This window comes from Mugil cephalus, chromosome 8, assembly GCF_022458985.1.
Source record: "Mugil cephalus isolate CIBA_MC_2020 chromosome 8, CIBA_Mcephalus_1.1, whole genome shotgun sequence".
NCBI lineage: Eukaryota > Metazoa > Chordata > Actinopteri > Mugiliformes > Mugilidae > Mugil > Mugil cephalus.
Window position 1 is genome coordinate 26,208,953 of NC_061777.1, and position 136,278 is coordinate 26,345,230.

General features: G+C 39.5%; 5 protein-coding genes across 9 annotated transcripts; 1 reads left to right on the plus strand and 4 right to left on the minus strand.

The window, feature by feature from the left end:
* The first annotated feature begins 465 nt into the window (after positions 1–465).
* On the plus strand, positions 466–61,632 carry LOC125012590 (spermatid perinuclear RNA-binding protein-like). Of its 3 annotated transcripts, XR_007113306.1 has the most exons (19): positions 466–737; positions 21,671–21,788; positions 24,819–25,048; positions 26,527–26,695; positions 28,153–28,297; positions 33,507–33,622; positions 39,429–39,524; positions 39,634–39,745; positions 41,641–41,738; positions 44,836–44,929; positions 45,039–45,107; positions 47,615–47,823; positions 49,185–49,334; positions 50,626–50,760; positions 54,123–54,263; positions 54,386–54,509; positions 55,510–55,560; positions 55,654–55,985; positions 59,795–61,632. XR_007113306.1 is itself a non-coding variant. In XM_047592602.1 (18 exons), exons 2-18 carry the CDS (start codon positions 21,786–21,788, stop codon positions 55,737–55,739), a joined length of 2,028 nt encoding a protein of 675 aa, XP_047448558.1. In that variant the 5' UTR covers positions 466–737; positions 21,671–21,785; the 3' UTR covers positions 55,740–61,632. The 3 variants fall into 3 exon arrangements, 2 of the variants coding, with proteins under 2 accessions (XP_047448558.1, XP_047448557.1); XM_047592602.1 differs by having other exon boundaries at positions 55,654–61,632; XM_047592601.1 differs by lacking the exon at positions 55,654–55,985.
* Positions 61,633–87,137: 25,505 nt separating this feature from the next.
* LOC125011720 (probable G-protein coupled receptor 21) lies at positions 87,138–93,183 on the minus strand. Its single transcript, XM_047590990.1, has one exon. The coding sequence runs from the start codon at positions 92,509–92,511 to the stop codon at positions 91,453–91,455; it is 1,059 nt and encodes a 352-aa protein (XP_047446946.1). The 5' UTR covers positions 92,512–93,183; the 3' UTR covers positions 87,138–91,452.
* A 10,949-nt stretch (positions 93,184–104,132) lies between these two features.
* Positions 104,133–113,671, minus strand: p2rx7 (purinergic receptor P2X, ligand-gated ion channel, 7). Its single transcript, XM_047591556.1, has 13 exons — positions 112,765–113,671; positions 112,117–112,264; positions 111,969–112,040; positions 111,812–111,884; positions 111,302–111,398; positions 110,924–111,004; positions 110,713–110,848; positions 109,538–109,674; positions 108,690–108,780; positions 107,593–107,658; positions 106,395–106,499; positions 106,184–106,291; positions 104,133–105,840 (listed from the first exon to the last, which is right to left on the minus strand). The coding sequence occupies exons 1-13, from the start codon at positions 112,887–112,889 to the stop codon at positions 105,346–105,348; spliced, it is 1,734 nt and encodes a 577-aa protein (XP_047447512.1). The 5' UTR covers positions 112,890–113,671; the 3' UTR covers positions 104,133–105,345.
* Positions 113,672–114,619: 948 nt separating this feature from the next.
* On the minus strand, positions 114,620–119,382 carry gstt1a (glutathione S-transferase theta 1a). Its single transcript, XM_047591561.1, has 5 exons — positions 119,208–119,382; positions 118,471–118,558; positions 117,620–117,776; positions 117,015–117,191; positions 114,620–115,809 (listed from the first exon to the last, which is right to left on the minus strand). Exons 1-5 carry the CDS (start codon positions 119,311–119,313, stop codon positions 115,612–115,614), a joined length of 726 nt encoding a protein of 241 aa, XP_047447517.1. The 5' UTR covers positions 119,314–119,382; the 3' UTR covers positions 114,620–115,611.
* Positions 119,383–121,332: 1,950 nt separating this feature from the next.
* On the minus strand, positions 121,333–134,669 carry LOC125011985 (cilia- and flagella-associated protein 157-like). 3 transcript variants are annotated; one of them, XM_047591559.1, is made up of 10 exons: positions 134,387–134,669; positions 132,993–133,258; positions 130,283–130,436; positions 129,291–129,537; positions 128,215–128,315; positions 127,478–127,628; positions 126,714–126,859; positions 125,697–125,810; positions 123,701–123,803; positions 121,900–123,608 (listed from the first exon to the last, which is right to left on the minus strand). In XM_047591559.1, the coding sequence occupies exons 1-8, from the start codon at positions 134,467–134,469 to the stop codon at positions 125,774–125,776; spliced, it is 1,185 nt and encodes a 394-aa protein (XP_047447515.1). In that variant the 5' UTR covers positions 134,470–134,669; the 3' UTR covers positions 121,900–123,608; positions 123,701–123,803; positions 125,697–125,773. The 3 variants fall into 3 exon arrangements, with proteins under 3 accessions (XP_047447516.1, XP_047447515.1, XP_047447513.1); XM_047591560.1 differs by lacking the exons at positions 121,900–123,608; positions 123,701–123,803 and adding an exon at positions 121,333–121,357; XM_047591557.1 differs by lacking the exon at positions 123,701–123,803 and having other exon boundaries at positions 134,387–134,668.
* Between the last annotated feature and the right edge of the window lie 1,609 nt (positions 134,670–136,278).

Consider the following 136,278-nt stretch of genomic DNA (forward strand, 5'->3'; position numbering starts at 1 on the left):
GGTGGGTTAAGTGTCTTGCCCGAGGACACAACGGACAGATTGCAAACCACCAACCTTTTGGTTATTGGACGACGCTCTACCTCCTGAGCTGCAGCTGTCACACCGTTCCCTTAGTTTGTACTTAGTTTTTGCTTCTTAAAATGAAAAACTAAATTATATGTATATGTGTGTGTGTGTGTGTGTGTGTGTGTGTGTGTGTGTGTGTGTGTGTGTGTGTGTGTGTCTATATATAAATGTGTGTGTGTGTGTGTGTCTAAATACCAAACAGTACACGGACACTTTATTTCTCATTTCTTGTTTTGTTTTGTTTTTTGGACACTTTTTTAAATTTCCTGTTTTTGTTTCTGTCTGTAAGCAAACTTCAATTACAACGCAACGTACCATCATTTTATTAGACGATCTTTGTCTTTGCCGTAGCAGTAGTGGTGCGCACGCGCGGCCGCAACCTCCTGCCCGCCCGGCCCCAGAGCGCTGACAGGCAGCAGGCTTACAGGCTCCAGGCTTACAGGCTCAGCTCAGGCTGTGTCCGGGGATCGTCGCTGTCACTGTCGCTGCTCCTGCTGTTGTTGTTGTTGTGGTTTTTGCCGCTTCCAGTCCACGTTGTCCGGATACAAAGTGACAACAGAGCGGGATTTAATCTTCGGTGCAGGACGCAGAAACAACAGCAAAGTGTTTGGGGAGGACGCGCTGAGCTTTTTCTCCGGTCTCCGGTTGTGATCAGCGGACAGTCGGTTGGGGTAAGTCCGCTTTTTTTTTTTTTTTTTTTTTGCGAAGTATGGAGGGCTACTGTCCCGCTCACCATCTCTCAGCTCCATCCCCGCTCTCTCGAGTCAAGCGAGTCCATTGAAGTATCCGGACAGGATGGAGGTCGTCCAGGCGACTCACCTGTTCAGCCTCGTTGAGTTTCACTTGTTTTGTTCTGACCAATAGCAAGGCAGCACCTGGTAGCAGGTCCGTTCCACTTTAATAATCAATAAAATCCCTCAAAAAGTCAGCTATGGTGGAAAGCAGTAAGAACATTTGTTTTTGTACTCTTTAACCAGAATAATATTTTTATGTATCATTTAAATCATTTATCATTCATTGAATTAAGTAAACAGTTGATTATCCATGTAACCTCGCAAAATCAGCTGACAGAGTAACCACACAGATCAAAGCCCATCCCTTGTCACAGGCTTTCAACGGTTTGCCGTCTAGAACTGGGTATATTTTTATAATTGATAAGTCTCATCGCTTGTTGTTTGGTCTGTAAACCTTCAGAAAACGTTAAAAAAAGAGAAGAAATGTGGAAAATTCTTACATTTGACAACATTACATTGTTTGGTCTGTGAACTGTAAAAGAAACTATAACCAAATATTGATTTTACTGAAAGAATAGAGAAGTAAAATTCATTGTTTTCTACCCAGTCACCCCATGACCTCTTTCATTTTAATAATTTGCACACGCCCGACATTTTAAGAGATTCTATCAGAGTTTTGTGCCTTTCCCACTCACTGAAACCTTATATGTTATATTATATATTATTTATAGTGTTCTAACATTGGCTATTTAGAACCACAAACAGCTGTTTCTACGTGTGTGTGTGTCATGATTTGGGGAGATGATACATATTTTGGAATATGTAAACCCTGGAAGCACGTAAACTTCTAGGGTTTAACTTATAATCTGAGTTTAATGCACCTCTGCACATGCTAGAAGGAATTGCAGGTTGTTAAGGAAGAATCTAAGCCAGGAACACTTCTTTTGAAATGTATTAAAATACAAGACCACTGTACCAATGAATCTCGTCTCTTGCTTCTGATGTTGACTTTTTTTTTTTTTACTAATTTAGGGTTTGAATGCTTGGTGTGTGAATTTCCACTATGTTAATCAGCTGTTTTCTGTTGGCTTCATTTGGCTCTGAGTAGTCGTAGTGACTGTTGCTGCTGATTTTCCCTTCAGTTTTTCCCTTGCTGTTCGGTGAAAATGTGATCAGTTAGTTGGAGGTCCAGAACCATGCACCGTTCACAACTACAACTGTTATAAACCAGCTGATAATGACTTAACAGTCTCAAGTCTGATGTTGCTGCTCTTTCCATTTAGCGAAGACCTCATCCCTCCACCTGCTTTTGTAACAGAAGAAGAGTCAAGGTATTTTTGTGTGCCGCTCTCTATTTGCATTTTGCCCATTCGCCTGAACCCGATAAACACTCGCCAACCACGTCATTGGTTCAGGTTTCATCTGGTGGCCTGTTGGGCTCCAAGTCAGAGGAATGTAAATAGAAACAGTAACCGGAGCCTAATGTTGGAGTTCGGGTGCCTCAGGACGCACTGCAGCTAAAAGTGTTGACGTGGACGCAGTGGTGCTCTTGTAAATGAGGATCATCTTTGTCCCTGACATTTTGATTTCAATTAGAGTTGTCCTGAGCTGTGTGTAAGGAATACATAAATGTTTTCTTAACAGTAAATTGTCACTGATATAGAACTGACCAAAGTATTCAAAGCCAGTGCAGCAAGAGTCCAGTCTGTCTCTGAGACGAGCCAGGAAACAGTTCTCCTGTTTAAAAATTACATTTTGTGACTTTTTTTAAATAAAATTTGTAGATGTTGGATAAAGTTTGTTGTACCGAATGACGGTCTCCTCCTACTACAGCACCAAATCCACCATCCACATTACACAGCTTACAACTTGCTGTCGGACTGGTTTTATTGGTTTTATTTTCCAAAGTGAAGGTCTTTCACACAGCAGACATGTTTAGTTGTGTGGTTTTGATGTTTCTTCTTCTTCTTCTGTTTTTTTTTTTTTTTGTTTTTTGTTTTTGTTTTCCAGTTTCAGTTTTGAAGTTGAAGCCAACCACCATTAAAACAGACGAAGAAGAGATTTTGGCGCTGTTTGTTTTATGGTAGACCTAAAACAAAGAAAGTCGAGACTCAGCAGCACATGTACTGAATGCAACAACTTTATTAGACCTAAAACTAATAACTACAAAAGATCTGACCATTTGAGAAATGTAATATATTTACATTACAATATTTAAATCTCTTCTGAAATCAGCATCAGTGAGCTTTGTGTTTCCTGAGCAACTAGCAAATATTAGTATGACAACAATTTTTGGTTCTGCTTAATGGGTAAAGCTGTTGTGAGTAAAGCTGTGCCCCACTCTGTCTTTTGCCAACATGCCCACTGTGGCGTGCTGCTGTGAATCACTTCCTGCCTTGCACATTCATCCTGTCAGAAAGTGTATTCATCACCATGAAGTGAATATCCAGGGTGATTTTGTTTTCATGGAAAACATGTATTCTGTCTTTTTTTGAAGTATGGGAAACCTTGGAAAACACATTTTGAATATCATCGTCTTTGATGTTAGATGCTCTCTAATCCAGGCAGACTCTGCGGACACTGTGTGCTATGACGCCATAGGAAGGAAGGATTAATTAGCTGAAAACAGATTATCATTGCAGGGTTACAATCTTATGTCCTAAATATCAAATGAATACGGGCAAATAACCTCATATAGGGTTTTAGAATGCTAAACAGCCAGTGAAAATGATTTGCTAATGTCAAGTATTTATTTGTAGGATATGATGTTGGAGGCGTGCTGCTAATGTTAGACAGGTGTTTCCTCTGGATCGATGGCTTTGCTTTGCCTTTCACGTTACAAATATCACGGCGATCATCACCCGTCTTAAGAGGCTTTTTCAATCCCCGAAACCCCCTAAAAGGCCCTTATCAAACTGTAAAAAGTGAGGAAACTCATTAAACAGAGATTTAGATATTTGACATATGTTGTTCGTCAACACCTTTACCCTTCAGCGGGAAGTAACATGACCAATTCATCAAAACTAATCAAAATCCCCAAAGAAGACAAGGAAGTGTTTGCACAAAATGATACTACTCCCAACTGAATTATTGTTTCACTATTACAGTGAATTTAGTCTGATGGTTGGTTGGTGTGCTGAGACTCAGAGTCGGTGTTGTGTCCTCATCAGTTGTTTTGGAGAAGAAGAGACAGATGCTAATCCCATTAGCCTGCCAGTGCTGCATTCCAGTCCATTCACAAGTCTAAAGCAGATTGTTTCTACACATATAGACCTATATCCTCATGTATATACAGTATCATGCTAATGGCTAGCATTACAGTACAGGTTTTGAGCAGTTTGTTTCTACACATATCTGCTGATTAAACTAAACTAGGTAGATTTCCACCCATGTTACATTCAAAGTGGTTGTAAGCAGCCTTTAGCAGTGGTTAGCATTAGAGCATATTATATTATTTAGTAAAACTTTCAAGAAATTACTGATAAGTCAACTACTCAAAAAAAAAGACTAGTCTGTCTGCTGCCAGGACTGAGTCTAGACTCTGCTCCCGAAGCCTCTCCCCGTCAATGTAACTGAACAGGTCTGTTGAGGTAAATATGAAACCTGAGATTTTCCTGCTGCCATTACTGCCTTCATCTTTTATTTCAGGTCAGCTTATTTTATATACCTCAGAATGCCTGCCTTATTTTAGAGCCCTGATGATGACGGAATAGGAGGAATCCAATCTGAACCAGATATTTTTTATGACAGTCCCTGAAGAGGTCTCTACCCTGAAAACAGAACGCCGGCAGCACTCTGGATGTTTGAATTGTGGTACCAGTCAGTCAGGATCCTCTACCAGCACTACGACTCATTTACCAAACCCCACATGGACATTCATCATAGGGACTTCATTCCTCAGCCATTGTTTTTCAGTTGTAAGTTTCTAAAAACAGAAGAATTGTTTCTGATGTTCTGCAAATCTGTGGGTAAATAAAATCATTTAATAAGGCTGTTTCAAACATATCTGAGATCTCATACTAGCATTCAGGCTGGTACTAAATTAATATTTTAGTAAAACAGTTTTAATCAAACATTACTATAGGTTTCTATAAAACTAAATTCAACCCTGGACACTGACACAAGGTTGTCATCACGTCTTTTTATTCTGATATAGAACAAGGTAACATTTTTGCATTGGGCTACCAGTCTCCTTGTGAAAAATTTCAAGTTTGCCTAAATACGCCAATTGTCTCGATTTATTCTTGGAATGATTTTTTAGCCTCTTTATTGCAACTCAAAAAGATGTTCATATAAAACTGAATCATATCATTTGATTTACTTTGGAATCTGGGGGTAAGTAAAGGAGTGTATTCAATTTAACAATATTATGTATGTTAGTCACAGTCTGGGTCAACACTGATCAGGCATAACATTATGACCACCTTCTTAATGTTGTATAGGTCTCTCTTGTGCCTCCAAAGCAGTTATGACTCATCAGAGAATGGACATGGGTCTTCTGAGGGTGTCCTGTGGTGTCTGGAAACACACTGTTGTTAGTGGGGGCCTTTGGGTCCTATGGGTTGTAAGGAAGGTCTCCGTGGATCATCCCACAGATACTTGATCAGTTTAGGATGTAGTGAATTTGGAGGCCAGGCCAACACCTTGGGCAAACTGGAGCACAAATCTAAGCTTTGAGTGAAACACAGGAATTGATAATTAATAAAAAGCTGTCTCTAATATAAACTCAGTAATGCAGTAAGTTGGAATGCAACGTTTGCTCTTTGCAATTATGGCACTAACGCTGCTAAACGTTCCACATTCACGATCTAGTCTCTAACCGCATCCACTACTTTGCGGTGACAGGCAAGTTGACTGCAGTAAAACCTAGGAATGGGTATCATTAAGGTTCTGTCCGATACCGGTGCCAACAGAATATAATTGAACAGAATATTAATAATAAATATTATAAATACAAGTAAGAAATAAATTAACCAGTATAAAATAAAATTCACAAGAAACCGTCACAATTACCATATAAAAAAACAGTGACAGGGGTCTTGCAGGCTATCAAAGACAGTACATTTCTCGGCTTCTAAATAAAATTCTATACGTGTTCAGATGTTTAATCAAATTTGAGGTGTTACCTGTCTTGCACAATATCGCCTTTGAACACTTGTTGCAGGTTGCCCAGTCGGCATGTTTTGAGGTGAAATACAGCCAAACTTTTGACCGTTTTGCCTTACCGCGGCCCGGATTTGCACCGGAGCGTCTGCAGCACATACTTCAGTGGAGTCCATGCAGATGAAAAACTGACGTCACTTGTAGCGTCAGCACAGCAAAGGGGACAGTAATTAAAAATTCAGTGCCACTGAAACAAAGCACCAAAATCTGCGTTGCTTTTCACTGTGGTTAGTGCCGCTTGCATCAGCACTGGTGCCATTATGGAACCGAGTATCGGTACCCATCCCGCAAAACCACAAAGCTATCAGAAGTTACAGAAGATGCAAGATCACAGTGCTTCACTTTTGCAGAGGCCATCACTCTTTGGAGTCTGTTGGGAAACCAGAACATTGACAGATGCTAAAATACTTGTAGGACTGAGAGTTCTTCTGCAGACTTCTTTCACATTAATATCACAATATTGATTGGTTAAACTTTGAGTCAGCAGTGACAACAAGTGAGTTTTTGGAAGACCGACGCATTAGTCTGTACACTCAGAGCTCTTATTTATTCTATAACCTGCTGTGTGCTGACATCGCTCTGACTCTGTGGTTAGTTAATTTTAGTCCAGTGAGACATTCAAATACAAATACAGTTTTGCTGAATAGACAAAGCAGCACGTCCACTTTCTTTAATGACAAGAGAGACTGCTCACTTTTCAAACGAAACATTTCCACCTAAAAAATGTCATCTGAAGTTTAGACTCTACTCATGCATTTTAGCGAAACCAACATTCAAAATAAAATGTTTTTTTTATGTCTTTGTCTCATTGACCTTAATGTTTTTGTTATTTTAACAGATTTGCTCTGCTCTATTGCAGTGCAATAGCAGAGCAAATTGCTTCTTCTATCTTGCCATCCTCTCAGCTAATAGTAGCTCCTCCTATCTTCCTATCCTCCTAGCTGTTAATAATGCCTCCTCCTAGCGTCCTAACAAATACAACATCTTGCATTTTCCTCTTTTGAAAGAGGGATACAAACTACTACCGCCTGTTAATTTACAGGTGAGAGCATATGTAAGCAGATACAGAAAGTGTGAGTTCATGTCACAGACTGGCTTCATTTGCTGGTATTCTTTTATGTCAGTGGGGTGTGTTGGGACCTCAAGGTGCAGTGAATTAAAATACAAGAAGCAGAAAAAAATGATTTTCAGCTGCTGGGAACACCTGCTAAGAATCTGCAGGTAAGAAGACATGAGGCAATTTAAATGCTCTTCACTGTAGAGGAATACTTTCATTTTCACTACATTACTGCTGTTTTAAATTTGAGTTTTAGTCTCATCCAGAGCCGGCCTCAGTTTCAGTTCAGTGTGTCTTTGCTGCAGGGCTTGTTCCTCACGCTGTTGGTCTTGTGGCATTTGGGAGGAACAGGCCCACCTGAAATCAAACCCTTGCACTAGGCATCGTCACTGCCCTCGAGACCCCACCTGCCCATTCTTGTTTGAGGTTCACTGAGAAAAAACCACAGAGAAGCAGAGCACTCTGTGAGCAGCTTCATAGCGACTGAAATATTCAGCATTAAATGAGAGACTTCACATCCTCTATCTAGTGCTGCAGACGTAGCGCAAACTAGCTTAACTCTATAAAAACTAGCTGGCAAAGTTGAATTGGAAGTCAGTTATTTATTATGAATTAGTTTTATTCGCTGATACTTTATTTAATCTTACAGAAATGTGTCTGTCCTTTGAATGGCAGTTTTAACAGCTTATGCTTGATATTTCTTTGAATGAACTGCACAGGCTGCTGCTGTTTGTCACCAAATCAAATATCTGTGTTATTACGGTAATCTAAAAGTGGACTAATACAATGCTTTTATTCTATGTGCAGACATTTCATACTTAATCGTTTTTATTAGCTGGTATAACGTCCTGGTAGATATGGTACAAGAGTTTTTTTTATGATAAAAAACTGTGAGTGAAAAAGATGAACAACAAAACCCAAACAGAGTTTTTCCAGGGATGAGTGCTGTAACAACCTTGACTCTCATGATGTTCTGCTCCAAAGATTTATCTGCTGTCACAGCATCAGAATCACCTGCTGCTGAACACCAAATCGATTCTTCAAATCCACGTGAACTCTGTAGAGTCTGAACTGTTATTGATGTATGGGAAGTCGACACTGAGGTCACCCCAGCGCGGGGAAGTGCTGCCCCCTCGGTGCAGATGACGCGGTGCTGCGGCAGGTTATTTGTGTTGGGGTTACATGTGCTGTGAGTGAGATGAGGTGGAGTCCAGAGCTGCATTCTGTGCTGTTTAAGATGAGAGTCTCCTGCCGCTTCACCTGAGCTCAGTGGATTCCAGATTTTTTTTTTTTTTAATGTTCTCAGCCAAGAACGTAAAAGCTCAACTTCCCAACACTGCACAACTTTTCTCAGATTCATTCTGTTTCAGGGAGTCCTTACTTTCACTTGGCTAATAGTGCATGCAATCCACAGTAAAATAACTTAATCTGAAAACTGGCAAAAGGATTTCTAGGCTCCACAGCTTGACAAATCTGAATCTGTGGATGTAAGCAAAGTATGTCATCAAACACAACTACGGCTGGGTACGTTACTGATTGTTTCAAAACATTTTTTAAAATGGATGTTATCATTAGTTCTAGAGAGTTGTGATATTTCCATAATGTTTTCCCTCTAGTTTCTTCTCTTTCATACGTATTTGCTTTAGTGCTGCTCTCCTCTTTCCTCATCATTTTTAAATCCAGTCAGCTTGCAGGTCTGACAGCGCTCTCAGAGTTGGACCTTCATTGTGTTCTGAATCTATCATACATGGACTCATCTTGTCTGGCTCAACTGCATAGAGATTTCTAAGAAGAGGATGCAGGAAATGCAGTGTATTTAAAAAAACAAACAAAACAAAACATGAAAACCAATCGATTTCATATTAAGATCACTTAGAAACAGATAATTGTTTTCTCTTTAAAGTCAGTCCTCGTTTATTCGTTTTCAGATGAGTGATCTCAAAGAGGATTTACCCACTCTGGAAGTACATCTTTTGTGTTCACAGAATGCCAGTGCATTCAATCCAAAAAGGCTTTAGTGGTGGCATAAAAAATGTATGTATTCTGTACTTTTGTGTTTCCACATATAATCCCTGAGGAACAAACATTATCTGTAAATGTCAGAGTCACTTTTGGCTTGAGCTTCTGTTTTTGTGTTAATCCAGCAAAAAAATTGAGATGTAGCATGAACACAAACAATCCCATCAGATATACACATCACCCAATTTAATGAATCGGTCTGATTTGTATTCCAGGTCAGATTCAGGATAGCTGCTTCACTGGTAACACATTTTGATGCCAGACTCATACAAATGTGATAAAATTTTCCGTTTTTTAAAGTGAATATTCATAAGGAGTTGTCCATACTTTAGAAGATAAGGGCAGATCATTTGGAAAAAATCCTGCTTATTTTTTCGGTTCATCCCTCTGTCTGCCTATAACTGTGGAAGTGGATTTCAAAGAGCAGTTCAGCTTTATCTCAGAAGTCAGGTGTTGTGGTGGCAGGTCTGCTGGTGGTCTGTGAGGTGAAAAGTCTGGCAGTGAGATAACTCTCTCTCCCTGACTGTGGACTAAATGAGGTGAATGGATGTAGTGAATGGGGCTCCCTCCATGAAGGCTGCCTGGACTGGTGCCAGTGCTATGCTGCTGCATATGATAATTAACCTTTTACTCTGGGACTTTATTCAGGGATCACGCAGGGCTCCCAGAGAAAGGAATTTCACTCTGTTAAAAGAGACAGAGAGAGAGAAGACTTGTGTGATGCAGAAAAAGACTGCAACAAGTCTAATTATAAAGGCAAAAATAACATTCAAGTACAGAAATTGATATTTAAATTGTTCAGAACTTGTCCTAAGTACTATTAACAGAGGATTTGTATTACCCGGGGACCTCTAGTACTTTTCTGATCTCACTCTCGTGCATATCAACCAGTCTGATTTGTAAAGTATATTTCTTCCAATACAAAGGTTCCAATCTGCGAAATCCGTAATTAAAAGTAAAAATTAAACTCTAAATAACTTATCCTATTTCTTGTAACAGCGACTATTGTTTTCAAGATTTAATGAGTTCATGGGTAAAGATGGGGCTGATTTAAATACTGACATGTCATTTGTATTTTCTTTGACGGGATCAATTGTCTCATCACATCATGTCTTATTTTAGAAAAAAACAACAACTTATAGTCAATACAAAGTTGCAAACTAACTAAAGCTGTCAAAAAAGTGTAGAAGTATAAAATGTCCTCTGACATGTAGTGGAGAAAAGCAGAAAGTAGCAGACACATCTCAACCATACATGTTAATTAGAGTAAATCACAGAGTTTAATTATCCTGTGTGAATGCGCCACACAAAACACAGAGGACGTAAATTCTGAATCACATGCTGTCCCTGGGTAAAACTAATCCCATCCGAATAGGGCTTTATTTGTCTTTCTTGCCAGTGGGAGCTGCTGTAATTAGGTCCCTAAACATTGTGACACATGGACATGAATTGACGTTCTTATGCATTCAGTGATTATTTGCTGCCCTGGCTGCCAGAATAGCTATTAGCATGGCTATTACCACCTGTTCTACAGAGTCTTTATTGAGTTCTCGTCTGGAACACAACATAACACGCGACCACCAACCAACAATCAGACTGAACCCACTGTAACAGTCCAGATACTGATGCTGCTGTCTTGACATTTTGAGGTCAGAAAGTCAGTCAATCTGTTGAGATGCTTGTGCATAGCAGCTGTGCTACACTGGTGGACGGTTTCCACAATTCTGATGTTTGGGTTCAGGTTTGCAAACCATTGATGTATTTTTTTCTCAGGACAAAGGCGTCTTGTGTCAAATGGACGTGAAGGCAATATTCAGTAATTTTGGACTGCTGTGGGACTTTCCTGCTCAAACTCTGTCTATGAATAATGTTATAAGAACTTCACTTTGGACATTGTGGGGAAGTGTTGATGTGTTGTCTCTCTTTATACACAGTCCATGGTTTAATCGTTCATTCACATACTGTAGTTGCTTTCATCTACCTGCCTTATGTGCATACCTACTCCTCATCTGACACCCTGCTATTCTATAAATGTCAGGTTGTTACTCTAAGGAATAGCCTGTAATCAGAGAGCACTGTGGGCTGCTATTTCCCCAAATACAGAACGTTGCAGCAGCATAGAGATGTAGAAGTGTTATAAGAGGTCTGAAATGAAATTCTGTAAGTCTCTGCTCAGGTGTATTCTCCTCTAAGCGGTCAGCCGTGCACGGCCACATGATTTTTGCATTACATGGCCGAGAGGCGAACACACACTTGCACATATACCACCTGCTGCTTGTACACACTGCGGGCGCCTCTCCTGATGTGTAAGTCTGATACTGATTGTTGGTGGGCAGCGCGAGAAGCTGAAATTGCATCCAGGAGGTGATCTGCAGCTACTGCCACTGTTGGAGGCATATTGTAATAACAAACAACTTGGAAGACAGGTAAAAGTGTGCAATTAATCTACTTTACCAGTAACAAGGCAGCGTCTTCAGATATCTCGTTTTGCTCAACCAACAGACAAATAAAAAAAACAACAAATATTACCTTTACAATCCACATTAATGCAGAAAAGTAGCACTACCTTGGCTTATTTGCAACGTTAGTATGCATGACTTTCAAGTGTTTTTTTTATCATTATTATTATTAATTATTGAACTTACACAATGTCTAATTAATTCATTGTCTTCTTTTAGACTGTTCTACTGTTTTACTGTGGAATACATTAAAGGGTTATATTATCTTATATACTATATATCACAGCTCGCAACAAATGTAAACTTCAATCAGCTGGATAGAAAACTTCCAGTGCACAGCTCAAAGTGCTTTATAAACAGTATGAGGATAATGAAGAGGACAGTGCAGTGAGCAGTAAAAATGCAAGGCAAGCTTCCTGCTGTGGACGAGAATTATAAAGCAGGTTTAGAGGAAGCAGCTGCTCTATGGGCTCTTTTGTACTTTCTCACAATGTCCAGGCAGAATTACATCTTTGAGCCGTCATTCATACAGACACACTTTTAGATGCAGTCTCGTTTAGGACAATACCCTGACATTCAGACTCACAGACCATACTGTCTTTTGTTGTTTGGGAGAAGTGTTGGCTCTTGTTAGGAAAGCTTGGGTCAGTTGGCTGGTAAAAAAGCACCTGAAGGTCACGGGTTTGTATGCCCACAGCTGCTCAGACGAAAACCGTGACAGAAAAGCTCAGCATGGAAACTGTTGAGTTAATGAACTCAGTTTCTGAATGTGGAATGAAGTAGGAGAGTGAAACTGCTGAAAATGCAAGACACTAAGCCCTGGACTTGTCCCACCCATCTCGTGTGAAGAGCCGAGGGTAATCAGGGGAGAAATTTGTTCAGGACCTCATTCTGTACTGAAGTCTGATCAGTAATATCAAACGTTTGTAGTTATATATAGGAATTAAAATGCGGATGGTTACGTCAGTACTTTCTACAAGACCACAGAGCATCTGATTCTTCTAGTTTGAAACCTCTTTCTTCTCTGCTTCTTCTCCAGCAAGTTGTTCTTCTTGTTTGAGTTCTATGCTACTTTTTCAGTGTAGTTTTTCCTCAGTGAGTCCTTCTTCTTCAGCGGACTCTTTGTCTTCTGAATCAACAGATTTATTGTAAATTACTGAACTACAGTTTACATGTGCTTGGTGCATTCACTGCTCCCTGATCTGACAATCAGCAAAATAATTTAATAAAATCCTCTAGTGTGTGTTGAGCTGTTATGTTCAAATCTTATAGTTTGAGAGAACAGACAAGAGGACTGAAGTCTGAGTTCAACCTCTGCAGATGCAGGTATTTCATATATGCCCTTTTATATAAATTTTAACTTTAACACTTTTGATTTTCCTGTCACTATTTGTCTCTATTAAGAGGTAAGATCTGTCTTTTTCTGTTGAATCAGACCTTTTTTCTTGTTTAGCTTCCTGTTAGAGACTGTTGATGCCTTCTAAAAAGTTCATCACTGTACAAAAATACAATTTTTCCCTTTGATAATCTATTTTGGGATTTCACAAAGCTCTTGTGTGACACATGATTCACAGCAACAACATCTAAACGTCGCAGATGCTCCACTCCCTCCCTCACCGCTGATGCTGCTTGTAGGTCCACACAGGGATGAGAGTGTTGTGCTTACTTGGATGTTTTCAGGCCCTCACCACTCCACTGATCCATTAATGCATTAACGAAGGCCTAATGCTTAATCCTCCGGAGAAAAAAAAATAAAATCAGTGAAGCTGCTGTTTCATAACAAAGCAGCTGTTTCCACAGCTCTGTGTGAGCATCACTCAGCTGGATAAATTCGGCTGACATACAATGGCCACCTAGATTCCACCTCCACCTCACCTTCCTACACAAGGCTCTGACTGCAGGTGAGAACCAGGTAGTTGGCTCATTCATCCGTCTGCAATAACTAATCTGTAGTCTCCACTATCATACGGCCGTGTTTGAACTGAAAACTTCTTTTGTTTTCCACTAGGGCAGCAATGACTCATCCATGTCGTTGAGGACGTTTACTAAAAAAGCACTTGAATAAAATCATTAAACAAAGACCCAGATATATGAAAGACATCTCTCGTTGTTAATACTTACAATAACATGCCCAGAAACCCAAAACATTTAAAATCCCAAATGAAGACGACAAAGGAGTTACACGCTAGTATTTTGTTCTAAGTAGGTGTTGGCAACTTTAGCATGAAGGTTCTGTGTTCTAACGTGAGGTTTTCCCTGTGTCTGCTTTGTTTCCCCTCACACAGACGTGCATGTTAGGTTAATGTGAAAAGGAATAGTTACCCTCTACTGGATAATGCAGATGCATTTCCATTTGCAGTCAGCACATGTCATTATGTCACATCATTATATTTGAGTGAAGAGTTCTGTTATGTTTTAGCAGTTAACAAAACTCTACACATGTAATTTAAAAAAGAATCGCTGGATTAATAGATTCACTAGATCCAATAGATTGCTTTTCTTGCAGCCCTAATTTATACACTTTCTGTTTCTTTCTGAACAGCATCTCTTTTTCAGGATCTTTGTTCAACATTAACGTCCATTAATACAAATAAGAAACCATAAATTCTACCCAATGTCTGGTTTCACTGCAGAGAGTTAATATGTAATGCAGCATTAATTCTATATTGCAGATTTAAACAACTAAAGAGAAAAACTGCATTGAAGACTGAAACCTGCTCAGCAGGAAAAAACATGCTCTAGGTTGTTAATAACATATAATAACACATTTGAGGTGTTGTCCTGACCTCAGTGCTTTTTCTGTTGTAGTACAAGTTAAAACATTGTACTTCATGCTCAGCTACATTTATGTGACACATTCATAGTTTGCACATTTTATGCAGACAACCTGAGGTTACAGAATGATGCAGTCAAGTCGTTTTGCAGTTGAAGCTCCACAGAGGCTCCAGCTCTGTCATCATTCATTTTCAATCCAGCCTTCAAGAGACACAGCTCTCAGGGTTGAAGTTTCTGTCATGTTTTGAATGTCCATCACACGTCAACTGCTTTTGTCACTGGGCTAGCTTTCTAATGAGGATCCAGGAAATGACATGTATTTAAAACATGTTTTTCATGAATCTATATTGAATCCCTATTTCTGTACATGTTGTATAAAAAGTACAACTCAGCCTGTGGTGTTGATTGGGCTCGTTTTAAATAGTGACAGCAGGTGTTTGCTCCGTCACCCTCACTGCTTGTGCCGCTTTGTCTGCTCTAAGCCCATTAGTGCCTGATGTTTGGAGCTGTCACTCTCCAATTAGCACTTTTCCAGAAACCTCGATCTGATCTGGTCTTTTAAAACAAATATATTGAGACTCTTCAGATCTCAGGATGTGATTTAGGATATCGATTTTTAAACAAAGAGATTGATGGAGGCTCTGTTCTGAGGTCGAAACAAGCAGGTGTTAATTAACATCACAGCTTATTTTTTCACATTTCATGCATACATAAATACTCAACCCTTTTCCACCATGCAGACTAATCCTCCTTTCACATGTATCTCTTCTTTCCATTCCCTGTTTGACGTGTCTTTGTTTTCTAACCTTTGTTTTCAAGGCTCAGAAATAGAGCTTTAGACCTTATCGTCCCAACCGTCTTGCTACACACCATATGGATGCTTTATTTATTTATTTATTTTTTTTTACATTTTCTTTACAGGTACAAAACAGCCAATAAACTCCCGCCTTCCCGTCTGAGATGTTTGTGTCTGTGTGCTGTCGTTCCCTGCCAGCTGTGGCCCACTTATATAAGGCTTGTAGTCTGGTTTTATTGACTGCGGCGGAATTGGACATCTCCAGCTCTGCAAGAAATCACAGAAAATTTGTGAAGTATGTTCTCTGATGTGCTGTAAGGAGCCATAATGTTCAGGGTTAGGGCATATGCTCTGAAATACATTACGATCCGCTCAGTGTTCTGCAGAGCTGCTGTGAGCGCCCACACAGAAACGCTGGCACTGCTGCAGAGGTGGAGTCTGTTGCTGAGGGTTATTGGGTCAAGACTCGGGCATTGGTCCTGAAATTAAATGGACAAGAAGCGGTTCTTATATTTGTGACCATACTGAACCTGCAGTGTGCAGGTTCAGTCACAACCAAATCTGGATTTTTAGGGTCAAAATGTATGAACCTGCATGACTCAGTAATGATCGACTGAGGCTGCTGTTGCTGTTAGTTTGACTTTTCACAGAAACATGAGATATTTTTTTCAAATTAAGTAATTTGTTAAATAAGGTATTGAAACCTTTTAAGTTCGTGTCTGGAAAACAGTGTAATCTAGAATTGATTAATGCTTCTGTGTCAAATCTACGCTGTAGCTTTACACAGTTACACCTCCCCACAAATGCATTTCCTCATCCATGTTTTTCAACGGTCAGACAAGCACAGAATACATCTCCCTCTACGTCCTATACTATAATTAATACCTCCCCCTTTCCGGTTGACCTATTACGTCATATAATAAACAGGAGTTGTTCATGCAGCAGACCAGCATTTCAAACAACAACCAAATGGATGATAGTACAGCTTTTTTAATCTCGTACATAATGTGCACGCTACTTCTGGTGCCGATAAGATATGGGCTATCCCTGAGACTGTCTACTGGTTCTATTTACCTTCTTCTGCGACTGGCATTCTTGAATGTTTTTGTTCTGTGGTCAAACACCAGCGCAGTGGTTGAGGAGCATGCGCACGCATGTTATCCGGTTGCAGTCCGATTAAGCGTACACATGCCGGAGAGAAACTAATTTCAATCACATTATTTGGGTGTCTTAATCGGATAAGGAGAACTCCCATTTTAGTAGGAAAACTTAAGTGCATGTAAACACATGCACTTAAGTTGTCCAGTTAAAGTCGGATTAAGGCAATAATCCGTTGTTGTTGTTGTTGTTTTCGAATGTTTCGAAAGTAGTGTGTTCACACTACCAAAGAAATTAGATCAAGTGAATGTGTCCCACACCACATTTGGGGTGGTATGAATACATTGTTCTGCATATAAGTTGGGTCACCTTTAAAAAAAACATGTCTTTTAGAGAAATATCACAAACACAGAGCGTAGATTTCATACAAGTTTATTCAGATTTCTTGAATTAAGTTTGGAGGTTTCACACTATTGTCTTACTTGTAATCGTAGCTGGAGCCGTGTCATTCCAAGCTCTTGGATTATTATTTTATTATAATATTAGTGCCTGCATTTCCTTTTGTGGTTACATCAAATGTTAGTCACAAAAGCTTTGACTGAGAGAACAATGATGTTTCTTTTGTGTGTGTGCTTTTTTTTTTTTTTTTTTACTCCCTATCCCATCTGGTGCAAGCTCCCAGGATCATGCAGGGCATTATTTAAAGTTTTTCTCTGAACATAAAAGCTTGCTCGTAAAAGTTCCCCGCAGTGTAAATTACCAAAATAAATCCAAAATAATATGCTCCCCAGGTTCATGCAACCTTCCCACAAAATGGACGTCAGGGACCAGAGTGCTAAGAGGAGGCATTAGAGGCAGCACCTGAGGCGGGATGGTTTTGGAGTGATAAAACACAGCTATTTTCTGGATGTTGTTACAGCAACAGAGTGCATTACAGCAGCATGAGTGGTTGCATTTTTAGCAAGGCTGCAGTCTGACCTCTTGGCTGTGGAAGTGTTGTAGTTCCAATAGGAATGAAACCGCAGTCACAAAGGCTGGCAGAGCAAGAGATTACACCTGAATTCATTCTCAGTTTCCCAAAATATTGTGAAGATGTTGTGAAGATGCTTGTTTGCCTGAAAGAATCATTCACACCTTAGCAGACTCTCACCTCCTGATTGATGGCGGCTTAACTGCGTCTCATAAAAGACAAGGACAGATTAGACGAAGCGGGTCCCTCTTATTTTGTTCTCTCCACTGCCTCATGTAGCCACCTCTATCAGAACAGACTGATGTGATCAGAAGGAATTTAACAGATATCTGTTTTATTTACAGGTTACATTAAAGGGATTATTGCTGATTGATTCATGCATTCAACTCGTCCTTCAAAAGGTTTTACTTGTGGATGTCAGTCTCTAGGATTTAAGGGTATTTTTTGATGGAAAGGCATTTTGTATTTGGTAAACTGTTTTTCTATAAAATGTTACAAACAATGCGATGTGGGATGGGTAAAGGAGTATCTTATCTTTTGTCCTATATATCCACTGATATATTGTATATCAGGTGTGTAGACTGGCAAGACATGCTCTATATCTGTTATTAGTCTTATGTCTATTCATTTTGTCCATTTCTAATTTATTTTTTTTATTCATTTTTTATTCTCTTTCCTTCTTCACCTCCTCTTTCCCATTTTGTTTCTTCTTCACCTCCGTTCTCCTCTTCGTCCCCATTCTCTTTCGTCTTCTTTTCCTCCTCTGCTTCGGGCTCTTTCTTCATCTTCTCCTCCTTTTATTTACTCTTCTTCTCCTCCTCTTTCCCATTCTTCTTTTTCACCTTCACCTCCCTCATTCTTCTCTTCCTCCTCTTTTTCTGTTCTGTTAATATCGTTATCTAATTTCTGCCCCACCACGTCTTCTCTCTCCACAGGGAAGTCGACCTTTATTTGTATCATAGTTGTAGTCGAATGCCAAGTTTATTACCTGCAGCTGAACCACAGCAGCCTAATAATTCTGTTTTCATCTCTCAGTTCTTGCAAACATTTGTCTCCAAAAGGGTTTTAATGAAGTTAATCGTTAAAGTGAGAAGCTTTCACGGGATTTCTGTCCTCTGAAGTCGTGGGTGTTGTGACGCACTTTGAGATTGTAACTGGGATTAAAGGCAAAGAAACTTGGCTCACTGTTGAAGTGTTCTTCATTGTGTCCTTCATTGTATTGACAATTGTCAATCTAAACCAAGTCAGTATGATCAGGACAGAGGTTTATTTTTATGTGGGGAAGGAAAACACTCCTGCTTTTTTCACTATGTGATCTCTCTCTCCTGTTTTTTTGAAACCCGCATTGTCTTTTTCTCTCATGCTGAGCTCACCATCTGCCACTGCTGCAGCACCAGCACTGTCCTTAAAAAGTCATTGCTGTATTCTTAATTATCTTGCTTTAATCGCCTCTCCTCTTCAGGGAGATAAAAAGGTTATTAGAAAATGAGCCAGTGCGCAGAGTTTATTAAAACTGCAGCAGAATACTGTACATACAAACAGAATCATGGCTGTCAGTCTTGTTGTCCTTGTGCCATGTGTCTCAGTGTTTTAGTTGAAACTACGTTGGCCTCTGTCTTGTCGTGTCTGGTTAGTTTGCACATGGCAGCTTAGTTTTTATTAGTTTATATTTTAGGTTCCTGTGAAAGCTTGATCATCGTTATACTCAAGTTGACAGAATAAAAGAACGAGACAAACACAGCAGGAATTTATGAAGTTTGAGTCAAAACCTTTTTGACCTTGTCAACCATATAAGGTGGCACTTGAAGCCAGAACTCATTATTTTCTCTGCCTCTTCCAAATCCCCTGAACACACAAAAGATTTAATATTATGACTGTTTATGTGGTTAGGGGTCTGGAGTCTCTCCATTGGGAACTGATTATGTTCTTGCAAATATATCAGGCCAATTATTTCATTTGTTTGGGGCTTTATGTAGTGATGGACAGAGCGGCACTATATTCTGAGCGCCCTGGAGTGAATATATTTAAAATGCCTCTGATTGTTTGGAGGACTATCCAGTTGTGTGCAGAGATTTTCTTTTCTTTTAACTGCTAGAATAATGAATCAAAATGGCAACTAGCCATGTACCACCCACTTAGACCAGACCAGGAACCCCATAGCAATGGCACTCCTTGATGGCATCATCTTTGATAAAAATGTTGTTGGACATGTACTTTAGATTTTTAGTTTGGCCCGAGTCCCATCCACTAACATGGAAAGGACCTTATGCCATACTGCAGCCAGACACGAGGGGAGCTCCACATGCCTTGGCTTCACCTTCCTTTCACATGAGGATCTGTCATTAGAGTAATACTCTGTGAATGGAAATTAGTCAAAATAAGGATTTATTTGAGGTGGTTTCTGCTTCTTCTTCTTCTTCTTCTTCTTCTTCTTCTTCTTCTTCATCCTCCTGCTCCTCATCCTCCTCCATCTCCTTTTTCTGCTTACAAATCCATCACTCACACTCAGTCAAGTCATATTTTCCTACTGGAGACGTGATGTATCGTTGGCCTGTATCCTTTGGCACAAACACCTCTCTGTCTTCTCTCCTAGTGTGACTAGTGGCCTCGTTAGCATTCATGTGTTGGTCTCTCTCTCTTATGTAGCGGTGTCCTCCATTATTGAGCAGCAGTAAAAGCTTTGAAGTTCTGCTGTATGGTTTGGAGTTTTTGTTTTGAAGCAAAGAGAGCAGAAATCTCATCTAGTTATTGTGGTGTATTGATCTTTTTTCCTGATGGTTTCTGCATGATTAAAACTGCAAACAGAACAGAGATTAGTGTGAATAAAACCACAGCTGTAGTGGTGAACACCATCAGCCTGCTGCACGCTAGCGCTGAAAATCAGGTCAAGGTGATGGGAGGATCTAATTGATGCTCAGCTCAAACCCACCGGTTCCCCCAGGACGTTTAACAGCAGCACATCCTCCTCCTCCTCCATTGCAACCACCGTGTGGATTCACCACATGTCATTAGTATTTGTGGGCCAATGGTCCAGATTCATCCGATGCATTTGCGGGTGAGCATATATTCAGAGTAATTTAATTAATGTGTTAGGCTGCGGTCACATAAACGATTTCATAGCTGCAACAGAATCAAAGTTGACTGAAAAAAAATTGATGGCTGGTTTATTTTTAATCATTTTTTGAAATCCACCATATAAAACAGGAAGCGAGATTTGGTGACCGATTACAGAATAACCCTTTGCAACGTGACCTATTTAGGTTTATTTAAGTAAAATGTAACACACACATTTAACTGGTCAAGGCTATCTCAGGGGAGGAGAACTAAATGATACACATATATAAATAAATACAAAAAAACTTGACCGACAAGTGCCTTTTCCGCTACTTTCTGTGGAGATAATCACCTGCAAAAGTGACCTTCAGTGGAAAGAATTGCTTTCAAAAAGGTATATGCCATAAATGCCATACCCTGATGTACTGATGTAAGGATGTACTGATAATTTTTTTTTTGCTGGGTACATTGAGTTTGTGTTGTCCTACATCAGTGGTTTGCTACCTGGGGTCCGCGCCCCACCTAGGGGGCGCCAGAGATCACAGGGGGTGCGCCAAATCAGTTTTCACGGTGTGTCTTCCTACAAAGAACAAAACGCAGGGCTTAAATTATCCCAACACTGTGTCGGATGTCCGGCGTGTAGCATTGAATCGCGATTACAAACAAGATCAACATCAAAAAAATGTTGATGTGGGATATCGTCAGGTTCGAACAGTCAATTGAGTTCACCTGCCAATGGAATTAGAGTGATGCAGCTTTCCCTCTCTAAACTAACATCACTGGCCACTCAGAAGTAGCGTGTGGGTGGGTCTCGGGAAGTTTGTGTGAGATCCATTGGGGTGGGGGCGGGTGGCTTTTCTTAGACAGAAGTAGGGGGAGCTCCAAGGAGGTTGGGAACCACTGTTTAAGATCACATGTGCACTGTGCAACTGGATTATAGGGCAAATGCAACGTACATGTGTACATGTACAAATATTTGTTTATTTTCATACATCGCTTTAGCTAAGGACCCAAAGGCCCTCACTAATAACATTATGTTCCCACACAACAGCCTCAGAAGACCGAACTGTTTTAGAGGCACAAGGGAGTCTTAAGCAATATTAAGCAGCTGGTCATAATGTTACGCCTGATTGGTGCATAATGTATTTATAAACTGTTTACATTTGGGCTCACTGCGGCTCTTGAGCAAAATATGTTGTTTCTGAATCTTTCTTCAGTCTTTCATTTGTTGTGTTTCACATCTGCTGTAGTTTTCCAGATGTTTGTGATTACCAGCTGTGTAACATAAAGTCTGAATCTATGACATTTGGGATGATCATTCTAGCTGATGTTTATTCAGACGGCTTAGAGTAAGCTTTAAATCCTGGATCATCTACATCATAAGCAACAAAATGTACAAAGATTAAAGCTGTATCATTGTGTCATAAACCAGATGCAATGCTGAGGCAAATTCAGCCATCTTTTCTTCTTCCTCCACAGTGAGACTCTGACTGAGAGGCTAACAACCGAGTGCCGTTTAACTGCATGAAGAGGCTGAGTGACAGGACTTTGGTCCTCACCTAGACCCCTCGAACAACCTCCTGACTGCCTGGACATGGTGAGCCTCCTCTACATGTCTGCTATTTGTTAATGTTGGTGTCTTCTTAGTCATTGATCTCAAAATTCAACAAAACTTGAATGTCCATTATTGCCTGTGCTGTCCTGATGATAAATTGCATTTGTGTATTTGAACAAGGGATGCCCTGATCTGATCCTGAATAAACAAAATGTTCTCCGCTGTAGTTTCCTAAAGGCTTTTCTTCTCTTCGTTGTATTCTCTTAGATGTAATAAAATAAATAAATAGAGCTGTCAAAGTTAACGTAGTGCGAAGAGGGTAGCTCATACCTTGGCTCTAGAAAATCTGTGCTGTCTACTCCAGAAACGGGCTGGTCATCCACACTCAGGGATGGAATTTCTTTGTGGTGAATCAAGTTGGTAGAATTTCCAAATTTCTGACTGTTTCTACAGTTAAGTTCTTACACACAGACATGTTTAGTCATGTTTTGGTTCTTCTCCTTCTACTACGATTTTTGCCAACTGCTGCTAAGATAGAAGAGGAAAAACATTGGCTACAGGGACATACGTGGTTTTGGTTTATGGCAAACCTAAAATAAATCATTACCAAAGATCAAGTTTGACTGAAGCCCGATCTGATCCAGTCTCCCTATACTACTCAGGACATCCCTAATTTGAACATTTAGATGAGACAAAAGTGTAAAAGGAGAAGACTCTTTTGTGTGTTCTTTGTCCTTTTGTTTACTTCCTTCACTTCCTGTTTCAGGATGGTGCCACATTCTGAGGTAGTATCAATCAAACACTGCCGTCCTAACATTAGCTTTTGATTAAAAGTGAAACTGAACAAATAGCCTTTTATCCCTGGATATGTTGTGATGCATGCGTCTCAGTGTTGCTGGTTTCTCTTCGCCCTCCTGAGTGATTTTATCCACAAACCAAAGCAATTACTTGTGATATATGTGTGATTTTAGTAGACACCACTATCCAGCTCTAAGTCCTGCAATGCAATTAATTAATTAAAATGGTGCATGTTGTTACCTTCTAATTGTGATGCCAAACTCCCAGATGTCTTATAGCTAACAGATAAAAGGAATTTGGTGTGATATAAGGCTGGTCCGGGATCCATAATTGACACTGGTGCCGTGAAAGTCTTCATCCTTCTTTTAGATCTTGTTAATGTTTGTGTTGTGGTTGTCGGTGCTGCCCACACTTGCCGTTAACACAGCCTCGAACGCTCCCGGCAGTTCAGCGAGAGATTAGCTGGGTCGTGATAAATGACCCTCACAACTCCAGCACAAGCCCCTGAGATTTGAAGCCATGAATTATTAAAGCGCCATCATAAATAAGTCACCGTAATGAGGGGTGCTTACATGCTGCAGGAGAGGAAATGGGGGAGAGAAAAGAGAGGATCAGAGTTGAAGAGGGAGGGAAGATGGAGAGGGATAGTAGTTTGACCTTGGATGGAAAGCCTGCTGTGATGCAGAGCCGACACATGCACTGAGGCTTAGAAAAGAGAGCAGTGAGCTACCTTTACACATCGGACCTTTTTCTTTTTTTTTTCCTGTTCACACGGTAGAGAGAGAGAGAGAGAGAGAGAGAGAGATGATCTATCCCTAAGTACATTTCATAAATGTTAAATAACGACGGCTGTATGTAGGCCAGGTGCTGCTGTCATGGTGAAGACCGTGATGAGTGTTCCTCGTCATGGAAGACAACACCAGGAATTAAAAGTCATGCTCAAGTTCAAAGAAATCCATTTGGATTTATTCTGCGTCCTCCTGCAAGTTAACAGTCAACGACTTCTGTAATTACCTCGAGCGAACGCTGCTTTGACAGTCTTTGATGATGAATGACAGTATTCCTTCCTTGAACCCATAAATCGTTTTTCTGATCGTTCTCTATTGATGACCTTTAAAACACAGCACCCATCAGAGCTCTGTAGCAGACAAGCTAATAAAAGCAGATGACTATATAGAGCACATGAAATCTATTTTCAAAGAAGAAAAAGTATATGGGCCTCAGTCTTCTCTTACTCTTCTTCAAGATTGTGTCCTGCATCACTTTGTTAATGCCCAAGAAATCTTTTTAAATACTGCTGCAAAATTTAACTTGCGAAAGTGTCAACCTGTTTCCACTGCTACAGCTGATGTAAATGGTCTTGTTTTAATATAGTGCCTTTCTACCTTTTGATGCTCAATGCACTTTATTGTCACAAACATATCTACCCTTTCGCTCACACAAACACACACACATCCACACACCAATGTGAGCAACTGGGGGTTCAGTGTCTTCCTCAAGACACACACCAAACCTCTAACCCTTTGGTTCATGGACAACCCGTCCCCATTTTATCTGATGTATATAAGTTGTTCAGAAACCGTCCAAAATATTTGATAAATACTGTGTTAAGTACTGAGGTCAGTCACATTGGTTACACTAGTGTCCCACATCATAAAAAAAACTATTCATTTGATGCATAGCAATCCTTTTGAGAAATGGCGAGTTCAAAAGCTGGATGTAAACCATATCAGCCACTGGATTTTGGAAAGAGCTGCTGGCATAAAATCAAAGTGAAATTAGCATTTACCATGCTGAGGACAGTGTTTCATTCCCATCAGTTACATGTTGTAACTGCGGTGATAACTTATCAATTAACTCCAACGTCCGCCCTCTGCTGAAACCAAATCTCTCAATAAGTTCTTTGTCTCCAAATACAGTGCAGCTTAAAAGCTTTTGCATCCTTCTTAATTTTCTATATTATAGCATCAAACGTGCTGAAAACAGTAGGAACAGGGTAGGAAAGTAAGTAAAGACATCTCAGTCAAGCAACTAAAACAACTCAACTCACACTTTGAGACTCTGAGTGTCTGGACATTAATGGGTCATTAGAGTAACATTCACTGGAACAGGTCAAAAATGTCTTCTACAATGTCTTCTACTACTGAGTATCTGGTTGTTAACGGATCCTAGTCATGCCGTTTTCAGATGGACACCATCCACAGATGTTTCTACTGAAAACCCACCTTCCTTTCACTCATTTTGAACTAAAGATTTGTCCTTGTCTGTACACAGAGGTCATTTCGATCGTTTGCCAATGATGACCGCCACGTTATGGCCAAGCATGCCAGCATTTATCCGGCCCCTGAAGAGCTGGAGGCCGTCCAGACACTGGTGTCCACCGTGGAGGGAGCGCTCAAGAAGGTTTCTGATTGGATGAATGGCCTCAGCAAAACCTCAGGGATCGCTTCCAGCAGTAACGAAGCCGGGGATGACATGTCAAAGGATGACGAGGCTGAGACAAAGTATGTGCTCTCTTGTTTGTACCATCATTATTAAAGGTACATTTTTGTTGCTGTCTGATTGTTTACAATTACTGTATATGTTCTTAAGGAGGTGACATGCTATGACTACATGATTAAACCTGTATAAACCTATATACCTGCATAACCTTTGTACCTACATCTGTACCTCCCTTCTATACCATTTATATTTGGGCAGTGACACAAGCTTTTTTAATCTGAGCAGTTTACCATGTTCTCAAAAATCATTTTACCAGGTATATGGTCTGTACTTGATTTCAGGTGTGGCATTTGCATTTAGAAGCTGTTGCTGTGAACCCACAGCATGCAATCAAAAACGATCTCATGAAAGAGAGGGACAGACCATCTTTAGGTTGAACAAAAAGAAGTAATCCATTAGAGGCATAGTGAAAATGTTAGGAGTGGTCAAATCAACAATTTGATACATTCTGAGAAAAGAAAAACACACTGGTGACCTCAGGAACTCAAAATGGTCTGGACATTGATGGAGGAAAACAGTGGTGAATGATCTCAGGACCCTTTCCACTATGAAGAAAAAACCTTCACAACATTCACAATTGTGCTTTCCTTCTTTCCTACCCACCTACCTACTTACCTATATGTCTACTTTCCAATTTACCGACCTTCTAACTTATCTACCATTGTACCTACCTACAGTACCTTTGTACGTACCTGCTTTCCTACATACCTACCTACCTTAGTACCTGCCTACATAAGTATATTTGTACCTTCCTGCTTCCATACCTACATACCTACCTCCCTACAGAGCAGGACTTTCCTATCGTGCTACATACCTTCCTACTTAGCTTGGTACCTTCCTACATACCTACCTTTTTTTCTACACGTAGCCTTGTGCTTGTTTAAACTGAACATAGCAAGAAATACCATTTATGACACTTTCTGCTGCTGCTATATTTTCAATTTGAGCTCAATTCTGACCAACCACAAAACTGTTTGGAAGCACGTGGCAAAATATTTTCAGGTGTTTCATGAATCCATACTAAAGCTATATTGTTTCATATGTAGTCCTGACACAATAACACATTTTGCTGGACAATATATTGTCACACAGATTACTGACAATAAATCATATTATCCTCAACATTATTTTGAGAACCCACCTATTTTCGTTTATCATATGATTAATTAATTTAATGATTATCGTGACAGGCCTAATCATATCATTCCCCGAATTCCCTCCTCATTGAGCTGCAGAGATGAGAAAGGAACTCATAAAGAAACTGATAAAGAAAAGAAATTTGGGTGAAAATGTGCGCAGCTCAGAAGTGTTTTAAAAAGACAGCAGAGGTGATTCATCTTTAGATTAGGGTTTAACTGTCAGTAGCTGCACATTTAGAAGCACATTCAGCTGTTCTCTGGGTGCAGGTGTGTTATCATCTGCAAACCTTCTGCATGGCTGTGGGATAATCTGACGCTGGCTGTCATCCATCTGCCCTCAGGCCGATCGGCACATCATCAGTGCTGTGTGGGGTGACACGTGTTGGCCTGGTGGCCAAAGGTCTGCTAATCAAAGGGGACATGGACCTGGAGTTGGTGCTGATGTGCATAGAGAAACCCACCAAGCTGCTGCTTTACACCATCAGTGCCAACCTCCCCCTGCAGATCCAGGTAACACTCACACATCTCCAGCACTGCAGTGTTCTGCATTCAAAACCATGAAAGCAGCAGAGGAACCAACAGTAGGGTGGGACGCTTTTGAAAATAAGTGTGACAAAAGAACAAGTGACACTGACACAATAAGATACATTGTACAGGAGCTCATGTTGTGTGGATTTTATACAGTATTTTATTCATGAAATAGAGCATTTTCAAATATAAAACAAAGGATCCTCTTTGGAAGATTTCCCCTTCCTCCCTTCATTCCTACCTACCGTTCTTCACCAACATTCAACCAAACTTCTTTCCTTATGTCATTCCTACCTATCACTCCTATCTTGTGACCTACCTTCCTGCATATGTACCTTCCTTCCTTCCTACCTACCTACCTACCTTGTCACCTACCTTTGTGCCTACCTACCTGCCTTATTGCCTACCTTCCTCCCATCATGCTACCTACCTTGCCCCCTTCATACCTACCTGTCGTTCTACCTTCCTGCCTACTTTACCTTCTTCTCTCCTTCCCTCCCTACTTACCTTCCTGTCTGGCCACTTACAGCCCAATTATATAAACTGTGCATGAGCTCTCCTGTAGTTCAGTGGGACAGGTTGCATAGAGTTTATACGGCTTTTCTTTATGATTATGATTTCTGGGACTTCTAAAAGATTAAATAAATCTCCCCTCTGGAAGAGCTAACCTTCCTCCCTTCACTTTTCTGAGTCCAACTTTCACACAGATCTCCTCAACAAACACTAGACAACCAGAGACTGAAGGTGCTTCCTCTGCCCCCACCTCTCTTAATAAACCTCCATAAGAAAACCAACTGAAGCTTTTATTTCCTGAGGCTGATTGACAGGCAGAGGGCTGATAGATGGGGTCATTTCGCTCAGAGACAATGAGATGGAGAGAATGCACTTAGGGGGTGGAGGGCTGGAGCCTATCCCAGCTATCAGTTGATAGAGGACAAGCAGTTACCGAAAATGAATGAATCTCTGGTTTACACAAAAAGCTTGGCTTTCAAGTGGCAACATCATTCGTAAGGTGTGGGAAAGCGACTGGCAATTCCTACCCTTCTTCCTTCCTTTCGTCCTTTGTTCCTTCATTTCTACCTACTTGCCTGCTTACCTACCCATCTACCTAGCCATCAACCTATCTATCCTCCTTTCTTAGTTCCTGTTTTCATTCCTGCCTACCCCACCTCACTACCAACATACTTCCCTACCTAGCTTCACTAAAATAAAAATGTGGAATTAAAGCCTACTTCGTTAAATTAATTACAGCTAAATAACAGATAATCTAGATTGGTTTGAGAATATATATATTTGTTTTATAACATTTGGATTAGTGGGCCACCAGTGCGTCTCCAACAAAGCAGAACAGAAACCCCTTGTTCCATACAAACAGTGGGAAGTCAATAATGCAGCTGCAATATTAGATTTGTAATTAATCATGTAGCTCTAACTTGCAGACAATGACGGACGACAAATACGAGGTGCGGTCATGTGTGCCCGAGGCAGCCATCCAAGTATGCACCACCAAAGAGCCCCAACTCACCCTGAAGATCACCCTCTCCTCCTTAGCCATGAGGGAGAAGCACAGCACCACAGGAGAAGGTACTTCTCCTCTTTCTTTCCCTTTCCATGCCTCCTTTGGGAGGATCCTCCCCCCATTTTTATTTGACCTTAATATGACAGCTGAGCTCTGAAAATCAGCACAGGGGGAGGAAGAGGAGAATATATAAAGGTATAGAAGCACAGTGAAACCTGAGAGTCAAATGTGAGACAAGTGTGGAGGAAATAAGGGTGGATGATACTTGAAGAAGGCTGAAAATTGAGAGGTAAGCTGGGGAAAATGGAGAAGAGGTGATATGGATCTGGGTCAAGTGTGGTGGAAATAGCAGATGACCAGGGACGGATGCTTTCCACAGGAAATGTGTTAGGTCAGATTTCATGAAAAAGAAGACGTGTGTGTCAGGTGTCCTCATGTGAAGAAAGGACTCAGCAGTCCTGATTTACAGCAGGGAGGTAGGGTCCTTCTGGATGGCCAGACAGCCATCAGTTTAGACTGAATATATTTTAAGAAACGCACCAACACTGTTTACCGAAATATTAATCAGAAGCTGAATTGTTTGTTTTCTTCCAAAAATGGGACAGAACATTTTAAAAAGAAAGGAAGGTAAGTAAGGAAGAACTGAAGAGCTGCCATTATAGAGCAGTGAGTCTCTTGTTTCCTGTTGCCAATGGAAAAGATTAACTTGAGTCTTCCCCAAAGGCACAATACAAAAGGTTGTGACAGGCAGGAGCACATCCTTCAGCTTCAACATCCTGCTGTCACTAAGACAGATTCCATCTCATTTTGGTGTGTTTTGGTGAAATAAACAAGACAAGACTTCAACTCTCACTTTACAAAAGCAGAAGTGGCAATCCTGAATAAGCATCATGCATTTTCACATTAAACGTTAACACTAACTGTCAAGTCCAATTGGAAACTAGGTGCTTTGTTTGGTTAATTTTCTCCCTGTGAGTTGATGTTCATATTCATCCAAGCTTTCCTTCAGAAAATGACGGAAGCACTAACAGAGGATTTTTATTGTAGTTGGTGTCAGCTGACTATTTAACTTTTAGTTTAGAAGGTTATATTCATTGTAGTGTGGAAAAACACTGGTTGCATTCAATTGGGTCAATAGTTCTGATCAATCATTCTTATCAAAGATGAACTGTTTCCATGGATGCATGGATTCAGTCTTATATATATTTGTATTACTATACAGAGATGTGCATCTAGAGGTCTAAGCATCTCTTTGTTATTATTATCACTTCAAACACACCTTTGGTTAAGAGCTCCATTTCAACTTCATCTGTCCACGACTCTAGTTTCAAAACAACTTGTCTGGATGCAACTTTGTAGACTCAGACTTTAGTTGTTTTGTGATATGGTGCAGTGGAACAATGCACCACTTCCCTGTCCATCACGCAGACACCTTTATACGACTTTTCCCTTATGGGTTAGGGTTATGGTTATGGTTAAGGCAGTTTCCCAAATGATCACTGGAAGCTGGCTCCAAGTTGCAGCCAAAATAAATAAAGCCTGGCGCTTTATAAATCACCTGTTATGTAAAATGAACAGCGTGCTGGTGTTCAGTCACAGGTTGTGTAGGCCTTAAAAACAGCTCTTCAGAAAATCTGGAAGACCTGGTGGAGCATTCATCCATCTTTACATAAAGTCAACTTTACAAGTAAAACATTTGCACCTGCCATAACTACTGTGCAGGGTTTTGATAAATTAGGTTACCAGTCATCAGTGAGGTTTGAAATTAAGACTTTACAGGATTCAGATTCAGTCAGATTGTCTGTGCTGCTTTGTGAGGAGCCATTCAGGATCATATTTTCTGGTAGGTGCTCTGTAACAGTCTCACTGCTTCCCTCCTGATGAGCCCAGGTTTTTCAGTGTTTACTTCCTGTCGCTGGCCTCTGCTCACTGACTGTTGGTTTTGTTGCCGTAGCTCCGCAGGTTGGCTTGCCGTGTGGATTGAAAACCTTCTCCGCGGCCTCTCCCCCCGCTGCTGACGAGGCGCCCGCCCCACCCAGCAGCTGGAAACCCCGGGTACAAGGGGCTTCCCCGACAACCAAATCAAACCAACCCACTCACTTTCTGCCTCCTACCCCCTCTCCCCCTTTTTCCTCTGTTGACTGGACTCCTCTCTGGGTCACCATGAAATTCTGGTCCATGTCTACCACCGAGCACACAGACTAAAAGGACAAAACAACTTCACTATAAGTCCAGATCTGTGCTGAGCTGTAATTACCAGGGCTCACCCCTCTCGGTTGATCAGTTAGTATCTGCTCAAAGGGACATCCCATAATTTCATGTTGGAAAAATGATGTTAATTCAATTAATCAGATCACTAATCAAAAGATGTCAAGGAGAATAAAGTGGGGGTTGTCCTTATCTGTATGTGGTTTTGACCTGTGAGTGATGGTTCCTTCATGGTCTGCCTCTGGGAAATCCACCAGTTTCACCTAAACAGGTAGACATAAAGAGACAATCTGAAAAATGAACATGTCAGTCCTGATCTTTTTCAAAAACCTCATTAATAGATGTACTTTTAGACCCTCTGTTATAGACAATTCATCCGTGGAGTCACCAGAATAAATACAGAGTGGCCAGCTGTCAGTTGGATGTAATCTAATTTGCAGATGAGGCACTGCGTCAATGTGTTTAAATTACAGACAATCTTCTCTAAATTGAAGCTAATTTTAATTAAATGTCAAACTGAGAGACAAATTAATTGTGTGATGGAAATTGAGAGAGCAGCTATAGATGTTTCTTTTTCACTCTTTAAGGTTATTAGTTTAAAAAAATAGACATTTGTGACATTTAAAATAAAGAAAACTGACAAATATTTACAGTTTAACTGGTTTCATGGCTCATTTTCTGAGTTTTAGATGATTTTAAATTTGTGAAAATTTGACTTTCATTCTGAATAATTGATTAATTATTAATGGACAATGCTGTTGTTTGCAGCCCTAATGTATTACATTTTTTTGCTTCATGAGTTCAACTTTAAATTTAATACATTTCACATGAATTTAAATATAAATGTCTTTGAATTCACAAATTTAAATCTAGTTGCATCAGTTTTTATGTTTAGTTTATTGGGGTTTTGTGATCCTATTTTTTTTTTTTTAACTATTTTATTTGATGTCGAAATTAATTAACGGATCACTTTTAAAAATAATATCCATAATCTTTTTATTCTTGGTAACATATATATGTGTGTGTGTGTGTGTGTGTGTGTGTGTGTGTGTGTGTGTGTGTGTGTGTGTGTGTGTATTTGGTTTAATTGAAATTAGAGTCCAACTTTGATACTTTTGAATTAAAATTTGAAATGCATCAATAATTAATAGTAAAAAAAAAATGAAACGTCATAATCAATTACTTTTGATCAGATCGCTTTGACTGAATATTATTTATTTGCTTTGATTTAATCTTCTGACAGCGTTGGTTTTCATCATGCTCTGTCATGATGAGTACATTGATTACCTGCATACGTTATAAAGTTACAAAATTACTACAATATTGCTATTTACCCAGAAGCCCCAAGGGCAGGACATGACAGTTCCTCAGTCTTTGGTCTTGGAGGAGGAGTGACATATGAGAAAGCCCTGTGTCTCTCATCAGCTCCTTCGTTTGTCTCCACCTCTTCCATCCTGTTCAGCTTTCACTACGGTCTCTACAGCAACAGACTGCTGAGCCACACACAACGCTCCTAGGCTCACTTGATTGCTGACGGCTCAAATTCAAATACTTCAGTAGTTGGAATTAGAGATGACACTGTTAACCTCAGATAAGTTACTGTCCGTGGCCCAGATCAGTCCTTGCATTAACATCCATCCACAGTGATCTGAACACACGTGGCCAGCTTAAACTACAGATGAGGACACATTTGATTCGCCCAGCACGTTTGATATTTGATGTGGCAGTTATTCTGTAGTTTAGATTTTTCTGTCACTGCTTCAAACAGCACAGCAGAAATTACAGTGTGTGACGATGTTATCAGTGTTAATTTCTAATTTTAAAAAAATTAACATCGAGACAGATATAAATAAATAAATAATGACTTATAAATGACAGAGACTTTACATCTTGTTGTAACATATATATAATGTCCTCAAGTATTGACACATACAACACAGCTGTTTGTGGCTCTGATTAAATGCTAGGTAGACATCCGTTAGAGAGTAGCTGCTAAAATATTCTACTGGCCACATGATGGCGCTGTTTATTTACCTACAGAGAAAGTGAGATCAGATCTCAAGTGCTGACTGAGGACACAGGTACTCAAAGTTGGCAACTTGTGATCAGATGGCACAGGTCAGATGTTAACGTGAGGTCTAAGGAGATCAGTGATAACCTGTGAGCCTCCACCACTGAGCTCTGTAGTGTGGTCTGCAGTCTGTCCCCCCTTTTGTTCGTCTGCTTGACTGTCCTACAGTGGGCACCCCCTTAGCTGCTCCCGAGAACAAACAGCCTTCACTTTCTTTCCAGGGTGGCGTTCTCACTCTCAGATGTTTATGTTGTCCTTGTCATCTGCTGTCACTCTTCTTCTGCTGTCGCTCTCCCATGGCTCGGCCTCCAGTCATGGCAGGAGTGCTCCCCACAGGAACCACCGGTGTGGAGAGTCCGTTTCAGCCAAACATAAACATCTGACCGACCTCGCAAGAGTGAAAATACTAGCATGGCGCCCCAGAAAAAAAAACAAACAAAAAAAAACATGCAAAGTCCTTTTTAAAGCATTGTTCATTTTCCTCTTTAAGTGGAATATCTGTGTCTGCACTGCCCCCTGCCTTTCCCCAATCTCAAGCACGAGTACTTCTGAATCCATCAAATGTGTCCTTGTTCCTAAGTGTTATTTAATCTTTAATTTGGCTTTTGCTCCTGACTCGTTGCCATGCTCTCATTTTCGTCCTGCGCCGTAATTGATAACACACTAATTCGGCGTGTTCCATCGCCTTCAGCCACTGATCTGCATCTAGAGTGAGACTCCGGCTGGGCAGCAAGACGCATGCGCTCACATCTACTCTGGTTCCTCCTGTTATGAAAGTTCCTGTCTTGTGCATGAGAATCCCCTCTCTCCCTGAAGAAAAAAAAATAAAATCACACAATCTCTCAAATTTACCCCTCTCGCAGCTCATTCAGACAGATCAGTGCCTAATAATTAGCTGTCCAACCCTGCTGCCTGTGTTTGTCTTTTTGTTTGTGTTTGGGAGGCCAGTGTGGTCACGCTCAGTCTGTCCTGTCTCATCCTGTCCCTCTCTTCAGAAGATTGCAATGTCAAGGACAGACAGGAGGAGGAGGAAGAAGAAGAGGCGGATGTCCTGGACCGGCAGAAGTGTCGGGCTGCACTGGCTTTACTCCGACATGCCAAATGGTTCCAGGTGAGCACAACTGTGCATGTGACAAAATTACTCACAACATCTTTATTTTCTGGCAGCCAGTCTTACCACATATTTGTTTTAATATTCAACAGGAAGCTTAAAGCAGATCAGACAGTAGAAACACAGTTAAGTTGAAACAGGAGGCCATACAGAATTTCTTTTTAATCACATGTTCACAACATGCTGTGACCCACTGTCACAGCATGTTGAAGCTGCAGTCAGAGACATCACTCTGGTTGGCTGATCCCCTTAGAGAACCAGACCACAAGAAGAGAAACGGGAGGTGATGAAAGGAAGCAAAACGATAAAGCACGGTGACCAGCTATTAGTAGCTCTTCCGTTGCCCAGCTAGTAGTACCACTAGCAAGCTTCCTAGAGCCCTAGCCAGTAGTAGCTCTTCCCGTTTCCCCTCAGTATGTACCGACTGATTTAAGGGATGTTTTTCAACTTAGTTTTTCTTTTACCAACTTCTCAGCAGCCCAGAAAGCTCCTTGCTCTTTATAACTGTGTTCGCTTCCTGATTTCCCAAACCAGGTTTTGAGCCAAGGTCATAATAACAGAAGGTCCATGCTTTAAAAAACCTACAGGGAGTTTTTGATCTGATATTCTCTATTTTGTTTGACTCTTTTCCTTGAATCAAAGCAGCACTCAACAGCCTTCTTTTAATATATGATTGAAACATTACTTCCATATCTGTTTGGACACTTGACATGTTTTTATCTGTTCCCAACTTATTTCATGAAACCAGGCAACTGCATAAGATAGATTATAATCCTCACATGTTTCCTATGACTTAATTGAGACTACCTTAAATTGAAGCTAAATAAAGCCCATATAAATTATAAATGATTTAATGCTAATTTAATATTAACAAAAAATATGATGGTCAGTGGCATGCTCTTGTCAAGTTTTTCAAACCACATTCAGTGTTTGGGTTTTGACAGTCACTTCAGTAATTTCTTGTGAGTATTGTGTTGTATTTTGTTACATAAGTCAAAGTTTAGAGGAAGATATGACAGCACATGAACAGCACAGAGTCTTTCAGGTTGAATAGAGATGTTACACAGTAAATGCGAGTTAAAATTTTGGTGTTGGTGAAATTTTAGCAAGAGTAGAGTTACCCTTTGTAGAGTTAAATGTGTTATATATAACTCTCTGAGGACAAATAATTGGTAAATTTGAGTGTTGGTGAATTAACTCTATAAATGTCAGTGCAACACCGCCCATTTATCATACCCGCACCTGGACAGTCATCCTGAGAACTACCGATTGACGTTTGGTGAGTAAAAGTGATTTGTTTTGCATATAATGTTAGGTTTGATGTTAATATTGATTGGTCTCACATGTCCCATAAAGTTCTGTATCGGAACACCAAGCTAAAGCTAACATTTGATTTACAGCCATGCTAAAGTCAGTAAATGCTAATTCAAGGACAATTACACGTTTAACATAAGTTGGCTATTACAGTTGATGCTGAATTTAGAGCATAGTTCAATTGAGCTGTGCATGTAAACGTACTGAATGAGTTCTGATTTACATTAAAGACCATCTACACTCAACAAGGGTGCTCCTACGTAGCCTAAGCAGCGTTTTGCCTCATTCATTCACTAAAGTCAGGGTGGAGATCAATAAATAATAAGTTGTGCATGTGTGCCAAGTCATGGTGCACACACATAAAACAGAGTTGTTATTGGTTCTGGAGCAGCACTAGAGGTTCATTAGAGACAATAGATGTTAAAATATTCTACTGGACCCCAGATGATGTTGGGGTTTATTTGAATACAGAGCACGAAACTGAGATAGGTTCAGGGGAAGCATTTGGAGGCGCATGTTAATACCACGTCTAACCACACCTATAGATGGTCACTTGCAATACAATAGTCCCGAGGAGGCCCTAGGCAGCACATGACATTATGGAAGTCGTGGCCAAGTGGGGCTTGAAAACCCAGACAGGCACAGAGAGAAAGTGCCTATTAGCCTATTATTATAGCATAAAAATACTATAAGGGCCACTAATGGCCTTCCACTGGAAGGGCTGGGGGCTACACCGTAAGCATGAGCTTGGTGTCCTGAGGAGGCTGAGACCTCCACCTGCAGGTGGGCTGATCCTCTGGCTGTTGGGTTGGACAGACCAGAGTCAGCGGAGGAGGTTGGACCCTCCAGCCCAACCTCCAAACTATTAGTGAGAATGAGAAATGGCTCTTATTTAAAAACTTCTAAACAAGAACAAATGTGGCTAATAGCCACATCCCTTATGGGCATGTTCAGGTGTTTTGTTTTATTTGAAATCTGCCAACATTATCTGAATTGGACACAGCACTATGAGTAGATGTTATTGTTTGCCCTGACAGGGATTTGAACCCCAGCCACCTGAGTGGTAGTCTGTGTACTTCAGACCAGATAACATTGACTGGGTTCTGGTAAACAAATCAAAAAAACATCTGGGGTCCAGTAGAATATTTTAACATCTATTGTCTCGAATGGGTCTCTACTGCTGCTCCAGAACTAAGAACAACTCTGACTTGTCACACACGCACAACTTATTATTTGTTGATCTCCACCCTGACGTGAATGAATGAGGCAAAACGCTGCTTACCTAGATGCACCCCTATTGAGTGTTGGAAGTCTTGTGTTTCTATAAGCAGGAACTCTACTATGACTCTGTGGCCAATCTTGGGTAGAGACTAGAGACAGTTCAACCCCTGCTGTAGGAGCTACAGGATTCATTCTGTAAAGTATCTGGAAAGTTTGATGTAAAATGGCGTTGAATGTCTTGTACAAACAGTTACATGATTTAAATGTGTTTTGTAAGTGTATTTATATTTGTTCTGTGGTGCATTTTAAAATAAACGTTTTAAGTTCAACATGGCCTCTTTATTTAATCATAATTTATTTTACATGTAATATGTAAAAAATGGGGCAAACACCTGTACCTGTGGATGTTACTCCAGTGTCTGTTTGAGACATTGAGTCTCAAACAGGCTCATGAAGAGATTCTCCATAAATTAAGGTTTCAGATGAGCTGCAGCTCTGCTGTTCTGACTGAACACAGAGTTACTTCTCTGCTCAGACAGACCAGAGTCAAGGTCAGATGAAGCAGTGAGCAGCTTCCCCGAGGGAAGGAGAGCTTAATGCCAAGTATTATCAGTGTAAGGTGCTGTTCTGTGGCCTCAAGGTGAAACTCACTGATTTGTAATAACTAGAATTAGTGACGTCCATCTCATTCACTGTGGTTTCATTAAGACCATCTGAATAAAATGTCCTACTTTATTTCTATGAACAGTCGTTTTGTACAAATTAAAGTCCCTGTAATCTCCAAGATAATCAGTTTAGGATTAATCTATACATGTAATATTCCTCCCATACTGGGGCGTTAAGATTCAGAAAAACTATGGAGGAGGACTTTCGTTTTGCCTCAAAGAGGTTCTGGTGTACTGTACAGGGCTCAGGAAAGGAAAGCAGGGCCTAGCCCAGGCTGTTCTTAGTCTAGGAGGAGAACTGCTGACCTGTACTAGGGTTGTTGGACACTGGAAAGAGCACTTTCAGGAGCCTCCTGAACACTGCCACCATGATCAAGTCTGACGGCTGCCCAATGGCAAGGTGTAAGGGAGGATGAAATTCGCCCTGAGATGCTGAGGACTCTGGATATTGTTGGGCTGTTATGGCTGACTAACCAAATCAATGTTGCATAGACCTCTTGGATAGTACCTGCAGAGTGGCAGATCACAGAGGTGTTGCCCATCTTCCAAAAGGGAGACCAGAGCGTGTGCTTCAACTATAGGGATGACACACACATTTTATTCTAGTGGGATAATGGGAAGTCTGACCAATACTCAAGCTTCAGATTCAGGAGGAGCAATGTGGGTTGTGGTGGGAGTTTGAAGCCCCTTTTCACATTGAGTGAAAAACCCTCGCTCAATGTGAAAGGTCTGACCCGGCAATCGACCCGGGATTTTATCGGCTCGGCTTCGATGTGAACCGGAATGCTGTGTCGAGCTAGGTTTTTTGCTGTGATGTTGATGTATATACCTTCTGATTTTGGCAATCGACGGACTCTGACTGTATCATTGTACAAGCTCCAGTTCAAAAACAGTGCAAAGTTTTGGTCTACTCCCATAAAGACCGTTAATAGTAGCAAACAGGTGATAGGATATTGCACTCATTGGGGAATGCATGTGCAACTTTGTTTATATAGAGCTTGTATAGCGATATCCCACATTTTTTTCTGTGATGCTCTGCATCCACTGAGAAGAGGAGATTCAGCGGCAGATATCAGGCACTGTGTGAGACACAGCCGCCTTTTGAAAGAGTGGGGGTTTGACCGGTCCATTCTTCAGGTTACAAACTGAAAGCTTTTAAAAAAAATACACCATGCTGCAGATTATTTACCTGCGGTTAAATGTTTAATGATGACGTTGTCAACGCAATAACGTATGAGAGGGAGGAAAAACAGCCATGCAGCTATCACAGTGGGAGGGAGGTGGCGATGTGAAAGCACACCAAAGGCGGGTCGAGATTTTCAATGTGAAAGGGGTATGACAGTCCAGTCTACAATGCAGGCATGTATTTTGTGAACATGGAGAAGGTTTATGACTGTGATTCCTGGGGAATTTTTTGGGACGTACTCGGGGAATACAGCGTACATGGAACATTGTTACAAGCCATCCGGTCCCTGTATAACCAAAGTTAAAGCTGTGTTTGTTTATATCCTTGGCACAAAGTCAAGCATGTTTCCGGTGGGTCTTGGACTCTGCCAGGGCTGCCTCTCGCCCCCGGTCCTGTTGATGTTATTCATGCTGGGGTGAGTAGAGTGTCCAGTATGGAAACATCAGAAGCACGTTCCTGCTCTTTGTAGATTATGTGGTTCTGCTGGCTTCATCAGACTGTGACCTCCAGCACGCACTGGGACAGCATGCAGCTGAGTGTGCAGCATTTGTAAAGGGTCTTGGGGGGCTGTTCACAAATGATGGTAAAATGGAGTGAGAGATGAACAGTTTGCTGCAGTGGATGCAGTAAAGCGGGCACTGTATTGGACTGTCGTGGGAAAAAGTGAGCTCAGCTGTATATCAAAGCTTTCGATTTACCGTTCTATCCTCAATCCTTTCTGGGCATGAATTGAAGGTAGTGTCTGTAAGGGTGACACCACTGCGATTGAAATGAAGTCCTTTATACAGTCAGTCAAAAGGAGACCCAGGGATTGTATATTGCGTTGGCCTGGGCTGTATTATGCTTTACGCATAGATATGTTAATATTACTACAACAATCATAAACAATGACAAATACTGTTCATAATTTTGTTGTCCAGTTGTCTGTGTTGCAATTTATCGAGCTGCTTGATGCAGTGGTAACTCTTTTCACATCCAAACCAATTCATGGTGTATTACTGTCCTCCTAAAATGATTGATCAGAATAACGTTTCCAGATTAACACACCAGTGAACCACAATTTTATACATATCAGATATCATCAATGCACAAATGTAAGAATGACAATTGTGAGAAACATGTCCTAGTTGGCCAGCCTTCTGCCAACATGAAATTATTGTGCACATGAGGGATCTTGATTCTCTCAAATCCTAATATAATATTCCCTACATGGTCTCCAGTATTTACTTATTTCAAGAACCTGGAACAAACTTGGTGTCATTTAAAAACATATAGCTGCATATTCTGGGCTAGCAGGAGATCTGCAATGCTGAAGTGTCTCATACTTTAGAGACTGTGCTCAGACTTTTCTTGGACAACTGCTCTCTTTTTGAAATACTTGTTGTGCTGTTGGTAAGTTTTTGCCCATCTGTCCCCTCAGGCCAGAGTTGCAGACCTGAAGTCCTGCGTCATTGTTTTGAGGATTCTCAGAGACATGTGCAACCGACTTCCTGTGTGGCAGCCTCTCAAGGGATGGGTAGGTGATGGCCACACAATCAGAATAACTTAGAAAACTGGAAGCTTTACAAGCAACTTCTATTCTTAAAAATCCTTGGGTTCTGAGGGTCCTCTTTCACCCTCTGCAGCCTCTGGAGCTGATCTGTGAAAAGGCCATAGCCACCTGCAATCGGCCACTTGGTCCAGGTGAAGCCCTGCGCCGCGTTCTGGAGTGCATCGCCTCAGGAATCCTCCTACCAGGTCAGCGCTCAATCCTTCACTGTAGCCTGCAAACTTATTTATCCACTAAGCAGTACGGGGGCTTCAGATCGCCCAGGGATAGCTTAACATTTATGAACCCTATGTTTACCACCTGTATAAAATCACATGAATACCAGAGTGAAATTTAGACGCAGCACATATAAATAGAGATTCCTGGAAACATGTGCAAAGGTGAGCCACAGTCTGTATTGTTAGTTTTTACTGGTTCTCTATGGATAAAATGTACAAAAACAATACAGTGTTTATAGAGAAGATGAACTTCTTACCTTTACATTTTGTCAGATTGAAAAGTGTAGGAAGACTAGAGTAAACAGGGACACTGTTTGTTAAATGTATCCAAAAAAAACAAAAACAGGGTGAAACTAAGGCAACTGGACTTGTTGTTTTGTTTTGAACACATTTCATGCAAAAAGACCTGTAGTTGCAGTAAGCGATCTATATTCAGAGAGGGTTTCCAATTTTACATATATGGCTTCCTGTCTGTCATCTGTCTGTCTGTATGTCTTACGAAATAAATATGACCTTACCTTTCCTTAACTTTGATGTTTTATGAGATCCAAACCTTTTTTCACAAATTTGGTGACTATACTACTACTTCTTTCACTACTACTAATACTGGGATTGCTTCAGTGACACGGCAACTGGTAGTCATCATAATATTGGATCCTGTTTCATTCATTCATTCATTTTCTCTTGCTGCTTGTCCTCTGGTTGTTCTATCGCAGGCCTAACAGAGAGACAGGCAACCATTCACACTCACACCTACAGCCATATTAGAATCATCAGTGAGCCTAACGAGCACCTAAGGAGATAAAAGAATGAATTCATTTTTCCATAGCTGTCTGTAAGAGAGACAGTCTGATTTTAGCAATGTTCCTCAGGGGATAAAATTTTACTTTAGTTACATGAGGAGCTCAACATGTAGGAACATGAGAGTAGAAAAATATAAATAAATGGATGAATAAGTACAGTGTATAATCTAACATTTCTTTAATTATTTAATTAATAATTAACTGGAGCAGGTAAAGCAGAGTACAGTATTACTCAAATGAAAACATGAATCCACAGTGCTCAGATGATGTGCCTGTCTTTCATCACATGAAGCTGCTTGGCACGGCAGGCCTTTGCTCGATCATAATCCGTTCCCAACAGAGAGACTCCAGACAACTGTAGGATAAGGCAGTTAGAAATAAAACATTTTCCTCCGAAATATTACAAAAACATAACCATAACTAGACAGCCATTGTCATTGCCATTTGGAGGCTATCCAGCTGTAGTTGATCATGGATTAGAACCAAACAATAGATGCACCAGGCTTTTTATTCAAAGTAGAAATAAAAGACAATCTGCCTGACATCAAGCTTTTATTTGTCGAGTTTTGTTACAGCAATCTTTGATGGTCTGGATGGCCAACTGAGGAGAACTAACTCTATGGAGGTTTTCCTAACTAGTGGCAGATTTTTCCATTGAGAGACTCTCAGAGGATTGACAGCAACATGAATGAGTCATTTCAGGTTAAACCCCTGGTGTAGATTTTATTTTCGCTTCAAACTGTTCGCATGAACTCAGAAAGATGTCCTTAGTTTTTCCATCTCTCTTTCTCGCTCTCTTTGTCTAACCATTGATTTGTGAAACCTTCAGCTCCTCATTTAGAGCAGAGCAGTGAGGGACCTTGTGAGGGCAGGTTGTTTCCTGAATCAATGATGAGTTTGACTGCTGCATTCCCAGTGCACACAGCGAGGCAAAGAAAGTTTGGTTATGCCTTTCAGTAATGACACTGAAATAAGACATAAAACAGAGTTAAGGAAAGACTGGTTCGAAGAGGAAAAGTCAGATCGTGGTGAAGAAACACTGAGATGCTTTTCCTTTAACAGGAGGTCCAGGAGTTCACGATCCATGTGAGAGGGAACCCACAGACGTCCTGACTGAGCTCAGCGCCCAGCAGGCTGACGCCATCACACACAGCGCTCAGGTCAGTTAATTCCCCTTTTGCTAATTCACCAGTGATTACAATATCACGATTTTGCTTTTTAAAGTGTGTAAAATGTCCATCACAACATCCTGGAATTCAGTTAGTCTTGTTTGACAATCAATTGAAATTCACCTAAAACTCTGTGTGAACTTTCACAACAGAACCTAGGTTGTAGTCTACACATTCAGACTGAGCAGATTGGGGGTTAGGTGCTTGCTCAGGGCGCCACAGTCTGGACAGGGTGGGGACGCACACCTTTGGCCCTTTGAACCCTAAGCTGTGCCTCTCACCGCTACGCCACAGCTCCCTTATCAATTCCTAACGGCAAGACTCCAGACCAACGTTCCACCACAACAATTATCTGGGTTGGTCTGGCTTCCAGGCTAATTCTTGATTAGAAATGGTTTCAATTTGTACAGTTCGTCTGAGTGTTACGCCTCCAGTCGGTTCCTATAAATGCTGCTGCAACCAACACAAGGCTGTGATTTCATGCTAGCAGTGTTTCCTACTGTGACCCCCATAGTGTCACAACAAATCACAGATGAGCATAACAGAGTCATGACCTGTATGTATGTTTGTTTGTTTTTTTTTTCAGTATTGTTTTTCACTTATTTGTTTTTCACATTATATAAAGCATTTATTTATTTATTTTTAACAGACAGAGAAAGTAGAGATAGGAAAGGGAAAGAGAGGCAGAGAAGGGGGAGCGACATGCAGAAGTTTTTAATGGAAATGGTGGAGATTGTATAGTGACAGAACAGCAAAACAACGTGTTGCACTTTTTTCCCCACACAGAACTCCAGATCAGGAATTGACAAAAGAATCGATAAGGAACTGGACAGATAAGCAAGAATCAACAGTGGCATTTCATATCGATTAGATCTAATCAATTTCCAGCCCCTCATCAATTCCAGCTATGCTTGACAAAGACAGACGCACAGTGCGTTCAGGCTCCACAATATCAGCAGGAAAACAGCACTGTCTCAAAGATTAACAGTGCTGCAATGACAGTTGATTGTCAGGTAAAAAAAAAAGCAACAACTGCTGCTGCATCAAAAAGACCAATAGGAGCTCAAGGTGAAGCACAGTTGAGTTAAATAATCCTCTTGCTACAAAACACGAACGGGTCAACAGTCAACAAGCTTTGAAGCAATGGCTGGAAGAGCACGGAAAGAATATTTATTTGTTAGTGACTATTAACGCTGCTTATGTTTTTGGCTTCTGAATGTCTGCATGAAATCAGGGTCCCTACGCAAGTATGGAAAAGTATGATTTGATTTCATAAATTTCTATTTGGAAGAATGGAAAATGAAAATAAGTGATTCTTAATGTATTTTATTGGTTTAATTTCTGATTTATTAATCTATTTTTATATTACTTGCTTGTTAAAAAGTATTTGAATACTTATTTGATGTTCAAGAATGCTAGTGAGGCCAAGTCAGTAAATAATAATAAAAAAAAGTGCACTGAATTTATCTTTAACTTATTTGTATGAGCTACATTACCTAGCTATAATCTTCAAGAAATTATTTGGTGACATAACCGCATATATATTCATAAGGAAAACAAATAATTAATTCCATAATTTATTTACATGATACACAACTATTTACTCAAATGCCATATTTATTTATTTTAATTTAGGGAAATTAGTAGTATGGAAGTATGGAATTTTGAGATGTCAAATGCATGGGAACCCTGATGAAAGAAGAGAAAGTTTGAGAACCACTGCTGTGGAGAAACGCTGATAATTGGGGTGTACTTTGTTTTTGTTCTACGTCGTAATTAAGGAGACTCTGAAGTTTGAATTCACAAATATAAATATGGTGCAGACCAGAACTGACCTTTATAAACTAAATAACGCTCCAAAATGAGCGGACCTGAAAAAACAGAGATGTGTTTGATGTAGCAGATGATTCAATAATAAACTGCTCCTTCTTTGTTCTGCTGCTTCTTTTTCATTTACACCTCTGATTTGCTCAAAGGCAAGGAAGACAGGAGCATTTTATCCACATCATCCTGTTTTTTCCAAACCCATAAAGTCTCCTATTAACAGGTCCCAGCTGCTCAGGTTTTAACAGTTCCCCAAAGGTCTTTCAAGCCCATCAACACAGAAATTAAGTCGAGCTGCTGTAGTATTTTCAGAGTCTGTCTTTAGTGATGTTTAAAAGCACAGATGATTTCACTTTCAGTATCTTAGATCTTCTGTATAGGTCATGTCTTCATAAATCTTACCGTTTTCCTGCCATAAAAGCGAGCGTGATCATTAGCGATGCAGAGAGAGGGAAAACTTGTGAGACCTTGAAACCTCTCAGCGGGGGCTGCTTCTCCACACACTTCCTCCAGAGAGCAGGACAAGCAGCGCTTCTTCCTGCAGAGTCCTCCGTCGGCCTAGTGAAATCCCAAGCTCACGTTAGCACTAAAAATAGCTGAATGTCCACAGAAGCCCCGATTCTGACCTCAGATGTACAGCCCCTCCGTGCTGCAGAGGCTTGATGAGCTGGCAGCCTAATTAGCTGCCTAATGAGCGTGGGAACACTACTACTGCTGCTATTGCTGCCACATGAAACAACAAAGCCCCAGAGCTGAGAAAGACATCCTCAAATGACGTCTTTGTTTTGCTCTGAAGTCTGGGAATCTTTTTTTCTCTCTTCTAAATGATTTGATTAACCTGGCCTCCTGCTAGGCAGCTGTTGGCATCTGGAAACCACTGACGCATACATTTAGCAAGCTAATGTCGAGGTAACCCAGCAAAACAAAAGAATAATGCCACAAATAAACTACAGAAAAAAATGCAATTAACTTTCCTTTGCCATTATCATTGCCTTTACCATTGTGTTACTATTACCGTTGCTCACTGTTGTACTTTGCTATCTTATTCTAGACAAAAATGAAAAGGGCGTGATTACAAAATAAGGCTGAGAACAAGCTGAAGCAAAACAAACTTGGCATGCATAGAAGCATATTTTAATCCTCAAGAGAAACATTTAGTGTCTATAATCCCAGACTTTCCCTGATAAGTGAAGATGGCTAAATAAATTGTTAAATGGTATTGTTGAAGGATTGACTCACATGCTATTGTTTTGGTGTGTTTCAGCATGCGTTACGCCTCCTTGCCTTTGGACAGCTGTACAAAGTCTTGAACATGGATCCTCTTCCAGCCAGCAAGCCCTCACCAAGACTGTTAGAAGGTGCAGATATTGTCTTTGTTTTTTTCTTCCTTCTCTGTTCATGTGCAGGAAAGGATCAGTTTTAATAATAGCAACAAGTTGACATGCATGGATTTGTTCTGCTCTGCAGGCAGCTGTCAGAAGAGGCTCCGGGAGGACGTTGGGTCAGAAGACAGAGACTTCATAAAAAGGCTGAAAGGTGACTTTGAGCATCGACTCTGTCCTCAAATGGAAAGCCACCAGCTCATGGTTACGAACACAAAACACAAAATCTTTGGAATCCCTTTGAAGCCTGACATATGAAAAAATAATAGTCAGAAGAATCTATCGTGACCTATCGTGACCTTTATATGAAAAGCTAAAACTTCTACATATGACTGTTGTTTTGTCATTTTTGATACATCAGACATTTATGGCAACACATACAGTTGGATGTATGAATTTCCAAATAGGATCCTTTTTATGGCCTTTTTTATTTTGTGTTTTAGCAGAAAAGGTGTTACTGTCCTTGTTTAGGAAAATATTGAGTTCTTCTCCGAATTGGTCGTTACACTGCATATAATTTATGAAAGTGAGTTAATTGTGTTGCAACAAAAGATAAAGGTGGGAAGACCTACGGCTATCTGAGAAGCAACGAGTCTAGGAAGGGACACTATTAGCTGGGAGACTGAGAAGCTATTGGCTAGAGAGCTAGGAAGAGCTACAAACTATCATGCAGACTTGAAGGCTGACAGGACACCATTTTCACCACAGAACCAACACCTTGCCACATTGATATAATTTTGATACATTTTATAGACATTTTATGATGATAAAATATTGACTATGAAGACTATGAAGATCTGCAACAGCAGATAAATGGATATTCATGAGAACTTGTATGAAATGGGAAAGAGAAAAGGTGTGTCTGCAAGCATGTGTAAACTGTTACTGACTGTAAAAAAGCTGCTTTCTGACAGTTTAAAGGCTGAAAGTCTGTGAGTCAGTGGAGCTGAAAACGGTGAGCTTTTTTCAGAGAAAGATCAGGCTTTTCTGCCTTTTAATAAAAGACAGGAGGCGACATTCACTTGAAGCTCTGAAAGCAGAGAAAATAACCTCTGTCGACCAGTATTGTACCTGATATCTTCACCGTATCATATTAGGTAGGTTTACTCAATTGAATCAGTGAATTGTATCATCCTGTCATTATAACTAAAAGTGGCATTGTCACCACATCAAAACTCATCAAACTGAAGTGGTAGACATTAGGTGAGAGGTTTCCAAGAAGTTAAGAAAATGTTCATGTTAGAAAATGTCAGTGTCAGTAACTTAGAGGTAGCAAAACAACTGGTAATTCAAACGAGTGTTTGAAAAGATGACACAAGCTGGAATCCATGTGGACAGAAACGTTGGAGACATAGGAAAAATGTCTTCTTTTGAGATGTGCTTTGGTCAGTGCTTTGGTCAATGTGCTGCTGGGAGTCATTGTCTCCCAGCAGGAGTCATGTCATTCCCTTCATTGTTGTTTGAAATATATTCAGTTCAAAGATTATTTCTTTAATTGTTGAAAACTGTTTTAATTAAATCTTCCCTCACTCGGTTGGTCTGTCCCGGTGATGCTCATCTGCTTTTAGTTCAGAGGAGTTGACGGGAGGCAGCGAGGGAAGATTAATACTTCAGGCTGCTGCCACGCAATTATCTCACCGCCTGCCACCACACACAATTCATCAACACCTCCCCCTCCCACCTGTCCATCAGCACCTTCATATTCATCTGCTTACACAGTGCATCCATATTCATAGAGAAGCCTGAAAAGTCTGAGATCTGAGCATAATCAGTTGTTGCAAATAGATAAATGACTTTTTTGTAATAATGAGGATTCATTATGTTCATAAAAAATATTTTTATACATCTTTGAATTAAAATAAAAACTCAGGAACAACTCACCTGTCTCAGAAGAGATTCCTCAGAAAAGGCGTCTGTGGTTTTTCTGGTAATATTAAATTTTAAACTACTGACTGTCAGTTCTCATTTTGTTTTCTTTCTCCTATGTTTTATTTTGTTAACAGACTAAAAAGTATATATATATATATAAACATTTTCATGGCTTATAAGGAGAGTTGATCAAAAAAAGTAAAAGTAAGAGACAGGCAGCAGGTTTGTTGTAATATATGTCAGCAGGAGTCAGCTTTCCTTTCCCATTCATCTAAAAGATATTAGTCATCACATGAACAGACAGGGATCTCGGACAATCAAACAGCTTCTGACACATATTTTGGCATTAGGCAGCTCAGTAGTGAAATTCCTTGAAGCTTAAAGATTTCGGTTATAATCTAAGCTCAAATATGTAAGGAATATACATATACATATACATATACATATGTATATACATATACATATACAGCTAAAGTGGTTGTAATATAATAATTTCTACCAATTAATTCACCTGGAAGCCAAACAAAGCCCGGTCCACACATTTGTGGAGGCATAACATTACCTGAAGTCTCCATTGGAAACTGATTATGCTCCAGCAAATATATGCCAGGCCATTGAAACTGTTTGGGTAGTTTATGTGGCGATGGACAGAAGAGTAAGGGTAACAGTAACATGGTCATGTAAAAAAAAAAAAAAAAAAAAAAAAAAATTTAAAATCTAAAATTATTTTAAATTTAAAAATAATTTAAAATCGAATCCATCCAGTTAACATGTTCAACTGCCCTCCTTTAGTCCTGGACTGGAGGATGACGGATCCAAACCACCCCATGAATGCTCTGATGCGACTAAACCAGATCCACCCTGGCCTTCAGTACCGCCTGCAGTCACAGTCTGGCCCAGTCCATGCTCCAGTCTTTACCATGTCCGTGGAGATCCAGGGAACCACCTACCAGGCCACCGGGAACTCCAAGAGGACTGCCAAGCTCCAAGTTGCCCTCAAGGTAGAGTTTAAAATGTTACACAAAGCCCCGAAAGTTCAATAAGGGCAATGAATTTATTGAGAGGTTGCACTGCTGTCTACTGAAAATAAATACAACAACAACAACAAAAAAAATAACAAGAAGAGAACTGCAAGTACCTAAACGAAACAAAGAACACAGAGTACTCCTCTTGTTTTGCATGTCATCTGAAGATGTAAATTCACAAATGTTTCTATAAGAACATTATGATCTAGCTCCTCAGCTAATAGTAACTTTTCCTAGCTTACTAACCTTCCAGCTAATGGTAGGGTCATCCTAGCTTCCTGGCTTATAGTAGCTTTTTGTCCTGTTTTGACCTCTTAGCATCCTGGCTAATAGCAGCAGCCATTTAAGATAATGGTTGATTAGCATACAGTATGCTAAGTTCTCATACCAGAACATCCTTTAGATATTATTTGCATATAATTTTATTTAAAATTTACCAGAAAGGGATATTTTTCAAGGTTTTGTTATCAAAATGCAAGTGGATCAGTGTTCTTGTAAATATATGTTACTATTGCAGCAAATCTAAACAATGACAAATTCTGTTCAGAGTATTGTTTTCGTTGCATTGTATCCTGACCCAGTGTTAATGAAGTTCACGTCAAAACTTGCCTCTTGTCCAGAAAACTATTTGATAGGACTCTGATGTTGAACTTACTTTTTTAAAATTTTTTAAAATATCCATTTCTTTATCCATTTCTGACAGTAGTTTCTGCTCTGCTTGCTTTCTTCTTCTTCTGCTTCTGGTCGCTTAGATGCTAAAGCGCATATTACTGAGCTATGTGGGGTAAAATGATTCACTATGGCTGCACTTCAGTTCCTGATTTTCCAAACAATGGCTAATGTTGTGTGGTGCTGTGACACAGCAACCCATACCCAAAGCTTTGTAGTGCCAGAGCATGAGTGACATATGAACAATTTGTACGAATTCAAACTATTTGTTTCAGAAACTCTTGCAACATGTCTTTTGCTTTTAAAGTTTTACAAACTTGAAAAATGAAAACACCGTTGTCAGTTAAAAAATCTGAACACGAACAAAACGTAACTTTGTCAGGGATGATCTTTTTGTGACAAAGCTCTTAGTGAACTTGTTAAGTTTGACTGCTCATACTCATGCTTTGTGTTTTTCACACACATACAATTCACATACACGTTCACACTTCCAGCACAGTCAGTCTTTGTGATGTTGCTGTTGCTCACTTTGCAGTGCTCAAAGATGGCTCAGTCACAGATGACAAAAGTGAAAGTGCGACTCATTTCCTGCCCTATATGTGTTAGAAAAAGTTAGTTTTATAATGAGATGCCGGTCAGGCTGAGGTTTGCGTTGTCGTCCTCTGCAGGCGCTCCAGGCTCTTGGCTACGTGCTCAGCAGTGACGGAGATGTGGACTCACTGAGCGCCGATGAGAAGTCAGATGGCGAGGGCAAGAATGACAGGATGTCCACCAGCTCCAGCTCCACCTCCATCACCTCCTCCACAGACACACAGGAGGTGGGGGCCACACACAAGCACACAAAAACTGATGAACAGACGGACAGTGGCCTTTTGAGAAAATATAAGTGTCACCATCATGTGCTGTGGAGATTCAGCTGATCCCAGTGGCACCTTGGTTCATTAAAACTTCAGAGGCCTTTCACTGAAGTGTTATCCTGCCATTAGAAATGGTTGCCTGAAAACTGACTAAAGTCTAAGCAAAAATGTACAAATTAAAGTATGTAATGAGTATGATTGTGTGTTAATTACTGATATGATCAAGGACTTATGTTGAGGTCAAGTTTTTCCGGTGTCTTTATTTACCTTTATTACAGGACATTACTGGGGTATAGGAGTTTGCAGGGTTGGAGTTACAGTAAGAAAGAAGAAATATTAATGAGAAGAAGAACATATAAGGTTTGTGCAGGCCTAGCCAACATCGGGGTGGAGATCTTAATAATGACGTGTCAGACAGGAGTCAAGACACACACATGAAACAGTGCTGTTCTCGTTTCTGGAGCAGCAGTAGAGATCTATTTAGAAAAGTAGCTGTTGAAATATTCTGCTGCATCCCAGATGATGTCGGGGTTTATTTGCATACAGATACGTGAAACTAAGACTGAATATGGACAGCTAGCTGTAGAGGCATGTTAATGCCATGTCTGAACACACCTACCTAAAGCTGGTCATTTGCCCAGATTGTATCAAATACAAGGTCTGAACAGACCCGTAGAGAGAGAGAGGGTGGTTTGAGGAAGGTAAGAGAGACAGTCCGTCTGTCAGTCTGTCAGGTGTGTGATTTGATTGTTTGTAGGGAGGTGGTAAGTGTTCATGGGGTGAATGAGGTGGAGGATGTGACATTTCCTTCCAGCCTTGATGTCCGTGCCTATCATCCTGAGAGTGACTAGAAAGAAACTGTTGTAAAATCATGACCTGTGACTGTTTTCTTCCCTTCATTTTATTATTCTGAAGTTAAGCATCTTATTTTAACATGCACAATTTTCACATTTCATTTATTTCCTCTTACTTTGCAGCTCACTTTTTATTTAATTTAGTTAATGAGAGGAAATTATACATGTCTGCAGTCATATAAATACAGTATATGTCCAGTTATATGTAATATGACAATAAATACATTTTTTGAATTGTACTACTAACTAACTTCTATCACACTAAATAGTTATAAATAGAGTGCTTTTGCTTTAAGAAATGCTTTCTAACTAGACCTCTTTACATTTTGTTGAATACAGTACAGTTGAATACTGCTGTAGCAGGATGAACCGGTTGTTCTCTCTTTTCTCTTGTCTAGTCCAGAGCTCCGGGTCCAATCCTGACAGCGGGAGGTAAAAACCCAGTCATGGAGCTGAATGAGAAACGCCGTGGCCTCAAATATGAGCTGATATCAGAGAGTGGGAGCAGCTATGACAAACGCTTCATCATAGAGGTACAAACACACCCTATTCTGTTTCATAGAGTTCTTGACTTCCTGCCTTCTGAGGAACTGAAGAGGTAGGGAATGTGTTTGATGTTCGGCCTCCTGCACCACAACGTCTTAAAATGGCAGCAGAGATAACTGAACATGAAACCACTTTAATCCCATAAAATCAGCAGGAGATTCTGCAGTCGTGTGGTTTTAACGACTAAATGTAATCTCAGTGTTGTTTAAATGAAGCTGCGTTTATTCTCCGAGGCTTGTTTCTCTGTAATAATTAAAATGACAAATGCATGCCCAATTTTATTCACTGAATAGTAGAGACAATTCAAGGATCAGACCATTTCTGACATTTGAGATGGTCATGGTTAGATTCAGAGTTCAGTGTCACCATTTTTTACAACTAGTTGCTAATTTTCCACGTTTAAAAACGTGTCACTTCCTCTGTTTCAGAATAACCAGTCACATGAGATCTCTGTGTCAATGCTAATGTCTGAAACTTTGTTATTAGACTTGCAGAAACAAGTTTCTGTTCAATCTACTGAACTGTGGGGAAACTGGATGTCTGCTTTCAACTATGCTTATTTATTGAAAGGCCATATACCTGTGCGAATTGTACCATGTATTTTATGAATGAAAAATTGGAGGCTGCTAGACGATAAGATTTTGTTAAGGAAAGTTACCAAACTTCTTGGTTCCAGTTCAGTTTTATTTCTATTGGCTCAAGAAAAATATCACAAAAAAGTGATATAAGTACGACTTACAGAACCCAGAGCATGGTTTGTCTATTTTTAAGTCAGTTTATTTAGAGTAGAAAATCCCACTAAAATCAGTACACAATAGCACAATAGCTCCAGAGGAAACCACGAAGAGCAGTTCACTGCTTTGGTTTAGTTTATTTAATAAAAAAAAGCTGAAACACAGTCATTGGGATTTGTAGAGTTTCTTGAAGAAGTTTCATCCAAGTCTTCAGTTCTAAATGACCAGTGGAGAGAAAATCTGTGGGTGTCCGAAACTCACATGGCTAGTGTTGTAAATAACGGGATACTCACCTGAAGCTGGAGGAATTTGGTTCCTGTTAACTGCATAAATAAAGTATCTATCAAACTAACTACAGAAGGACTCTCAAGGTGGGAACAAGGGTGAAATTTATTGGGGGCAGATGTTTGGATTATATTGTAAATTGATGTCAGTTTTCTAGTTTGACAGATGTTTTCTTTTACTCCTTTTTCAAACCATCTTTCATTTTTGACTCAAGTGTAGACGTTGTTGCACTCAAATGAATCTCCACTCTAGTCATACGAGTTTCTGATTGGTGAAAACTACAGATGTACCTATTGTCCTTGTTGTTGTGACCACCATTTAGTGTCCTAAACTCCCATGTAACAATCATGTGTAAAAGTGAAACCACTTGTCATATACAGTCCACACACAACACCATATAATAAGATAATTTATTTAGATTTTGGATGAAATGTCTTCTAGAAACCTAACAACAACAACAAAGCATCATTACAAGTGGGAATGGGTTTTCAGCAAAGTGCCAACATACAGGTGCTGGCCAGTAAATTAGAATATCATCAAAAAGTTGAATTATTTCAGTAATTCCATTCAAAAGGTGAAACTTGTATACTGTATACTTTCCTTCCACACATAGTGATATATTTCAAGTGTTTATTCATTTTCATTTTTATTATTACAACTGACAGCTAATGAAAACACCAAATTCAGTATCTCAGAAAATTTGAATATTCTGAAAAGGCTCAATATAGAAGACACCTGGTGCCACACTAATCAGCTGATTAACTCAAAACACCTGCAAAGGCCTTTAAAAGGTTCCTCAGTCTTGTTCTGAAGGCTCCACAATCATGGGGAAGACTTCTGACTTAACAGTTGTCCAAAAGACGACCATTGACACCTTGTAAAGGAGGGCAAGACACAAAAGTTGATTGCTAAAGAAGCTGGCTGTTCGCAGAGCTCTGTGTCCAAGCACATTAACAGACAGGCGAAGGGACGGAAAAAATGTGGTAGAAAAAAGTGTACAAGCTCTAGGGATAACCGCACCCTGCAGAGAATTGTGACGACAAACCCATTCAAAAATGTGGGGGAGATCCACAAAGAGTGGACTGCAGCTGGAGTCAGCGCTTCAAGAACCACCACGAAGAGACGCATGAAAGACATGGGATTCAGCTGTCGCATTCCGTGTGTCAAGCCACTCTTGAACAAGAAACAGCGTAAGAAGCGTCTCGCCTGGGCCAAGGATAAAAAGGACTGGACTGCTGCTGAGTGGTCCAAAGTTATGTTTTCTGATGAAAGCAAATTTTGCATTTCCTTTGGAAATCAAGGACCCAGAGTCTGGAGGAAGAGTGGAGAAGCATAGAATCCACGTTGCATGAGGTCCAGTGTAAAGTTTCCACCGTCAGTGATGGTGTGGGGTGCCATGTCATCTGCCGGTGTTGGCCCACTCTGTTTCCTGAGGTCCAAGGTCAATGCAGCTGTCTACCAGGAAGTTTTAGAGCACTTCATGCTTCCTGCTGCTGACCAACTTTATGGAGATGCAGATTTCACTTTTCAACAGGACTTGGCACCTGCACACAGTGCCAAAACCACCAGTACCTGGTTCAAGGACCATGGTATCCCTGTCCTTGATTGGCCAGCAAACTCGCCTGACCTTAACCCCATAGAAAATCTATGGGGTATTGTGAAGCGGAAGATGCAATGCGCTAGACCCAACAATGCAGAAGAGCTGAAGACGACTATCAGAGCAACCTGGGCTCTCATAACACCTGAGCAGTGCCACAGACTGATCGAGTCCATGCCACGCCGCATTAATGCAGTGATTGAGGCAAAAGGAGCCCCGACTAAGTATTGAGTGCTATACATGCGCATGCTTTTCATGTTCATTCTTTTCAGTTGGCCAACATTTCTAAAACATTTTTTTCATTGGCCTTTTCAATATTCTAATTTTTTGAGATGCCAAATTTGGAGTTTTCATTAGTTGTCACTTATAAATATCAAAATTAAAAGAAATAAACATTGGAAATACATCGGTCTGTGTGCATTGCATGAATATAATGTACAAGTTTCACCTTTTGAATGGAATTACTGAAATAATTCAACTTTTTGATGATATTCTAATTTACTGGCCAGCACCTGTATTAGCCTTAGATATTGCCTTAGCAGCTAGCACCCTCCAATTTTTCCATCATAACATACATGGTACTCTGAAACAGAAAAAGATACCTGATAGGCCCACTTCAAAGCTTTCTATCAAAACGTCCGGTTTATCATTCTCTATGCATGTGCTACCTACTGTTAAGCTGTCCTGTGTTTAATAAGAGGACCTCCTGCCTTGTCTTTGTGTGCGGTGACAGGTGGAAGTGGACAAGCAGGTTTTTCGGGGTACTGGTCCCAATAAGAAAGTAGCCAAGGCCAGCGCTGCGCTAGCCGCCCTAAACAGCCTCTTCTCTGGCTCCAAATCTTTGACCAACAAGAAGAAACGGCCAAACCCTCAAGTGAGTAAATGTCTGGCTGACTGGGAGAGTTATCAGGATGTATTTTTTAACATGTCTTCATTAGTAGTTTGACAACCATGGGACAAACTGGTCTGACCCTGAAATGTGTTTTTTTTGTACAGCCAAAGCGACCCGTGGCCTCGGTGCTGACACTCCCAGCACTCGCCACCAGACCTCCACGAGTCCCCATAATCCCCAGAGCTCCCTACATCAGCACCCCACCCACACATGGGTACATCCCTCCAGGTGAGTCACATGTACAATTACAAAGCAACAACAACTGTCCCACAACTTCCTGCTTGTTCTTACTCCTGCTTTTATTCCTCTTTCCCATCTAGTCCCTGCTCTTCCTAATGTCCTCCCTGCTCTTTTGACTCTCTCCCCTCTTCTTACTCTTATCTATCTTCTTGTTCTTTTTCATGACCACTCTCTTCTTCCTCTTCTTTTTCTGCTTCTTTTGCTCTCTTTTCGCTGGCCTCTTCTTTCTTTTTTGCCTCATGCTCTTCCTCAAACTTCTCCATCTTCGTCCTCCAGGTCGTCATCTTCTTCATCTTCATTTTCTCGATTCTCCCCCATCTCTTTGTTCCTCTTCCTCTTCATCTTGTTCTTTCCGCTCTTCTTTTAACTCTGGAATATATTTGTTCCTCTTCTGCACCTTCCCTTTCTTATTTCTCTTCTTTCTCATTTTATTCCTGCTCTGCCTCCTGCACTTCTTCGAACTTTTCGTCTTCTTCTTCTTCCTGCTCCTCTTGCTCCTCTTGTTTCTGTGCTCCTGCTCTTCCTCTTCATTCCTCCAACTCTTCCTAACTCTCCCCCTTCTGTCACTTCTTCCTCCTCATCCTGTTTTGTTCTTCCCAATCCTCTTCTTCTTCTCCCCCTTCTTTTTCTTGTTCTTTCTCTTCTTCCTTTTTCTCTTTTTTATGTTCTTCTTCTTCCTTCCTTCTTCCTCTTCTGCCTTTTGCACTTCTTCTAACACTTCCCCATCTTCTTCTTCTCCCTCTTACTGCTTTTCTTCCTCTTCACCCCTTTGTCTTTTCTCACTCTTCTACCTCCTGATCTTCTTGCTGTTTTTTTCTGTCCTCCGCTTCTCCCACTTTCCTTTGTTGATCCTCTTCTTCTTCCTGTGCTTTTTACTCATCCTCTTCCTCCTCTTCTACTTTGTTTTCTTTTCTTTTCTTTCTACATTTTCCTCATATAAGGTGCCTTTTTCTTTTTCTAAGACTGAATCTTACCATTTGTCTCCCAGGTTTTGGTACTCCTTATGGTTACAGCCCAGCAGGCACCCTTCCTGCTTATGGTAAGTTTATCTGCTTTATAACCAGTCCATCCATTGAATCTGTTCATCACCACATCCCAACATTTGAGTTTCTTTCTCTTCACTCTTCCTCAGGTTTCCCTTCCAGAATGCCCTCAGTAGTTGTCCCTGTCATCAGAGTCCCCACAGCTTACCCCATCTCCCACCTCTTCCCCTATTAGGACTCTTCCCTCACCCACCTCACAGGAAATCACTTTGTTAAAGGAATATCCTTGGCAGTGTATTCACAACACTGCAGTCCACAATCTTTTAAACCAGCAGTACTGTTGGAATATTGCTTATTCCCTCTGCGCTGCAGTAAAGCAACAGCTACATTGATTTGGCTGCTTGAGAGTTTTGTGGCCATGTTGTTATTGTGGAAACACAGAGGGTGACAAACAATTCTGCTCTGTGTGTAAACTGATCAGGTAAATATTACAAAGTACAGAACTAAACATCTACTTTAAATTAGATTTTACTAAAGGGAACTAATTAACCACCCAGCACAACAAACAGACCCTAAAGAAAAGCAAACTAAATTAATAACCACTCAATACTCTTCCTCTTAACATTATAGAACACAAACTACTCAATAAATATAAGATGGAAACTAAGAAACTAAATGAACATCAACTAATACCCAGATTATAGAACCAAAAAGAAAACAACTCTAAAGACTATTATAAAATCAATCATTGTTAGGAAATAAACTTGGTTATAAAGTTTCCAAATCTAAATATCCACCATTATACACTATTTATGGCTTGTTGGCAAGAAAACATGAAAAAAAACAAAAAAAAAATGCTTTGTAAGGAAACAGACTTCTAAATATGCAATACATGCACTTAGGGAATAAATGAGTAAACATCTTCTATAGGGAACTTGTAAACTTATTAACTAAAACCTACTAAATACTCAAAGTAGGGAACTAAAGAACTTACAAGTAATAAACAACTACTAAACAGTGACTGTAGGGAACACCAACAACTAAATACACAAATGCCAAAAAAGCAAATAGGTACAAGCCTCCTACTAGATAATTACTGCCTGAGTGATTATCTTTCAGGTGGTAACAAGTTATTTAACTCCAACAGATGCAATGAGGAGCTTCTCATTTCTTAAACAACCATGTGGAAAGACTCATCCGTGGTCATGGAAAAGAAGTTAGTGTGTTTGAGAAGAGTCAAATCATTGGCATGAATCGAGCACAGAAAACATCAAAGGAGACTGAAGCAGAAACCTCTAACCCCTGTAACTGTCCCACAAATTATTGCAAACGGGAAGGATAGTGAGGAACCATTGTCTTCCAGGAAGAAATGTATTCAGAAAAAAATCCTGATTGATGGTGATCGGCGATCACTTAAACATTTGGTGAAATCAAATAAAAAAAAAGCAGCAGTAGAACTCAGGGCTATGTTTAATAGTGAAAATAAGAACATTTCCACATGTACAATGTGTGAAGGGAAGGCAGCTGTGTAGCCTTAAGAAACCCACTAATCAGGCTAACCAGGAAGAAGGCTTCACTTTGCCAGGGAGCATAAAGATTGGACGCTGAGCAATGAAGGAAGGTCATGTGGTCTGATTAATCTAGATTTACCCAGATGAAGACAGATGAAGCGCTCCCATCATGCCTAGTGTCTACTGTACCAGTCTGTGGGGTCAGTGCTATGATCTGGGGTTGCTGCAGTTGCTCAGGTCTAGGTTCAGCAATATTATGCCCAAATAATGAGCTCAGCTGACTACCTGAACATACTGAATGAACAGGTCATTCTATCAATAGATTTTTTCTTCCCTGACGGTACAGCGATATTCCAAGATGGCAATGCCATGATCCATTGGGCTCAAATAGTGAAAGTGTGGTTCAGGGAGCATGACACATAATTTTCACACATGGATTGGCCACCACAGAGTCCAGACCTGAACCCCACTGAGAATCTTTGGGATGTGCTGAAGAAAGCTTTGTGCAGTGGTCACTCTCTCATCATCAATACAAGATGAAAGTCTGAGTTTACTGGTGGAAATAAGGATTGGTGGAAAATGAATGCAACACTGGATGGAAATAAATCCTGTGACATTGCTGAAGCCTCTTATCCAAACAATGTCACAAAGAATGTGTGCTGTCAAAGCGCTGGTCCAACAAAATATGTGTGACCTTTTTCTGGTGGTGACTTTTTTTGGGAGGCAATGCATAACATGTAGAAAACTAAACAACATAACATACACCAGCTACTTAATATTGACAGTAAAGAACTAAAGGCACTCTAGGGAACCAAAAATGAGAAACAATTAAATGTAAAATGTAGGAAACTAAATATCATGTGAGTGAGATTTAACCCAACATTCATAACAGAGTTTGAAAACTGTCTATTTGGGTAATTGTAAACACATTTCCAACACAGCAGTAAGAAACTAAAGAAAAGGGAATTAATTAACACCAATGTAGCTGATCAGAGCTTATTTGTCACAAGGTTTGTTAGTCCTTTAACATTTTCTCCCGTCTATGGCTGAAACTTCTTATGTATTTTAGTTTCTCTCTTTTCTAAGTGCAGAGAGAAAAAAAAGGTTTGCAATAATCGGTTGCACTGAGAATCCTTTTCCTTTTGTTTGGGCCTCAGATGTTTACAGTTACTGCGTATGAGCCATTTTATGTTGACATTAAATACATTCTTACCCTTGACATTTTATTTTGGCCTGTTTGTAGGCAATATTCTTTATAATAAATGAATATTTTTCTCAAGTAAGTTGTGGTTCATGATGATGTTCAAGAGTTGCCGTGATCCAGTTTTTGCATGCACAAGCTTCTACTGAAAATATACTTTTGGAATATTAACTTGGTTCACTATGTTCAATGGTATAAATGTTTGGTTACCTACATTCACCTATTGAATTTTAAAGTAAATTAGACTTGTAAATTAAACTGTATCATAGAAAAAACTCAATTCTTCCACCTCATGTGTCGACCGAGGGTTCAAAAAGATATCTCTGTTATTATACGTTAAATTTTAACACATCGTTTTTATCAGTTGTAATAATAAGATGTTCTCACATTTTATTAGTTAATGGCACAGCAGCCAAATATTCAGATGACATATCTGTCATACTGCTGATATTAATAAACGTGACAAGCTCCACTAAAGCCACCTAATTATCCTGACATTTAAGGATCCTGCAAAGCAATTAAGAACAATTATGTCTGAAACCAACAGCAGCTATGATATAGTTGGCATGTACAAACTATATCCTGCTTTTAACTGATAGAAAACATCTTACTTTAATGATGTCACAAATGTCACAGGAGCAATTAATGAACCAATACAGGTTAATATGCTGTTTAACCAATAAGTTAACCACTGACTCTGGGTTTATTGTGCAGTTGAGCAACAACTGTACTGCTACTCAAAGCACTTTTATAGTCACAGTGACACATGTCTGCATGTGCTCACATAAGCTCGCACCTATGTGAAATGTCTTGGTTAAGCAAGCATCAGCAGGTTCCAGGGGTCAAACCCCTAATTCTCTGGTTTGTGGACATACCACTCTACCCACTGAGCAGGTTGTTCACGCCCCCAAGTAAATGTTTTCTTTGGTGTTCATATCGTGCCATAATTCGACGCTCCAGAAAAAAATGTTTTGAAATGCTGAAGGTCTCTGACCATCCGATGAATAATGAATTGCATATCTGACACTGCCTTTTGAAAGCTTGCACAACAAAGGTCTGAAAAAAAAAAAAGAATATGTCAGAATATGAGACCACCTAGACATACCTAGAGAAAAAAATACCCCTGCATCAATTGGATAGTCTTAGAACCGATCAGAACCACAAATTCAACTCCAGGGTGCTCATCATGTGACTGTGCGGCTGTTACACTTCTTTCCTAATTAAGTTGAACAGATGTGAAAATTTGATTTGAAATGGGTTCCTAATTCATGCATATCACGTTATTTAGTTAACTAAAAGATGAATCAATTATATGCCATTAAAAGATGAGACATTCTGAGAATACCCAGCTTTAATGATTACAGCAGAGGTGAGATCACCGATTATTCAGTACAAGTAGTTCATCAACTAAAGGTTTTAACCTCAGACAGCTTCGCTGTGACACTGATAATGACGTTTTAACTTTAACAGCAGTTCTTGGTTCAGACCGGTTCTCACGTGTGCTCACATACGTTCATCTGTTAACTCATATTGGTCATCTCTGTTTCTGTTAACATGCTTCATGTCTGTTGTCTGTAGGCGGCCTGTACATCGACAATGCCTATTACCAACCACAGACCATAGCCACCCCTATAATCATCCACCTGGGGCCTCAGGATCTTTTCTGACCACGCCGCTGTACCAAGGCCTAAATAAAACCTTAAGGTCTTGTCGGCACGTCTCGACTACTGTGGTGCTGCTATTCTGGGATCCTAAGCAGCAATACTGAAAGCAATATGAAAGAAGAGAACCTCGCGACAAAGGCTTCAGTGAAGAAGACTTTTTTCAAACACAAAGCAATACTTCTTCTGCCTTTGGGAATCTCAGCGAATTCCCATCTAAACTCAGACTATCCATGTGAACTGATGTATGTAAATACAACATTCATTATCTGTATATGGATGTGCGTGTTTTGAATATATATAAACATGTTAATAGATTTAAATATATCACAAGTTTATAATCTCTTAATGTACATACAGTACTATGTTTGTATTTAAAGCACTGTCAAATATCTATTAATATAACATTTTACAGATTCTCTATAACACTGTATTGGTATATTGATGTTATGTTATCCCACATTAAAAATGACTGCATATAATAGATTTAATTTTGGTTTCTACTTCTGCATCAGACTATGCTAATGCATAAATCTGGCTTAACTGGTCATTTTTCCAATCAGAAGGCAGATACAGCGCTGCTTAAATGATTTTGTGTGATTCAGAATTTTCTACATTTGTAAATAAAAATTACAAAAGAACATCAGCGAATCTCACAAAAGTCCCGAAAGTATACAAATGGAACTGAAATGAAACAGGAATATTTTACTTGTGTATTTGGGAAAAAATGTCAGTGTTGCATATCTTTGAGTTGCAAAAGTAGGTGAACCTGTTGTTGACCTCAAATCAATGTGTCTTCAATCAATGTAACGGGACTCGGATGTGGTTCACTGCCCGTTCAGTTTTGTTTTGTTTTGTTTTTTAAATCATCTTTGTGGTGGTGTATAATGGAAATGACAAAGAGCTTTCTGAAGAAAAAAAAAATCTACAAATCTGAATTATTCCAATGAATTCTAAAAGAAAATGTCGGGACATCCATCTCTGAGTCATGCGGCAAGATAACGACCCCAAGAACACAAGACTTTTTACAACACAGTGTTTAAAGAAGATCAAAATGAAAAATTACCAAGTCATAGTCTGGACCTTAATGAAAAAAAAAATCCAATCCAAAAGAAATGATGTGGAAGGACCTGAAGCAAGCAGTTCATGTGAGGAAGCCCACCAACATCTCAGAACTGAAGTGATTCTAGACTGAAGAATGGAATAAAATTCCTGCAGTAGACAAGTGATCAGCAGTGGAAACGTTTAGTTGTTGTTTAGTTGCTCAAGGCGGTCACACTAGGTAACGAAAACAAGGGTTCACTTACTTTTGCAGCCCCCTGATGATCATAGTGTACTGATTTCTTTCCTTGAATACATGCACATGTATAATATGTGTTTAATTTGCTTAATTGGAAGTCAAGTGATGTTTTGAGTCATTTTTATGCAGAAATGTGAAATAACTACGCAAAAATAACACATACACAAACAAAAGCGTCACGCTAATTATTTTCCATTTTTCTGCACACTGAAATATTTTTCTTCAAAAATTATTCAAATAAGACATAATAAATTCTCTAAATAATTTAATTTAAACAAAAATGTTGGCCACTGTTGGCATAAACTGTTGCAGATGTTCATGAACAGAAACCTGTTAGAAATCTCATATTTATCAGTACAATCATGATGTATGTAGTTTAGGATCAAACTGAAATGAACTGAGAAACTGTTTTAAATAACAAAGAATGTCTTCAAATAAATATATTTGAAGAGAAAGACGTCACTGTATGGCAAATTTATTTATCTGGATTCATCCCTCCATGTTGGAATAAGCAGTAACTAATCATAATTTAGTTTCATGTATGGAAAATTACAGCAGATGCAAGTGGAATAGAGTTTAGTTTTAAGTCCATTTTTCACAGTTACTGACAATTAATCTTAGTAAATATTTCCTTTCTTAGATTCTTCTGAGAATTTGTTTTTCTTTTGAATAATATTAAATGTAGAATTCCTTTTATCACCTTCACCAGAAGTTTATACACTTGACTTTTTTGTCCCTGTTGTTTGTTGTCCCTTGAGGTCGCTGTGGATTTGGAAATAATAATAATAATAATCAAGGAACAGAAAAACAAGAACAAGTCAGACAAAAAACAACCAATGACACGATAAGAATAACCTTAAAAGGTTAAACACCACAGAGGTACTGGCGACATGCAGTCACTCCTTTAAGTGCATTTTTCAAAAAAAGAAATAAATCTCTGTTACTGTCCTTAGGAATAAAGAGCCAGAACTGATCAGAAATGTCTCATGAATTCAGCAGGGAGTCCATCTGACCCAGGAGTCAGGCCCGTAGGCATGTTTTCTGATGCAGTTCTCCATGGTCAGTGGCGCATCCAAGAAATTTCTTTCTGCTACAGTCAGTTGGGGCAGACTGAGGTTTTTGAGGAAGGCCTGAATGTTGTCAGGGTTTGGGTTGGTAGTTGTTGGATATCATTTTTTATAAAAGCTGTAAAAGGTATGATAATTTCCTGGGGTGCTTGAGTGTGTTTGCCGCTTGAGTCCTGAACTGCACTTATAAGAGATTTTTCTCTGTTGCGTTAGAGTTGATTTACAAGAAAATTGCAAGAGATTTTTGTTGTGCTCAAAATTTTGGTATGAAGTATAAATTCAGTTTTTAAGATATTTTCTGATTGTAATTTCACATGTTGTAATTGGGTCCATAATTGTTCATATGGCTTTTCAGAATATTGCTCTGTTAGTTCTTTAATCTTATCCTCTTATCCTTCTCTGCTTGTTGAGAAGAGTAAGATATAATTTTGCCTCTGATTACAGCTTTCCTGGTGTTCCAGATCAGAGATGGAGATAAATTTGAAGAGTCATTTATTTCCAAAAAGCACTATTCTAGTTCTATTTGAAGGTGGAGGGACACCGGTGCGTGATCACTGATTATAATAGGGTGTATACTGGTGTTGATTCTTTGCACAATACTGTAGAGTTTGACAGGAAAAGGTCAATTCTAGAAAAAGAGTGGTGCATTGGGGAGAAGGTGTATTCCCTCTTTGTGGGGTTTTTGATTCTCCAACCATCGGCAAGTCACCCATGGTATTCATTGAGGACTTTGTGCGTGTTATTTTGTGTGTGCCGTGTTATGAGACCGATCTATGGAAGGATTCACGACTGTGTTCCCTCCAATGACTGTAGTTGGGTTGACTGATGTCAGATAAAAACAATTAAAAAAACTGTGGAAGAAGGCCGGATCATCGTTATTCAGAGCATAGGCATTTACAGATGTGTATAATTTATTAAAGATTGACGCCTGAACAATAATGTACCTTCTGTGTCAGTTATCATATTGTTTCAAGTGAATAGAAGCCTCCTGTGGAAAATTTGGATCTATAAGTGATTTTTCTTCTGAATCTTGTAGGTGAGTTTCCTGAATGAGGAAGATATCTGCTTTTAACTTGAAGATTAACTTGATGATATAATTATAATATTAGTCTATATTAATATAATCTAGTAAAGGTCTTGATTTAATCGATCTAATCTACCAGCGCTATGCCGCAATGAACAATTCAGACCTTACATGGTCACTTGATGTCACCCAGCATCTATAAAGTATTTAAGTAGGAAAGGAGGCTCTTATATGTTGACACACTGAATCTGATGACATGCATACCTTACCCTTACCTTTGATCAGTAAAATCTCACTTTCTGATTTGTAACAGTCACACAAAATACAGGGATTTAAAACAGGTGCAAACTGAATAGAAGATGTTTAAGAGAAGATTTGGAAATGTGCATGGTGTTTCTTCCTAAACTCTTCTTCATCGGGGTGAGTCACGCATGGCTGCTGAGGAGCTAATTACATCTGAGTGAATGAAAAGAGAGTGAAAGAAATATCTGATTACACGCTGCGAGGCTCAGACAAACAGCACAAACAAGACATTTAAGAAAGCTGTTTATATGAAAAGCTGTGCCTGTTAACAAGAAGAAATGTGTTAGGAAGGCTGTTCGTAACTCTGCAGGAAACTTATCTGGTCTCCAGTTTCCCACTGACGTTTCTCAGAGCTATATGGCATCTACAGGAGGCTAACCCAGACTTTAAACATTTTATTTTTCCACTGGGTTTAAGTCAACACTACTTATTGCCACATCTTCTTTGTTTTCCTGATGCATCAGTGTTTTCACCTTCATGACTGATGTATTGATTTGTATCCAGTAAATAAACTTTCACCTGTCCTAAATCTGCAGGTTGTTCGGTTTAATGGCTAGGGTTTTTGTTTTTTAGTAAAATCTGAAAAACTCAGATTCAGTTGAATACATTCATTAAATCAGCTGGGGGAACATGTCCAGCTCAGTTAATTTCCAATCAAATAGTGGCAGTAACAATACAAATTGTGTTCAAGCAGAAGTGTGGTGGTGGAAAGGAAGCTCATATGGAGGGATTCAGCTGCCTAAGGTCAGCCAGGTAGAGACAGAATGTACATACTGTACATACACTGTTAGTGACAGCAGTTGTTCTATTGTAGGTGAGTTAGCTGCCATAATGATTGAATATAAGAGGAATCATAGGCAGGTTGAGGAATTGTTCAAGGTAGGAGTGGATAAGTTTATGAAGACTGGGCAGGTTGACGAGACCAGGAGAACAGATAAGTAGTATGATGCTGCACAGGTCAGAATCACACAACTCCAGGCCGCAGACACTCGAAAAAAGATGGTGGTGGTGATAACTTATTGCGTTATAACTGACATCCCGGATCAATAACTAAGGAAACAATGTTAAGACAAGGGGGACGATTGCTTCCTCTCATGGTTCAGTGTACAGTGAGCTACAAACAAGTTTTCATCAAAATGAGCTGGCAGACAACATTAGTCTGGCACCCGGCTGAGAGAGTGTGCAGGGACCATCTACAAAGTGCGCCAAAAAAAAAGCAGCTAGAGAAATATTCAAGAACTTCACTAATATTCGCTGTAGCATGACAGAAATAACAGAGATACCAGAAATCTGCTATCTGTAAGGCTACAAGAACCATGTGACCCTAGTATAATCATTTAAAAGCTACCAAATACTAACAAGGTGTATGTAAACTTCTGGGGGAAAAAAGTCTGATATTATTGTGCAAATTCAAATTCTTTAAATTAAGGAGTGGTCCTCAGTAATCTAAAACAGGTGTGTTTTACTTGAAATAAATGTCAGGGACTGAGTTTAGTTGTCCAGATGGTCTAACAAGCGTTGGAGAAGATCAACCAAGCTGGTCATCTTTTTCTACTCATCAATTCATGACTGGAGACATAGGTGGAGGAAACAACTTCTTCTTCTTCTCCTGGTCTATTTCCAGCAGAAATATATGATATATATATGAATATATGATGAATATGATAAATGATGGCAGCTTTTTGACAGACTGTTTCATACATGCTGCTGCTTTAAACCGATCAGCCAGAGAAAAGTATTCAGCCACCCCAGAGCTGAGCCATTTATCAATTTAGTGGCATCAGACTTAATCTTTTTTCACCATGCTGTCAGAGGTAATTGTTTTGGGTCAAACAGACTCTACAACATGATTTGTGTGTGCTTTATCAGTGGCACTGATGTTTTGTTTTTTATGAGGCAGAAACATGTGAGCGCGCTCAGTAAGGATGGTATCAGATGGAGGTCCAGAGCCTGCTGGTATTTATAGCAGTGAGTGAGAGGCCAGAAGGTGTTGGATTACGCAACATAGATACATGCCGCCCTCACTGATGGTAGTTTGCTATCCTGTATCAAGCACTCAGGACTGAGATGCAAGGCAGCCATTCAGTAGACTTGGTTTATTCACCTTCTGAGACTGAGACACTGGCACCATAAGTGTACCAGCTGGATGAAGGGCATATTCTCTAGATCAGGGGTTGGCCACCTTCAGCACTCAAAGAGCTGTTTGGACCCATTTCCCACAGAAAAGAAAACACTGAGAGCCACAAAACCCCTTTGACATCTAAAATTATGTTTTTTTTTGTTTTTTTTAACCTCTGTGCTAGGCCTATTTATAAAAAAACTGTAATGTGTTGCATTTATGAAATTAAAGAAGTCCTACCCAGCAAAAATTAGTTGAAAAGACATTGAAAAGACGTCACTGCTATGCGTCCAAACAAGTCTACATTTGGTTGAAAAGTGAAAGGTGAAAATCTGTCATTTTCAGGTCGCTGAAAAGACGTCTTCAAAAAAACGCCTGTTACGCCCTGTCTATGGGTCTAGGACGTAGCATAAAAAAAGGCCCCCATCTTGGGTGGCAATGGTCATTCCGACATAAAGCCATTCCGACATTAGGCCATAATTGTAGGAATGGCAACACATAACCCTTTAATCAAACGTCCCATCATTCCGAAAATTTTTGCCTCCTGAGGTCGGAATGGTGGTATGTTATCCATTTTTAGTGTTGCCATTCTGACAAAGTGCCTTTACCCTGGCATCATATGCAACATTAATTATTACAATTAACATGCCGAGACTGACAACTGTGATGCCCACTCCATTAGCCAAAAAGTCGGAATCTGATAACATTACGATCACCACCACTGACGAGCGATCTCCTCCCTGTCCTTTTCTAAAATTGTTAGGTTTAGTTGAGGAAATAGAGTATGCTATTATAAAATAACTTCAAATCAAATCTTTAATCAATGATAAGTGTGCATCTCTCTCTCTGTTTGTCTATGTTTATCGCTCCTTTTGCGCAATAAACAATTTGAATATAATTAATTTGCTTTTGGAGTGAAAATCACCACGACCCCACTAATGACATTGTCAGGATCTGTACTCGACACACCTCAATGACCGCTGTCACATGCACACATCAGATCAGACTGAAATAGTGTGTGATGGAAAACCACGACTGTCTGCTTCCCGTTCAATGCACCTCCTCCTTCAGATGGCTTCCACTGACTGTATCACATCTGTACACATGTCTTAAAACATGAAAAAAAGAACACACACACACACAGAAGTATGACCATTTCCCTATGGAAACTAAAACCGTGTCGAAATGCCGGGACGAAACTTTGTCGGAATAGCGGGACGTCCGTATGGCGGAATGGTGACATGTCTGAATAGTAGAATGTCGGAGTGGCAGCATGTAACCCCCCATCTTCCCCAAGTCCCAAGCAGCCACAAGAAACAAAATTGCTTGCTGACAGTCGCCATCTTGGATTTTTAAACATCTCCCTCTCTGCTGGATATCCAATAGGAAATCAACTTAGAAACCCCAGCCAATCCCACATCGACTACGACACGCACCCATCTGCATAAACAGAGATAGGAAGGAAAAGAAAAACACGGAGCACCCACTCCTGCCAAACAATAATACGTCAGGTCAGGGCATTGAAACGACGTCTCTGAATTATTCTTCATCATGAGATCATATATTCATAATTATTACAATGTTATGAAATATAGAATCACAAATTCATGATTGAATTTTTACTCAAGAATTAGACATAATTCACAAAAAAAGTGAAAGATTTGTTTACAATTTACATTAACATTGTGAAGAAATAAACACTTTTCAATACCTAAGAAATTAACATTTAACAACAAAATGCAAACACATGGCAGTAACATGTTTACAATATTTGACTACAAAAAGTGCACAAAAAAACTAAAACGTTCACCCCTTTAAAGAAAATTAGACGTAATTGACAAAAAAGTAAAATATTAGTTCTCCATAATATGTATTAACAATTTTAATAATATTTTAAATACCTATTTACTCATTGCACTCAGTCAGTCATAAGCCAACCTTGCAGGAGGCTAGGCTGTGACGATACAGTTCTATCAAAGCAACACAACACTAATGTTACACACTGTAAAATAATTACTTGACCTTACTTAAAGTATGCAAACTCATTGCCTCAAAAAGAAAAAAAAATAAGAAAACTAATCTTAAGAATACTGAGTTAGAAAAGCTTGTTTATTTTAAGTGTGCAATACTAAATCAAGGAGTACAACTAAAAATGTAACTTATGTCATGTAAGTTAATAGCCATGCTTAGTGTTAACTTTTAGTGTTACATTTTTTTATTTTGTGTGGACTGCTTGATACTAATTTAACCCCACTTACACTTATTAAATACTTACTACTTACTACTCACTCTTTTTTTTCAGTTCACTTAAATTAAACAAACCAATTATGGGTCAATTAATGGGTCCTTGTCCTTCTTCTTCTCTCTCTCTCTCTCCCTCTCCCATTATCTATTTAGCTGTTTTTACCTAATAAAGGGGAAAACATCAGAAAAATATACTTTAAAAGAACACTCACTGGGTTTGTTTAGCTGCATTACAATTTTTTATTTATTTTGAGATCATGAACAAGCCAGCTCAGTTGCATGAAAGCATAAAACTTTCTCTTATAACGGGAGCACATTAATGACTGGATAACTTACAGTTATGTGCTATCTGACAGCTGAAGCTCTTTACTAGTCTAAGTTAACAGTTTTGGTGGGAGGTTATTCTTTCCCAGTCCAAGCATCACAGTCTGAATGAGGTTGTTTAAGTCCAGAGATAGCTACATCTTTAAGTCTTAGAGGATGAGTTAGCTCCTGTTCTACTGTCTTCCAGGGTGAGGCTACCCTGGCATCAAACCAATGTTTCAGGCAACACCCAAAGATATGACTTAAAGTTTGGCAAGCCCATCCACCCTCTGGTTTGTCACACTGTGATGTTGCCCATTTAATGCAAGGTTTCTTCCCATTCCAAATGAAACTTTTAAGCTTTCTGTCGAGTTTCCACCACCTTTGGTAAAAGGTGCATAGAGCTCACAAAGTTTATGCGTGAAAGCACATTCATTTTGACCGTAGCTACACGGGCCGGCATTGATGAAGGGAGTGCTATTCATCTCTCGAGGTCATCCTCAACTTCAAAATGGACGAGTAGTTTTGCTGTTGCCTGGATACAGGAGCTGATTTCTATACCTAAATATATTGCCTTTTGCGCCACTGGTATGCAGGTTTGAATTTCAGATCTGTGTTCAACAATAGTAGAATCGATTTGGAGTTGTTAATCTAATAACCAGAAAATGTACCAAAGTGTTCTATGATATTCAGCACATTTGGGAGGGACTGTTGTAGGTCGGAGGGATAAACAAGTGTGTCGTCAGCATATATTGAGATGGAGGGTGATGTGAACACTATTTGGATTGGAGTAACAGATGTGCTTTGTCATATGTATTGGGCTAATGGTTTGAGCGACAAATTGAAAATGACAGGAGATGCTGGGCACCCCTGTCTGGAGCCGGGACCTATACAAAAAAGATTGGAAAGCTGCCCAGCTATGACAACCCTAGCAGAAGAGTTAGAATATAAAACTTATCATATTGATCAAATTTGGACCGAATTTGAATTTTTCCAAGACTTTCCACAGATATCCCCATTCCAAGTCCACCCGGCAAGCCTGTCATTTTAGCCTCAGCGATGACATGTAAAAGCTGGCGGACATTATCTGATGCCAACTGTCCTTTACGGAAACCAGATTGATCTGGATTGATTAACTTCCCTACGACTTTATCCAGACGCATAGCGATAACTTTTGAGTAAATTTTGATATCTGCATTAATTCGCGATATAGGGCGGTAACTTGCACAATTCTGGGGATCCCTGCCATAATTCCAATCCCTAACCCTCTCAAAAAAAGACTTAAATGTATTATTAATATCAACTGTTTTAGTGACCAGTCCCTTTAACAGGCAGTTAATAGATGGAATGTTGAAATGATTTTCTTGCCGTTTCAGCGTTAAAGCAAGAAGACAACTTGGTTTAATGCTATCATTCTAATATCTACATTTGGTGGTGTGCATCATAAATTCAACCCGCTGCCTAAGAATATCATCTAGTTCTGCCCTCACTGATTTATGCTTTGTTTCCACGTCATTACTGTAGTTGTCCTTAAGCTCTCTCTCCAGACTACTGCAAGCCTGTTCTAAATGGGAAATCTTTTGTAATCTACATTTTTTAAGATATGACGAGAAACCAATTGCATTGTGGCACAGAAAGACTTTGATCGCTGACCATACAAAAGCATTATCCGAGACTGAATCTTTGTTAATATTAATAAATTCTTCCAATTTGGTTTTAACTTGTGAGAGATATTTTTCATTTTCCACCTGGACAGAATACCTTGTAGGAAATCCTAGGTTATTATTTCATTATGATCAGAGATACTACGAGGGAGGAACACAACCTCATCTACAGTCGGGATCAGGTTTGGTGTGGCTAGGATATAGTCTATTCTTGAGAACATTTTGTGGTATGGGGAGAAGTATGTGTAATCTCTAGCTGTAGGATTCTGAACCCTCCAGATATCCACCAAATTAATGTCCTTAGCAAAGTTCTTGAAAGCGTCCGAGGTTAAAGCTTGTGAATGTGTGATGGTTGGATTAGATCTATCTAGACTACAATCGAAGAATACGTTCATGTCTGACCCTATAATAAGTGAGTAACTAGAGAGACACAGTAACTCTTTAGTCAACCAAGGAAAATATGATGGATCAAAGATTGTGGGTGCATATATACTTGCGAAGGCTATTTTTTTCCCCTTGGAAAGGAAACCCCACAATAAGCCAATCTCCCTGAGTTATTGGAGCCAATTTTATCAATTGCCAGATTTGGTTTACGTTTCATTAGAATCATAACCCCCTTGGTCTTGGACCCATCCCCCGAGGATGCCATCATTCTGTAGTGTTTGTTCTGCATACGACGGACATCAGACGGTTCCAGATGGGTCTCAGATAGGAGGGCCACATCGACAACGCTGAGCTGGTGAGATTTTTCAACCACAAATTACAAGTAACTTACTAAAAGCAAGTGTTAACAGCAATTTGATAAAAACTGATTTAAGTCAATTTACTATTTTTAATTAAATACCATGTTTGCATTTACAGTGCATTTCCCTCTACTCCCCTCACTCAAACAAAACTACCAAAATGAAAAATATTCCTTCAAGTCTGAAGGCCCACAAATTGAATATAAACAAAAGTTAAGTTAAAGTTCAATTAAAGACGGTAAAAACTTTTAGATGTGCAACCATCTAGCCTAGTAAGATCAGCAGCTATCAGCAATACAATGAAAAAAGGAGTTCGAGTAATGTCAGTTAGCGTTCAAATTATGAGTACTTGGTCTGAATAGGCAGGATGTTGCTAAATGTTAGCACCTGAATAGGCAACACCTAAGCACATATACATATAAAGAGTATACGCCGCACTGGTTATACATGTAGGTATTTTGAGCGACAAAACATTAAACATGTTTTATTTTAATGTTATAAGTTCAGTATAAATTCAAATTTAGAATTACATTTTTTAATAAAGTAACAAGGAGTATGTGCTGCAATGCACTGTAGGAGTTCAGGGTTTTTGGTTGACATCACAACCATGAGTGTGAGTGGTGTGGTATTCAGTTGTTGCTTGCTTTACTGCATTCACTGTAAAGTGTATGATTGCTGCTGTTCTGAGGCAGCACGAAAAAGTAAATGACTTTGATCAGTGTTTGTATTTCACACAACTCACCACAGAAAGTGGCAGAGGGATGAATGAGCGGACTCTGGCTTTAGGTAGGACTTCTCTAGACCTCTGGAGTCCTGAAAGTTGAGAGGTGGAGGGAGGCCTCCTTGGACCAGACTTGTTTTTGTCCAGAACATCCCATAAGACACTGGATTGGATTGAGATCTGGGTAATTTTGATGTTAAGTCAACACCTGAATTTGTTGTTTATTGTTCCTCAATCTATTCCTGATTAATTTTCAGGGAATACAGTTTTCATGAAAGGGTGGACATGGTCTTGTCTTCTTGCCGTAATGCATCATGCGTTCACTGTGTGTTCTGATTGCTTTCCATCCAAACCATTAACCTTTTCAGCTTATAATATGTACATTCTTGACTTGAGGGTTTGCCAAGGCTAAATCAGTACTTTTATGTGACCACAGCCTCCTCTGCTGGTTGATCTCTTTGCAGCTTGTGGTTTCTTTGAAAGCAGATATCTGTAATGATAAAATAGAGGACATAAAAATTATAGTATTTGAGGTGTTTTATATTTGAAAGGTCAAAGAGGTTTTATTGTCATTTCAACCATATACAGCAGGTGCAGTATACTTCCGGAAATACATGGCATCATGAGATAAGAAGACTATCTAGTTGAAGAAACATCTCAAGGATCAACCAGGAAGTTAAAAGTTGGTCACTAATGTGTCTTCTAAAGAGATAATGACCCCAAGAATATCCCAAAGCTGTGGTAAAATGGCTTAAGGATTACAAAGGTATTGGAGTGGTCATCACAATATCTTGACCTCAATCCAAGAGAGAATTTGTTTGTGAGCAAGTAGGCCTACAAATTTGACTAAGTTCCACCAGTTGAATGGGCTACTATAAATGTCAATGATTGTAAAAGCAAAGTTTAAATGTATTTGACTTTGTATACTGTAAGTAACCGTCTGCCTTCAGCTGTAAATGTAAACATAAATGAGGTGGCGAGAGCCGGATGAACAAATAATTAAAAAAACAGGCACAAGGTAACTATTAACCAAATAATGGGTGCATTAATAAGAGTAGGAAGGGAAAATTGAATTACACTGAAAGAAATAATGAATTAAAAAGTGGGGGAAGGCGATCGGATCAAAGACAAGACAAGACGGAAAGAAAGAAGACAAAGTTTCCACTAAGGACAGAAAACTAATGAAAACATAGAAGTGGGGAAGAGCTTAAAAGGCAACTGTGGAAGCAAGAGAAACAAAGACAGATGAGCAAGATCATAAGAACCAGCAGATGGCAGCAAACTTCTGACAGTCTGACTAAACTGAGATCAGCTGCAGAAACAGCATCTGCTTTGTTTCTTTGAGCTCTAAGAGCTTCATCTGAAATGAACAAAACATGTTATTGTGGTTGCCGAATATTTGACTTCATACAGATGATTTGATCTTATTTTGGTCCAGCCTCACTGAACCCTCTAATCACGCGGAGGCCCTAAAATGATGCAGCCTTGGGTGGGTGAGAAAAATCAGGACAGAACAAAAGGTTCAAAGTGAAAGTATTTCCTGGCAAGGTATGCTATAATGAAATGTGAGATACATTTTTTCAACCTTATTACTTGCTTTAAACCTGCAGCTGTGTTGTCTAGTGTGATTACAAAGAAATTAGAAAGAGCAAAAAAGGTATAAAACAATGCGCTGATTAAGTAAATATTAATTAAATTTCAATTCAGTTTTATTTATATAGCGCCAATAACAATACAAATCGTCTCAAGACGCTTCACAAAAACCAGCCTGCAACCAGCCTGACGGTGGCAAGGAAAAACTCCCTTTTAACAGGAAGAAACCTTGAGCAGAACCCAGCTCATATGGGCTATTAGGGCTGTTAATCAATTAAAATATTTAATTGTGATAAATTTCATGAGTTCCATAGAGCAATTAACATAACTGAATCACATGTTTTTCTGTTCTGTTTTCAGTTAGTACAATACACAAACACACACGTCCGGGAAATCGAACAATAAGGAAATATAAAATATATTTACATAAATATATATAAATATATCCTTAGAATGTAATCTTTATAGTTCCTTATTATACAGTTTTCTGGACATGTATGTTTGTGTATTATACTAATAACTACAACAAATTCCTCATATGTCTAAATATATGAATAAATCAGAGAATTCCATTTAAAAAGAATTCTGATTTAAATACAACGTTCTCACTCATTCTTTAAAATGAATAAAAGACATTGTTTTTCATTTTATTGCAAAATGGCTCCCAATCTTGAAATCAAGTTGAAGCAGGAGTATGGTACATAAATAAAGAGCAGCAGGCTCCAGACGAAAAGATCAAATCTAAGTCACATGCAAGGCTGAGAATCTGCGTCAGAGCTGTAGCGTGGCTCCGGTTTGGTCTTTCACTGCTGCACCTGCAGATCATGAGACAAACTGATAATAACAGAGCTGCTGCCTCAACACTGGGCTGTCTTGTGCTGCTGCAGCTAATCAGTCCAGCCAGAGCCCAAAATCATCCTGACTTCCTCCCTGAATCCCAAAGGAATGGAAACAGGACAGTCATGGACAAAACAGCCAAAGAATTGCCCATTGTTTTGTTTGTATTCATTCAGAAAGCATGTTTATTTTCAGATTCATTTAAAAAAAAATCCATGAACGACAGAGTGGAAAATGTTTCCAGAGCTTCAGAATCAATTTTTAATTCTAAACTATTTAAGCTCATTATATTTGTATTGTGTCTTTTTGGAGATGAATAACTATATATGAGGACAAGTTTTTTTATCACACGCTGTCAGAAATGCTACTACGATAAAAACCTGTTTGCTGGAGGTTATGGAAACAAAAATGCAAATCATGACTGTTTTTTGAGGTTGCTTTATTATTAAAGACTGGTCTACTGGAAAGGGATGCACACTGCCCTACAAGATTTTTTTTTTGTTTGTTTGTTTGGTGTTAGTGAAAATAATCTTAAAGGTTTGTCACAAGACACTCCCATTCTAAATACCTGCATAGATATTACAATGACAAGATAACAGCATGTGTCGAAAGAAGGGTTAAATATGTAATACCCCATATAACTGAATTTATTTTCACAAATTGATGACTGTACTGTAGAGAGAAGATAACTACTTACACATAGCCATGCTTCAGTAGTTTTTTCTGATTGTGCAACAAGCTTGGTCCACACTGGTGGGAGATCCAAAACATGGCAGAAGCTATGAGAGTCAAGGTCTAAACAGGGCCTCAGATTAATACTAGTGGTTATGGTTGGCAAGACGCATCATGAAGCAATGGCAGCTTTTGTTTGAAGAAGAATGAAAAAAAGAAATGAAAATGCAGATAAAAAGACAGAGTTCAGGTTATTCTTCATTCACTGTCAGGAATTAAATGTAGTCAAGGAAAGGTCCTCACAGTTAATGTAAAATCCATGTATATAGATACAAAATTTAACACATTAAAAATGCATGTCACACTGTTTGACCCAGAACTGATGCCTCTATTTTCCTCTACAGAAGCAGAAAGGTTTCTGCCAGCCTAAAATATTAATACAACCTCAGAACCAGAGTCGGTAAAATTGTACTGGTTCGATTTCATCTGCAGTCAGAAAATATGCCTGAAATATGTTTTTACTCTCTGTAACTACAAGATTAACTGCAAACATGACTGAATGAAAACAGATGGAAAAAAAACACACACACATTGAAAAATAAAACCATATGGTTAACCCTCATTGAAACATTTGGAAGTTCTACATTTCAACACCTTTGAGCGTTATTATAGGGTATAAGAAGACTTGTTGACTTTTGTGACATTTTTCAAAATTTTGAATTTTCTTGTGAAAAATCATGATCAATGAAATTAACATATATGCTTCCTTGCCCCATAAAGGGTTAACTGTGCACCTTTAACAGTCTGGAAAACTAATTTGATCTAAGCGAGCTGTTCTACATAGCAGATAAAGCAGGTAAATTAGACCCACATATTATAGAATAATAATGCCAAGGAATATTTAACCACTACATAAAAGTGGTTTAATTCACGTTTTCAAGTCACTGAATCGTCCTTGAATCGTATCGGCAACCAAGAATCGTGAATCGAAACGAATCGTTAAAACAAATCGTTACACCCCTAGTTCCCATGCTTAGGTAGGAGGTATCAAAAGTGTCAAATTAACATCCACATGAATGGAAGAATCCAAGATCTCCCAGCAGTAAACCGAAGTAACATGCTGCCTCCACAAGCTAGTTTTTATATTAAATTATTATTTGATAAAATGTAGCTTCATTTTAATATTGGGCTATTACATGTCACTTAGTTAATTTTTCATAAAGTAGGTTTTACATTCAGCTGAAATTCACTCAAAAATGAACCAAAGGGGAAAATGCTTGTTTATGACAAATTACTGAACAGCAGACCTGCATAATAAACATTTGTTTTGTCAATCTCCCCCATGCAGGAAAAAAGCCATTTACTAAGGAGACGTGTTACTGATGGACTGATCATTTTTCAGGAAGTAATGCAACTAAATATCAGTGCAGCCCATCCTCAAGGGAGTGTAAGTCCAAGGAAGAACCTGAAGGTTCTAACAAATCATCTACACTAACTTTGTGGCCACCTCCAGCTTCTTGTCTCTTCTAGAGTCACCACAAAGTAATCGATACAAGTGGACACACACACTGCATAGTCTCAGAGTAGTCTGTAGATTACGCTCTTGCTGTTTTCAGTGATTAATTAGCAGCTGGCCCCATTATTGATGCTCTGTTTGTGTGCCACAGAGAAACCTCACTGAATAATGGATTGAACCCCAACTGTGCTGCTCCAGCTTTTGGGGATGGAGGTGGAGAGTGAGGGAGCAATAGGTAGGCAACAAATTAGGGAGGGGATACAACAATGAAGAAACAGCTGAAGAAGTCAGGCGTCTTTTTATGTACTTTCAGATAATAACTTTTACAATGAGAAGGTTTTGATTGGTTAAATATGTTATTCAATGCATCCTGCCTTGAATATTTATGTGTAGCTTAGTTTGACATGACTGTTATGAGGTCTGGTTAACTAAATAACTAATCTTAAATAAGTTCATTATTTAACAGACTGAAATGTGTGACAATAGTAAGCAGTATTCTTTACCAGTTTTGAAGCATAGTGTGGTGTCTGTGGCCTTCTGTATTGTGACTGTTCTTGACTCTACAGATTTATGGTGACGCACACAGCCCATGCCATGGCCTGACGTGCATCTCCCCGCCATGTTGTCTAAATTCTGTTTCGCATTGACTTCAGTAAAAGTAGCTGTTCAACATGAGATGTTCATTTGGATTTATAAATGCTTAGCTATACTAGCTCTGCATAGATTCATCGTGCTTTACAATCAAGCCAAGTGGAGCATGGCTGCAGCTGAGGTTAAAGACAGCTAGTAACCTGTGAGAACACCCACCTGTCAATCATCTTTCTTCTGCTTCTTTTGGGATTTTTGTTGATTTTGACATTAAAGGTCACCGGCCTCTGAAAGGTGTAATCGTTCATTACAACCGCACTTTAGATTTTGCTTGTTTTCCACAATGTTAATGTTTTTTTTAGTTATACTATTTTATTTTATTGTACTTGACTTTTACTTTATTTTATTTTATTTTTTTAGCTTGTGGTTCTTGGGAGTGTTTTTATGAGAAACAAAGCTACTGTGATCAAGCAATTTCCGTTGTGGATTACTGAAGTCTAATCTATTATTGCTGCTTTGATCACTTCCTAATTTCCATAACTACATTTTGGGCCAAGGTCATTATGAAAAATATGTGATCGTTAACTTTGACATCCCTCATAGATATGCAGTGCTGTAAAGTGCTGACCTCCTTCCTGGTTGTTATTTTTTGCATATTTGTCACACTAAATGTTTGAGATAATTAAACCAATTTAGATATTAGACAAAGATTGTCGAATCATGACAATAACTGTGGTTACTATCACTATTTTTGGAAACACTAGCCACATCTGGGCCTGATTACTGCCAGATCTGTTAAACCAAGGAATTACTTAAGAACGTGTCTGACAAAGTGAGGTAGGTCAAAAAATCTCAAAAAGCAAAATATCATTCAGGAACAGATAAGAAAGAAATAATTGGCAACTGTCATTTTGGACAGGGTTATAAATCAATTTCTAAAGGTTTGGGCCTCCAGCGAACCACAATGAGAGCCATTATCCACAAATGGAGAAAAAATAGAACAGTGGTAAACCTTCCCAGGCGTGGCCAGCTGACCTACCCTAAAGCACAACAACATCCAAAGAAGTGCAGGCCTCAGTTAAGGATGACCGTAAGAAAAGAGACTGACTAGATAGATAGATAAATGGATGGATGGATGGATGGATGGATGGATGGATAGATAGACTGGCTGCAGTCTGTTTTCTAAAGTATTCATTGCATCACATTTTATGCAGTATAGAGTAATCAAATAGATTTGAGTTGATTTTGAATTTATTTTTGCATATTTCCAGGGCTGCAGCAGACAAACAGCTGACTGTCTAATGAAATTCAGCTATCAGGGGAGAACAACAGTGGAGTGTTACTGGAAGTGAAGCCTGTTTGTTTAACATAGTGAGATGCTTGTGGGAGGTGTTAATAAAGGTTTAACAGTGGAATGGTTAATGTGGTCTCGCTGCAGAAAAGAGCAGCGCTAAGTGGACTGGACTCAAATCAAACCAATTCAAAGTGAAAACTGCTTTGTTAACGTGACAGCTGGGGCCTACGTGTGCCAAAGGCGCACAACAATCTCATGTTTCGAGTTGGCAAGAGGAATGTGAGTTTAAGAGTGATGAAAAGACTCTCATCGTGAACTGCAGGAGAGTCATCATGGCTAATTTTGGCTGGATGCTAGCCACAGTTGTTAATTTGCTACGTTTCTAATTTGGCAGTGTGTTATCACATCCGTTCATTAAGTATTTATCAGACTTGTACATACAGCTGGTGCAGAGACCAGACTGAGTTTGTGTCTGCTGTTGTCTGATTCACTTAAAGGATGGCTTTGCATTCTTTCAAATCTACGTCAACTCCATTTTCTTTCCTTTTTACCTTTTACGTTTTTACCACCACATTTTTAGTTTAAAGATCAACCTAACACCTGCCTGAAGAGAGAGCCATTTACTGTGGATATGAACTTAGTTATGAACTTAGCACAACAAATGGATGTCAGATACATGAAACATATATTTTCTTTATTTACAGTCCATGTGTCCAGTTGATGAAGGCATTTTCTTAATTTGCTCAGATTACACAGTCCTGTATTATATGTTTCTATGAACTCTGAGCTTTCAGGCATAGAAGAAGGAAAAATTTTAGTTTTTCCATCATGTTACAACTGAAAGCTGTTTGTCTTTTCTTGGAAAGCCAACATCTTGAAAGTATGAGTTTGATAAGAAGCAGGCGTGTGACTGAAAGCTTAAACATTTGTGTCTCTTTGTGCCTTTAAAGCTTCTTATCCGAGAACATTCAGATGTTTGGAATATTTTTTTATATTCGACATCTAAACCTTAGACATTTCTACATTCAGCATTTAGTTCCCTAAAATGGTTTGTTATAGTTTGTAACACGCCTCATTTAAACCAAGAGCCAGAACCAGCTACAGTGTGAATGTTAAAAATGCTTAAGGGAAACACGAGAGGGAGATCAAGAACTAATACTTTGTTTTATTGATTAACCCTCACTAGTTCTTCTTCTTTCTCTTATTTGGCAATACAATCTGACAGGATCCAGCCTAGATATTAAACTCCTAAAAGCTGTCAAACAAATCAAGTTTCCATATTGTCACACCGTGGTGAGGGCGTCTTGTCTTGGGGTTGTTTTGTCCTGTCATTTCCTGTTTTATTTTGAAAAGTAACGCTCCTCTCGTTTCAGGTCACTTGCCCTTCCTCATGTGTCACAAGTCTGATTGTCTTCCCTGATTCCTGATTGTGTCCACCTGTCCCCTATTTCCCTCCATGTGTTTAAGTAGTCTGTGTTCCCCTTGTCTTGTGCCAGAGTGTTGTCGTCGTCAACCTGTTCTCGTGCTTTGCTTCACGTTTTCAACAAAAGTAATTTCAAGTAAGCCTGTGAATCCTCTCGGAGAGATAGTTTTGGTTGTTTAGTCTTTTCTTTGTTATTTCCTCAGTTCTGAGGTTTTCCTCCATTCGGAGTGTTTTGTGTTTATTTTGGTGATTTGTTTCTACGATTTGTATTTCCTCCTTTTGGAGAGTTTTTTGTTTTTCACTGATTAGAATTATGTCCAGGAATTTTTGTGGCCATTTGTTTGTCCCTCTATGAGGGATCTCTGTGCATTCCAATTAAAGCCCCTTTGTCATCCCTGCATACTGAGTTCTGCTTTGAGTCCCGGCCTGACACATATTAAGAGATGAGAGCAACAAGGTTTTTTTTGTTTTTTTGCTTGTCTGTTGTTACTGCTTCGTAATGTCAGTAAATACCGGGGTTACTCTAGCTTCCATCAGAATGCCATACATGCAGTGCTCTGTAATGAATTACTGTTATATAACAATAATACTTACTTACTTACTTTTTGTAGCTTTACATTAACATTTGACCTGGCCAATCCAAACAGAAGTACACAACTTGAAGTGCCTGTCTTTAGTTTCTCTGTATCCAAATAAACATTGCTATCATTTGGTCACTAGAACACTGTAACCATCTCTATCTCTAATTTCTACATACTGCTGTATCAGAATCATGAACAACTGTTTGTTTTGTATGCTTTATGACTCAGGGGGATGATACACATTTTGGAACAAGCGGCAGAGTCTCTCCCTCGTTAACTGAAAGCACGCCAGTTATTTATTTATCAGTCTCCACAAAGCTCAGATTATAAAGGAACCCTGGAGTTTCCACGCATCTTTTTATACATCAACATGATCCTGTCAATAATTAACCACATGCTGATACATTTTTATTCAGTTAACAGCTACGAGGACAGAGTATTTTAAAAGGCATTCCTAATGAACATGCATAACTTATGTTTTTTTTCCTTTTCAGGCAATCATTTATAATAGTGGCTATTTTTTTGTGTGTGTGGCTTTTGAACTCACTGGATATATTTTCTTCTTGAAAATGTGTTAATTGTTGTCCAGATTGAGTTTAAAGAGATTTTATTCAAAAATTTCTGGAAACTGTTGAAATCAAGATAAACACATTTGGATAGTTTGCTATGTGAACAACCCAAAAACGGCACAAAGCCAAAGTTGATAAAGAATCGTACTGATGTAAACTGTATGTTTGAAACAAATCCCAAGAGACAATAACTTAAAATAGGGCAGGGGGGTGGGGGACTTTCATCACATTCAACCCGACAAGGCAAGGCAAAGTGAGACTTTGTTTGTACTGAATGCTGACCAAGCTGACGAAGGTGAAGGTCCAAAGACAGAAATATTCTCTGTCTAAGCTGTGAAAACACTTAAACCTGTGACACCTGTCGTATACCTTCATTATCACAATTTATGGGTTTTGGGGCCAGTTCTTATTTCACTTTGGAGCTTGCAGATTATGGACTCTCACTGACTAACTGAACTGTAAGCGGCTGTGTTAAATTGCTGGTAAAGGTAGGCTCCTGATTTTCACAAGTAAGAATTCAAAAAACTCTGGTACACAACGCTGTGAAGTAAAGAAGAAGCTGGAAGTGTGTGTGAGGAAGTGTGATGCTTTGGTTTATGTCTTCCTGCCATTCATGCTGATGTACTTTAATGCATACCACCTATTTAAGTAGCTATTACTCCATGCCACAAAGTGGCATTGGTTTACAAATGGCTTGATGTTATTTAGCCTCCAAATTTCCCAGACCTCAGTTCAATCCATCATCTGTGAGATGGTCTGGACAAACAAGCTTGATTCATGGAGGCTTCCCCCTCTCAATTTAAGGCAGAACTTAAAGTATCTGTTGCTGATCTTGTGCTGCCAGATACCACAGCACACCTTCAGAGATCTAGAGAAGCCCAGGCCTCTACGCGTCAGGGCTGTCATGGCAAAGAAAGGCAGACCTACACAATGAGTATTTATCATTGATTGATTGTATTCAACATTGAACAGTTGAGCATGACTAGGTTTAGAAAAAAAAATCTCTTGATGTGGAAGATCGATTATCTATTCATAAAATCCTTGGATCATTTCCTGCATCCTCTGATTAGAAATCTTCACAAATCTCGCAACAAGATTAGTTCCTGTATGAGGGAGATCCAAAACATGACAGCTCCAACTCTGAGGGCACTGTCAGGACCGAAAGCTGATTGGATTTAAAAAGCACGATGAAAGAGAAGAGCTGGACAAAACCAAAAACACTCAAAAGATGTAAATGTAGAGGGAAAATGTTGTGAAGCAATGCTCAGCATTCCAATTGAGTATTACAAAGTACAATGAAAGTCCGTTCGACAAATTGACTTTTGTGGTGTTATTGGAGACTTTTCTGGTGTCTTGGATATTCAGACGTGAAAGCACTCTAAAGGAAAAGGCTTATAACAGCTCCACCGACAGCAAGCTGCCTTTAATGAGTAAAAAAGGTGACTCTGCAAAAAAGGCTGAAGCTACCATGACGTTAGCTGTCCCTGTTGGCATGTGATCATGTTGGGGAAGCAGGTAAAGCCACTTTCTAAGACTCCACCCCTGCTTCTCCCTTTGAAATACACAGGATGAAGTCCACAGAAATAATTCTGTGTTCTAACAACATACTTTCTAAAACAAACTGGTCACAGACGTGGGTGACCAGAGTTTTAGCCTTCTCCTCGTTGAGTCCAAAAAAAGTACCTGGGGGTTGTGATAAGGTACTTTAGTGACACCAAACACACAATTGTCTCAACACCTCTAGGGCTTGTTGGGTTAGAGGGAGGAGATGTCAGATCTATAGCTCGAGCTATGGTTTTTTGGTTTTGGAGAAATGTTATCTTAAAGAAGAGAAACTCCTGAGGATAGGGACTGACAATGCCTCTGTTATGGGATTAACAATGTGGCCCATAATGTGCTGAAGGAGGAGTATGGCATCAAAGATCTGGTTCTTATCACTCTCTCCAGCTTGCTGTAAGTCATGCTTCCAATGACACCATCTCCCGCACTGTGAAGTACTTGGCCTTATAACAGGTTTTCAAAATAAAATCGCCAAGGTGGTGCCACATGTTGGCTCTCCCTTGAACCAGAGGTTTCATGCATTTTGGACCAGTGGGACTCATTAAAACTGCATTTCGCATTCATGAAGTCCAGTGAACTCTGCTACATGGCTGAGATTTTATACTACAGGTACAATAATCCTCAAAATATCTTGTATCTGACTTATTTGAAGTCAGTGCCTGGTGAGGTACAGTTGACCATCAAGGTGTTTGAGAGAGAGCAGATAGATCCTCTAAAATTTCTTGACAGTTTGGTAAGCCTGATAAAGTCTGTGAGCAGCAGGATGTTGGAGTGACTCTACTAGAGTGTATCTTTTGGGCCGCTTTGCAGGTCCTAAGCCCAGATAAAGAAGGCCAGTTAACAATACAGGACATAATTCATTTATGTAATGTGTGTCTAGGCAAAGCAGTAGACATGATGTTGAGAGGTAATGGCCTAAGTCAACAGCAAAATAAAAAAACAAACAAAACCAACAAATGAAGAATGTTCATTTGTAGTTCTAAACATATTTAGTTTTTTACTTACTTTTTGTCTCTTCCATGACGTTATTCATCTCTCCTAAGCGTCCATCACAATTACATCCAAATGGCGATGACGTCATTAAGCGTCTTTGAGTGACGTTTAGGTCAGCCAATAGCTACTGTACTGACAACACTGACTCTTCATAAGTCATAAGTAAAATAATCTTTCTATCAATAATTTAAATTTAAAATGTATTTGTGCTATTCATAAAATCCCTACCAACTAGCCAATAGTTTGTCAATATAAAATCTTTGGTTAGATACTGTTGCCTGTAGGAGCTTTGTCCCTTTTCTGTGTGAACTTTCCAAGATAATCAACAAACTTGCTAAAACATTTGGTAGAACTTAATATAAGGATGCCATATGTCTGCTAAAGATCTGCATTGTAGCAACCTGAGGCTTAGGGTATTTCCAACCAATTTGAACATTGAATATTGGCTTATCCCAATCCAAACCTAAATAAACTAAATTCTAGATTCATAAAGACTTTTCTTCACTTTCTTATATATTCCAAGATGCGACTGGATTCTGTCCAATAAACAGAGCTCTCACAGTTAATAGACCTACCTGTGTTCTCTGCTCCAGAAATGTTCTAGTCTTCCAATGCCATAAGCCCCCTAACCCTCTCTCGAAAATGTTTCTCCGATGCTGTCTCCAGAAAACCTTTCAAAAGCAGTATAAAGGGTATGCATTGATGTCACTTCCGCCTGGGGCCACACCCAGGCAAAAACATGGTGAAATGTAGCAGTAAATTATCAGATTAAATTAAGGACAACTGGACTCAACAATGATCCATACGAATTAATAACAAATGGTGCACAAACATTGACATGTGACAGTAAAGTTAGCCATACAGTACTGTAGTGTCCGACCAGACATTAAAAGAATGACGAGGAGTGATCGTAAATAGTTAAATAGTTAGAATAAAACTATTAGCTGAAGCCTGATCTAGTCATTTCAAAAATGCCTGGATCTACCCACACTGGTACAGGTAGTGTTGTAATCTTACTTGTTATGTCTAATTTGAAATAAATATGTCTCAATTTCTGTGGGTATAATTTCACATTAACCTCTATTATCCAAATAGTTAGAATGTTATTATGTGATGAGGTGAATAAAAATCTGGTGAGCTACTGGAGCTCAGATGTTAACCACAGCTTCCAGACTGCCTTCATTAAAAGACTATTCCCTTAAGTCCATTGCTCAATGGACATCTGATGAGTAGGGTTTGAACAACAGAAAACTCGAGTAAGTTTTGCTTTCATGCCAACAGATGCCTCTTTTGTAAGCTCTCACGTTGGAAATGATGGTGTGTGGTTTGAAGCGAACCAAGCTGGACGGTTCCAAGGTAAATACATAAAGTCTCAGCCAACTCTCTCCTCCCTTCTGCTCTCAGTCCTGGTCCAAATTTGGCACTGTTGGCCCTTGTGAAAGAAAGGGCATTTCCTCTTGGGGATAACTCCCGACTGTGGTCCGAGTCCAACAGCATCACAAATTTCCCACAGGAAAATAAAAGCATAAACTCTGACATAACATGTTTCTGAATCAGGGGACCAAAGCTGTGAGAAGGGAGATTTTCGTGGGATCCATGCACAGCAGAAACCCTGCATGAAGGGAAATTTCTTAGAAAATAATTTCTTAGAAATACAATCAATCTCAGGGCAAGTCAGGCAAATATGGGACTGTTGATTCTTCACAAGTCAACTAGGTGCTCAAGTAAGGCAATCAATAGCATATAAAAAGCAAAGTCGAGACAAAGCTAGCTTGACTTGTTTGAGTTTTCTTGAAGATGTATCATTTTAGGAGGGTCTGATGCCAACAATAACCAATGTATGTATAAACATAGGAAATAGATCTGATTCTGGTTCAGAAAGTTTAATAATGTGCATAATGACTTATGTATTTAAATGTACAAGTGCATTTATTTTATTGATTAAAAATAATAACATTAATAATAATAATAATAATAATTTAAAAAATGACTTCAGTATAAATCAGAATTAAAGCATTAAGTACGTACCTTTTCCAACTACAGAATAACCATGATGCATTATTCAGTGTCTGTACTTCAGAGTCAAATTTGTCAATTCTACTTCATTTCTACTAGTTACACAAGTCCAAAGTCCACCTCAAAGGCAAACCCAAAGTTTAAGTTTGGCGTTGTTGGCTATTGATAGGTCTTTAGGGTTTAACCTAAACTGCCCATCTATCATTTAGAACTGAAGAAGCTACTTCAATTAAACATCTTCAGTAAAGCTAAAAGTGCTCAAATGAGAAAGTTTTCACATTTGAGTGGGAGTACAGTGGCAGATAATTGGGCCTAGAGATTAGTAAAGCTACAGTGGTTTAATCAAAAAATCAAGTTGACAAGACAGACATAGAAGGTAGGAACTGGCGCTGCCATCTTGTTTCAGTGACGTGATTAACAACCAGTGTGTGCACTCAGATGAGTACTCTAACTACATCACTGTTGCACCTCTGTCCATCATCACATGCCCAAACAATTTGATTGACCTGGCAGATCTTTGCTGGAGCATAATTGGTCCTCAACAGAGAGAATCTGTGTATCCTTAAAGCATTAATGTAGTGCATTCTTTTATCAAAATCTCCTAAATTAAAAAAAATATATATATATATTTTATTAGTTTGGATTTTTAATTTGGGTTAAATGTCTCATAAAGGTTCTTAAATCATCAAATCACACTCATCTGCCAAAATATTAGGCACACCCACAAAAAAGAGTGTATTCTAATATTGCTATCTGATACCATGTCAATAAATTAAGGAAATTTCAATAAAAATAAAAATAAAAGATTTTTAAATGAAAATCTCCTGGCACCTCTAGACATTTTGTTGTTGGGTTGTTGGACTGTTATTTCTCTGAAGGACAACAACAGCTCTGTTGTTACTACACTTCTTTATTCAGCCTTTGTGACAGAATTATTTCAGGAAACAATATAAATTATAGACAAAACTGACTTAATGTTTCTGCTGAAATATCAAGCTGAAATAGCCAGAAATTGCCAGTTCATTAGATACAGTCATGAAGACATTCCACTATTAACAGTCCTCCACTAAGTCTTATTTCCATGAAGTATCTGGTATTTGGCATTAGTTTCAAATAAGTGAGCGAGCTGTTGAATCATTTTCATTTTCAAGGCTGTGGTTTGTAGTACTGTTGAAATGTTGGTCTTATCAAGAATGTTCCTTTTATTTTGATATTGCAGTCAGTGGCTAAATAACAGAAACACTTTTACTTCAATCCAGTTTAACAGCACCACAAACTACATCCCCCACAATGATTAGTTTAATTACTACCTTTCTGATGCTGTTTCAATATCAACTCAACCTTAGAACAGTCATGAAGCTGAGATTTAGTGCAGCGCTGTTACATTAGAATGCATTACTGGTAAACCAACAGTAAAGAAAGTGCAACCCAACTCAGCCAAAAACATTACAGTATTGGCTTTTTGAAAGGGTCACTGATCAAACCATAGTGAGTTTAGTCCAACACAAATCAACATTTTTACACAATTCGCAAAATTTCCCAATTTACATGATTCCCGCTGTACTCTCTCCTGATCAATAACTTTCATGTGAGCCTAATCAGGGACACTGACCATAAACAGTGGCATTGTGGCATTGTGAGAGCAGCAGGGGATGGTCACTTGGCTTTGCAACAGAACAGTCATGTGAGAGCCATAGGACTGTCTGCTGAGAGACACAGTGTCACAGTGACACAGTGACAAATTCAAGTCATCACATTACAAAAAATAAATAAAAACATCTGGATCATATGACCAATTGTTTTGTACTGTACTGTAACAGCTGGGCTCAATCGAGCTACAACAGTTTTTTCAGCCCAAAACTCAGGAAAATGCCACAATGGCCAGTTCCGAGTTACTCAACTCATTGCCTAACAGGGGACACTAATACTAGATGGTAACTTCATAAGGAGTGTCTCACTAAAGTTGCTTGATTAATGTGCCTGTAAAAAAGGCAGCCATTCAACAACCTCAACACTGTCAGAAACACAGTTGTGCGGCAAATTGAAGACTTGTTGATTGCATGTGATGATGTGAACTAGTTTCACGATGCCTTGTGAGGTTTTGTGGTATCAAATCAATCCCAAAGACAGTTAACAGACAAATGTAATTTTAATTAAACAGGTGTACCTCTCTATTTACAATAATGTACAATTCAGAGTTTAGATTGCATGCTGAATAGCAAACTGCTCAGCTAGAGTTATAAAAGCCCTTTATTTAAGATTGTTTCTGTGCAGTTTGTTATTATCCTTAAGATGATTTTCTTTTTTGTTTTTGTTTGTATAGTTTTTTTTGCCATGTTGTGATTTATTGCACAAACACCCGCAGTTGACAGTCTTAAGGAAAAACAAGACAACAAAACTCCAAGGTCAGCCATGTTTATGCAGATTTGCATGACCCGTCAGCATCAGGAGAAGCTGATCGTTTTTCTGGCATAAACCCTAGCAGGAACTCTTAGCCCTCATAAAAACATGGTAAACCATCTGAGCTACAGTACAGTAGTTAGGATACTAAAACCAGGAAGTAAAGTCAGTAAACTGCTGTCAGTAGCATCTTTAAATAGACAGATACAGTGAATCATGCAGGTCAAAGGTCAAACATGTCAAGATTTAGCAGGAAATTACATTTTCATAACTGATTTTGTATACATAACACATACCATCACATAGAACGGAGGTTTGATTATTCATGTCTGAACTGTAACATGGTGGAAATGCACGTGTTGTATACGTTCCAATAGAGAAAACAAAAAAGATTGCCTCGCAACAACTTCACACAAGTCACAACTAAATAAGAACTGCATATATATGTAACTGATCCTATCTTTTAAATTTAAAACATATTTAATACACTGTGTGAGCATATTTTTGCTAAAAATATACCAAACTGAGATCAAGACTAAATTTCTTTCTTAAATTTCTTTTCCTGTCTTTTTAATATTTAAATTGTTGGCACTGAATAAACAAGCAAATGTAAAGTACCAGGAATCTTTTCATTCAATGGTTCACATAAGGAAGTAACACATAAGGAACTCTATATCAAACAAAACAAGTTAAATAAACCAGATTATGTTTCATATCTAAAATTTATCACGTTCTCTCAATAATCTTCAGCGGGTAGTCACCTGGAATGGTTTTCCTTGACACCTTCAGTTTTGTTGTTGCAGAGGTAGGGTTAGTAGTTAGTTGTCTGTTCAACTGTTGTTCCAATCCATATTATGGCAAGACTTACTCATTTAAGCAAAGAAAGGACATTTTTACTCTAAGATATAAAGGTCAATCAACCTGGAACCCTACATAAACGAGTTCAAGAAGCAGACACATGTCAACTGTGAAACACAAGGTCAACTCAATATGTGTTTTTCACTCTGCGAAGTATAGTCAACGATGAGGAGGAGAAAGAGGAGGAGAAAGAGAAGGAGGAGGCGTGATCTTTGGGGGTGTTTTGCTGTTAATGCTGTTGATGATTAATTTATTATTCAAGGAACTCATGGTATCCCATCTAGCATGACCTTGGTAGTTTTTCACCTGGAGAGTGACCCCAAACACACAGGCTAATTAATTAAGAAGGAGAGTGATGGAGTCCTGCGTCAGATAACATGGTTTGCACAATCAACCCAACCTAGATCCAAGTGAGATTGTTTAAAACATTTTTGAATTTTTTTAGACCAAAGAGTGATGGCAGAGCCGCCAACAAGAGCTCAACCTTTGGGAACTCTTTTAGGCTTCTTGGACAACCACTCCAGGGGGGCTACCTCATTAAGCTAACCAAAAGAGCACCAAGAGAGTGCAAAGATATCAAAGTATCTAAAATGTAAACTATTTTCTGGTTTGTTTAACACTTTTTTGTTTAATGCATTATTACATATGTGTTGCTTCATAGAGTATGAATGTTTTCTACTACAATGTAGAAAATACAAATAAAGAAAAAACATTGATTGAGAAGATGTACTTTTGACATTTTGGTACTGTACGTTCTCCTTTAGCTTTTAATTCACTATTCAAACCAACTCAATACAATCATGTACTTTTTAAATACAATTTTAACACATCTAAATGAGTCATGCGAATGTAGCTGGACCACAATCAATCAGGCAGTGCTAGCTAGGCGAACCAACTAGCCTAGCCTACTTGTCATTTATTCTTTATTACATAATTTAGTCTTTGACTGTGTCATATTTTCAATACACATTTAAATAGCTTTTTAACACGTTTTAATGAGTCATTTAAAGTAGCTTGATCACAATAAATCTGGCAGTGCTTGCTAGGTATACAAACTAGCCTAATCTAGCTTAGCAGATATCAGTGTTTTTCATAGCTTCATTTCACCACTGACTCTATTACGCAAGATAACATGGTAGTATAATCAAGAATTCTCTGAATTATTAAAAGAAAGTGTTATTTGGCTGTGAAGTGTAGCTTTTGCCAAGGCTAACTGTAGCTAGCTTGTTTGAGCGCATTTTTGCATTGTAGCTTCTTCCTTGTGGCTAATTCTGGTCCATTCACAGCACATTCAAGTTAATTAAAGGGAACTTTTCCTGTTAAGTGAACCAATAAATAAATAAAACCTTTAACTGGACAGAAATGCTATCTTTATAGATAATACACATTTTTATAGCATAATGACATATTTAAGGTATTCAAATGAATGAAACAAAATTCTGATTTTGACTGAATATCATTGTATGTTTTTGCATTCAAAAGAATACCAGATAAATGTTATTAGTGTTGCTTTTCTCTGTACATAGTTAATTTTTTGTTCAGGAGCAAGGCGCTCTCAGAGATGCCATTCACTGTGACTTTAAAATCAAACTCTCAAAATGACGCTCGTTTCAACTAACAGTTAGAAATGAACAGCTTTGGAGGCAGATCATTTGTTTTCCTGGAAATGTACTATAAATCGGAGACTACCAAAAATCCCCCAAAGGGCCCAGTTTGCCACTGTTAAATATTTAATACTTTTAAGTGTATTTACATGAAGTCAAAAAGCCACATGCTCTCACTGGCTCTTAAACTCTGAACTCTGAAGCTAGGCTTGTGACGGGAGGTCATAACCCTTCTTTAAAGAAGATACCATTGGCTAGAGGTCTTAAAGCGTGATTAACCTGCTATCTGCTAGGATCAACATTGACTACACTACAAGTGAGATGATTATCTTGTGTTATCATGAGTCTTGAGTTCGATATCTTGCATTGTCATGAGTTGTGAGTCATGAGTTCTGTTGCGCTGTGTGGCTTGTGATCCTACATGTAGGCAATTATACGTGTAGGCTTTAGTCAGATGTATGTATCTATGACAGATATATGTTCATCTCGTTTCTCCTGCTGTTCTCTCTCTTTTCTGTCTCTACCAGACTGGCCTTGGGTAGCTGGGTCTCCCCATATGAGCTGGGCTCTGCTCAAGGTTATAGTTTCAAGGGAAGGAAAAACTCCGTTGCCTCCAGACTTGCTTTGGAGGTTTCAGCCCAGCTTTCAGACTAGATTTTGCAAAGTGTCTGGGGACGATTTGTATTGGTATGGATGCTATATAAAGAATATAAATTGAATTTACTGTTTCAGCTGAAATTAAAGGCAAACAGCCCAGAGGCTTAACAAAGAACTGCTGATAAACCTGAGGACAAAACACAAAATTAACTTTCTGCAAATAAATAAAACTTACTGTCTCTCTGACAGAATACCCCACTGTCTGCTGGCAGAGGGAGAATCCTGGGTCAGTGACCATCTTACAAAATAGAGTTAATTCTTAAATCAACATTTTCGCATGGAACCCGAGACTGTGTAAACATAGTTGGAGGCTCCAACCTAACACCCACCCTCAAAAAAGAGCAACCAGTCTTTCAATGTAACATTCTCCCAAATAAACCCACATCTTCTCTTTGGGAAATGTGCTTCAAGTGAATTTTTTATATCTCACAAACAATTTCTTGGCAATCGTAAGGTGTTTTGTGTTTGTTTTATAACACTCAGTTCTACCCTGAAAGAAAATTTGCAGATTTTCCAGTCAAGCTTTAAATACTTTTTTTGCATCTCAGTTGATCAGGCAGCATAGGTCACACTGTGCTTCTTTTTTTGCATCTGGGAGTTCTTAAAGTAAATGTTTATGTGAAATCCTCCGAACTGACACTAAAGGCTCTTTTCAGTGACCATACTCCTCATCTACTCCGAGTCGTCAGCCATGAAAGAGCATCATCACACGAGAGCATTTGAGAAAGTGCCAAAAGGAACTTCCTCCTTTTTCCACAAAGTCGGCCGCTTGAAATGGCCAACGGGCATCTGCTCGGACCCCTCTCCATGCTCCGTACAGGGGGATCACGTGCCATGCTATGTAGCCGAGGGCAAAGCACACACAGAGGGCAGACGCCTTCAAAAAAATAGACTGAACCCAACCCGTTGAGGTCTCACACTTGGCATCAAGGATCTGGTCGCAGGCTAACGGGCGCTGGAGCCTTTTTGCCATCTGTGCAGCCAAGACACGAAGGAAACAGTGGGCTAAAGAGGCGGCCGAGACCTTTCCGGAAGACGCTGTTGGAGAGGCTGTAGATGAGACAGTTGCAGAAACTGTTGCTGATTGCCAGCCATGTTGTAAGGAAGGATGCCACCTTGTGGTGATACAGTCCGGAGCTCTCCAGGAGGAAGTAGAGGATGTACGGCATCCACAGTACGTAGAAGACACTGGTGATGCGAAACAGCACCATTGCGTAGCGTTTGTCGGGGCAGCCCTCACACCGCTCAGCCCGCTCGCCTTTATTGCCCTCCATCTGTGAGCTGAAGCGAGCATGGCGCTGGGTGATCTCCCTCGTGTGCTGCCGACAGATCCTGAATATGCTTCCATAGGTAAAGCAGACTGTGAGCGCAGCCGGTGCATAGAGCATCCCCACAATGAAGGTGCTGAACCCTGGGCTGGTTCTCCAGGAATCTGCACACCATTGAAATATGTCCCCGTGGTAGCCGGGCTTGCCCCAGCTGAAAAAGGATGGCAAAAAAATCAAAGCAGAATAAACCCAGATGAGAACGATGCACACCCTTAGCCGGCACGGTGTCACCAGCGTGGCGTAGGACAGCGGGCGGGTGATGGCGATGTAGCGGTCCACGCTGATACACGCCAGCGACGCCATTGAGACGCTCTTCAGGACAGAAACCATGTAGCCAAACACCTTGCAGGTAAGCTCCTCATTCAAACCTCGGAGGTAGTGAAGGAGGGACAGCGAGGGCACCAGGCAGCTGACACCCACAAGCAGATCGGCGTAGGCCATGGTCTGGATGAAGTGGCTGGTGGTGTGGTGGTGCAGCAGCGGGGCACAGTGGAAAACAAAGATTACCACCAAGTTGCCAGCAATGATGAGCACAGTGAGAAAGAGGATAACGACTACCTCCAGCATGCAGGTATCCAGGCTGTGAGAGTAACCCATGGCGCCAAGAAGGCAAAACGGGGGAGAAATGCTTTGGTTCGCATCAGAGGAAGAGTTCATGTTTGGACTGGAGGGGGAGGGAGTGGAGGAAAAGGGGACGGGATTCAGGTCGACGCAGCCAACATCCGGTCACCAAAGCCTCTTTTATTTATTTTTTTAATTAATCCAGAAGTTTCTACTTTTTAAAACATAAAGCTTGCCTGTGTTCTTCCTGAATCATTATCTTTTCTCCCTCAGTGGGAGTCGGCCCTTAAAGTAGTGATTATCCATTGACGCGTGAAAAAAAATGCTGCTAGGCTCTGCTGCTTCTGCTTCTGGCTGGTTAAAATGTGCATGTGTGCAACCTCGAGAGGCAACATAGAACAAGAGATGCCAGCCTGATGCTGCAGTGCAAACCGTTCTCTCCTCTTGCAGCTGTTTATCACACACACCCCTCACCCCAACACCACGAGTACAAATCCTGAGGCAAGCAAAAGAACAATCCACTTGTGCTGCTCACCAAGCCTGAAGAAGGAAAAAAAAAAGAAAAAGTAGGGAAAAACCAAATGTTTCTTTATGCTGGTATCTGCCTCAGAAAATTAAGTCCAATCTGGAAGAAGTCAATGGCCCGTTCTGTAGATGGATAATGAAACCAGGATCTCTTTTCTACTTGAGGCAGCTGGCTGACTACCAGTGTGTCTGATGTGAGAGATCAGGGTGGTGGACGGTGAACTGCCTCTCCTCTCCTGCTGTAGTGGCAGTATTGTGATAATGCAGCTCTGTCGCTGCTGCCCCCCCTCCCCCCAAATGCTTGCTCTCTCTCTCTCTCTGCCTTACACTAGAGCTCCTCCTCCTTTTCCTCCTCCCTTTTTAATCTACTTCTTTTTTACCTACCATTTCCTACATATTTTATATTATCACCATCATACAACACTGTTACGCTTAGATGACCTATTAAATATAGGTCTGTCAATAGATTAAAATATTTAATTGTCATTGATCAATTAGCTCAAATGAATCACACTGTGCTTTAAATGTATAAATTGTAAACAGTTATCCAAGGATTTCATAAACTAGACTTGCCAAACTATTACAAACACTAATGAAATTAATCTAAATGTATAGATTCTGCTCTGGGCACTGATGCCTCCCAGCAAGAAGGTCCAGCGTGTACCCCCCACAGCGAATTCCAAACATATAATTGAATATGACCCACACATGGAACTTGAGTTTATACGATACTGAAGTTCAGTTTAACAGTAGGTGCCACTGGCCACTTGAACGCTGCAGTGTCATCAGAAAAGACTTTTGACTCAAAGAAATCCAAGACAGCTAGTGAGCTAATATTTCTCCACAGAATGTTTGATATGCAATGAAACTGTTGCAGTGATGAAAAAGTGAAATATACAAGGCCATTAGGTTACCAAACTTTAGATCTACAACGGTGCCAAACGTGCCAAAATGAATGAAGAAAGTTAAGCAATTTGTGGCTAGTATATTCCACAATCATTTTCTCTATGCTAATGCATGATGATGACATTTTTGCATGAGCTATGCACAAATTGATTGCAGTGCTACAGGTCACAGGCACTCTCACTAATGGCTGCACAGTAAATATTTCACATACAAAAAAAATTATCCATCTTCTCTTGTCCCAAAAATCTAATTTTCCAGTTGTCTTTGAGGTCAGACTGTCAGTTTAGATAAAGTGACTGGTAAACATGATCATTATGTCAATAATTTGTTTTACTGCCAAACCCTAATTGCTACTGTATAGCTTTCACATTATCAGCATACACCAGTGTTTACGCTGCGTTTCTATGACACCATAAAAACGAAAAGTTCTGGTTCTTTGGCAGCCATTACAGAACAATCAGTGGTTTGTTGTGTTTGCATCATAACTTGGGCACATGACAAAGGTTTTGAAACAAGTTGTGAAGTCCTTCCCTAATCATAACACGTGTTAAGGTATTATTTATCTCCACCCTGTGAGTTATATTGAGATCAACATCTGAACCCTGAAAATGTCCATACACACCGTAACACATCGTCACTGGGACATAAAAATATGTAATGTAATAAAATTAATTAAACATGCCAATACTCTTTTAAATTACAGAATCACACACAGTGAACTCATATTTAATAATTTCTTGAGTTAGTCCTTGTTTAGACAGCTAGAGGGCTCTCTTTAAAAGGCTATAATTAATAATGAACAGACATCACTTACAATGTATTTTCCATATACAGTGGAGTTTAGATTTTCCTAAAATGCATTGTAAAACAAAAATAAACTAAGTGCGTTATTTCTGATCTCTGTGGTATTTACTGTGCCCCAGCACTTATTGTGTGTTCATACTACCAATGGAATGTGGTCACATGCAAACCAGACTTCCTCTAATTGAGGTCTGAGATCGGATCAGTCAAATACGTCCTGGGTGTGTTCACACCATTACTTAAAGCTGAGGACTGCCCAGGCTGTTGGAGAAGAACAATGACGCGATTGAGACGCAATTTGTTTTTGGTTACCATATGGAGAGCACTGAGTTAGGTAGCAGGGCCATTCACTGCCACGTTAACATCTCACTTTTGTTTTCCAGGTCAAGGTTCAGAAGTGTCACATCTGGCAGACGTATGAGGTTGAACAAGCACTCAGTTGTCTGACAAGACAACTAAGACATAAACACCATCAGCACCTTCACTGTTTATGGGAAAAAAAAGAAAGCCAACATCTTATAATAAATTTGGAACATCTGAAGCTGAAGCTGAGGGAAGAAAAACAGGGCTCTGCATTCTTCTTGTAATTATGAAGTTGTCGTAGGATAATTAAGATAAGACTTTATGAGAATGTTACGAGACATTAAAGACTATTTGGCAATTAAACATGATTCATAACTTGAGAATTAGCTTTTCTGAGAAACACAGCACCATCTCTGTTGTGTTGCCCAAAAAAACAGGACTTCTTAAACAACAGTAGTACCACTTCAGTCATATTTTCTCTGTTATTAAGGATACTTGAAAACATATACAGATCGTGCAAAAACAAACCCCTTAGCAGGTTGGTGGGGTCTATGTCCAGAGATCAACTTTTCTGAGTGGTAGATGTTACGGTCTGTAAACTACAAGCACCTTTCTGGATTTGTTGGGAAGTCTGTTGTTTTACCATTTAATCTACATGAAATAAATATGGTCTACTGTCAGTGAAATGACTCTTATAAACAGCCCGCTGGACTGTTGTTCATCACTTTCAGGTTTTTGAGTCTTATTAGTGGACAGCCTATCTGCAGTAAATGTCATCCTTACACATACCCAAAGTGGAGGGTGATTCATTCAAACTACATGTTGCTCCAGATTTGGTAGCTGCACATATAATTAGGCACACTAGACATTCCAGGTGGTTATTTTAAAATAACCAACTTGAAATGATTCATGTAAAAACAGCAACTCATTGGAAATCTATTCAAACTTGTTGCAGTATACAGTGTGTTATGTTTTCCACAGATCACCATAGTGCTACATTGGCCGTATTTATGGGAAATTTGAGACCTTGAGGGTGTCTGATTGTACTGTAAATGCGCATACCCATTTCATGCATTTATTGCATGTCTGTTCTCCTTTTCAGGTCAAAGGCGGCAAAAACATTTTACAAATGCTGGGTTGAAATAAACTGGAATTAACCTTTAATGCAGGCCCTCAACTTTTGGAGTGAGCAACGGCTTACCAGGACTCACCCAAACATCTGAACTTTTACGGACAAAATAATACTACCGGTACTTCATGAGAGCCTAAATATGTTCCAGCTCTCCAGGACCTGAACTTTGCTAGATAGAGCTATTATTTATGGGGAGGCTAAAAAGCTACGAAATCCTGCTATTAGTGGAGAGGCTCGGAAGCAAGGGGGAGCTATTATTAGCTGGGAAGCTAGGATGCTTGAAAGAGCCACTCTTAGCTGGGACGTGACGAAGAGCTACTAAGGTGGGAGGCTAGGAAGCTAGGAACTGGAGAGCTACTATTAGCTTGGGGGCCAGGGAGCTCAGAGTTACAGTTAGTCGGGAAGAGCTAGGAAGACCTACTGATGGCTGGGATCCTAGGAAGTTGGAAGGAGCTACAATTAGCTGGGAAACTGGCAATCAAGGAAGAGCTGCTATTAGCTGAGAGGCTAGAAAGCTAAGAGCTGGGAGGCTAGTGTAATACAATTTTCTCACACCATTACACACTGTTTACATGATGCTTTAAACTATGAATTAGAATCATTGTGGTATTTCACTGCCTTTGCCTGAGAGCCAGACAGATTACTGAAAGGAGTGAACAAGTGACCTGCAGATGTTAAACAGCTACAGAGTGGCTTCTCTTAATGTGCGGTTCTTTGCCTTTACTGTGAGTCTATCTGTAGATGCTAAATTAAATGCACATAAATACTAAAGTTTTCTGTTTTCCTATTTTCCAAAAGAAATTCACATCACACTAGGATGCTAGGAGGTGCTACATTTAAGTGGGAAACTAAGAAGTGCTAATATTAGGAAGAGCTAAGAAGCTAAAAGCTACTATTGGCTCAGAAGCTAGGAAAAGTTATTTATAGGTTTTTATAACAGTGTCAGATTAGATCTGATAGAGTTAAATACTGTTAAGTTGTTAAATTGTTTCTGTAGCTGAAGTCTGAATCCAGCCAAGTTCTTGAAAATACACAAATGCACTTTGCTGCCTCATATGAAATGGAGTTCAGAAGTGAACGCGTTCCTTGCATCAGTTTAAATTAAGGTTATGTGGAGGTGTTGAGCAGATTGAAATGTCAGCACAGCAGTAGCTACTTCTGACTCAAAAAAGGTTATTCTTTTCTTTTATCAGTAAATATTGTATGGTTGTATGTCCAGGGAAGATGAAACAATGTGACATTTTATCACAAATAAAACTACCACTAAATACACATTTGATTTATTTACTTTTACTATAGAAAATCATCTAGAAAATTTGTAGAAAATTTAGTCTGATTGTTTATTCAAAAAGAAAAATCTTTCATGGTCTGGAAACACAAGGGACAGCTGTGTGAACATTCAGAGTAGTAATGGAAAAAAATACTGAATATTAGTTGACTCTGTTCATGACCCAAGAATAATATATAATATTATTATTATATATAATTCATGAACTTGTACATTATTCGTGTGTTCATTTATTCACTCTTGGGTATTTTTCCCCCCATTTTCAGTCAGCCCTTTTTTGTCCCCAGAATTCAGTTAAAAAATAAATAAATACATAAATAAACACTATGACCTATGAGAGCTCCAGTCCAAATTGAGTTAATCTCAGGAACATGGCTCATTAGGGGAAGGCCTGTCTGGTGCCACAGCCAATTAGCCTTTTACAGTGCAAGTCTGAACATCTAATGCTGTGTTCTCACTGTCAACTGACGCACAAATGGAGGGTTGCACGTCATGTTGACAGATGACGCTATAGCATGTCATCCAAATCCTGCAGCAAAAGATGGAAACAAGCATGACCATATGCTGAAAGGACTGACTACAAAATTTCCTGAATTCTGTCCTGAGTTAATTTCATTACGAGTCACAAGATTTATTTTGAGATATTTCAGTTTCGAAATTATTTTATTGAGTTTTGAAAGAGATTTTCACAAAACTAATGTTGTCATTGGTTTTGCATATTTGTTTGTATTTCCACAATATTGTACCTCAGTTGTCTTATAACATTTTGAGAAATTGCAGAAAATTCTGTTATTGTATGGCTGTACACATAAATAAAAACAACTGCGGCGCTTTGAGGCAGTTTGAGTCTCTGTGAATCGTTTCATAAGAAAGAATCAATTGAATGCATATAATCAAATCGCACAGCTGCTCATTGGACCATCGATAATAACTTAATAATCAAAAAATGCAACTCCATTGAGTTACAGATTAGATGGCTTCCTGTGGTAGAATATAATGGCTCTATGGTTTGATTTTCAAATCAAATGAACGAGGTGCTTGAATCCATAGCGCTACAAAAACTCACACATGAGCATTTAATGAAATCCACCACTCTCGAATCTCAGGGTTGTGATGAAGAGGCTGGAGTAAAGTGCAGCTTTGCAGCTCATCACACCAACAGACAGCAGATCAGAAACACCTCAGTTATTTTCCCCAACCTGAGCAATTGCTGGCAATTGAAAGAGCGGAGGTGTGCAGTGAGTGGAATGAAGGGAGATGTATGTGTATTCATGATAGCAAGCCTGTGTGAATAATGTGGTTAAGTGACTTTTTGAGGCAAGCGTGCAATAATTACGTGTGTGGGCATGTGTTCATACTGTATGCATGAATGTAGCATGGGCTTGCATGCAAGAGTGTGCGTCTTTGTAAAGGGGAAAGACATATATTTTAAGCTTGTTATGCAGACACACTTCTGTATTTTCTTTGAAGAACTAAACTTTTTCCACTTTGTCTGAAACTTGCTATCTTGCGTTTCTGTGGTTCTGTCAGATTTTGGTCACCTGTGGCAAACATGTTCTTCTACTTTATAAGATCTTCGGTACGTAGAAAAATACCTGTATATATATTCAGCAAGAAGTAAATAAATATTGATATTAATATTGAATAGTATGAAATTTACAATAACATTTAAAACATTTAAAATAAGAAGGGTTTGTATTTATGCATTTAATTTGGAGAAATGTAAAAAATAAAATATCCAAGCCAAGCCAAGACAATGGTAGTGAAAAAATATCATGAAATGAAAATGAACTCGTGTCTCCAAATGAAACTGATGAACTATTTTTCTCTGTGTGATAAATCTGTGCGTAAACAAAGCTGCACACATGTGATATTCCATGCTGACTGCACCTTTAAATCATTGTGTTTTACTTCCCAGTCATTTAAATGTACTTAATCCAGATGATGCATGATGTTTGCAGTGTGGAGTTGGTGATTTGTCTCTAAGTGTTACCTAATCATAACAGATTTGCTTCAGAGACGTCTCCAGTCTGCTTCAAAGACTTCATATTAAACTTAAATGTCTCTCTTACTGCTGATATGTTGTTGTTTTTCATGAAGCGTGTCTGCGCCGACTTTTGAATGAGTCTGTCCCTCAAGGCCCATCTTGATCAGCCATAACATTATGACCACAGACGGGAGAAAACGAATAACACTCATTATCTGGTTATCGTGGTTCCTGTCAGTGGGTGGGACACATCAGGCAGCAGGTGAACACGTTGTGCTCAGAGTTTGTGCAACATTATTAGCAACTAATTAGAGCATTTACTTTAAACCTTACTGCTTGAGTCTGGTCCAATCACACGTCATACTTACCGGGTTAGGTGGGATTTATAGACTGCTCTGCACAAGATTTCTGCTTCTATTGCACATAATTTCAAAAGCAGACCTTTTCTTAAATCACATTTCAAAAATGTAAAACATTTTTTGCGTGATTTCTGATCATGATGACTAATCCCATAATTATCCTGCCCACGTTCACACGTACCACCTACCTAAGCCATGCTGCAGACCATGTCCATCCTGTCATTCAAACAGTGTTCCCTGACGGTCTCCTTCAGCAGGATAATGTTCCCTGGTTCAGGAAAGGTTTAAAGAACACAGCAACAACAGTTTAAGGTGTTGACTTGGTCTCCAATTCCCCAGACCTCACTCCAAACCAGCCTCTGTGAAATGTTCTGGACAAACAAGTCCAATCCTTGAAGAATCTGCTGCTAAAGTCTTGGTGTCAGACAGAATGCTAGCTAGCTTGATTGAGTTTGATGGCAACAGTCCAGTGTTTATTACAACCTAACCTAGTTATTTGACTTGTTCAAGTAGCTCTGCTTAACATACTTATTTCCAAACAATAAATAATGTAATTATGTATAACATTATTTTACATTCATGCGCCGCTCAAAGCATTTCTGTACAAGAAAGGTAATGTAAAATCTAATTATAAAATCCCTAAAATACATCAGACACAATTCATAACTGCTTGTAGAAAAATATTCTACATAATGCAACAATGCGCAACACCTTGCTTGACATATGCAGTATTGACTTTTTGACTTTTTTTTAACACAAATATATTCTCATTTGTGTTTTCTATACTAAAAACAAATGGTCAAAACAATAATTACTGAAATTACGAGGTGTCACTTTGTCAACAGATCAGAAGTCCAGGGTGTCCCCATATGCCCATGCAGAATCACATACAATTGTTGAGGTCACGTTGTGATTTAATATAATTATGACATTTACAGATGTACAGCTGGGCATCATTATGGAGGCTATGGTTTGTAGTACTATTGAATGGAATTGTGTTGTACTGATTAGGAGTTGATCACAACAACACAACAGGACGACTAACGTGTAGTGAAAGTCAAGTCAACATTGACATCCATTTTTCTGTCTTCTAAGTTGATTTTCGTGGTTACATCTGGATATGTAAAGACAAAATTCGCCCCCATATTTGCATTTCTCCATGTTTTAAATTTTGTTGGACTCATCTCTGTACCTGTAAACCCATCTATTCATCTTTCAGATAATGTTTCCACTTCCACATCACCCCATGCATTCATCCAGGTCAACTCAGCACAAAGAGTCAGGAAACATTTATATTTAGATTCTATGAGAACACACCGTAAGCAGTACATATAAAGAAAATAAAACATGCTTCTTTGTGCAGAAACTAGGCTAATCTCATTTAGTGGCAACCAAGCGTTAATTCTTCATGCCAGGCCGTTTTGAAAATAAAGTTAAAAAGACACGCGCTAACGGATTTGCAGTAAAGGCATCTCCAGTAAATAAAAGCAGCAGTGAGGGGTTCGATGGATCAGTAATGGGAGGAGAAGGGGGATGTCTGCAGCCCAAACCAGGAGCTATTTCAGGTCCTGAGTCCCCATTTCATTCAATTAAAAAAAATGGTTGAGGTCTAGAGCTGTAAATGTCAAATAGGCCACCTAAAAAAGACTAATCCTATGCTGTATCAGAGGAAGAGTTGTTCAGATTCTAAATGGTTGGATTTTCATGTGAGATGTATTTGACTTTTGTGAATAAATTAAGGTGGAGCTGAAGCAAAATCAACCCACCCACCAACTAGCCCCAAATTTGATCACATTTACAAATTTTGGTGTTTGTTTTTAAGGGACTGAATCTGAATCTTTTTGTGCTACATTTCAGAAGTCAGGGTGGAAAACCCTCATTACTATGTTGAATTAGAGTAGGCTGAAAGCCAGACCAGCTTTTTTGGCCAAACATTTGTTTTGTGTCAGAAGGCTGGTTTAGCGTCTCTCCTTTGGGAAGTGATTAAGATCTGCTGTGGTGATGGACTGAAGTGTAACAGCGACGTAATCATACACGTCATCTGAGCACTGTGGAGCTGAATTAGTTTACTGTTGGCTCTGATGGTTGTAGGACCAGCCAAATGACTATCCAAATTCATGCAGAGGGGTTTTATTTTCTCTGTATTGGATAAAATGTGTCCCATAATGATACCCAGATGGAATTATACCAAACAGGGTTGTCCTGTCTGCGCCAGATTAATGAATAAAAACACCTGAAGGGAGCATGTGAACAATGATTGAACATTTTTTTAGAGCAACTGAATGTGAGTATTTTATGCTACTTTTTGTGCTTTAGAACAGCTAGCATGTGAGCAGAAGAAGGTGGCAATGCCAGTTTCTACCTTATTGTGGCTCCACCTTCATATTTTGATATTTGATAGTTCATGTGCAACAGAAATGTTTTTTTCTCTTTTCAGTTGTTCTAACAATATGTCATCATGTTGGGCAATGAAAGCATCAACACCAACAACTATGATATTGTTCATGAGGAGAACGGTCCATGACCTGTGAATTTAGAAAACCCAAAATTTGGAAATAAAACTGTTACTTTTACTAAACCTTTATGTTCCATACATTTAGATAGTTTTATGTATAGCTGTAAGACAAATGTGGGCCTTTTCATATACAGAATGGATTATTGAGATTATGGTTCATGTATGACCAGCCCTCTGCTGCTATCCAACTGAAACTATGTTGTCATATGACAAATGAACCTTCTTATCTTTGCCTGGAGACGTATGTACTTATTTTGGACCGTTAGAGGTGTTTTCCAAGCCAGAGCAGCGGCTCGAGCTCTCCAAATTCTGATGTATAACCCTAGTTTCACAACCGTCCAGAGGCGTAAACGTTTAACCTCATTTCTCATCTATTAGAAACAAATAAACAATGTGCACACGGCATGATGGGAAAAGATGGTGACTCAAACAGACTCACTAAAAACATTCAAATATATTTATACTCGTTTCCTGCCTGGAGTTAAATGAGAAATTTTCTATCAATGTTGTGCTTGTACACATTTTTGGAAAAGATAATTATTTGTTTGCTGGTATTAGATGACAGTAGCCAGTTAGCTTAGCTTAACAGAGAGGCCTGAAACAGAGGAATCAGCTGGCTTGACACAGCCCAAAAGAAACTACTACACAACTTGTTAGTTGACCACTCACAGGTGAAGTGTGACCCCGTTCAGTCCTTGAAGTTCCTCCTGGGCGATCCAATCACAAGTGGCTACTTTAAGTACAGGTGTGATCACAGCCAGGACACACTTAGGATGCATTGGAGAGATCTGATACAAGACTATATTTGGAGGTGGTCTGGGAGACATTTAACCTCATTCCTTTGGTAGTGTGAACAAACAATGAGTCCTGCTTGCATCAAAGATCACATACTCAGCAGAGGTAATCCAAGTTAAACTCATTCATTCAGGAAAAAAGAAAAAAACACAACCACCATTAAAAAGGATCATCCGGAAAAGAAAAAGCACAGTAAATGATGCTTGTTCATTTATAACTTAACATGTGTGATTTCAGTGAGTGAAAGAGACTTTGCAGACTTTAGAAGATCGAGAGACTTAATGCTCTAAAGTCTTGATATAAAGAAATTACACAAGTCAGATGTTGATGGTCACATGTTAAAGGTCTGAACCACAGACTGTACAAAATGATGTGTCTATACTTTCTTCCACTGGTAAAACTAATACTAGACCAGTGCTTCTCAAAGTGTGGGGTGCACCCCACTGGTGTGGAATGGAGATATGACAGGTGGGGTGCAACACAAGGCAGAAAATATTAAATTAAATGTGCCTTCTTTACAATAACCCCATATCCCTTATGTGATGGACTTCCTGTCTTAAAATAAAACAGCCACATATATTTAGCGGCGTGAATTGCCATAATCTACTGCAGAGCGTGTCCAGGTGAAATCCAGGGTTAGTGTAGAGAGGGAGTATCCACTCATTGGTCAACCTCTTATCTGTGAGATGAGCTTCTCAGCTGTTCCTTCGCTGAAGACAAAATCCCAGAACCCAGGTCAACATTGAGTGGCAGTGTCAAGCTCATTGCAGCTACTAATGCAGAAAAACATTCACTTGATCACCAGCCTTGACAAATGAATTTGCTTTGTTGTTTTGCGTTTCTTTATTGCAAATGGCTAGTGTTTCATTATTTTATGTACTTTTGACTACTGTAATTTTACTTTTGTTTTTTGATGTAATTAAGGACACAACTACACTTTTATTTTCTTTTGAACTTTGTGTTATTTGGTGTTAACAATTTTTGATTTGTTATGACATATAACATTACTTTTTGTTGGTTCACTAAATTTAAAAATGTATAATTTGTCAGGAAGTTTGAGAAGCTCTGCTCTAGACTCTAACAAAGCAAGCACAAATGCTGTGGTGGACAGGACAAAGTCTCTTTTAATAGGGAGAAACCTTGAGCAAAACCCAGCTCATATGGAGGGACCCATACGCTTGTGGCCACACGGGAGACAGGGGGGAAAAAAGAAAGAGGAGCAGGAACAAGATAAACAAACATCTGTCATAGGTACATCTGACTAAAGCAGACATGTAGAAACAAATCATGATACAAATACAAAATACAGCTGATGTTGTTACTTGACAGTTAATAAATAAACTGTTAGTGGCAGCAGTTATTCCATCACAGGTCAGTTAGCTGCTATAATGATTGGATATAAACAGTGTCATAGTCAGGTTGGAGGATTGTTCATTCACGTAGGAGTCGATAACTTCAGACCATGAAGACTGGGCATGATGATGAGATCAGGACTACACATGAGTAGTATAGAGCTCCACAGGTTGCTGCACACACCTCATATCCACTAATATGGAGGGTGTGGGGCTTCTGATCTATGCTGTAGCCAACCATTATTATTATTTAATTATACTGCAGCCAGCTACCAAGAGGAGCTTGCTTTGGCTTCACTTTTAAGGAGGTGTTCCATTATCAGCCTTTTTTTTTTTAACAGTCTATGGCCCGGCCTCAGAGAAGAAAACAACAAAAAATAAATAAGTGAAACCATTTGAGCAACTCTGACATTTTGAATAGATGAGAACTCCTCCAAAACTGACCACATACATCAGCTAAACTGATAGCTACTTGTTAGTGTCTCAGAATGTAGTAACATGACGGCATCAAACATGGCAACTTTACGGAGACAGCTGACCTTTATCCCCGACCCATGAACAGATGAAACAAGCAGTTATTCAGCTTTAGTTGTGCCGATGGAAAAATCATGGGTTAAAAAGTCCGTCTGTCCCATGCACAAAACTCTTCATCACATGATGTGATGGACGTGAACATATTCTTGGCTGGAGAATCTTTTGTCTGAGCCTGACTGAAGTTATTTCTGCCCTATAAAGGCAAAAGAATGCTCAGAGAGAGTGAAACTGAGAGAAGCAAGCAGTCCAACGACTTGACAGATGCAGTGCTTTATTGACTCGTGACGTTTTTCTTCACCCTTTTATCTCCTTTTGAACAAACCCAAAGCTGACAAAAACAAAATCATTTGCTTTTTCTGCTCAGCTGAGTAAAAACTGAACATAAATCCCAGTTAGTAGATCAGTCAGTCAGGGTGTCTCTGCTCTGGAAACATCACAACTCTCCATTGGCGCATGCCTGCATGGAAGCCATCTTGACAGGTCTGAAGCCGCTGTACTGTCCATCAGGGCTCGGATACTCCGACCTGATTCTCCAGACGCAGCAGCTGGGAATAACGGGAAATGTGTCATTCGGCGGGATCCCAAACCTCCAGCTGATGTACTGTTTGTAGGCACAGTGACGCAGGGCGGCGGTCTGGACATAATCTGGAGACAAGGGGTCCCAGTACAACAGGACAGCCTCCAGTAGGGGGCGTCGTAGCACCAGCTGTTCAAACAGAGGAGAGGAAGAGATGCAGACGCCGTCCTTCTGTCTGCAGCACAGCTCCTCCTGGTGGAGAGAGGAGGGAGCACAGCAGTCACACTTGCACCAGGCCGGACGGCGGGGTTTCATGTTGACTTTTTGTTCGGGTGGAGGCTGAGCGTTGTGGTCACCACGGACATCTGGCTGTAGGAGACAGAGAACAGTTCTCATGTGTCCTGGGTCCTTCTGTTGGGGCACAAGAACAAAGTAGCCAACATTACATTTAGAATAGAGTCAATAGATTGAAAACTAGATTGTTTATTACCGAGTCTGACATGGTTGTTGTCCACATAGCCAAACAGAGAGGCGACATTCTCAGTATTTATTTTTGTTTTGGGGAAAAGAATAAAATAAAGATCGTGCTACAAGTACCCTCTGGTTGGTGGGTCAGCAACCAATTAGGTCAACAAAGGGTCAATTAGTGCCATTCACAGTAGGTGATAGCCATTAGCAGGTCTTGTTCATAAAGAAAATGGAGTTACCGTAATGCAGAAGAAAACATCTACTGTCCTCTCTGCAGTAGGTTTACCTCGCGAGGCAGAACAGACTTCGGTTTGATGTCTTGTAAACTTCTCTTTTGCGACATCTTCACTAGTCGAATGTTGTTCTCGTCAACGTAGGACACACAGAGGATGAGCTGCAGCACATAAACCGAAACACAATGAAGGATTTGTACTGGACAGGTTCATACCAAGTGCACAGTTTGAGTACAATAATGTCAAACTCGAACCGATCATCACCTTCTGCTTGTCTTGGACCGACTCCACTTTCCTCTCAGAGTAGTTATGTCCAACCTCTGCAGAGTAACAGCTGGTTCCAATCAACCAGTCGATGAACACAGTCGTCTGGAGAAAGACACGCAACTTTTACAACAAACCTCATTTTATTTTGGAGTGTTGAACTCCGACTATAGTCTTTTGTTTTTCTCCTACCTTTGGTGGACATTACCACCAATACAATATTGATAATAACTTAGACATAATTAAACAAAAATCAAGAATTCATTTAAATTTCCAAATTTTTAATAATAAAATGCAAAGTGAAAAAAGGGAGAAAAATACAATTTAAAAGTAAGTAACAATTCAGACTAAAATGTTTAATTTACCAATGAAAAAGAGTCTGAAATAAAGATAAAGTCAGTGTCAAAATTCTAGTGAAACAATTAAACATATTCCGATTATAGTCTAAAATGTCAAAGGACAAACTTATATAATAAAGAAAAATATGTATTTATTTCCAGGTTAACTTACCAAATTAATAAATACCAAATGGATAAAATAGACCAAACGTAGAAGCTACTGAGATAAAAGCTTGTATTTCTAACTTTGCTAAAAATTGATCTATTTTTACTTCTTATTTATCTTATTGTAAGGTATATATATATTCTCTCATTTTTACTTAAACACTAAACACTGTGATTTTTAAATCATATTTTCTTTTGGGGTTCCAGTGGTAGTAATATTTGGTCTCTCATCACTCTTGTTATGATTAGTAATTCAATCTGTTTCAACAGTAAGTTGAATTACTATGTTGACATTAACACATAAACTTTATTTCATATTTATAAATGTCTTGGTGAGATATTTCAGATTTTAATTCATTTTACAAAGATTTTGTGATACCTTTTATGTATGTTGCCCTTTGACATGTTAGACCACAATTTGGACTTTGTTTCTTGATGTTTTAGTAAATGTTTTATCCCGCTCATTACTTTGTCGTTATATTCGTCATTATTCTGACTTTAGAAAGCACACATTTCTATCTCTGCTAAAAAAGCATAGCTCTTTCTTGATTATTACTACTTTTGAAAAAGTCAGATTCTGAGACAGAGCAATGTGGAACTGGAACTACAGGGGTATTTTTGAAATCAGGACTAATTTTAATTATTCATCTTTTCTTTCACTGGCATTAATGGACTTTGTTAGGAAAACCTCTCACCAGGGCGTAGTACGACAGCGTTGAACCAATGTAGATGATGAGCTGAATGAAGCTGAACTTTCCTGCCTGGAAAACAAATCAAACTGCTTGACTTTTAGCCACAGATGTGAAAATACTGAGGTCAGGCGCTTCTCAGGGCAAATAAGGCACAAATTAAGTTACTGAAAACAACCTAAGTGATTTTACTTTACTTGGTGTCTCTCTTCAACAGCAGCAAGAATAAAGACAACTCTAAAGACCCAAATTTATGAGCCCAACCACTTATTCAAACTGAGTCAGATGACATTTGTCCTTTTTCTTTGTAACAGGCAGCCTATCACTTTGTTGTATCACCAGAACATTTTGTTATCTTCTGTTATTTGCCGACATTAACTGAGAACACCCACCTCACATGAGTGCTAAAGGCAAACTGTCATTACACTAGAACCACTCATTTTAATTTGCACTAAACAGTTTCAAGATTTTGGTTCTGTGGGAACATAACTTACATTAATAATCCAACAGATTTCTAGCTTTTGTTCTACACTTCACTTTGTCAGTCAGGTCCTATTGAAGTGATTTGTTGATTGAGAACAGATGTGGCCGTAATCAGACCTGGGTGTGACTAGAGACATTGAAGGTGTGATAAACCATAGTCATGTTTTAACAGGGGAGGTTTTTTCACACTTTTTCATAAAGGGCCATGTAGGTTTGGATTGATATGTCCCATAACAATTAAAACCTTCAATTAAAAACTGCATGCGTTTACCATCTTTGTCTTACATATACATTTCTTTGATGAGCTGAAACATTTAAGTGTGACAAAAATGCTAAAAACAAGAAATCAGGAAAGGAGACAATACTTTTTAACGCCACTGTATGTACAACATGTTTCATGTATACTCGGGCTTTGTGAATGAATGAATTAAAGAAGGGGTGAGTGTCACCAATCTGGCTAAAATGACACAACAAACTGATTTCTAATAAAACCAAATCAGTATTATGACTTTCTAACTCACCTAGATTTACTCTACTTAATAGTCAGCCTGTCATCAATGCTCTGGAGCCGCATTAAATTTCCTCTAATTCCAACACTTCCAAACTATGCACCCATCTACCTGTCCGAACACCATGATGTCAAATCTGATCCCGAAGGCTTTGTACAGCGTTCGCTCTTCCACTCCATTCACAATATTGTACTTTGCATACCTGCACAAGTGAGCAGACAAGACGCATAGTAAGTTCTGCCAGTGTTTATTCTGACAAACATTATAATGGCTACATTCGGACTTTGCATAAATATCCAACCTGGGCAATCTGACCACAAGTGAACAGCTCTGCCTGTATTAAAATGCATCTACACATGTGTCCCCAACCAGCACTTGAGATCTGATCTCAGTTTGTCTGTATGCAAATAAACAGCGCAGTCATCTAGAACTCAACATAGCGCTGGATCAGAATCACCAACAGCTATTTGTTGTGTATACGTCATGACTTGGGGAGGGGATTCATATTCTGGAACAAACTGTAAAGTTGTTCTCACTCACTGAAATCACACATGTTAAGCTATTTATTTCTTGATCTACATCTTGATGTTACAGTCAAACCACTATGTTATATTAAGCAGTGACAGAAAATAACTGTATAATAAAGGAAAATAAAGACACACAAGTGAGTAAATTGTGTAATGTGGATGTTTGGTGGGGTAGTAGTAGCAGATCATTATTCAATACTACCAACTTGATTCAAAACCTACAAAAAACAAACAAACAAAAAAAAAAAAAGAAAAAAACAATCCATGGAGTCATCAGTCAAAAGCTGCACCAAATTAGTTAACAGCTACAATGAATGGGAGCCAGGACTCATCGTGTCTCCCAGCCACTTGTGATCAGATCGCTGAGGATGGATGTTAATTTGAGGTCTGAACGAGGCCAACGATCAGAAAACGTGCTCCCCACTCACTCACCTGAAGTTGAGGCCGGGGTAGAGCGTCTTGTTGCTCTCTTTCTCGTCCAGCCGTCTGAAGGAGTATCTGGGGAGGCAGTGCTGCATGAACCGGTCCAGGTTGCAGTCCCATTTGATCAGAATGCCAATAACGCCCCCCTGTGGTCGACATCACAACAGCAAAATCAAGATAATCAGCCTGTGTTCCAGAGTAAAGACAGGGGTTCCCATTCTCCAGTTATGCCATTTTACTGGTGCTTTTATACATTTATTTAAATATCCAAGGAACAATTTTAATCACTTTGGTTTATATGGAAGATTATCCTCAAAGGTATGTTTTCAGCAAGAATCTTGTGAAGGTCAGTCTATTAATTGTGTCCTGTAGCTGCACTTAAATCAACATTACATTATTATTTTTACAACATACTAGAAGCTGGTTTTCTTGGGAAAGACAAAGATTATTCTTAAGAAACAAGTCAGCACTGGTTTATTTTTGATATCTGCCATTTTTAACCACACAACCAGAAGAAACTTTGTTCCCCTTTTTTTCGGTTTCTTTTTGGAAGTCTGTGGTTTCATTTCTGTCACTGAGAGAACCCCAAACAATTCTGTAATTTTTAAAACTAAATGGAAACTAAAAAGGAAGGTGAATAATCAAAGAATAGGAGATCACGGTCTTTATTATTTTTGTCAGAGTTTTATTTATCTCATCATTTTGTCTTTGTATCTTCTCATTTATTCTTTTAATACAATTTACATTCTGTCTTTTTAGTTCATAATTGTGACCTTTAAAGTCATATTTATAACTAACTAAGTTTGGAATCCTTTTTTATTATTTCATATTCATACACTTTTTCCATTTGTACCTGAGCAAAATTGCAACATTATATATATACACACACACACACAAAACATCTGTCTTCAGATGTATTGTTATGAGACAAAGTCACAATTTTGAGGTAAAACAATAAGAAAAAAACAAGAGTTAAGTAAAAGTAAAAGTTTTCTAAATCGTGATTAATCTCACTTTTTAGTAGCACTGATTGACCCCACAGATCTTTCCAGGTCACTGTATTCAGAACCAAAAGAGGATGAATATCTGAACATGAATACTTGTCATCATGGAATAAGTCAGCAGAATAACTTGTAAGAGGCTGCAGATAAAACAGAAACATCAGGCTCTACATGAAAGCTCACCTCTACTGCCATCTCAGAGAACTTTTCCCCAGCCTCTTGAACTATGTCTCCCAGTCTGAAGATGGGACACAACAAGTCGTTTCTTCGGTGACAGCTCCTCAGGTAGGCGTCGTTCATCTCTGGGAGGATGTTCCTCCTGGAACAAACCCAGAACGTCAACAAAACGGTCCCCGAATTCACATTCAACCGTGTCAAAAACTTAAAACTTCACCGGATGAAGTTGAACGCAGGGAATCGGATGTTGTTTTTGATGAGGACAGTGAAGTTCTCAGCGGCTTCCAGCAGAGCAGGTCTGCATCAAAGAAAAGAAAACATGTCTGATCTCCAACCTAACAACCATATAAACACTTGACCTGCTGGTTTCTCCCTGGCTGGAATAAATCCATTCTTTCTCAGAGTTTTTGCTCCGTGTGGAGTAAACATTACAGATCTCGTTGTGCTCCTCACATCATCTGCTCTTTTTCTTCTCCACTAACTGGTCCTCTTCCTCCTTGGGTTCCATTACAGAGCGTTCATCTGTCTTCACACAGTCCCTAATCTGACAGGCAACAATCAAACAATAAAAGACGGTCAAAAAGTCTAATCTAACCTTTTAGGGGTCGTTGTGGTTTCTACTGGACACCATGCAGAAACTTCACAGGTCTTCTTAAACACGTCAAACTTCACACACGATCCCGTCTGAACCCCTGCAGAAGACAAAAACTTTGTGAACTGTAGCACTATTTTTTTTTTTTTTCAAAAGTCAGCATTTTGATTCCTGCAGCAGCTGAACTGGAGCCAAGCCTTCAGTTGAGCAGAGCGATGCAGTGAAATACTTCAGAGTTACACAATGATGATAAATTCCTCTTCTTCTTGTGGAAAATGGTGTAGGTTCTGCTTTTTGTTTCCCTTTAAGTTGGAATCTGTTTACTCACCAACTGTCTTCCTTTGATTAAAGGTTTTTTAAATTCTCAAGGATTCAATTTTATTTGAATATACAAGATTAAATTTATCCATAATATAAATATATGTAAATTATATGCGTTTGTGTACATATACACACACAGAGAGAGAGAGAGACAGAGAGAGAGAGAGAGAACGGACAGACAGACTGATTCACCATGGCTCTGCTGCTCCCAGCCTCCTGGTTTACAGTCCTTATCCGAACGACAGAATCGACCTTCAAGAGGAGCCTGGAACAGAGACGCTGCTGCTTTTACCTCAGTACTTTTAATAACTAATAATACTAATAATAACTAATAATGGAGAAACCACACCTCTGGGCATTTTCCCCGCGTCTGATTCTTTGTCACAATGACATTGGTCACCACAAAAAAGGAGTTTTTGTCCTAAAGAAAGACAGAAACATGGTTTTAAACTCATATATCTGATGATAGTCCAACAACCAGAGGACAGAGTTCCCACCTGTGACGGCCCGCTGTAGTCCACCACGTCCCAGACGATGTCTCCCACCCCAGACAAGTGGGTCTGAGCGACACCCTTCACCTTGGTGGTGACGGAGCTCACCACCAGGTCAAACTCCTGGTACTTCCGGTTCCACAGCATCATGATACTGTGAAAACCAATAAACATAGAAGAAGGGGACATATTTCTTATTTATTTTTTTGTATTTGTCTTAACTGTATACAATGTATACGATGATTTTGACTTTGCATCAGTCAATACAGACAGAATGATCGATACACATGCAAACACATTTTTTCCATTGATATCATCATGTTTTGTTTTTAATTGCAAGGTATTTGTGTATTTTTAATTTTAGGATTGCATTTTTATTTTTTATCTATTTTTAGATATGCACGTTTAAAACACACTTTAAGAATATATATATGTAGGCAGTATATATATATACATACACGTGTCTCTATATATTTATTATTTATTTATTTGTGTTATTTGGGGGTAGTTTCATATCATTTATATTAAAGAATATATCTGTTTCAGTAAGGGTTAAGTAGTGAAAGTCTTAGCAGCAGCTGGCCGCAGCTTCCTCCTCCCCTTGCTCCTCTTCCTCCAGCATTCACACCACACACATATTCAACTTGTTCTCACCAGATGAAGAGCAGTATGGCCATATTCAGGCTCCACTTCAGAGAACCGAGCCGGACACTCTGGATCCGGACCAGTTTGTTGGTTTCGTACTGACACAGACCGAGCAGCGCTCCGCAGGCCGGCATGCTGGACGAGACGCTCCGGTTCCGATCCGATCAGCGCGGAGACGGAGGAGGAGAAAGGAGAAGGACTGTGAGGGAGTGCTTCCTGTGAGGACGGTCACATGGTGGAGTCCTGCAGCTGCTCTCACTTCAACATCAACTGCATCAACACACTAACTCACGTTTCTATCTTTGTGAGGACTCCACTCGCATAAACCCATCTCAACTAAGTGTCCCTAGATCTTAGTCCAACCCAGAATCTGTGCGACATTCTCGACAAAGATAAACATATTAAAAAGTGAGGTCCAGTATAAACCAAGGAATGTGTTCTTCACATGTTTTGGTAGATTTTCTTTCTTGCAGATAAAGAGCTTTTTGTCTCTAGCAAGACAAATGATGCATTGCTGCGTAGGACACTGACCAGATTGTCCCGTGAGGAAACAACGAGGGCGTCTCAGACAGAGCAGAAATGTAGCCGACAGTATTTTCTCCAGATGGGGTTCCTTAAGTGATCACAAAATCAAATTTCAAAGCCTTCAAAAACTCGGATGTGTTCATTTTTTGATACTACACACCAATCCATTTACAACCTACCAAACCCAAATAAGCCCCACATTATTAATTGTCTCATATTCACTTTCAAAACAAGCATGGAGATTCTGCATGCAGTGTGATGTGGATCAAACAGCCATATCGTTACAACCACGGAATAACACTGCTTATCTGGTTACCATGGCTCCAGTCAGGAAAAAATTCCAGTGGAAGGATTTGAGGATTTCTCCTCTTTCAGCAGGCTCATGCTCCCTGGTTCAGGAATGGTTTGAAAAGAAAGCGTTGACCTGGCTTTCAAAACCCCCAGATCTCAATCCAATCCAGTAACTGTTCTGTACAAACACGGAGGCCTCCACCTCTCAACCTGCAGGAGTTTAATGGGTCTAGTGCTAAAGTCTTGATGCATACCTTCAGATGTACTGATGGCTCAGGGCTGCTTTGGTAGAAAATGATCAACCTATATACTTTACATTAGACAGGTGCCTGGTGACAAGGTGCCGTCCACCGTCCCCATGATGTTTCAACATGTGTATGATAAAAAGAAAAAGAAACAACATCTTCTTTATGTGCACGATATATCCATCTGTCTCTAATGCGCAAAACAACTTGTTTCTTAAGAATACGATGAAAACAATAATCATTTCTTTTATTTATTTATCACCAACTTGCAAGTGCAATGGTGTTGTCTCTCTCAACAAGTTTGACCTGGAGCTGATATCTATGAGGATATATGTTCTAGGTCTTTGATGATTCAAAGAACTCTTTTTCTGCAGAAGGCTTTTAATAAATTAAAATCAGACATCTTTATAACAAAAGCAAGGATCTATAGTTGAAAAAAAAATCTGATTCATTCTGTGAGACAACATTATATAAAGCTTAATATGTAGATTTCTCCTCCATAATCCTCCTGCCTTCACTTCCCTTGAAATAAAACCATGTTTATCAGAGGAGCAGAAATCCTCAGTTAAATTATTTCTGACAAAAAGACATTTCATTAGTTTCTAAGGTTTTTAAAAACTCTAAATAACACCAGTTATACCATGGTCTGGGTGAATCCTCGATTCCGATTGGCTGTGGGGTGTACATTAAAAAGTGATAATGGACACCCATAAAAACGTTCCGGTCAAATTACCTGATGACAGTTCTAAATGACTACGCTGGCTCAAACAGTTTGGTAACCGTGGCAACAGAAGCACAGAACATACTTTATTTCACAGTTTATTTATCACAAACGCAACACAGTTGACAAAAATTTGTGATTTTATAGTTAACTTTAACCTATTTGGTGAATTTGATCATTTTGAATCATTACTGGGATGAAGCAGAGGAGAAAGAGAGAAGAGAATATGAAAAGAAGAAGGAGATGCGACACATCGAGGTGACACCGGAGGAACTGGACAATTTAGAGGATGATAAGGATGAGATTAACACAAAGAAAACCAGAGACTTCCTGGCTCTGAAAAACATGGACATCAACTTTGAGAGCTACACTGCCACTACTCTCAGTGACATTTTGCGGCTGTTTTATGCCTCTGTCCAGTCGACTAAGGAAGGAGCAGAACAGTGTTGCCAGTTTTAGGAGTTTGCGAGCCGTAAACATCATTAGCGACACGGTGTTCAAGGCACGTTCTCAAGGTGATGCTGAAGCGCTATAGGAAGGACGGGAGATGTTAAAAAGTCCGCTCAGCCGCTTCTGAAAAACTTATGATTTTAGTGGTAAAAAACAACATTAACATATTAATAATTGACCTAATATTTATTTGTGACCATGGTATAAGCGGGTACTTACTTATATTTCAACTCCACAAAATATTAACGGAGAATGATGCAGCTTTTACTTTCTACATCTAGCAGTGTGAGCTTCATATTTGTCTGATTCAGAGAGGGTCAGCACTCTAAATGGCCTATTTTGCCATAATAATAACGAATGCAAATGTTGTATATGCTATAAAATACTGTTTATTTGACTACATTCTGCAGGTGTTATCCATTAAAGATTGAACGTGTCTGAGGAAACTAAATTTACTCTATCTGCTGTTTCTTTACTTGACATGTTTTTAATAAATGATACAAAATTTCTGTTAAATGAAAGAGATTGTATTGCATGCAAATCAAGATTATATATGGTGGTTGTTTAAAGGTTTAATGTTGAAAAAATGTGAAGAGATTTGTTTGGTTTTTTCTTCTTTCTTCTTCAGCGGAAAATCTTCTGCAACATGGGTCTGTGCACTTCCAGCTCTTTGCTCTGCATCTTCTGCATCAAGCTGCTCACATTCATGATCTTCTCGTTAGTTTCATCCCACAGCGACTCACCGAGCTCCTTCTTCACCCGTTCTCTCCAGGCCTTCAGCTTTGGTCGCCCTTCAAATACATCCAGTCCGGCTCCAACAGGCTGTAAAAACAGATCATATTGTACTTAATGTATGTATACGTCAAAAATCGAAACCTTTCTTGAACATGAGCTCAACTCCTTCCACCCAATGACCTGGTGCTGCGTTTGACAGAATTTTATTCCGTCATTAAATAACATATCAGCATGTGATTAATTATTAATATGATCATGTTGATGTATGAGGAGCTGTGTGTGGTTAAGTATTTCCTCAATCATTGGTGTCTTTATTTATCTTAATTACTGGAAATTAGAATCAACTTCCAGGGTTATAGTTACAATCTGAGGTCTAACTAACATCGGGGTGGAGATCAATAAATAATAACTTAACGATGCATACACATTAAACAGCACTGTTCTCAGTTCTGAAACAACAGTAGAGATCCATTAGAGACAGATGCTGTTAAAATATTCTACTGCGCCCCAGATGATGATTTTTTGCTAATGTCTATGTAAAAAAATGTCACAGTGTATTTTAGTTAGAAATAAGGGCTCTGTAAATATGACAGTCACTAGTATTCGCAACCCACTCTGCCTGACTGGGTGTCATTTGAAACTACTCTTTCCATTGGTACAAAGACATGGGAGGAGCTTAGCAGCTGGCCTCAGCTAATAGAGAAAAAATACTGCCTCCATCTAGTGGACTAAAACTGATACTACAGTGTCACTATTTTGTAGTCATCGAGACCTTCACAACAATATGTAACATGCCTTGGTGACTTATTTCCCTGTGGAGTTACATGTGTGAACAACAGCCATATGGAGGAAATAAAGATTAAGGCGTGTGTACATTGCCTCCATTAGTGGGGAGCAGTAGTCATTTGTTTCCAGATTCCCTTTCAAGAGGTAAAAACCCAAGTTGGTACACTTTGGGTACTTTGGTTTTCCAAATGGAGAGTCTGCCTAGTTCTATTTTACTAAAACCTTCATAGAATGTGTGTGCTTTGTGATATATCTATGAATTATTGGTATAGTTATAGTCAAGGGGTTACTGAATGAGTTCAGCAGGATCTCTGTGCATGATACCATTTCTATCAGGATGCTTACTTTTTTACTTAGGTGAGAATAAAAACATAAATTTCTCCTATGCCTGATTAATTTCTCCAAATGTCTGATTCATTTGGAGAACAAATCACAATGTTACCAACGCTGGAAATCCATTCTCTGAATCCGTATGCATATTGACCTGATGGTAGCAGTTTTATTACCTGCATGATCTCCACTATAGCCACCAGATCAGCCAGAGAGATTTTGGAGCCAACAATAAACGGTTTGTCCTGCAGGAATTTCTCCTCCAGCAGGTTGAGCGACTGCGTCAGGTCCTCTGTGGCATCGTCCACCTTCTCCTGCGGGGGCTCAGAGCCCATGATGACTGGAAAAAGAGCCTGGTCATGGGAAAACACAAAAACATAGTTTGATGTCACATTTTAAAGATAGTGCCAAATGTTTCAATGTGGGTAGGAGAAGAAAAAGAAAACAGAACAGGGTTCCTTTTTGTGGGATCTTTGTTGGTCAGCCACTCATCTTAAATCCCCTTCATTTGTTTACAATCTGTCTGACTGTGGATTTGTGAATTACAAACTCTTTAGAGCCAGTTTTCTAACATTTTTGGCTGTGCCATCATACACTTCCACAAACACTTGTTGTGAAGATCAGGTTTAGACAAATCAATGATTTGAAAGTTGATGTTTTAGGTCACTTTTACACAAAAATGAAGAAAATTCTGATACCTTACTTTTAACACTTTTAAACAGCACTGTACAATAACAGAGTGATAAAATGTGAATGAAATATGCAGTGCTGGGACACGAACCCGAAGCATGAAGACCTTTGAACCATGAGCTCTGAGGTTCATGTGCTGCCAGGAGAGGTATTCGTTAACACGAGCTCGCTGCTGCAGGTCAGCTGGATACCAGTGATCTGCCACTGATGCCGAATGTTTCTGCACCATGTACATCAGGATGGCAATACTGCAACACAAGGTGAACATATGTGGCACATATCAATGTCTTGACCACTGAAAAACATGACATGAGTGAAAAATGCTGTATCCTAGTAGATAAGTGTGAGGTCTTGTTGTCATGAAACCCAAAAAATATTGTGTTTCCAGCTATAGAAAATAAAACAGAAGCTTGAAGTTGATCAATTAACTGACTAGTTTTTGCTAATATACAGTTTACATGTTGACACAGAAATCTCAGATATGAACAGAATAATTTGTACAACTAACTCCATATAAGGATAAGTGGGAGGATATTGTTTGTAATTTGAGTGAAGTAAGCAAGCTTCAATGTCCAGGGCTGGCAAACAAAGCCTGCAGTTCCACTAATGACCACTAACGGCTCCAACAGTGAGTCAGTCCCCATAGACCCCCATGTTAAAAACGCTACAGCAGAAATAAACATGTTGAGGTCTCAATAGCTTATATGTACGCGAAACAAGGCTAACTATCTCCGGAAATGGCCACTAGCTGCTAGTAGACTTCCATGCTAAAATTACAGCATAAATAAATAAAAATGGGGTCTGTTGTCTGAAGGTGTTTGCACAGCAAGTTAGTGATATTCACAACCTCTTAAATTTAATCTTACTAAGATAAAAATAGGAACTGATGGACTGATCCGGGTCATAAAACTGAACACATCTGAGCGTAACTCCAGTCTGTACCTTTCTGTCAGAACAAAGCTTCCATCCTTCATGACAGGGACCTTCTTCACGATGCTGAGTTGTTTAAACTCCTCACTGTGATGGTGCCCTGAGACAAACACATACAAATGAGATTCAGTTTTGTTAAAACCAAGAAAAAAAAAATCTTAAAATTAAAATGTTATATCTTAACGTTAAAATGTTTTTCTAGAAACAACATTGATGTTTGATTAAACTCTCTTTCCCCTTTGTATCCATTTTGAAACATGTCTCTTCCCTTTGTTTTCTCTCCCCAGCACATTTTTGCTGCACTTAATCACTTCGTGGGCAGAGGAATGTTTTGTCAGGATGCTTTGACCCCGTGAAATCACCCCCGCTGATTGCTTGCAAAATCGGGTATCTAAGAGTTAACATATCCCTCCTCCCTTCCTTGGCTGGGACTCTCAGCTCTTTGGGTGAAATGTAAACTGATAGCCCTCAGAGTTATGTCCTAGATTATCACAAAACAAGATCAAAGTCTGCATGACACTGTAAATTGTGTTTGCAGACTCACAAATAAAAGAGGAAGAATGAAATATATGTAGTTAGGCACATTTCTGGAGCTCCAAAGATTGTGGGAGCTCAGTTTGGAAAACATCTGCTAACTTCCTGTTCATTTCCAAACACTAAGAACTGTTTCCTTGCAGAATGTGAGCTGAAATCATTACAGAAGCATGTACAAGAATTCACAGGGCCCCCTCCCCTGTCTTTGTGATTACCTGCAGAGAGCTCGACGGACTTAAACTCAAAGGGAATCCCGAGCACTTTGGCAAACATGAAGACGGAACGGCAGGGCTGGGAGAATAGGTCCAGATAGAGCTCCATTATGTCAAGAGTGCAATGGCTGCAGTCGCTTCGCTCTGTGAGTTCAGTTCTCTCCCGTGGAGCCTGTTATCCTCCGTCTGCTCAAAACTCCACCTCCTTTTGCTGCAAGACTACTGATTTTTAAACAGGAGCGACAGTTCAAAGTGAGCCGACCATTGCAGTTCAGCAGTCAGACCTTTGGCCTCGGTGAGACCATCATTTTGTAAACACTGCTGAAATGATCACATTTTTATCTGTGATTAAGTGTCCTCTTTCTGTCCTGTTTTTACAGAAGAAATCAGACATTGGTCCCCTGTAAAGAGCCTATTTTCACATGATTTGTTTTCCACACAGTAAATTAAGTATGTTGTGTTTTTAGACAGACCAAGATGCTTACACTTATAAGGATATATAACATTCTGCTGTGTTGTAGCACATGTACAGGTTATCAGTCATCCAGGCCATGGTATATCTAAAAAGCAAAGCTGAGACAATTGCAACTGGAATTGAGTTAAGACTGGTGGAGACGGTTAAATATGAACATCTGAAAACTATTTAATCCTCTCTTCCTTCTCCAACAGGTAATAACAACAACAACAACCTCTATTGCTATAGCGATTTTCAAATCAACAATACAAAGCCCTTGCAAAGTATATGGAAAGTAACACTCAAGTAAAACTAGGAAAGGCTTGTCAATGAAAGTATGTTTTAAGAGAGCTGACCTAATTTGCTCAGGCAGATCATTCCACAGCCGTGGAGCTCTGACTGCGAACACCCTGTCACCTTTTGTTTCCAGCCAGGCCCCTGGAACAGACAACAGACCTCTGTCTGAGGATCTCAAGGGACATGCTGATGCCAAAGGTCAGTGATGTAGCCCAGGGCAAAGGCATGAAGTGCTATAAACATGATCAGATTATTAGATTAATAATCAACTTAGACAGACTTTAATGATCCACAAGGGAAATTGCTTGGTCATAGTAGCTTAGTTGTTACAAAAAGATGAGCTGTTATACAGCTGGATAAAGTTTGGTATAAAAGAGGTTCTGTAGTGTTCACTACGGGAGCGGAGCTGAATCATTCTGCTGGAGAATGAGCTCCTCTGCTCCTCTAGTGTTTGGTGTAGTGGATGGGATGGATTGTACATGAATGAGAGCAGTTTATCCAGTGTCCTCCTGTCCCTCACTGATACAAACGGCTCCAATTCTCTACTACTCACATGTCCAGCCTTTCAGATAAATTTGTTGATGATGTCTTTTTTGGTGGTACTACTTCCCCAAAAAAACAGAGGAAAGTACAGGGCACAACAGATGAGTAGAAAGACTCTAGTAACTGACTGCTGTAATGGCAATTTCAATTCATTTGTTTTAGCCATCTGAGACACCCAACCTCTCTCCTTTCTAACATAAGGAACCAAATGGTTTTGTGTGATGTTTAGACTTAACTTGCATCTAAATATAAGACCCTGCAGGACACCCCAGGTGTAAAACACGCCCAAGGGAATCGGCGCCGATACCTGCGGCAGACAAAGGGGTGTGAAAACACTCTGGGTAGGGGGCCGATACCTGCGGCAGACAAAGGGGTGTGAAAACACTCTGGGTAGGGGGCCGATACCTGCGGCAGACAAAGGGGTGTGAAAACACTCTGGGTAGGGGGCCGATACCTGCAGCAGACAAAGGGTGTGAAACGTACCCTGGGGGCTGTCCTCAGGTATAAATGTTTAGGTCTCCCCGTATTAGGGGTCTTTCTTCATCATTGACCGCTCGCGTGTTGTTTGACCTTTTCTTTGCAAAGAAAATAAAACCTTGTCGGCCGGCAGAAGTCTCTATTTCATTCTTCACCAGTAACAGAGAAATTTCCACGACACTGCACACACTAAAAGACCAGAGCTTCCTCAGAAAGTAGAGTGTACTCAGGCCCTTCTTGTACACAGCATCACTGTTGTCCCTCCAGTCCAGCCTGTTGTTCATGTAGACTCCCAGGTATTTGTAGCGGTCCACTGCTTCCACCTCCAGGCCTCTTCCTCCTGAAGTCAACGACCAGGCATGTGGCAGGACCCAGAGCTTTACTGGAAATCAGAGGTATAAAGAGTGAACGGAAATGGAGACACAACAGTCCCCTGTGGTGCCTCCACATTTCTGACAACAGTATCTGGCAGGGAGTCCCCCCAGCTGCACAAACTGGGGCCTGTCAGACAAGTAATCAGCAATCCAGGAGACAGTGGAGGAGCTGAAACGCATCCTGAGCAACTTCACTCATCAGAAAGGGCTGAATGGTGTTAAAAGCACTGGAGAAATTAAAGAACATGATCCTCACAGTGCCCTTCCCACCATCAAGGTGAGAGTGTCCAAGACAGGGGCCATTAGGACTCTCAGCTGAGCCAGGACAAGTCTCTCCAGGACGTTCAAATCTTAAAATTGATTCTAAAATACACTCAGGTGAAAATGGACTGATGTGATCCCTTCGCCTGGTTCTGGTTAAAACCCTGGCGACTGAATTTTGGACTGTATTGAGTCAGGAAATTGCTTTATTGTTCAAACAGGCTATTGTGGTAATCCAGACATGATGAAATAAAAGCATGTACAACAGTCTCAGATAAAATGGGCCGGATCTTAGAAATGTTCTTCAGATGGCAAAAACAAGTGTGAACTGTCTTGATGATATGGGATTCAAAACTCATAATCAATCCAGACTCTGATTTCCTTTGCAACAACATCAGCACTGTTGTAAAAAACCTCAGACAAGGGTAGAGCTTGTTTTAGCAGCTGTTGATGCAAAATAATAATGACTTCTGTTTCGTCTGGATTTAACTGCAGGAAGTTGTTGTTCATCCAGTTTTTGATATCATGTAGGAAGTTGTGTAATAAACTCAGGAGTTCCCATGTCTGATGGGTTAAAGGCAGGAGACACCATGCCTGTGAATGACGTCTCACAAAGGAAGCACGTAAGAAGAAAATAAAATTGGTCCTAAAACTGACCCCTGAGGACCAACGTATTTCATATTACACACAGATGATCTAAAATTATTCCCAGCAACATGCAATCTTCTGTCTAATAAATATGAGAGAACCAATGAAGGATTGTCACTGATATTTCCACCCAGTACTCAGCCTGTTTAAAAGAATGATGATCATGATCTGTCATATCAAAGGCAACAGTCACGTCTAGGAGTACTAGGATTGAGCTCATAACATTGTCAGACGCCATTAAAAGTTCATTTGTGAAACTTGACACGTGAAGTGATACAAAACAAAGATGAGTATTTGGTTAAAATACTTTTATCGGCAAGTTAAAAAGTAATTACAAGATTGTGGTATAAAGTGGAGCCACTAACTAAGGAGCAGTGGGTATGCACTGTCGAAGAAATATTTGCAATGAAAAAAACTTACACAAATTAAAACTACAGGAAATGCAATTTGAAGTTAAGTGGGTAAAATAGATTGATTGTAGGAGGACAGAAGAGGACACTAACACCATCACTAGTCAATATGGACATTGATGTGAGGTTTGACGGAGAATATAAATGTCCTGAACCCTGATGCTGTAACTGTTAAGTCACTGTTAAAAATTCTAATAAAAAATAAGTTCCAAAAAAAAAAAAAAGTTAATTTGTGAGCAAAGCAGTGATGTGTTGTTTCCTAAAACCAGTCTGAAAATGTTCACACATTTTGTGAGATTCAAGCACAGGTAGAAGCTGCTTGTTTTGAGGTTGCAAGGTATCCAGTCCTGGTGTTTTTAAAAATGGGTTCACAAATGCACTTTTAGAAATCAGTGACACAGTCAGAACCATTAAAATTTGACACCAAGGAGGGCCCAACCAAATTTATAAGATTATACAAAAAGGTTGGAGGAATCAAAGGGTTGGACGTCACTTTCATTCATCTTCTGAAACTTCAATAAGAGTGATTGAGTAAGGCTGATTGAAAGCTGGGGATGTGTGATCTGAGGGTATGTAAATATTGTAACGCTAGACCTTTGTATGGCAGTGACTTTATCAGTAAAATAAGATTTAAAAAAAATTCACAATCTACCTCACTTTCAGGTGGGGCACTTGGAGAGGTGGAGTTTATCAGCATATCAACTGTTGTGAATGTTTAACTGAGATTAAAAATGGAGAAATAAATCTGGCCTCCTTAACAATTTTATTGAACTGAAAATATTCATCCTTAATGAGATCAAACTGAACAAGGTCAGGTTTCTTCCACCTGCACTCTGCTTTTCTGCATTCCCTTTTGTGATGGTGGATTTGGTCAGCTATCCAGGTCTGCTTTTTGACTGATGACATGGATTTGACCTTCAATGGTGCAATATTGAAGAGTCTAGATCAGACAGAAAGAGTTGAAGTGATTAGTTAGGTCATGTGTTGGGAGTGTTCAGAAGATTTGTTCAAGGACCATATTAAAAGTGAGACCTTCAATAGAGGACGACTCAGCAGTAGAAAAAACAGTCGTAGGCCACACCCTACACTCATGATTAAAACATCCATAGTTGGAGGGACACTTGCAGGTAGGACTCTGTTAAAAACATAAAATCCTGATATTCTAAGGAGATAAAATCATTTAAAATTAAGGACTGTTAGAATTATTTTTTGATTTTTGTCTAGACATGTGATAATTAGTTGAGATTTTCTAGATTCTACTTAGAAATGTGAATATTAATGTAATTAAAATTCATGTAATCAAATAAAGAATGAGGTCCTTGATAATGGGAGGGTCAAGAGCATCAACCACGTTTACTTGCGTAGGGTTGATACATGTTGAGAAAGTAGTAATCAGCTGACTAGGACAGAGCAAGAAGGAAACATATAGCGATTCTGAGAGACAAAATAGAGAACAATGAGGAGCTGTTCTAAAGTGATAAAAGTTGCAAAGGAGGGAGTCACAGGATGAGCGTTGAACAGAGCGTGAGGTCTATGTCAGGGAGGGACAGGTAGGAAGGACTTTCTCTTCTTTCTAGGGCGCTGTCCCAGGGGATTGGAGGACCTGAGTGGCCAGACAGGACAGACCCGTCCACCAACGATGGGAGAGTTAAGTCTAAACCACGACTCCTCCCCACCTGTAGCCAACCAATCATATTCATTTTGTTCAAACTGTTATAATGGTGTGAAACTACTGAAAATCATCCTTTTCTGGGACATTGGCCAAGACTAACTGAACAGACAAGGTCCATGTGCATGAATTTCTATATTCCAAAACATATTCCAACATAAACAGCTTAAACTGACAGCAAGAAGTTATTATAGTGTTTTTTCTAGAGGAATTTACGAACATGCTGACAGGACTTAATTTTTTGTTACTGTTGACTGGTCGACAATAACTGAAATGTCAGAAACAAGAGCGTCAGTTCCAGAGATAAAGGGCTTTTTGTGATCAGGGGTGGGATTCTCACATGGGAACAAAGCCAAGAGACTCAACTATGCACGAAAACATAGAACATGCAACATCTGGTCTGATGAGACAAAATCTGAAATATTTGGCTGTAGCAGAAGGCTGTTTCTTCACCAAAGGGCTGGAGAGAGCTACAATAATGAGTGTCGCATTCAGCCAGATCTCCGCAAAACACGAACACTGCTCATGGTGCACTCTCTGTGGGTCCCAACAAGCGCACACAGTTTATCCATCCTGCCAAAGACAGGATAAGACTGGACCACCTCTATCGGCAGATAGGGACACGCTCCTGAGTTTACGTCCCACAGTGTGTGACAATATCCACGCCACTGCTGACATGTAAGACTCCAATATAACTGAAAAAATAATCACAATACAATCTGATAATAAATTAATAATATTAATTAATTAAGCCCCAATACACTTCCATGGAGTATTGGCTATACGCATATGGTACTGCCAGTTTGAAGGACTACTTTACAATAGTATATTTCAACATTTTTCTCAAAGCGCATGATTAAAAATAATAATAATAATGATAATAATCTAGCTCCTCAATTTTTGTTCCCCTAATGGGTGACCCTAACACTCTTCCATAATGTGAAACGGTGCGCTGTTGAGACAGCTCCTGTGTCTGCCTCCATTTATCCCTTTACTAAAATATATTGAATTCATGTTAATGTATATTTAAATAAATCTAAATTTGTTGGGTAAAATTAAACAAATGTATTAAAAATGTCTAATCAACCAAAGATTTTACAACTCCTCTGCAATACCTCCCCTGTTGAAGACCTAGGACTTCACTTACAGAAAGTACCTGTTCATTAACAGAATCGAGTCATGTGAGTTTCAGGTGGACAACAACCTCAGATGTTCCTAGTTAAACCCCAGCTCCACTCCAGACATCTAGAACTGAAGACCTGGGTGAAACATCATCAAGAAACCCAACAAGCCCTTGTTTCAGCTTGTATTTTCAATTTACAGCAGTCAAAACCAAAGCAGGATTAAAGTGACTAAAACCTTTATCTTAATGTTGGCTGAAGGGATGAAAGATGCTTTCTGCGGTCTGCTGAGGAGGAGGAGCAGGGTCAGCCAGGTCAGCTGGAAGGTTTATCTCCATGTTTCCCGGGTTTCCTGAGGGACACAGAAACAACATTTCCAGATACGTTGAAAAGGTTTCTAATAGTCAATAAATTATTAGCGGTCTGACTGTATAGTAAATGAAAAGTCAGTTTAGCAGATACCTGGTTCAACAGCAATAAAAATAAAAGCTTTGGCAGTATAAAAATAAATGTTATAGCAGCAAATACCGCATGACTGGCGAAACCAGATGAGTGCCAGGTTGCTCTGACCACCTGACCCAGCATACTCTAAAGCTGCAAATATATGCTTCTGTGCACAGCCACGCAACGACCTGATGCATGTAGGCTACCAATGTGAAACATTTATACTTGTCAGTCTGGCTCACTCTGTAACAACTCCACCCACAAGCTAGACAACGCTGTGTCTTTTTGGGGGGGTTCATTTTTATTTCTACTTCCCCCTTCCTGATTGATTCCTGACTGAGCTGGAAATACTAAAGCAGAAACACGCGACTACCAAGTAGACCAATCACAGCTCGTGCTCTGTGTCGCTGCAGTGAGTAGTTACACCTCTGGGGAGGTGCGCCGTCAGCAACGCTGTGTTTCAGTGAAGGGTTGTGTGTTAACGATGCTGCAACACTTTAGTGCAGAGGCCTAAATTATGGTTTAACATGAGGAGAACATCCAGCTGGTGCGATTAGTGAGCTTTTTGTCTGACCAATGAACGCTCAAAATTTTAATCTGGAAAAACATAAATATAAAACATAAAATTACTAACTACTATTTGACACACAACCAGAGATTGTTATTCAGTGATGATAGCTCTGTTGTTTGACTTACATGAGACTAGTTAGCAGCTGAGAGGAAACAGCTGTAGCGTGCTCCGTTTTTCAGACAAGAAATCAAGCATCTGTGTTCACTCTGTCTTTCATCCAGAGGAGAGTGACTCCAGTACCTGGCTGCTTTGGAGAGTTTTGGTCTTCCCATGGTCTTCTTTGCCAAGTCTCCGAGGGTAGACCCTGTTCCCTTTGGTGCGGCGCTCTCCAAGATGTCCAGCAACCTCTCCATCTTCAGCCGAGTCCCAGCCTCATCCTCTGTGTCCTGAAGAAACACCACCATCATGTTTGAAAGACGTCTTAAGTCACAATGCTTCCATATTTTACTGATCTAGTCTATACTGAAGTGTGTGTCTGGGAAATGAAAAGCTCTCGGCCAATTGCGGGGAACTTCAAAGTCAGGTAATGTGCGGCCTCATGATTGGCACAGCAGAGATGGGGGTGGGTCCTACACTGTACATCCAGCTTAGATTGAGCCTGTGGCTAGTGTATTGCTGAATGAAAGATTTTCAGGGTTAGGGGTCAAATTTATCCCTTTACTAAAATACATTGGATTCATGTTCATGTATAGTTAAAGAAATTTTAATTTGTGAAGAAAAATTAAATAAATATATTCAAAATGTCACTAAAATAGTGGCATTTTAGATGTTATAAAGTCAATAACAACATATTTCGTTAACAAACATCTTTTCGTGACATTGTGTTTTAAATATTCTTATTAAGCTAGTAGGAATAATAATGAATACTTTTGATGCTGGGTTTTTAACTTGTGGTGGAGTATTGCACAAGAGCTTTTCTAAAGTATCTGAATATGTGCTGGGCGTTTGTCTGGTGAGGAGGGACTTCTCTGGATTAAATCCATATAATCCAGATGTCTTCCTACCAACAGGATGTATCTGAGAACGATGACTGCCTCCCGCTTGACTCCCTTCAGCTCCCTGATCCTTGTCCTCTCCTTTTCCAGCTCGGCCTGAATTAAACCTAACTTGGCTGTTTCTTGGCAGCACTGATCAGATGCTAAGGTCAAGCGCTGGCTGAAAACACAACAGATGCAAAAACACCAGTCAGGCCATAGAGCTCCAGGAGCTGACGTCACCCTGTGCCTTTAATAACAACACCACCATACTGGCAGGAAAGCACGCTTCTCTAATGACCAACTAAATAATTATCCTGGGGCTGCTGTGCCCCAGGATAATTATTATTTTTGTGCAGATTACTGCAAAAAAACACGCAAGAAGCAGAAAACAGAGCGGTGAGATCCCTCCAGAGACAGATTTCTCTTGTGTAGCCATCACTTTCTATCAGGAACAGAATCCAGCGATTTTAAAGCGTAATTGTGTATTTATGTTTTAATGCTCAAAAAAGCACACATGTAACCTGGGAAGTTTTGCATTGTACTGGTCATTTTGTATCTGTTTAATGTGCGGTAAACTCAGACGGCCTGAAATCAAGCGCTGGCACTGTTTATTTTCCTCAATGTTTTTCTGCCAATATTGCAGTGTCAAAAAGTCACATTACTCCTGGAGCTCTATAGGGGGCGTAACGTGGAGTAATGTATTGAAATAACCTTGCAATAAATGTGATCTGAAGCTCAGAAGCGAAAAGAGATGAAACTTCTACCTGAGAGAGTCTTTCCCAGTTAACCACAGTGCCGCATTGTTGTTTGAGTCCTTAATCTCCTTCTCCAGATGGCGGCAGGTGTGCCTTAGCTGCTTCACCCTCTAAACAAAGGTAGATAGTGAGTGATTATGTTTTTAACTATTAGACATTAGATGATGTTCCCTCTTTTCATCTTGCTCTTTGTTAAAACACATTTACAAAATCTCATCATCGCAACAAATGGAAAATGCTGGAAAAGCTACTACACAACTCCTCTTGTGACTACTACTCAAAATACTACTGTTATGACTTTACGACCCAGAATTTATGGGAACCCTGCAAAAAGAAGTCACTGATGCTCACAGACGGACCAACGCTATCAGTCAGCTGATCCTTACCTTGGTGTGGTAGCATCTCGGTGGTAGGGCCCCCCTACTTTATAATCTTAATAGTGAATGTTATATCTCTACAGTCCTGCCTGTGGCCTGTGCCTGTATTATCAACATAATGGTTGCACACACTTTTATCATGTGTCTTAATTTCCCAAAGTCTAGTTAATGTATATCATGTATAAGCGTAATACATTTAGTCTCAATGTCTCATTGAAGAGGACAGAGTATGAATGAACAGTGGAATTGCAACGGCAAACTGTCTAGATTAGACAATGTTCCTTTGGCCAAATATGTACCTTACATCACTGATGTCACCTAATGAATGAACTGAACATAAACACGAGAGATTATCAATACTGCGCACCGTTGATATGTTTAGCCTATATAAATCAGCACCATCAATTGGTATGTTTCTGAAAACTTTCTGTGACTTTGTACAATTGCTTCACACTTGACAAATCCCACTGGGATTATCCCGTCTTCTCTGAGACCAATATAATGGTTGTGCACATTTTTACCATCGCCTATCCTAGAATACATTTTGTGGGCATCATAAAGTAGAGTACGGTTCCAATGACCTGATTTCCATCTTCTGTTCTCCAGAGTCTATACTTATGAGTCAAACTTGTCAAGTACACAAATACAAAGTTTGACTACTTGGTAGTGATAAAGTGTTGAGGTGGTCCTGCCAAGAGGTCCTCTTACCTTCTGGAGGATGGATCTCCTCTGGTCACTGTCACTGAACTCATTCTCCAGGTCATCCTGCTCAACATTAGTTTCACTGGTTTTCTCCTGCACGGCATCTTTTTCTATCCGCCGAAGCTCAACCTCATTCTGCAGGAATAGGAGACCATCCAACAACTGGCTGCTCAGAACCCTCTCTCTATGAAGAATTTTGGAGGCCTCCGTTGTTACACGGGTCTCGACTGAGTTTTGCAACATCTTGATGCTCCTGTTGTTGGAGGACAGACAACAATAAGGTTGTTTCTTTTTTTCTTTCTTTTCAAAGCTAGAGGTATGACATTTTGTGAAGCAACTCCACAAACCAATAAGCAATGGAAATGACATTTCTGTAAGACCCACACATTAAAAGGAGGATAAACCAAGTCAATTGGCTGTGTTCTGATTGGTCTGCTGATAACCAATCAGGCTTCTGCCTTTAGCCATGCCTCCACTGTACCAACACATGTCTACTGATTGCCATTTATAAGAATCTCAGTTACAACTTTGAATGCAAAATAAATCTACAGGTTTTCAATGTCGTGGGAATGAACCCATAAAATGCAACACAAAACTAAAAGGAATTGGAAAAATGACAAAGGGTAGGTGCCTTCTGAATGGTGGCCAGCAAAAAAAATCATTTGACTTGCACAGCAACTATGGAACACTCCGTTTGACAGGATGACGTAAGGGAAAGAGATCAAAGGACAGTGACAGCTTTAAAACAGATTCAGAGTTCCTCAGAATTCTTCACTGTGTATGGTCACCAACTAACTAAGGTTGTGGGTTTACATCAGCACCATTAGGTCATATATTCTGGAGTCACCAGATGAAATAAAAGTATCAAAGAATATTTTTTCCAACTTTGTGAAACATAAAATTGCAACAACACACAAACCTAATGAATGAGAGAAATGAACAAGAGGAATTCAAAACCCCACAGTGAAAAGTCAGGTTAACTCAGTCTTGGACTTTACTCTTCCAGTTTCAACACAGCATCTGTCTCTAGTTTGTGGACGACAGCTTTGTGTTCTTCTTCCAGATTGATGAACTTCTTCACCCAAGACTCCTTTTCAGACAACTGCTGCCTCAGCTTCCTCAGCTGTTCCTCCTGCTCCTCCAACTGAGCCACTGAAGGGAGGAAGAAGAGGATGCATTTGTCAGAAACGGCATTTAAAACCTTAGCTTGGTCATCTTAAATTACAGGTGTGAACACAACCAGTACACCGAGGACACACTTTACTGATCTGATCTCAGATTACACCGGAGGTAGTCTGGCTCACATTAAAGGCCACCTACTCAACAGGGGTGAAATGTGAAAGAGGAGTTTAACTCAAAACCTGAAAAGGAAAGCGCCCCATAAGTGATGTTTGTTTATTAGTAATGAAAGCCTTTTAAAATACTTTCTCTTTGTGGCTGTTAATTAGATAAATATATAAAATAAATAATACGAGTACACTGTGTGTGATTCTGTCATTATAAAATGTATTAGCATGTGGTTAATAATTAATTCCAGCATGTTGTATCTAACACTGTTGTCTTTATCCCCCCCCCCCCCTTTTTTTTTTTAATCAGAGATTTGTCTGTCACTAGTCTATCACTAGTCTAGTATAAGATTCTAACATTTAGACATTTACACAACCAGGTACAGGAAAAGGGCCTCCAGCATCATAAAGGACTCCACCCATCCTGCACACACAATGTTTGCCCCCCTTTCCCCCTTTGCCGCAGGGGGAGGAGCATCAGGAGCAGAACCAACAGACCACATTATTAGGTACACCTTGCTAGTAAAAGGTTGGACCCCCTTTTGCCTTCAGAACTGACTTAATTCTTTGTGAACAACAAGGTGTTGGAAAAATTCCTCAGATATTTTGGTCCATAGTGACATGATAGCATCACACAGTTGCTGCAGATTTGTCGGCTGCACATCTATGATGCCTATCTCCTGTTCCACCACATCCCAAAGGTTCCTCTGTTGGATTGAGATCTGGTGACTGTGGAGGCCATTGGAGTACAGTGAACTCATTGTCATGTTCAAGAAACCAGTTTGAGATGATATGAGCTTTGTGACATGGTGCATTATCCTGCTGGAAGTAGCCGTCAGAAGATGGTACACTGTGGTCATAAAGGGATGGACATGGTCAGCAACAATACTCAGATAGGCTGTGGCATTTAAACCATGCTCAGTTTGTACTAAGGGGCCCAAAGTGTGTCAGAAAATATCCCCCACACCATTACACCACCACCACCACCAGCCTAAACTGTTGATACAAGGCAGGATGGATCCATGCTTTCATGTTGTTTATGCCAAATTCTGACCCTGTCATCTGAATGTCGCAGTTGAAATCCAGACTCGTCAGACCGGGCAACGTTTTTCTAATCTTCTATTGACCCATTTGGTGAGCCTGAGCCAACTGTAGTCTCAGTTTCCTGTTCTTAGCTGACGAGAGGGGCACCTGGTGTGGTCTTCTGCTGCTGTAGCCCATCTTCTTCGATGTGCGACGTTTTGTGCGTTCAGAGATAGTATCCTACATTCCTTGGTTGTAACGAGTGGTTATTTGAGTTACTGTTGCCGTGAGTTACTGTCGAACCAGTCTGTCCTTGACATTTCACATCAACAAGACATTCTTTTCCATACAACTGCCGCTCACTGGACATTTTGTCTTTTTCGGACCATTCTCTGCAAACTCTAGAGATGGTTGTGTATGAAAATCCTGTCAGAAGAAGGTGGAAGAGGTGGAGAATCAGCAGTTTCTGAAATACTCAGACCAGCCCGTACAACCATACAGTTGCACTGGGGCAACTGGGAGTTCAGCGTCTTTCTCAAGGACACTTCGGCATATGGCACACTTGCACCAGGGGTCGAACCGCTAACCCTTCAGATCGTGGACAACCCGCTCTACCTACCTACTGAGCCATAGCCGCCCACGAAAAAAATAAAGTGGCCAGTGAGCGTGTATAAGGTCATTAACAACCGTCTGCATAAAGAAGGTTCATGGTTCTTAAACAATGCTAGCAGATCCATTAGAAACAGCAGCTGTAATAGGATCCTGGTGAAAAAATGATGTTGGTGTTTATTTGCGCACAGAGCATGAAACTGAGATCAGATGGCAAGCGTTGACTGGTAACTAGAGCCATTTTAATACTAGGTGTGAACACAGGTACTTCAAGCTGGGCACTTGCAATTGGATTGTCATGGACAGATGTTAATGCAAGGTCTGTTCTGGCCATTGACTCAGGAGTGACACTGTTTAAGACAGAAACAGTATAAAATGAGGAGGTGGGGTGGAGGTGGTACTCTTTTCTTGTTGCGGTAACAAAATATAAGCATTTCCAATATTTACAAAAAAATCCTTTTGATAATATAAAGAAATAACCCAAACTATTCCCAATGTAAAATCTTGAGCCAAAATAATTTCACTTTTGTAGTCTCAGGACCCATGCATCAACCAAAGGAAACTACATAATCAGCTTTAGCAATTATTTACTATAGCTTGGCTGTTCATCAATAAATGCAAATGAGATGTCCTGTGCTTACAAACTCAAGCGCTGACCCAGTTACTCCAAGCATTTATCTTCCTACTACCTGACTTTGCAGTACTGTTTGCTTCTATCTAGCACCACCACTGCTATCCCAAATGGCACAACAATCCCCTTTCTTAACACATAATGTTATTACTGTCTCACCCTGAATCATTTTCTTTGATTCGAGTTTGGCTTTTGTCTCCTCTAGCTCCTGCATCTTGTGGTTGTGTTGCACTATTTGGGCCTCTCTGTCTTGTCTGAAGGACTTCTTCTGATGTTCCAACTCATCAACTAACTCCTCCACCTTCTTCTGATTATCAGTCAGGGAGCGTTTCATGTTCCCATTGTTGTCTTCTTTCAGCAGCCTGTCATACTGAGAGACCAGGTCCTTATTCTCTTTCTCCAGCTCATCACATTCTAGCCGAGCTCTGTAGGATGGGGAGGATCAATTATTTCATTTTGCTCAGTAAATATAAAAGTAAAGTAAAGGTGTTTTGCACATTCATCTAATAAACTAAAAAAACGTTAATAAGGAAATAGAAAAGCCATAAAAGAAGACGATAACTGCAAGAGCCATTGACAGAATTTTAAAAAATGCAACAGCAGTTGCAAAAATAGATCTGAAACAATTCCTCCATTAAATGAAACCTTTGCATGATCTTGAGAAATCTTTGTGCTATCTAAGATAGCAAAACAAAAATGTGAGATTCTGAGAGACTTTTGGAATATCCTCTGAAGACTCTTCTAGAATGGAGGAAGCTCTCAAAAACTTTGCAACATTCTGAGAACCTTTTGAAATCTATAGAAACATTGAGGAGATCCTAAAAAGGAAAGATCACAACTTTTGCAAGCTCTCAAGAAACTTTAGCAAAATTTCAAAAGGGCTAGTTCTTGAGATACATTTGGAAGATATTGAAAAAAAAGGGGAAGAGATCTTAAAATAGTTTTGTAAACTATGGAGAAATCTTCACAAGTTCCTGAACTTTTTCTTAAAAAAAAAAAAAGGAAAAAAAAGAAAAATAAACATTGTTCCAGATATTGAGAACAGTCTACATGATCACAAACAACTTTTGAGATCACAAAAAAAAACTTTTGCAAGTTCTAGAGAAAATACCCCCAAACTTCAAAGATCCTGAACACATGTTTGCAAGGTTTTAAGAAACATTTGCGAGCTCTTGGAAAATCTTTCGTGAAATCCAGAGAAAACTTTTCGGAGATCCAGAAACATGTGTATTATATCTTGAGGAATTTTTGGAAGATCACAAACAACTTTTTTTTTTTTGCTACTGTGCGGTGAACCATTCATTCATTCAACCATTTCGCACTATTTTGAGTAAGTAACGTATTTATTGTTCATTTTTAATAATCTAGTTGTTTTGTTTTAAACACTTGGCTATGGCTAATCACGGTGCTAATGCTAATGGCTAACCATCACTCGGACTAAAAGGACTAGCTAAGCAAACAAAGAGGCACAAAGTACAACAGCCAAATATAATGTTTACGTCATAAAAGAGTAAAGATAATAATTAAGGCTTTAGAGGAGACCACGCTCTTACCTCTCTAAATTCTCCTCCAGATACCGAACTTGTATTAAATATAAGTAGCTTTCTTTGTCTTCGTGACTAATTTCACCTGCCATCGTTCGGTACTTCTGTTTTCTGCAAATGTTTATGAAAAGTAAAATAAAATGAAATCAAATAAACGAAAAATACGAAACGTCCTCAGAAAACTTCTTTCCGTTGGAACTGCGACACAATGTCGTTGCTAGTCAATGCTGCGTTCAGGGACCGCTTGGACAGGGTTTACACAGGAATCCGAGAGTTGAATTTATTACCTTACCCTTTTTACTACTGCAATATATATTTTTTTCTTTTTTTACTACCAACACGACATTGAGTAGCGGATCCAGTCATCCAGTAATCACAAAAAAAATAAAAAATAATGTGTGTCCCACCCACACCCCCGCCATTAAAATCGTAACAGTGATTAAAAGTACTACGCAAGCGATGCAAACTAAAAAATGTAAAACAATGTGTGTTTTAATTGTGGAAATTAAGCAAATTATAAACGTAAAACAATATGTGTTCCATTCCCCAAAGTCGTTTGGTCCAGAAAGCTCTTTCAACCGGCGGGGCTTCCGGCATCTCAGCCTCTGTGTCGGCACCAATGGTCAGCAATGACACAGAGGCTGACTCGAGACCTGCAGTGAACTGGTTCACTTGAAGAACGAATCAGTAAGTGATACGTTCGCGAACTGACTCGAGTCAGCGACGCAACGCGAATCAGTCGATCAGTAGCATTCACTGACCGGTTAACTCTCCTCAATCTGTCCCGATTTGGGGTCCTGTGAAAGCCAACGCTTCGGATAACGTGTAGGCACATTTAAAGAGCATTGCTTTAACAGTTTATGATTGTTTACCCTTAGCTAGCTGATGCTTTTGGAGTCACCTTGTATCTGCTTTATATCTCCATTAGTTTACAAGTTCATCAGTGTTTGCTAGTAGTACAAAGAATAATTTGAAGGAAATGTATGTGCCCATGTCTTCTGCGGCCAAATAAATGTTGAAACTCCACCTTGCATTGTGTCTTTCTCTACACCCTCATCACATCCGTTACACCATGTGCTAAATTATATTTCTTCTGGTCTCAGATGTTTGCTTTTACTGTTGGCTATTAATGTGAGCCGTCACACTGTTTAATTTCATCCTGTTTTAACCTCACATCTCCTCACGTGCTGTGGGACCCTACGCACACTGACCGCAACACTCAGCCTCCAAAAGCAAATTCCATGCTCCAGGGCACTGTTCAAGGACCCAAAGATCTCCGCTTCCATCCCCGGCTGGGACAAACATGGAGCACAAGCTTCGTTCACGCAAAACACCTCCACAGCACAACTCGGGGAAAGTGTTGAAGAAGGCAAAATAAAGAATTCAGATTTTGGTCCTGCGCTGCAGCAGCAGCAGCAGTGCCCTCAGACGCCTTGTTCTTCCTGTAGACGCTGGTCCTCAGTACACGCTGACACAAAGACAGGAGGAACATACAGCAGGGAGGCTGAGCTGGAGGGAAGTAGGAGAGGTGCAGAGGAGAGCCGGGATGGAAGAGGGGCAGCATGTATGTAGCAGCCTACATATTGTCATAGTTTCCCCCTTTTTCAAAGATGCCATTTCACTTCTCAAATTACTTTTTGTCCTCTCTTCTTCTTTCTCTGGTAAATTAAACTCGGTGTGTCCATGAAATACAAACTCCAGCTTACTTTGTTGCTTCTCCCTGCCACTGGTGCATTGATATAGAGAATAGAATGGAAATGGAAAAGAAAAGTACTTTATTTGTCCCCTAGGGGAAATTTGACTGTCCAGTAGCATACACAAACGTTCACAGACATCAACATTCCACACCAACAATATCAGCAAAATCAACACAATTAATAGCAGCAGTAAGAGCAGTGCGA

Bases quoted from the DNA above. Each gene is read 5' to 3' on its own strand.
- LOC125011720 (XM_047590990.1), bottom strand. From the start codon at position 92,511: ATGAACTCTTCCTCTGATGCGAACCAAAGCATTTCTCCCCCGTTTTGC.
- LOC125011985 (XM_047591560.1), bottom strand. From the start codon at position 134,469: ATGGCAGGTGAAATTAGTCACGAAGACAAAGAAAGCTACTTATATTTA. The intron at 130,437-132,992 runs GTGAGACAGTAA...TCCTCCCTTCAG, and splicing joins ATCAAAGAAAATGATTCAGG to TGGCTCAGTTGGAGGAGCAG. The intron at 125,811-126,713 runs GTACTGGAGTCA...TGTGTCCCTCAG, and splicing joins AAACTCTCCAAAGCAGCCAG to GAAACCCGGGAAACATGGAG.
- LOC125012590 (XM_047592601.1), top strand. The intron at 49,335-50,625 runs GTGGGGGCCACA...TCTCTTGTCTAG, and splicing joins CCTCCACAGACACACAGGAG to TCCAGAGCTCCGGGTCCAAT. The intron at 54,264-54,385 runs GTGAGTAAATGT...TTTTTTGTACAG, and splicing joins AGAAACGGCCAAACCCTCAA to CCAAAGCGACCCGTGGCCTC.
- gstt1a (XM_047591561.1), bottom strand. From the start codon at position 119,313: ATGGAGCTCTATCTGGACCTATTCTCCCAGCCCTGCCGTTCCGTCTTC. The intron at 118,559-119,207 runs GTAATCACAAAG...TGTTTGTCTCAG, and splicing joins GTCCGTCGAGCTCTCTGCAG to GGCACCATCACAGTGAGGAG. The intron at 117,777-118,470 runs GTACAGACTGGA...CTTGTGTTGCAG, and splicing joins AGCTTTGTTCTGACAGAAAG to TATTGCCATCCTGATGTACA.
- p2rx7 (XM_047591556.1), bottom strand. From the start codon at position 112,889: ATGCCGGCCTGCGGAGCGCTGCTCGGTCTGTGTCAGTACGAAACCAAC. The intron at 112,041-112,116 runs GTGGGAACTCTG...GTCTTTCTTTAG, and splicing joins ACTACAGCGGGCCGTCACAG to GACAAAAACTCCTTTTTTGT. The intron at 105,841-106,183 runs GTAAACCTACTG...GTGCCCCAACAG, and splicing joins AGTCTGTTCTGCCTCGCGAG to AAGGACCCAGGACACATGAG.